Consider the following 143,400-nt stretch of genomic DNA (forward strand, 5'->3'; position numbering starts at 1 on the left):
CCTGAAACTGCTAGAATTTTGAGGGACTGGGCTAAGAACTAGATGCGAAGGGCTTTGCCACATTATTGAAAGCATGTCCCATTCCAGAGCTTGGGTGTCAGTTTTTAAATTGCTGAATTTAAATAGCCTTTTATTAGTGGGGAATAAAATGTCAGTTTGTAGTCCTTGCCTCTAGAAGATGGAATAACTACTGCTGCCATCAGTCACTGTGAGCTGACGTAACAAAAATCTGTACAGAGGTCTAAAGGTCCTGATTCTGCTGGGAACTATTTGAATTTCTGTGTGATGGTGCAAATCTCTGCTTTTCCAACCTCTTTTTCTTATTAACTAGAAAAATGTTCATGTTATGTGCACATGTAACTAAATTCAGAAGCTAAATTATGCCGAATTTGGGTTGTCTGGGTGCCTGCTGAATCCTCTGCCACCCTGGAGGTGTATTTTGACGTTATATTTTGATTTTGTTGCTACTTTTATTTTCCCTAGGCAGCCAACAGAGCTCACCCAGAAATAAAAGCAAGTTGAGTAGAGCAGAAGGGACAGCGAGTGCGTGTGTGTGTTCGTGTGCACGCACACGTTACTCTCTCGTATCAATACTGGAAGCTGTACAATGAATGACATACTAGAGTCAGGAGTAGAGGGTGTGGGAGGTCGAGTACAAGAAACAGATGCTCTCCTTTGCCACAGTGTTTTTTCCTTCTAGCGGAAGGTACGCGCTCCGCTACTTGCCCGCGCAACGAGGACGATGCGGCGGAGGCGAGAAGGCGATTCCTTCCTCCCCACGTCCCACCGGCCATTGTTCGTCTTATCGGCCGGATCTCGCCGCTCGGCCCCGGCCACGCACCGGGCGCGCTGCCGCTGCTGCGGGGCCCGCGGGAGGGCGGGCGAGTGCCGGGGCTCCGCCGCCGGACGGGGCGCCCGCACGGGCCCGCCCCGCGGAGCGCGGCGGCCAATGGCGGGCTGGAGGGGCGGCGCCGGGAGCGGGGGCGGCGGCGGCGGGGAGCGCGCCCCATGGGCAGCGGGGCGGCAGTGCGAAGGGCTCGCGGCGGCGCGGCTGCTGCCTGCGCTCGGCCGCCGCTGTCCGGTAAGGGCTGTGGCCGAGGGAGGCGGGACGGGACGGGACGGGACGCGCCGCGCCGCTGCGGGAGGGTGGGGGGCGTCTCCCGTCGCTCGCCGGGTGGAGCCGCGGGTGAGCGCGGAGCAGAGCGGCGGCGAGGTGCTGGGTGAGCAGGACCGGCTGGAGGGGCTCGGCCCCACTCTTCTGCTCCCGCTGGCGCCCTGGTGCGGGTGTCGGTGCTCCGAGCCCGGCTCCCCCCGGTGCGGCAGGGGGCGGGGGCCGAGGGTCCGCCTTCGCCGGGCGCCGCAGCTCACGCGCTGTCTCGGCGGCTCCCCCGCGGCCTCTGCCCGCTGCGTGCCGCGCCGCCCCCCGGGCAGCCGTGGCGCGGAGGGGGCGCGGTCTGGCGGCGGCGGGCCCCCAGGAATGTGCGGCGGGGCAGGGCCGAGCGCCGACCCCGACCCTCGCCCAGGGCACGGGGAGCGGCCCTGCGCGGGGCCGGGGGGCTGGCAGCGGCTGAGCGGCGTGGCCCCTTCGGGACCGTCAGCTCTTGTTTCACTTTTCCCTTGTTTTTCCGCCCCTTCTCCACTGGCGGAATTGTGCTGGAAGGGCAAATTTCTGAAATATCTGGTGCTTTGGTTTTTTTTCCTTCTTCCGTCGGGACTGGCAGTGACTCGCTCTTAAGCAGAAGAGTCTGGAGGCGTTCATTGGAAAGCTGGTGGACGCTTTTCGTTTTAAAAGCCAGAGCGTCCTAAGGAAATATGAAACACTTCTCGGTAATGAAAGGCATGTGTTCTGTGAGGGAAACTTTCCCCTGTCTGCTTTGTAACGCAAGAGGAGCAGCCGTGGGGGTTAATATTTACGAGGAAAAGGTGAATGTTATCCTATTCTGATTCTGTTGCTACTTCACAGCGAAAGTTTATCTCGAGTATCTCCCATTCAGAAACACTTTTGTCATCAATTATGTAATTTTCAAAGTAGTGTCGTTAATGCACTATTTGTTGCTCGCCCTAATTTAAGAAAAAGGCAATATATCTCTAACATAACACGGCTTTAAAAGTGTGGACTTGCTACAGGAACAGGTTTAACGCATCATGTTACTTAAAGTTGATTTTGAAGCTGGCCAGACTTAAGAGGCATGTCTTAAATGATATGAAAATCTCTGTCTCAATATAAATAGATATCACATGTGTTAAATGGAGAGAGAGTTATGTGGCTTTTTTTTTTTCCCTGTAATTACAAGGTGGAATTGCAAAGTATCTTTTTAGCCACGAGAATTATATGTGGGAGCAGGAGAAACTTGCTTAAACATTATGTTTAATGTAAACCTCACTTCAGTCTACTTGAAGTGTTTGGGATTACTTATTTGCATTATTCATCTAGTCTCATGTTCACTTTTACAGATAACTGACTTTGAACAGTGAGAAATGAGAGCAGTTAACTTGGGTTAAATTCTGAAGCTTTCTTCCTCCTACCACTAGCACATGCTCCCTGGAAGGCCTGTTGGATTAATTACAAAAACAACCGTTTGGGCCACGTTTCCTCTGATATTAGATTGCCAAGAGAAATAAAACAGAAATATTGGGGAAAACAATTGAAGTGCATTAGAATAACACCAGTTGAAATACGTAGTGGGAGTATTCAAAATGTTTCAAGTGTTGCTTCTTCCACTGGTCTAACCAAATACAAACATACACAGGGTAACCTGTTTCAACCTGCGTTTTTAGATTGTAGTATCTTTTATGTATAAACAAAAGTAGTTGAAATTGAGATTTTGCTGCAGGTACGTTTGCAATCCACGTTAATTTTTTAGCAGCCAAATTTGAGTTTGGTTATTTTCCCTGTAGTGCCTACCGTACAGTGTAAACATTAAGAATTCCTCGTGGTGTTGAGAGAATAATAGTGTATTGGAACCGTACCTGACCTCACTGCCTCGAGTTTGCAGTTTTGAAAGGAGTTACCTAACCTGACATGTGGAAATTTGCAGTAGCATTCTATTTTTCTAAAATGAAAGGTATGCAGGTAGTTTCTTAGCTATAGCAATATAGTCTCTTCTAAATTTGTGTGGTTTTGTGATGGAACTTTTAATGTGTAGTGAAGCAGAGCAACACCCTTCAAGATAACTGCACTGAGATTTGCAGATAAACTTTAATACTAAAATATTTTTAAATCTCTTCAGTTTTCTATGTCTTTCTTTTGATTGTCTCTCAAATTAAAAGATAGAAAGCCAAAAAACCCACACAACTTCTTTCAGGATGTTTTCCTTTCTGAGACAAACTGTGATAGGCCACAGTTTCTTGCTTGCCACAATCTGCACAAAGAAAATTCATCCTATCAGATCAAGGCTGTCTGTTATCTTAAGAGACAGGATGCTGGTGGCAGCCTGGTGATTCGTGCAAGCATGGATGTTGCTCGTAGTCTATGCGACATGGAGTGTTTTTGCAGCTGTATTCAGTTGCAATAACTTTTAATGGTAAAGAACGGGTCTCAGTAAATGTAAAGAACTTGATTCTTAAGGTTTCCAGAATAAGTATTCAGGGAAGAAGATTTCCTCATGGAATAAGTATGTATCATCATTAAGTTTTGAAATAATTTCTGCATATCATTAATTTTTATGCAACACTATATCTTCCATACAAATTAAAATACCTTCCGTCAGAGCCCCTCCAGTTGCGCATCATAACATAAAGCAGCATCATCTTGACAGAAGCTTTGAACGAAGTTATTACTTGACATGCACTTCTATACTTACCATTTCTTCTTCTACACCTCCTTCCCTACCCTCATTTTTAAGGGTCTCATCTTTGGCTTGTCAGATGGAGGTTAAGCGACACTGAGCGTTGGCTGTGAGAACTTCGTAAGCACAGCGGCTGCTGGGATGTTGCGGCAGAACGGCGGGAGTAACAAGCGTGGTTTGGGATTAGCCCGGCTGTCAGCCTCCAACTTCTTCACAGCCTCTAATTCGGGAAACTGGGGAATGGGGCGCAGCACCAAGAGCAGCTCTCTGAGCAGCATTAGCTCCAACTCTGACTGCTACGATAATCCCGTCGTGGATCCAGAATATATAATGCAACTGGTGAATGATGTCAGAAAATTTGCAGATGTGCTACTCTATTTGAAGGAAGCTGTTCTTTCAGAAGGTATGGCACTTGTTCTTTATTCCTAATTCTTAGTTTTTCTGAAACTCTCACAACTCGATATGTTTTTAACTAGCTTTAATGTTGCTATCCCCCCTTGCCCTTTATCTTACCCCTTTATTTTCCTTCCCTCATCTGCCCCAGCACGATGATTTCGGGAAGTGGTAGCTTTTAGTTCAGGTTCTGTTATTTCCTCATCAGAACACTGTGCAATCTGTTTCATAATCATAACCAGGGAATATAGGCTTCTAGAAGGCTGCCTGGGCTGATGCTAAAAGTTAGTGAGACTCTCAGTTGATTGGTTTGTAACCACCTGAATATTATTTCTGTAATTACAAAGAATTCTGATAATATTTTGGTGATGTTTCAGTTTTCTAGACTGTTTTGGTTCCATTTTTGAAGTCTTACAGGCTGGGAGTTTGCATTTTAAGGTAGAATGTAATTATTTACACTTTCTTCCCCTGCAAGGTAAGAATTTACCATCTTCTGCCAGCAGGTGGAAACTCCCAAGTTTACTTGCTTACGAGGAGTGTGCATTATTGTGTATTCCCGTTCTCTTGGGCAAATAATATTATTCCACTTTTGATCAGCATCATAAAAGCTTTTATCTAACTTCTACAGAAATGTTACTATGTAAATAGCTGAAATGACATCCAGAGTAGTCTTGTGTAAGATGTCCTGAGTACAGAGCATTTGCAGTCACCTCTGTGTTTCAAATGAGTCTGAACACAGCTGAAATATCTCTACCAAAAGTGTGAACAAATCTTTACAGAGCAATAACTTGAAAGTAGTAGTCACTTCCTGTCTACAGTGTTTCTGCCGAGCACGCAGGATGAGCAGAGTTATTTGTGAGGTGGGATGTCTGGTGCCTACTGATGTGAGCACGCTGTGGGAAAGGACTGAATACTGAAGTGTTCCAGTTTCCATGCAGCAGTTGTTTATGTTCAATTTCAAATCCTGGGCTCAGAAGGTCCAAAAAAACCTAACATGGAAGGCAGGAGTTGTCATCTTTTTTTGATACTATGTTGTGGAATTCATTTGTGAAGCAATGTTGTTCATTTGAAGGATTGTTAATTAATGAAGGAACGATGTTTTTCTTCCATGGATAGGAGACCTCTGTCTACAAAATTTCAAAATATAGCAAGTTGTGTGATACTGGGCTTGCTTATTGCTGGCTGGAGACTGCGTCCTGGAAGCTGCATAGTTTGGACTGCATTTCTCCATCTCATTTGTCTTTGAAAATGTTAATCGTTTTAAAAATTAATAAAAGTTTACTAAGGTGATTGAACAGACTTCTTGCATACAAAATTCTGACTCACAATGCTTGCAGCTTATGACCCTTCTGAAATTAGTTTTGTGAATCATTCCAAGGTAGAATCAATCTCAGGAATAGGAAATTAATTTCTTCCTTTTGGACAGCGTTAGTCTATTGACTTGATGTAGATTTTGTTGAATGGCAGAACTTTGCTCCAAAGTTTATGAAGTAAGAACTAAAAATAAATTCTGCTACTAACTACAGGGAAAAAAAAGTTTGTGCTGCACACATCTTCAGGCAGCTGAGCAGTTCAGAAGTGGTGAATGCAAGTTATGTGATAGGTTTGCATCAGGGAGCTCTTGTATTTGTCTGGTGAGCATTCCTAGAGTCTGCTGCAGGTCTTTGAGCCTCTAACCACTGTTCCCTCAGTTACCTTCTGTAACTACTTTTACTTGTAGCATTGCCAGTTTGGCAGATTTGTCTAAAACCTCATCTCTATGCACAGCAGCTTCCCTCATTGCCACTGGTGCCTGTTCGCAGGACCACTGCTGGGGCTATGTCAGTGGGTAGGCTGCTGCCAAGGGGGTGTGTGCCTTCAATTTCCTCCCACAGACTGGTGACTGCACTTGCTGCTTCTGGTACCTGAAGTGCCTTGGACTTGAAGAGCCTAGCAGTTATTCACTCCTGCCTCACTTAATATTCTTGGATGCATTCTTGCATGACCTGATGTAGGCTGACCTGCTTTAGCAGGGGAGTTGGATTAGATGATCTTTAGAGGTCCCTTCCAACCCCTACCATTCTGTGATTCTCCTGGTGTAGTGATACTATCTTGGATGGAGAATCTAAGTCGTGGATTATAGCATGCATTTGTGTCTAAACTACATCATAAGTACCTTTGGATTATAGACTTGTATTGCTCTTTATTACAGTACCGATGCAACTCAATATATAATATGAAGAATAAATTGAGATCTCTTTTAAGGGGAGAGTGTTATACAACTGAATTTTTCTGTACACATCAAGGCTGTTTCTCATTGCATTACTTCTGCTAATAAATTCAAATTTTTGTTGGAGTCTCGTTGTCACAATGCTGAATAAATTTTGGATGTAACTTTTCAACAAAGATAAACCCAGCATTGTAACTTACTTTATTTTCAGGCTCTTAGCCAACAGTGTTTGTTGTACAAACTGAAGTCTAAAATGCTTGGAATCTCCTTGCTGACACTAAGTAGGAAATGTGCTTCTTAATGATACTTCACCTGCAAAACGCTTCTTGTCCCCCAGAAAGAAGCTCCACCCTAAACCCAGAGAAAACTGCTTCTGAATGTAACCATAGAATGGAGAAGTCTGTCAGCTGTTTGGACATGTGGGAGCTGCAGTTGCTTCTTGTGCTGAGTGAAATACCACGTGTTCCATACGCTTCAGTTCTTGCTGTCTTTTTTTTTTAATTCACTTTTGAATCTAGGCATTGTACTTGCTGGATGTAATGATCTGTTATTAGTGATCCAACTTGAGGCATAAGATCAGGATACTTTACTGATGTCTTTGTTAGAGGAGATCTGAGCATTTTTTGAACCCAGGTCGATGCATCCAGTGCCATTTCACAAGATTTTTCTTTTAATTTAATTCTTCTTGATGACAGGCTGTATCTCTTAACAGTTGAACTGCACTAACAGTTAATACATCAGTCTCTTGGTTTGGTCTTCAGTTAAATTTCCAGATGAGTAAGATTGTGTCATGTCGTGTGGTTGTTACTAGTAAGGATAGTTATATTGTTAGTATTGTGTTTGAACTGAAAGATCTTCATTTATAGCTTTGGTTATGGTTGGGGATAATTGAGATACGTTGAGAAGACTCAAAGTAAATCAGTCTTCTTTCTGATAAAAAAAAATTAACGATTCCTCAGAAATCCCTGCCTGGAAAGCCAAACTTGAGAGCATATGTTGCGTAAGTACTTAGAAGACTCAGATCATTACCTGCAATCTGTGCCACTCTTTAGACTGTTCATTTGAGTTTTCAGTTTTATTGATGGCTTTCTGTATTCTTGATGTAGCCCAGATTTAATTCTTAATTCAGTTTTATTGTACATCCTTAATACAAACTGTTAAGACATAATGACTTGAAAGCTATTGAGTTTTTCTTGTATTCTGAGTTCCAGTACTAACTTCTCAGCTATTGACTGAGAGAATGGAAACCTAATCGTTGCCTTCAACTTGCACCCCTCTTTGAAAAGGTAGGATGTACAATGAAGTACAAGCTAAAGGCTGGGGTTATCGGTGATCTTCAGAGGTAGTGGCACTCAAGAAAAGTTACTTGCCATGGTTGAGAATGTTTCGGGAACTGAGAAGATCTTTGCCTCCCATGGAGACCTGCTGAGGGCTTAGCGGTCAGACCACAGTATTGAAAGTACTTATTTCGAGTGTGTGAGGGATACTTAAGGTGGATCCTCTGATGGGAACTTAAGTCTTGTCCCAAAGTGTGAGCATAATGTATTATCTGCAAGTAAGTGCTGTTTAATTTAGAAACTGGGTGACTTCTCTGTGAATAATAGGGGAGATACAAGGTAGCTGCTACATACTGCCCAGTCTTTTCGAAATACAAGGGTGCCAATGCCTCACAGAAGATGTATAGGAAGCATTTGAGCCACTTTTGGAGGCAACATGCAGGACCTACCTCTTAGAAACTTCTGTCAGAGAATTGATCAGTTCAAAAATAGTATTACTTACTGCATAGATATACAAAAATGAAAATGTATTTAAGAATAGGTGTTTATGCACTAAATTATTGACAGTACAGTCTATGATGTTACTGCACATAAATTCTGCTGTTGCTTTAAGCAAGTGATGCTACTGTGTGAACTTACTCAAATAAGATTCATTTACTCAGGTTTAAAAGGACTACAAAAAAGAATATTTAGGTCATAGTCTGAGTTCCAAATCAGAAGATATTGTACTGTTTCGCATGTAAACAATAAATAGGAGCTTTTAGTTGTAGCATGTCAGAAATGGGGGAAAGATTCCCGTCTCTGTAGTCTGAGAGTAGTTAGATGTCACAAAACTAGTAGCTTTTTATTTTTTTAAGGAAAGTAACCTATGCTTCATTCTGCAAGGTCTGCCCGTGGGACTGTGGGAGGTGCTGTGTTTCATTATGAATAGCTGTAAGGGTAACATTTGCATGTGTTTTAAAAGTGCAGGAGTAATTATGCTCTATACTGTAATATATAATCTTCTTGATTGTGCTTCTGAATGTATTTTGGAATTATTGCTTTCTTTATCACAGACTTTGAAGTAATCTTCAAAGTGTGATATTGTGTGCTTCATGTGGGTAATTCTGCATTCTTTTCATGAGCAAAACTTTTTTCCTCCAGTTCATCTTCAACTGATGTAAATTGTAGCTTATTCTAAAATGGTAACATAGCTTTATTCCCACGCATATTAGAAAATAGAATAACAAGATAAATCTGTCATTGAAGATTTCTCTTTGAGAATCAGACTTTACTGTCTGGTTTCCTAGAATCTGATAAGATGATTTTTAATTTTTAAGACTGAAGCAGAGATGAAAATACTGGTGAAGCTGGATGGCCTGGTCGGGAATGTCTGCATCCTTCAATGCTTTCAAAAGGATCAGGAATGCCACCAAACTTGAAACCTATCAGGTCCTTATTTTTGAAAGGTTAGATATTCAGCCCAGCGGGATAATTTTAAAGGTGTGTCAGGTTAACCAGTTTCTTCAAAGTAAGGAATTTGTAAACAGTGGTAACTTCAAAAACTTGTTTTATCATCACAGAGATTGGCATTAGTTGCATGCTACACTAAAAACCAGAAGCTATCTACTGGATACAGTGCCAGATTTCAGCCCTTCCAGGCTGGATAATGTGTGCTTTTTTATTATCCATATTTTTAATATGTTTAAGGCACTGCAGTATTTTTAGCATTTGACTTTTAGGTCTTTATTTTCTTATAGTGTAAAACATAAATGCCCTTTTTCTGAGGCAGGGTTTTTAAAAGTCACTTTGTCTTGTTTTGCTAGGGAGATCTAAGTTCATTAGCTCTTGCAGTGAAGATTACAGATTGAAATTATGGTAATTTATAATACTAGATGCAGTTTTGCTATTTGTTCTTTATTCTAGTTCTGATGTTTCTCACAGGTGCTGTCATTGATACACCTTAAAATGGATGTATTTACCTGTCTAATGACACCTCACAGTATGAATGCTTGCTGGGTGGGCGGACTGCTCTAAACAAGGATCTGATAACTGTTTACTTTTCCTTGCAACAGCCTCTGGAAGGCATGTCTGGGGGTTTTGTTGTGTTGTGCTTTGAGGGAAGTTGCATTGGTTTCTTAAAAATTTTTTGGGGAGATTGTGCTGGTTTTCTGGTTGATAGCATTTTGTGTCCTAAATAAAAAACCCTCAGGGGAGAAGAAAATGTAACACATTGTCAGGGCAGCTAACTTTCAGGGACCACGAGAATATAGTGAGTAGCAAATATATAAACAGTCTGTGAATTGGCAAATGACCTTCAAGAATCCTTGGGAAGAGGCAGAGGAGTTCATGTAAAATGTAGCATATTCTTTCCCTTATTCCATGCAGCATCAAAAAAGGGGAAAACAAACTGTCTAGTAGGTAATAAATCTTGTTACAGAAAGAATGGAATATGAAGACGTTGGCAAATAGCCTGAAGTGGAATTTTAATGCTAATCACTTCCAGGATCTACTGAAGTGTTATATACTTGTAATATCTGAAGAATAATTCTATAACTTATTTTAATAACCTTTTTTGGTACTTTGTGGCTCTACTCGAACTTAGTCCACAAGGAACTACCTTCATGTTTTTAAATGCATTAGCCTGTACTAATGTTGTTCATCCTCTTGCTGAACCAAATAAGGTGTTAAGAGGCTGATTCTGAAAATTTGTATTTGCTGCTTTGGATGTTATTGTTCCCACAGCAGGACTGGCAGACGTGACCTTGTGAGCCACACACTGTAGGAGGATAGCCAGGACTAAACCAGACTGGATCGGGTCTAAGGCAGCTGGAAGGAGTAACTTCTGAAGGTGCTCCTACAGAAGTTACCGGTTTCTGTTCCCCACCAACAGCTGAATCGATGGGATCATTTTAACCGCTGAGAATCTACAAAGTGTGGCTAAAATTGTTTTCTTGTAAAGTTTGCTGTGCTTAAGGCTGTATTTTAAACCATGCTAATAGTGTATTTCCACAGCAGCTTAGAGAAGAAACTTGAGCTTGAGCTGTTGTAATCTCACCACTTCTTCCTGGCACTGGCAGTAGTTCTCTGGTGACTGCCTATCACGTCTGTTCTGGGGGCAAATTGGCCCGAAAACTAGTCCTAGGAAGAAAGGAGCTAGCTTTCAGACAGATTCGTTCTGTGAGCTGACTGTAAGATTGTACTGAGTACCAGCAAAAGAAGGAGAAGGTGGCTGGCCAAGGAACAAGTGCCAGAGGTTAAAATGGAACAAAATTATGAGGGTCTAGGCAGAGTTAGCGTGGCAGTCCACCCTGGCATCAAAGTATAGACTGCTAAACACTGTAGCAAGTCTTTTGTCTTCTCTGTTGAATGCAGAGTTTGACAGGGGTATATGAAAGGGGAGACAGTGGAGAGAACAGCAACTAGAAAATGCCCTTTGTAGATGGTGGATTAATAGCCTTCTTAGCTGTGAGCTTTTGTCACATTTTAATTTGACAGTCATCTTTTAAACTTGCCTTCCCAAGACCTGCTTCTTATATGCAAAGATATAAATGTGCTTCCAGTCTTTCTGACCTGGGAATTCCTTAGTGTACCCTTTCACATATTTCCAAGTAGTAGTTACTTGGAGTAGTGTAGTTCTGTTGATCTGAAGTTGAAACTGTTTTTTTGACAAATGTGAAATATTTTTTTCAAGCTGAGAGATGTAAAGGATGTGAACGAGAATAAGGACAAAGTAAATACATCCCCAGGTAAAATTATTGCTAAGAACTCAAAGCCAATAGCAGTGGTTTTTATTTTTTAACAGCTTCTGGTGCTTTTTGTGGCAAAGCTCCAAGGGGAAAAAAAACCCCAAACCTGCTTCTCTTAGTGGAGCTGTAGAACCACAGCAAGCCAGAGACCTCCTGGTAATTTTTCCTATGCTTTCTTACTTTCCCACTGTCCTCTCTCTTGGCCCCTCTCATGAGCAGAAAGGAGTGAGATATCTGCCTGTGAGTTGTGTTCCAGCCCAGTTTCAGATTTCTCAAACCTGAGAAGTTCTGCAAAGTAAGCAGCGGCTTAATGCAGTGCAGACATAAATTCTGGTGAAGCCTGAATCAAGGCGAACCTGCAACAAAAAGTAGTTTCCAGTCAGTCTGACACAGCCATAGCTAAGGCCTGTGATTTTCCACAGGAATGTTGCACTTGAAGCTGGGAGAGAAAACTTTCCACCTTTCTTTCCATTTCTCTCCAGATAATTTCACAATCTGTTTTGCCCAAACTTCTTGTTTTCTGTGAGTCTCTCATCTTGCAGGCTTTTGTTAGGGAGTCTTGGACTTTCAGGCAGTGGTCAGAGGAGCTGGGCATTTTCTTTTGCTGGGCAAGTTTGCAATATTAGAGCACTGATGGATTAATCTGCAATCACAGAACAACTCTGGTGTTTCCAGTACTTTGAATAAGTGGAGGGGAAAGAACTAACCTCTTCTTGAAATTCAGTTCAAGTAAAATTGTGTTCTTCATAGTCAAAGTGCAAGCTGCCTGTTAAATACAGGTTGCTGACGCGAGATGGTAAATGTTGTTTCTTTGATTTCAGGGAAGATTGTAGTTAAATAATAACTTGGTGGACCAGGAGATAAGTTTATGGCTGATAGTACTACCCCCTCCCCCAGTCGCATACTCTGCATTCCTTTGGAACAAATGTTCACTTGTTGCTATAGTGTCTAAGATCAGCAGTCAGGAGGGGTATGTGTGTTGCCTTGAAGCCCTGTGAGTGTTTAAAATGTAAAATTGACCCTTAGGTGCAGTTCAGATGTTTTTGTTGACTTAAATAATTAGCATATCTCTCTTTAGGAAAGCTCTGAAGCAAAGACATTTTCCATTTTTACATTGCTTTTGAAGTGCAAAAAATGCAATAAAAGGCAAGATGCCATTCTTCCTCCCTTTTGCGTTTCTAATGTACAAAATATCAAAACACTAGAAGAGCCTTAACTAGTTTGTAATTCCTTTCCCTTTGCATCACTAGCAACTAGAGTAATGAAACTGAAATTACAAGATTAGCAAAATGAAAGGTGAGTAGTGAGGAAGAGAAGGAATAGTCAGATTTTCATTTTTGCATGTAAATGTGAAGCTAGGCCTTTCAGTGACAAAAATTCTTCCAGTACCTTTGCAGCGTAAGAATCAGGGTAACATTTGAAGTAAAAAACTTGTATCTAAAAATTCCTAGAAGGTAAGATTTGATCCCTGTCCATCATGAAGTCTGTGTTCCCAACAGCGGTTCCTGTGTCCAAGAGGGAGGTTTTGTGTTTAAAAACAAAACAAAAATACCTTTGACCTGAATTGATTTCCTATTCTCGGTAAATATATATTATGGATATGGTGTTAATATTCCTCTTCATCGTTTCTCTGATGCATCAATTTATTAAAGTTGCAACATGAAACAAGAACATCAATACAAATCATTTTTATACCTCAAACAGCACTGAGTTATGAGCTGTGGCTGTAACAGTTTCATGAAGGTTTAATTGACTAAGTAATTCCTTCTCTGCCAGTTTCATTTCTTTCTAGTTACACAGCTAGGTCACAGAACTCAGACTGTCTTTTTCTTAATTCAAAGCAAGTGTTCATCTAATCAGGCAGTTGCAGTGGTTTAGCTATGTTAGATCTAATATCTTGTTAATGTACTGGAGTTAGATCTGAATGGCAGGGTAGAGATTTGAAGCAAAACCTGTCCCTTGATCTTGGTAGGTAGCTGTTTCCCTTTTAGAAGGAAAGTAGTGATTTTAATGAGGCTCATTCCTTTGTTTCCTTAAAATGCACCTTTGATAGAAGATTGAGGTGACTCATGTAAGGTTGTAGAAAATAGTTATGCTTGGGTTAAACTTTCATCTTAATGGCATTCATTACAGAACAGTGTAACTGAAAAACATTGACTAGAGGAATTTTTTGTAGGGGCTGTGATCCAACTGAACAAAGGATTTTTCCTTTTTAGCATTCTTTCCTTGTTTACTGTTTGGAAGGTCCTTTATTGGGCTAATTTTTAAGGATGTGTAGGAATTCTCATCTGCCAGTTTTGGTTGTCTTTATGTTGGGGACTCTGTCAACTTGAGAGGAAGGTTGGTATATCAGACTTACCTCTTCAGAGCTGTATTCTGTGTCATGACTAAACCGCTTCTAGTATTCAAGCAAGGCCACTTGTTGCTTAAATCACAAGTGACTGAAAGACTCATTATTGTTTAAATTTGAAGTGGTAATGAAAATATATCTAGTACAAGGAGCAGTGAAAAGATTTTGGAGGAACATAGAAGACTCTTGTTTCTGGGGTTAGGGTAGTCAGTTACGTGGTCCTTTTGCTTGTGAAGCAGTGTTTAAAACAGCTCCGTTTGCTTTCACCTCGAACGATGATCAGAAATGAGTGCTGTGAAATTTATCTTTCACCTTCTTGAATGTGTGTATGTGAAATAACATATGGACTTCTTTATTTTTTACTGTAAACGGGCACTGGAGAATATATGGGAGAAGTAAAAGAGCTTAAGGTTCAGATTCTGAAGACTTAAGGAGTTTTGAAGAGCTGTTGTAATAATACAGCATATTGCCTGTTTCAAAGCTATCGATTGTTTATGCTGTGTTTAGTTTGGATTCATGGCCCACAGGTGGCTGTTGCAGCATTTCATCGTGTTTTGTAAAGTTCTGTTAGTGCTACTTATCTATAAAACATAGAATGACTTGTATTTTGTATGGGAAAGGGAGACTTACTTTGGGAAGAATAAAATGTTTCTTCTGACTCTTGTAATTTCTTAATCCTCTGGTTTTAGAAATCTGCAAGGTATGGAAGACCTGGTGAAGAAAATTCAGCTAAGATGTGTTGAAAATAATGTTGTCTCTGATTAAAATGAATTTCAGGATTGTAGGCCAACAATTTGCAAGAAGTTTATCTGTATGATGGAATTAAAGTGCAGGTGTGTCCTTTCTCTCAGCTTTTCAACAAGAGGTTTTGAAATCTTTAGAATTTTGGGTTAAGCTCCTGGTTTGTAGCACAGGATTTCTGAAGCGTTTTCTTCTCTGAGCAATGTGCTGAAGTTTTCCCAGCTCATGCAGGCATGATTGGTTTGTGGCTCTTGTGAACAAATTTACTGTCTCAGTCGATGTTAAGCTTTTAGACTACGGCATATTCTTATCTTTACTTGTAGGATCCGATGTCACTGGGATAGGTACAGACAAGGAATTCCTGAAACACTAACAGAATAAGCCTGCCGTTTTAACATTGTTAGTGATTTCAGTGGATTCTTCAGTAGGATGCTTAAGTTATTTTGTGTGTATATGGGTGTTTTTCTGGAGATTCTTTTTTATTCATTCATTGTGTATAGGGTATATAAGGTACTTTGTTCTAGATGCCACCGCAATTCCAGAACTAAAAAGTCTGGCCAGAACTTCTTCAATGCTGGCAAGAAATGGGGGAAAAAAAATGATTACTGGAAGTCCTAAAGTGGAGGTACAGTGACAGAGAATAGTACTGGCCAACAAGATGCTCTCAGCACACAAGTATGTTAACAATTGCTGTCAGAAAAGCAGTTCACGGAGGCAACTTTTGGGGGGGCTAGTCCTATATGCTTTGTGCTTCATTTGGTAAGGTGCAAGTTGTTCATCTGGAAGTTTCATAGCATATATGAATGGTGATAGTTGAGTGAAGACGTCTTTGGAGAGCCTTGAGAAAGTCAACTTGATAAATATGCCAATGGTGAAGAGGGGAGAAACTAACTGTGGGGTTATTATTGCAGTGCGGCCAAATTAAATGCTCTCTGGTATTCATGTTTAAGCCCTTGAGTTAAGAACAAGCAAACAAATTCAGCAAGGAATGGAGAACTCTTTATATCTGTAGCTGGCTTTAGCTGATGATGAGATGTGCCATTTCAGAGAACATGACTATGTCTAAGAACTTAATTTGGAAAGAAAGTAGGTCTGGAGCATATAAATGGATTCTTAATAACGAGAGAAGCTGGTTATACAACATCCAAATGCTGCTTTTCATTGAGTCAAAAATTAAATGCATGGGGCTACTATTCAGATATGTAGTTGACCAAGTTCTGCCTGTTTCTGTTGTAATTTTTGCTTTCTGTAGCTTTCACTGGCCTGTACATCCTTTGGTTGTTAATTTAGCGTTGTCTAGCTGGACAGCTTCAGTGGTACTAGGGGCAAAAGACTGTGTAAAACCAGGAGCATAAAGCAAACAGGTTCTGTCATCTATCTTTTTCACCTATCACAAGGTACTTGTAAAAAAAATACCACTCAATTTAAAAGGTATAGTGAGCTGTGCCATGGGTTACCGTTGTCTTTAGGACATGCAAGTGCCAGTGTGGCATCAGCTACTGCTACAATGACAGTGTTGTAGTGTTTTCTCATAATTCAAAATTGTCAAAGGTGTTTTGGTGTGAAATACCTGATACAAACCCATTGTATTGCATAAAGGATCGACTCGGAGGAATTTGAGAGTAGTTTCTCTAGAGCATTCAAATGGTTTATTACTCTGTCACCTATGGAAGTTACATAGTCAGACTTTACTCTCTTGGGTGGTTTTTTCAGCAGGACTTCAGTGCTGGAGCTTCAAATAATTAAGCTTTTATATTCACCATTTTTCTAGACAACTAGTGGTATTGGCTGCTGCTTTAGTCATTTGAATCTAAGTTGATTTTGCTTAGCTTTTTTTTAAACTTTAATCAACAAAACAGAAATTGAATGTGATCATATCCTATAGCAGTCCATAACTGTGTTTAAAAGATCCTTTAAAAGAAATGCATGAAGTAACACACCTTTTGTTTAGCACTGTATAATCTCATAATCCTGGCTTTGTGTGGGCTTTTGAAAACTAGGTGGGCTGATAGCAATAAAATAGCTTCTTTCCTCAATCAGTGACTTAGGCTAAAAGTGGAAGAAGCAGCCATGTAGAACAAATAGTATTTCAGACAAAAAAATAAAATGAGTTAAAGGTTAAGTATTTTTTCAGTAATCTCTTCATGTGGGTTAGCAAAGGTTACTTTTTTTTTTTTTTTTGGTTTATTCATTCAAAAACATTCACACTACCTCTGTGTACCGGTTAGACATGGCAGGATCAGCTTTCTGGGGTTTCTCTTTTTTTTTCTGAGTTGTTCTTTTTTCAGAAATTTATGTTGGGAAAGTTGAGTATTACTTCACATGTTTTCAGAGCTTAAACTGATATGCAAGGAACATAGTTGCTTGAAGTGAAGGTTTTCTCATTTTAACAGTGTCTTCCATTGGCAGCAGTTCAGTCCAGGGATCTCTTTAAATTTTAGAGAAATGACCTCTAATAAGAAATAAGTAGCGTGCTATTACAAGTATAGCCACTAATCCTGATGGATATAACTTTCTGGTGAAAGGTGACTGATCAGGTTTATTGCAAATTGTTCATCATAAAGAATGTAGCCTTACAGCCACTTGACACTTTACAGTTCAAACTTAGAATGTGTTCTGAAGGTGCTCAAGCATTATCCTTACCTAGTTTTATTCTTAAACTCCTGGAAGTGAAGTTGTGAACTGTGGCTAAAATGACCACGGAGTGTATTCACTCTCGTTTGTTAGAAATAGGTAAACAAGGAAACTCCCGTGATTTTCATTACTGTTTTCTGGTCTTTAAGTTTTTGGTTAAGATTAATGTATTCTAAAGATTAAACTGCATGGCTGAGCACATCTAGGTTAGTTGACTGGAATCTCAAGGCTGGTAGAATACAAAAGTTGAAGGAATGTAGCGTACGGCATATTGAAATAGATTAATGAAAAGCTGCGTTGTGGTAGGCTTTTTTTATGAAAGGCTTCCTCACATACACAAATGGGGAGTTCATCTATGAATCTGAATGTGAAGTAACAACTGTTCTGCTGATGTCAATTGGCAAGCCAAGATAATGAAAATATTTAACTGCTTTCAGTGTAGGCAGGATTGTAAGGGTTTTTGTTCTTCTGGTGCATTTTCCATGTACCCTGTCTATTTTCTTGACTTGAAAAAGAAAAAAATTAAGTAATCTTGATTTTTAAAGCTTTTCTTTGGTTTCTGAAAATTAATCTAGTCTGGATTTGCCTTGTTTAAATAGGCAAGAGGGACTTGTTACATAAGCTGTGACTTTCCTTAAGTGCAGAATTGATCCATAATTGAAATGGGGTAAGAATGTTAGCCTAGTTTAAAAACAAACAAAACCCACCGTAGCTGAGGGTCACATCAGAGGCTAGTCAGCATAGTTAATGGTTGAATCTACGTGGATAGATGGATATATTTTTGGACTATCCATGACAGCAAATGACAAATCTGAAAGGGCCATTTGGGTGTTTGTGGAACAGGGCAAAAGCTCATCATGCTGGAAACCTTTCCTGTAAGGTTGGACTAATGAGGAGTAGTTTTGTGTTTTATCCAAGAGGATTTTTCTGTAGAAATTGCAAGCCTGCACTTTTGCCCTTTCTATTTAAAAATGTCGAGAGAACTTCCACACTTAAAATATCAAAACAATGCAAATACCAGGTGCTTTTTAACTTTGACCTAAGCTTGTAAAACCTAATTTTAGTTTGAAATTTAGTAGTTTAGCAGCAAATAGGCAACAGACTTGCCAGATGATAAATCCTTTCTTGTATCATAAAAACATTATTTTTATATAATAAATGAAATAAAACACTGCTACCCTGAATATACTGTGTTCAATAAGCTATTTGCAGGAATTTCTTGTGCATTCTTGCTGAATTGGATCTGTATGTTCTTCTCAAGAAAACATGAATTTTAGTGCTTTTGTGTCAAATGTTGAGGTTTGGGTTACTGTTTTTATGCTTTTATTTTCCTCACTCCTAATCAAACTTTGCATGTTCTTAGATTTTCATAATGGCAATAATTGTTTAACTGTTTATATCGCAGCATGAGTGACAACTTACAGAAACTAATGTGATGAAAATACTGGTTTCAAGTGTATTCTGGAGCACACGATGCCAAAGACTGTATGAATTCAGTGTAGTGTCATTTAATGATGCCATGACAACAAGGGTTGCTGTGATACCGATTAACAATAAAGCTAGAACTGGCTGTCTTGTTGTTTTGAAAGCTTCAATAGAATGTTTCTTGACATAGGGATGGGTAGGTAACTTCTAATTCTGCGTCAAAGCACAGGGTTGAAATCTGATTACTTCACTAGCACCATTGTGAGCTTCCAGCCTTGCTGGAGATTTTTAAATGATACATTCTTTCAGAAACTGAGGTTTTTTTTATTTTCAGTGCATTAAATTGTTTCATTCTGTACATCTGCAGCATATTTATGCAGCCAAATGAAGGAAAAATATGAGATAGCTCAGACTGATGTTTTGTCATTGCTCCTGAAGTGTGGCCACCAACAAATCAGAATTTCTGCGCTACCATTAAAGGAAAAAAGCTTTCTTCATTTTATATCTGTACAATCCATGAAAATTACAGCTAGCCTGTATGTTTATTGCTTTACAAAAGCTTCCTTGAGACTAAGAGTCATATAGGTCAACTTTACTGTTGTCAAACCAAAGTATAAAACCTGATTTTGCTGTGTGTTTGATTAGTTCTGTTTGTGCTTTGAGTATGACAGTGAGCTCTGTCAAATCAGACAAGTGTGAGAGACTGTTAATTGTATTAGAGTGGGGCTGATGGGAGGACCAGGGCAAAAATAAAGTGATGGGTTAATCTGGGACTGTTTCCCAAACTGTAGATGTAGGAATTAGGTGATTTCCACACAGTTCATTGTATGATCGTTTTGCCTACTCTGTGATGCTCACTGGGAAGTCTCACAGTCTGGATCCCATTCAGAACTGAGTGCTGACAGTTTTCCAGTACACAATACAGATATTGATGAAGATGATAGTAATGTGATTTTAAAAGCTGTGTTACTTTGGATCAGCCTCATTTCAATGTTGCCTCTTTTTTTCTCTGACCTAGGTGGCATAACTACTGATATCATGTAATCCTTCTGTGTAATACAGTGGAAACTGGATGTAATTTAACCTCATTTTTGGCATTGAAATATTAGTAAATAAGAGATGATGGTCCTTTAGACAAGATGCTGATCTTGCAGATTACAGTGTTGGTTACTCAAGCTTATTTCTTCTGAATCCTTTCAAAATCGAAAGCTGACAGTTTGCATTCCATAAGGTGAAACTTTAATGAAAAGTTCTGGGTCCTGAAGTTCAGATATTTGGGAGATGGCTTGTTCTCACCACCACCCCTAGAAGACTGTGCTGTCTGGCTTTTCTCCTCTTCTCCTGAAGGAGATTAATTTTTTTGCAGAGGATGTGAGGTAGTACTTAAAAGCAGAATTGAGGCTCCTATATTTCAGTGGGAGTAAAATGGGAGCTGAAATACACACTTATGGGCAAATCCTAGGAAAGCAGCAATTTAGAAAGAGAGTTCTCAAACTGACAGCTAGACTTAGTGGGGATGATGGCCAGTTTCTGCCACTGACTGTGGCTTTGTACACAACTGGCATTTCAGTGTTCTCATCCAGTTGCATTTATTCCTCTTAAGCTAGTGCTAACATCTGTAGAGTGAGTGAGTTAGTTTATGGTAGAGACTTAACAAAGTCAAGGAATTTTATTGCCTTTGTGAGGGTAGGTGGAGAAACTATTTGTGTAAAAATACAAGTTAGCTACTTTGTAGCAAATTTTTGCAACAAGTGAGATGAGTTTATATATATATATTCGCCCGTAGTCACAGCATTGGTTTATGTATATAATCTTGTGGCTTTCGAGAGTATGCCTGGTACGAAGTTCCATACTGGTAGGATCGTTCACCACATGTAACATTCTTGAAAGCTACTGAATGCATGAAGTAAATCACATCTTTCTACTTGTAAAAAGCTTCTTATGGAAAGCAACACCTTATTAGATGATATCAAGTGGAATGTTTGCTTTGAAAGGCTCACATGTAACCTTGACTTGAAGAATTTTTCACAGATGTTACTTTTCAGCTGGCTTATCTAGGTTGATACTTTGTCTTTCCTTTTCATCCATGTTGCCAACTTTGTTTTTAGACACAGAAAAACAATAGTTCCGTTGGTGGTTCACTTTCTCTTATGACTGGTGGAAACTGGTAATACAGGGAGAGTGTACTGCTGTTTTATAAAGCGTTAATGTTATAAATGGAGAAGCAGGACCACAACAGTACATGTATTTTCTTTATGGGTTTGAAGAGCAGTGTAGGATATGTGATGGCCATGGGAGGACATACTGTATCTTAGCCTGTATCTAAACTTGTCCTGGCAAACATTTGTTGAAATAAACAGCTTCAAAAATGTTTGGGCCAACATAAATCAGGTCAGACAAAAGGATAGCAGCCAACTGTCACAACTGTATTGTGACCAGCCCTGACTTGGCAGGGAGGGTGACTGGTGCTGACAAGCTTGAGCAAATTAGATTTTGTTTTGCATGAAGAGAATCCATAGCTCTAAGGCTGGTACCAGTTGCTAATGTTTACTAAACAAGGGCTTCCTGTTGAGAAATAACTAAAATTAGAAAATACATAGCCTGTACAGTTTTTACATTAAAGATGGATAAGTGGTTATAAAACATGGTGACTGAAACTGCTGACAGGTGGGATGCTAATGACAGCAGTGTGTTACTGGCTAGGCTGACACCGAGAGCCTTCCCAGGTGCTTTGTTGTATCATTCTTTTGAGTCAGGTTTGTCAGCTTTGAATACATGCTTTTTCACCCCCTTCTTCTTTTTCCCCTTCTCCTGCAGACTATGCTATTGTTTGGTTGTCTTTACATTATGGAAGAGCTTATTTTCAGCTAAAACCAGTGAAGATTTTCAGATAGGCTACTAAGTTCTCTCCAAGCATCTCTTGTTCTTCTTTGTTGTTTTCTTCTTGTTCTTCAGGAAACTTTAGTCACCTAAGCGATCAGCTGCACTCAGGTGCCCACAGAGGTCCTGTGTGCTGCAGGATCCCTGGCAGTCACAGTCCTCTGGTCATACGTTCTAACGACTTTTCTACGGTGTTGCAATTCATGTTATTAAGCTTGAGATCGATCTATGTTGTGGGGTGTTTTTTTTAATCAAGGTAGCATCCCTTGGTGCAGGCATTTGCTACTTGACTTCATGTAGATAAATGACTGTGTATAGTGAGACAAGGGACACAAAAACTGAAAGTAAATATTAATTTTTGTGACTACTTAAGTCAGATTAAATTGCTGCAAGAACTTGGAAAAACATTTCCTTATGCATTCTTTTAACTGTAAAACAGTATTTGCTCTACTGTTGTTTTGCTCTCTTAGCCAAAAGACTACGACTCCTTAGTGTTAAAATTGTGTTTCTATTAATCTGGTATATTTAGATTTTTCTGCTACCTGAAGTTTATAAATCTGTCCTGAACAGGAAATCTCTGGCTTAGCGTCTGGTGAATATCAGTCACTGACTGCAGTGTAGCTGTGCTTTTTGATGGCTTCTGCCCCCACCCCTCCCCAGGCACTACTTGTGTCACAGATATTTTGTCTTGTGGAAGCACAGAAACAATGTTTCAGTTATTTTGTAAACAAATAATAAAGACACTGATGGAATACAAAGAGATCTCAGCTGGGTGTAGCCAGAGCTTTTAAGAGTACAAATAACTAATGTTATGCTTGAATGCATTATTTTAGTGATAGTATTCTGGATGGTGTGATAAACATCTAATTCAGCAGTTGTTTTCAACTTGCATTTCACTTTGAAGCTTACTGCTTCTGTTTCAGACTTGAAGAGGCTTGTGCCCCTGAGAGTTTTTTCCCCCTCTCTCCCCCACCTCACTCTTATTTTACTTTTTCCCCCTCAACTCTGTTGGTCTAGTAAAATATTATCATACCTTAATACTAAGAAACTGCATTTGGGGATCTGATATGCTTTAATTAGTATTCTATATGCTTGAAGATTTTTGCCTTGACTTAACTTGTAAGAGACCTTAAGAGGCTCTTTTATCCTGTAATGACAAGCCTGCACTTGTGGGTCCCACTGGACTCCCCAGAATAATTCATGCAGTTTGTGGTACTGCTGTGATGCATTCCTTGCACTTCCTTCTCAAACTGTGACTAATGGATAGATGGGATTGGCTGCTTTCCTGCCTTCCCTTCCCTACTTCTTAGGACTCCAAAAGTCTACCCACCACGTGCCCAAAAGGACCTGGTTATGGGGTATGTGCATGGGTATTCCTGATCATGTAATTAGGAATTCTTTTTCTCTCCAGCCACTAGTGGACTTCAGTGCATCAGAAGACAGGAACGCCTTAATCTTGACTAGGCAAGGTTTGCAGTTCTGGTCAAATGGTGCACAGTTGATCACAATATTCACATGAAGACTGCATATATTCAGACAGACAGCTGATGGGGAATGTTTGTGGTGTATAGCATTTAAATGCCTCTGTAGAAGCCTACCTGCCTGAGTCCTCTCAATATAAATCATTAGTCCCCATGAAGGAGTGCAGAATATTTATCTGCCTCTGGAGGTTAGTAGAAGAGATGACACAGTTTCTCTGTAGACTATCTTGTCCTTAAGTATCTCAAAACTTAAGTCTACACACTGGTCATGTTTCTTAGTGAACTAGCTGGAATTATCTTTAACCGTCTAATATCCTCTTTCCTGAAAATAGCATGTTACTGTAATTTTCAGATATATTTTTCTATGCTTTGTGATCCACTTTGGGTTTGTGGCCATCCGTATGGCTTTGCTGTCATTTGTTTCCCCCATTGCCTTTGCCTGGAGCTGCTCGGCGCTCCCCAACAGCATTTATTCTTATGTTGGTAGAGTACAATTGAGGCTTTGATGGATGAAAGCCTAAAGTGAACGTTAAAATTGTCTGGTTTCATTTTGACAGCTATAGAACGTTAGAAGGTGACAATGGCCACGATGGCTCAGACTAAAGCTGTGTCTATCTCACTGTCTGAGTGTTCTAGTGGCTGCCAAATAGAATAGCTATGAGAAAAGTAAAAATGGTAAGTTGGAGATATCTTAACTCTTTCTGCCTAGTGGAGCTCTTGAGCTGTTGCAGGCGATGTGGTTTTTTTAGTACAATGCTTAGTAGCTCAGTAGACTAAAGAGTGGGGTAGTTGAGTGAAAAGAAGTTAGGGAAGCATATTCAAAAGGAATTACAACTCTCTTATGAGGATAGGCTGCGCGACCTGGCTCTATTTAGCCTGGAGAAGAAAAGGCTGGGAAGGGGCCTTATCAATGCTTATAAATACATAAAGGATGAGTGTAGAGAGGATGGGCCAGTCTTTTTTTCTGTAGGGCCCAGTGCCAGGACAAGGGGTAACAGGTACAAGCTGGAACACAGGAAGCTTCATTGGAACAAGAGGAGAAACGCCTTTGGTGCTGAGGTGAGGGAGCCGTGGCCCAGGCTGTCCGTGGAGGGTGTGGAATCTCCTCGGGAGGTTTCCAAACCCACCTGGACACATTTCTGTGCCCCCTGATCGAAGGGAAGCTGCTTTAGCAGGGGGTTGGGCTGGATGAGCTCTGCAGGGCCCTTTGACCCCCACCACTGTGTGATTCTGTGAGTTCACAGGTCTGTGAACAGTTAGTGAGGTGCTCAGGAACAGCTGTGGTGCAGCAGTAGTGGGTGCTGTGGTGGGACTGGACTGCAGAAAGCGGCCCGTCTTGCCTCCTAAGCAGGACTGCCCAGTGCTGTCTAAGGGACAGGCTAACTGGACCCATGGCCCAACCTGGTAAAGCATTTATTGTCTTATTAGTAACCCACAGGGGAACTTAGAAGAACTTGTCCAATCTCTTCTGATTTCCATGTAAACTTGTTCCTGAGCTGTGTTTTGACAAGGAATTCCACAGGTCTCTTGCACATAGCATCACCCTTTTCTGTTTTGAATGTGACTCCTGCTTCCTCTGTTGAATCATCTGAGCTGTGTTATATATAAAACTGAAAGACATTGGTAAGCAATTGATTTGACCCACTATTTTCATGCCTTTCATGATTTTCTAATATTCTTTAAAATCCCCTGTAACTCTTCTCTTATCCAGGATGGTCCCAGCTTTTGTTGTTGCTCACATGGAAACTGCTTCAAGCCTGGATTGCTTTTCCCCATTAAGTTCCAAACCCTGAGCTGTAGCACACCTTTAGAGCAATGTGTGTTTAGTCAAAAATGACGTGCACTACTAATGTGTAGGTACTGAATTACTACCACATTTAGTACCAGCCTCTTGACCTTATTTTGCCTTTGCTGAGTTTGCGTCCTCAGTTAAAAACCATTATGCATACATGTAAATAAAGATAAATGCACAACTGTGTTTCTTTAACCTACATGGAGCTTTCTTAATTTACTTCTGTGTGAGATAGGTTTTTCTAGACTTATGTGTGTCCTGTTATGGGTAGAGCTTCCTACTCTTCTCCAGCAGGAAAAAACACCCAAAGTGCCAGTGAACAGTAGATAAGCTTTTGCCTTAGTCCACTTCCTGAGCCAAGGTTTTTTCCTTTGACCATGTAAAAGCTAGTCTGAGTTGAAGAAAAATCCCCCAATATTTGACATCTAGAGAGATAGCACTTGAGGCAGAGTGGTTCTCACAGGGCTTGCTTTTGCACTTGATACAACTGGTGTGTACATAATACATACAATTATGTATGTACATATGTAATTGGTATGTCGTCCTCCTACCCACTTGACAGTAGGTGGAATACTGTACTGATGTGTTATGTTGTACTTTGTTGATTCCTCAGAAAACTTTAGAGGCCTCTAACCTAAATATAACCCCTTGTAGTCAGAACAAAATGACTCAGATTTGAAACTGTTCTCTGAGTAACTCTGGATCCATTTTCATTGTACTGTAATTAGCTATATTGACCTGTTTGTTATCATGGGCACAGACAACACAGAATTGCCATTCCTTTTTGCTCAGTGAGGAAGTGAGTCAGCTTGTATTAGATCCCCTTTTTCTTTTTCATAAGCTAGACTTTCCTGAATCTGAAAGCTTTTTACCACAACTTGCAACGCAGCACTCTAGTGCATGTAAAACTTTAATTCTGTGCACCAGCATCTCTTCTGTGACACATCAGAAGAGCTTATGGTTTAACCTATGCCATATATGCAGCAGGAACTATGTATTTTATGTTTTTTAAATGAGACACATAGAAAGAGACGTATGCTGTAAAAAGCATCGCCTTGAGAATTTTTCTCATGAGGCCTAATTCTGAAAGATAATTTAGGTGTTATTGGGAACTTCTTTATCAGGACTGACATGCGTAAAGACAGACCTTTCTAGATCTAGGCTTATATACTAAAGATGCTTAACATTTGACTGAACTTGCGGTAAGAGCTAGCCAACGTTTGCCAAAAATCTTTGTTTAAATAAATAAACACATAGAAATTGATGTTGTATTTGTCAGGTGAAGAAATATCCACTCAGCAATACAAATCTGCTTTTGTTGATACTCTTTGAATACATGTGGTTATCAAAATGGTACTGGATTGAACAACAAAAAGAAGACACTTTCATTCAGAAACATTCATGTGTTGGTGTAGAGTCCCTCTTTTTTAAGTATGCTTGCTTGACTTTTGGTGAGAAATTATATGTAAATGACTTACAAGGTAGCAAGTAAACTGTTGTAAAATGTACAACTCTTTTGAAAAAAAAACAAAAGAATTTTATTTGTTCTAAGCAGACCAGGCTTCCATGTGGCCTAGACTTCAGTGCAGCTAATACTATCAAATTGGTTTGTAATGTGATTGAGTGTTGATTCACTGTTTTAATGTAGTTTCGTCTTTGCTTTGTTTCAGAAAATCAAGACGGACTGCATCAGGTAGTACATGAACGCCTGGGGGAGTTGCTACGTGTTTTAAAAGCAGTGATAAATAAACATCAGCCTCTAAACTCAGTCGATGTTCTTAGTGCTGCAGGAACAGTTATTGCAAAAGTAAAAGGTAAGGAATTACTACCTTTCATATTCTTGGAAAAGGCAATTAGGGCCTCGATTGGCTCTGACTTGGAGTTACAGATAGGATTCTATATACAGAAGAAACAGGGATATTTTAAGATTAATACTTTAACACTGTTTTTAAAATATGTTATCTAATAATTTGTTTTCCTGCTGATGTAACAAATTTCTACTTACAGGAAGCTAGCAGCCATACTACTGTTCACCATACACACTGAATTCCACACTTGGGTGTTGAGCTCCTTTTTACCCGTGTATCAGAACAAGAAACCTCACATTTATCCATGCAGAGATTTGCCAAAGATCTTTCATTAGTTCTGTGAAATTGTAGGATAGTGTTGTATTTATATGAAGTGAGCAATTTATATCTAAATGAGCCATCCAAATCCGAATGGCATAATCCTTAGTTATAAATTCTGTGAGTAGATCATAAGCATGGTAAAGGTGTCAACAGCAACATAAAAGCCTTGCAGGCATACATACTAATACTTTCTGTTGCTGACCTTTACTGATGCAGTTCTTTGCATGTCAGACAAATGCAAATGGTGAAGCACACAATTGTTGCAGCCTCAAAACCACATCTGTTTCTTCTTTCTTTGACTGCAGTGCTCTCCACCCTGGATTAAGTCCAGTATATTACTGTGGAACAAACACAGTGTCTTGAGTGTGGCATGGAGAGTGTTTCGAGTAGCGCAAAATGCCCGTCTCTGTCCTGTGTTAAATCATGTGGAACATCTTCCTTCAGAGATGCATAATTTAGGTTTTTTCCTTGTTCTGGGTTTTTCCCCCTTGTTTCCTAATTATCTTAGTATGTTTGAACATGCCCTCTTGATTCAGTGCAGCTAACATGTGTAGCAGTCTGATTCCTATAACTTGACATAAACCTTTGCTAAATCATGTTTCCAAAAACTGTTGCAATTAGAACTGGACTACAGTCCTCTCTGGACGACATAGTTTATCAAGGTTGTTCTTGATATGCAGTGCCTCAGATTCGTCACTGTCTATAATGTATGAGTTTGCCATTACAGATTAAAGCTGTTCAATTATTTTCCTTGCCCCACGCAGTAACGTTATCAATTGATGCTGTAATGATGTTGACCTTTTTGTCAATTTCTGTGTTTGATTTGGAATCCATGGTTAAGTCCAAGGTCACTTTCTGTACTTCTAGTGCTGAATTGGTTTTCTAGATCTAGTGTACCCTCAGCAAGTTCGCTGATGAAACCAACTGGGAGCACTGGCTGATTCCCCAGAGGCTGTGCTGCCATTCAGTGGGATCTCGACCAGCTGGAGAGTTGGGCAGAGAGGAACCTCATGAGATTCAACAAGGACAAGTGCAGAGTCCTGCATCTGGGAAGGAACAACCCCATGCACCAGTACAGGCTGGGGGTCGAACTGCTGAAGAGCAGCTCTGCAGAGAGAGACCTGGGAGTCCTGATTGATAATAAGCTGAATATGAGCCAGCAATGTGCCCTCGTGGCCAAGAAGGCCAATGGCATCCTGGGGTGCATCAAGAAGAGTGTGGGCAGCAGGTCAAGGGAGGTTCTTCTCCCCCTCTCCTCTGCCCTGGTGAGGCCTCATCTGGAGTCCTGTGTCCAGTCCTGGGCTCCTCAGCTCAAGAGGGACAGGGAAGTGCTGGAGAGAGCCCAGTGCAGGGCCACCAAGATGATCAGGGGACTGGAGCATCTTTCATATGAAGAAAGGCTGTGGGAACTGGGGCTGTTTAGTCTGGAGAAGAGGAGATTGAGGGGTGATCTTATTAACATTTATAAATATCTAAGGAGTGGGTGTCAGGAGGTTGGGACATCCCTTCTTTTCTATAGTAGATAGTAATAGGACAAGGGGTGATGGAACGAAGCTGGAACACAAAGAGTTCCACTTAAATATAAGAAAAAGCTCTTTCCCTGTTCAGGTGAGGGAGCCCTGGCACAGGCTGCCCAGAGGGGTTGTGGAGTCTCCTTCCTTGGAGGTCTTCAAGACCCGCCTGGACATGTTCCTATGTGACCTGATCTAGGTGACCCTGCTTCTGCAGAGGGGTTGGACTAGATGATCTCTAAAGGTCCCTTCCAACCCCTATCATTCTATGATTCTATTCTGTGATGATTCTATGATTTACACGTTCTTCCTTCTATCCTACTTCTGGAGAATTAAGTGCTTCATGGAATTACATAACCCGTTCCTCCCCGAGCACTTTTACAGTGTCAATGCACTGAACGCTGGGCAGATATATTCGTTTCATACATTTTCTTACATGCGTCTGGCTTTATCTGTTTTGAGTTAGCTCTTCCTTGAATAGTTATCACAAGAATAATTTCTTTCTTCTGACAGTAAGCAGAATAAATAATTTCAGTACTAATCCTTTTTTTTTGGCAATACAGATATTCACAGATACTTTTTAGCTTTTTGCCTGCAGAGCAGATCTTAGTTCATAGAGTATGTTTGCACTTGAAATAAACTAATCGCTAACATTTGCTCTGTAGAGTTTACTCACTGTTAATATATTGAATTTATGAGGAGCTACAGTAATGGAAAGATGGCATTATTTTCTATATTTGAAAGAAGAACTACTGTTAGGAAAGCACTGTGCATACACATACAGAATCTTGAAAGTAAGTCCACTCTTGGTTATTATAAGAATGCCACCTGAAACAAAAGCAGTACAATTATGTCTTCCAGCTTTCCGTCAAATGTGTTTGTGGGTCCAGTTATAATACAGTACTTCAGGTACATCTGAAAAGTGTGTGCTCAGCTGTAGCTCACCCAAACTGTCTTAAATATGATCTTGATCTTGTACAATGAGAAACCTCTCAAATTAAAAAGGCATTAAAGGAGTTGATTTTGTTATGGTAACAGTCTTTGTTCTTGAGCTGGAGCTGAGCTCAAGTTTTTCCCCCTCTTGGCTACGTTGCTCTGTGAATAATTTTATCATTGGTAGTGGTTTGACAGTACTGAAAATCTAGCTTTAGGACTCTTGCTACAGGATCTGAAGTTACAGTGATGATAGGGTACACAGTGCTGACCTGATACAAATGTGTTCTTTCAGCTTGAATAAACAGATAGATAAAAGGTTTTTTTCTGATGGAATAAAAGATTTTGGCATGCAATTGATGTTCACAGTATTCTCACTAATTTCTCATGGAGTTATTCATCTGTCTCAAAAACAGCACATGTTCTGGACCTAAAATGGAGAGGCTGGTTTAAACTTTCAGTTTGTGTTTGCTTTAGCCAAAGAACAAACTTGCTGTGTGACAAATCATTGTTCCTGTGATCCAGCACTGTGTGACTTGGCCTCAAGGAGTTCCCAAATTAATCGCAAGGAAAAGGAGATCCAGATCACACTAAAGAAAGTGATCTTGGTCAGTCTCGCCTCAATATTTGTACCTTTGATACAAACGAGTACTTTCCTATGAAGACTTTGGTATAACACCTGCCACTGTTTGCTCAGACATGTATTCCTCGCGTGTCTGGAGACAGAAGCAGGGATTGACATGGCTGCATCACTTTCTGACCAGTACTTTGATATAGTAAAAGCTTTGCTGTATAAAATTGCCTGTGTCCCTTCAGCATAACCTGTGGTAAACGTGAAGGCAATTTGTCTTTAGCACCTATTTGGTTTTTACAGCTGTAATTTATGGGAGAATCGTACTGCTCTGTTTGTATTGAAACTGAAGTGTATAACTGCTGAAACTGAGGAAGCTGAAGTAAAAATACAGCATGTTGAGAACTTTAAGCATATCGCACCTCAAGTTTGCTTACAGTGCCCTGTTAGTAGCACATGTGTTCACCATTTTTCAGATATGGTTATTTCTCTGTAAGTGGTGGAACCTGAATAAACAGGAAGCTACAAGAATGTTAGGAGTGGGTAGGATAGAAGCAGTATCCTTTTTCCTCTGTCTTCCCAGGCTGTGTTAATATGACACTGTTAAAGAAGTTCATCTGACTCATCTGTTTCTTGTCATTGGAGAACAGAACTATAAAAAGATGTGGAAGCACTCTATCTCTGTATTCCAGTTTATGACTAGGAAAAAGATTAACTTGGTATGGAAAATTTTTGATGTTTATTTAGTAGAGGATGGAATGGAAACAAAATGGGATTTACATGTGGGTTTTGTTCTTCTTTCAGAAATAGAAATGTAACTGGTTCAGGTTCTAGAAGGACTTTTCTGAATCTTTGCATAATGCCAGAGTTTCAAATCTAGTTTGTATTTGGAACTTTGTATGGGGCAAATGGTTGTTTTGGAGACTTTGCTCTTAATGAAATCAGTTACAATAGTTTTGGACCCAGTGACTGGCTTATGAGATTGTCAAAAGTACAACAATTTGCACTGGGATTTAAATGTAATGTCTAGTGCAGACAAACCACCTCCCTTAAAATTACTGCAAGTGGGAATATTTCAAATGCTAGCAAAAATTAAAAGCTTCTCAGCCATTTCTCAGGTCCTCTAGTGGGAACGATGCAAATGTGCTTGTAGCTCTGCTTTGGATGTCTAATGTTTTTCCGTTTGGATAGACTGAGGGAAGAACTAACTGTAGCACGTTATTTTAACCTTGCTACAGAGAACAATGTTTGTCTGGGCAGGTAATGTCAGATTATTACCATTGTAGATAGAGATTGTAGGAAGATGTGGAGGAAAAGGAACTCGTTTTCTCTGCTGTCTCTTGGACGTAACATGGTTCGCTGAACCTCTGTACTTGGGCCCTACCGCTTACACATGTTTATTCGAGTGCTTCATGAAGCATGTCTTTTAAATGACACTTCTCTTCATCTAGAGGAATGGGGACTTAATGAAGCATCTTGCCTGCAACCTGTTTAGACTCTTGTTTCTGCAAGTCATTTACCAGTCTGGCACACCATTATATGCATAGTTGTTATTTTCCTACTCAATGTCTGTCAATAGCTAGTGGCTCCAGAATACAGGGGGTCCTGTGCTAAATTCAAGTTTTGTGCTGTTCTTTGGCTCTAAGTTGCACCTCTGATTTAACTGAATCACTAGAATGAACACATATTCCTAGCAAAGTGAAAAATTACTCTTCTCTTATAGGGGTTCCCCCTTTTAGGTATGGGGAGTTTTTCCCTAATCACTCTGCGTCAGTTAAATAGCTTTAGCAAAGTGAAGCAATTTAAAATTTGTTGGTGTGGCGTAAATGTGGAGCAAAACTTACTATGGAGGGTTTAGGAAACATTTCCTCAAACTTATCTTGTTGGCATCCAGTTAAGCTGCCTTACTTAGTAGTATGTACAGGCCAGTGAAATTATATGGCACAGATAACTGAAAGTAGAACAGTGGGGCCTAGACAGCCTGCTGATGCTTTCTAGCTGTGAAATCTTGAGAATACTTTTCTGCTTCCTTCCAGTCTGCAGAAAAGATTCAGATTCCTCCCTCCATTTTATTCCTCACACATTCTTAAGGATGAGAGGTAATACCAAGAAGTATTAAGAGTTTTTGTTTCGGGAGAGTGGGTTTTTTTGGTCTCAGTTGGGTTGGGTTTTTTTTGATTGCTTGGGTGGGGGTTTTCTGCTTGAAATAGTGCTGAAAGTTCTTGAAAGTATTCTTGGAAGTTTAAGGACAGAAAATTGATTGCAAAGGTATTTGTTCCAACAAGTCAGACAGTTGCTTACTGTTTAAAAGACAGCTAGTAAAGTATGGATTGAAGATACATTCCTTGATGAGGAAACAGATGGTGTTACTCTCTCATACCTGATAGACAGATAAAGTTGGCCTGCAAACAGTGAGTTCTGCAAGCTGGCTTAGTTTACATTTGTCCAGGGTCTGCAGACAGCTGGCAAGGTGGCTTTACTGCTGCCAGTCCTTCACATGTCTGTGGGGAGTGGAAAGAAGGAAGCAAGAGAACTCCTGCAGACTCTGTTTCCTACTGTGTCCCTTGCGTTTCCTGCTCTGTGCTGCCTTGATTTGACCGAAGAGGGACAAGAAAGCGTTGCAGAAGCTTGTGTGCTGTGCTGTGGTTACTGTGAGTTGTCTAAGCATCATCTTTTAAAGGCCTTGGTTGCTCTTTGGTCTTGACAGCAAGCAGACAGCCTCCTCATAGATTCAGAAGCATTGCTAAAATATCCTCAGGCACTACTTTAGCTTCTGAGATTCTGGCTTCCAAAACTTTCATGGCTATTGCTGGTTCCCCAGCCTGTTCTATGCTTGATTCAGAAAGCTTTTGATGGCATGACCCAGGAGCTGAAACTTTGCAGAGGTTGCCGAGCCCATCTCAGTTTGCAGACATCATGGCTTGCTTTGGAAATACAGATAGAGTCTAATGCAAGCTGGGCTCACATTTCAGGTACTGGATTCTACATTTTGATGCATTGCAATAATGTTTTTTTTAAAAAAGTTCATTATGTACCACCTAAAGTCTTACTTTAAAGCGTTGTTAAGTTGTATACTTGTTTGAAATCTGTGGAACTATAGATAGATAGCTGTCATTTCCAGACATGGAAAGATTACTATAGTTCATTGTTGTCAGTAGCTATTGTGTGCAGTCAGGATGTCCTGGGGAAAGAGCGTGCACGGTTTAAAGTTGATGTTAAGTACATCAGCATTCCGGGGTAGTAAGGTAGAAGAAAGCTGTTTGTATTCTGATGAAATACTAATAGCTTGGACTAACCTCTTTTTAGGAGAAGTGGTAATTCTGAAAAATTTTAAATTGGTTATTCTGTTTGTGATGGATCCTGAAAAGAAAGGATTTCTCTGCTATATAAAGTGTAAAGCTTAGTAGAACTCTTTCTGGAACAGAAGGGCGAAGTGAAACAGACCAGCATTTCTTTAGGGAGAAACTGTCTCCTTAGCAAAGTGAAAGAAGTGTTTTTTCTCCGAAGGTAATGCAGTTAATGGATGTATGAATGTTTCAGTGGTAAGTGCTTTGAATGTACAGACAATTTTTATTGCTTCCTTTTAATTTTGAAACAGTTTGTGTTTCATAACAGCACTGAAATGATTTTTCCAGTCATTAGTGGCTGGTAATCAATAGATCTCGTAGTAGCTGTTGTTGTTTAATGATTTGGAGTGCAAAGTTTAGGTTTATAGGCAGTGTTATCTCTGGAAAGGTGTAGTTTTCAACTAACCTGAATTTTCAAAAATAAATAAATCTACTGCTATTTACAAAACAGAGCTTTGTTTGATTTGTGTTTTTTAAATTATCATTTGCAGAGCTTTGAGTCCCCTTTCAAGTAAAAGTGCCAGAGACAATTTTCTCTTGTGTAATTACAAAGTGTAGAAAAAGGAAAATATAGGAGAAGCCTTAATCCAGCAGTGAACTGTGACAACAGACTTAATACTTTTGTGATATGTGATGATTTTTTTTTTCTGCAGGCTTATTACAACACATTCTTCCAGATCTGCAAGCAATTGTGAAAATAGCCAATAAGAAGAATACATATCTTCTGTAATAGCTTTGTAGAGAAATAGTTGTATTAAAATGTTTTTCAGGCCTGATGTTTTGCTCAGTAAAAAGGAATGGATTCAGCTGTGTTAATTTACAGGTTAAAAACTTTTCCTTTCACAAAGGAAGTCTAATGGGGGAGCAGATTATTGTACTTTCTTTGTTTGTTACCCATTAGTGTTCAGGCACCTGGCAGGAAGTTTGAATACTTCTTAAGATTAAGGTCTGTTACTTCAATTTGCAAGAAAATGTGTCTACAATGAGCAATATTTTAACATGATTTAACTTTTGCTGCTTCTAGGTATCATTACAGTCCATTATTTCCATATTTGTACCTGAAATCTAAGGAGGATATGTTAATTAACATTGTCACAGGTCTTGCAAAAAGTGGTGAATGGGGTGAATAGCTGTCTGTATATCACTGCAGTATCTCTGAAACAGATGAGCATGAGGGTAGCTTGGGCATCTAGATAATAGTGCATCGCTTTAAAAAACTAAACCTTTCAATAAATACCTACTAATGTGAAATTGTCACTTCTTGGACCATGAGGTTAGGAAAACTTCCATCCAGAGGGCTCAGCTTTGGTGCAAAGGGAGTGCATATGTTTTCTTCACAAAAAAATTCCCAGTCACTACTAGTTGAGTTGGAAACAGACAAAAATGGTTGTGCCTTTTGCGTTCTCCATTCTCTCACCTTTGTCCTGTAGTTGTTAGCAGAAACTCTGGATGAACAATTCTTTTTGTTTCATTATTCCAGTTTGTCATAGAAGAATAAAGTAGATAAATATTTGTCTTGATCAGCAGCTTAAACCAGCTAGTTTGTACAGGAGCTCTCTTCTTCCTGTTTTGGAACATCAACAATTATACTGAAATTCTTCCACACTTCTGATAGGCAAACCTGAGGGACTTTTGCCAGACTAAAGAGCTGATAATTAAAGGGTTGTGCAATGGATGCTACCTATTAATAGCTTTCTATTTGTACTCAAGCAAGAAATCCCATGTAGGGGATGAGTGCATGGGATTCTATACAGATGGGGAATAGGCTGTGACACCCACATAAACTACTGCTCCTGTTCTGAATTCTGAAATTTCTACCCAGAAAAGAAACGATTATTCCAATATTTGGCTGTGTGTGGAAGCTGCTTTGTGTTGTTGCTGCTCTCTAATTTTTACTCTTGCTGGTAACTGACTGCTTTTCTCTTCCTTCTCATCTTACCATCGTGTTCCCACACAAAGCTGCTTCTTAGGTGGGAAGATACAGGAAGTGAAAAAGCAGTCTAATTGGATTGTGGAAAGGATCTAAATTGTGATACTTTCTTGCTCATATTCTTTAAAACTGTATTTTTTTCACTTGTTCAGAAAAGCATCATGGTGCATGTTCTGTAGGAGATGTATGTGAAATTTGTCTTTAGGCCTAGTAAACTTGCTTGCTTGACACCCCCTCTGACCCTTTGGTTTTAATTTCTTTCCCAAGCGGTGAACTTCAAAGAAGTTAACGAAGAAAACAAGAGAGAACTCTTCAGTGAAATATTCTCTTCTATTGAAACATTGGCATTCACCTTTGGAAACGTGTAAGTTAGAATCTGGGAATTTTTGAAGATCTTGGTGGAACCGAATCAAATTAAGATTAAACAGCAGCAGAAACATCAGTTTTCTTTTGGACAAATATTAGCTGATAAACTAATTTAAGTTAACCCTATCTAGAGCAATTTTGCTGCTTTGATTGAGGTGTTGATTTGGAGTTTTTTTTGTCTTAACAAGGAAGACTGTGATGACAAAGAACCTGCAAGGAGTATGAGACTACTTCTAAAACTTGTTTGCACAACTTTTAAAGGATATTGGAAATACTATCTGAGTTCTCAGTGATCTGAAATTGCTTGATGAGGTAAAGTAATGAAGTAACACAATCTTTTGTTTTTCTGGCAGTGTTTCGGACTTCCTTATGGGAGATGTAGACAATGGCTCGTCATTGGGACTTCCTGTATCTCAGAGGAGTCGGGTAGGCTAAGCGTGTTCTCCTAGAGTGTGGAAGGGTGTCTTTTAGAAATGTTCATTTCCACTGAAACTCTGCATCATGAGAGTGGGAAACCCATGAAAAAAATGCATTCAAAGTTTCAGATGCTCGAATGTGTTCTCAGTTCTAAGTGCCAGTGATGACTTGATGGGGTTAGCACATATATGTGTAAATGATAACCTGCTGTAATTGTAATTGGTATTTGTATAGTAAGTGAAATACCAGTAAGATTCTTGAATAATTTGCTTGCTGTTGTGGTTGGAATAGACCTGAGAGACCTAGAAGCTAAAGGTTTAATGATATCTTTTTGGCTTTTAAAGACTAATATTCAGTACAAAATAGCCTTTTCTTCTTCCAGAGCCCAGATTGTACTGTAGCTGTTTCAACAACAATTCATTAAGAGAACTGAACTACCAACTTATAGGTAGCCAAAGAAAAACAGTACTGTTTTAAACTCCCCTTTAGACACTTGGAAGGTGAGATGAAAAAAAATGCTCCGTACCAAATTCTGTCCTGAATTTTTGTTTATCTAGAAGACTTTCAAGTAATTCAAGTCAAATTAGAAGTTAATGCAAGGAAAATGCAGTTTGTAACTGGTGTGTATGACAGGCTAAGTTGTAGCAAGGTTTAAAACTTTGAGGGTTTTTAAAAGGCTTTGTTAGACCAGCTTAAGGCTTAGCATTCCTTCACACAAACTTGATCATAGAAGTGCAGTGCAGCTACAGCTGAGAAGTAGTCTTTTTAAGTGCTCACTGTGTTTGTTAGCACTCGTGAGAAGTATGAATGATCACAGAAGCTCTTGCTTCTGTAGCTGCTATGAAGCTCATGTTTGTGAACAACATGGAGGGGGAAGGAGGCTGCTCAGAAAACTTATTCCATCAGACTTGAAATCAGAGGATTAGATTGTTGATAAAAAGTGTGAAATAAAGTATCATAGAAGCTAGCATTTCATGTAACTTAAATGAGACGAATTGAATGATATTTCAGCTAACTGGTTCACCAGCAGAAAAAGGTGATGAATTTGCCAACATTTTGATCTTGTAATGGCTTTGTAATGCCGAAATCTGTTCCTGTGGAATGAGATGGTCATATTATTTTATTGTAAAGTGAAATTTGTGGCTAAAAGATCAGTCTTCTGAACACTGGAGTGGAGGGAAGACCAAGGGGAAATTAGAATATAGTGAAATGAAGAGGTAATTCTGTTCTAGATGCTCCCGAAGTCATCAACTCACACTTAAAATCCCCTTTTTTGTAGTGTCACGTCCTTTTCCTAATGTGGAAATTTTGGAGCAAGTCGGATAACATGGTTTGATTTCTTGGAAATCTGTCTTAAATATCAGTGCATTTTCATGCAAATAGATACGTGTTTAACAGATGAAGCATTTCAATTTGATTTGCAGTTCAGAGAGCAGTTTGGAGGCCAGCTACGAGTTGAGTGTTAGGAGAAGTTAAATAAAAAATATTTAAGTAGCTCTATTAACTTCTTTTTCCTGTAGATGAGTACATTCAGTGGTTGAATATAGCAGCTAGCTCTATCTTAAAATGATTAGAGCATAGTATTTTGTCAGAACTTAACATGTAAATGCTTTGAGGGTTAATTAAGGAGAGAGACTTTAATTGCCTGTTAAGATAGGGACCTCCCTAACTAAGCAGTTGAGGATTGCTCTAAGTTGGGGGATGGGGGGAAGCTGATCTTGCTTCTCTTGACTGCAGGGGAGCCCTCATTCTTTAATTCAGGCATTCCACTTGTATATGATGCATATACCCCCTCTTAGCAAATGCAATTGTTCTCATTTTAGCCCATGTAGTACAACCAGAAGTACAAGGTGGAAGCAAAGATATTTCTTAATTAAAAACAGAAGAGCTTTAGAGTATATTGAAGGAGATAGACATGTCTGACCTTTCATTACTCGGAGGTTACATTACAGGTCTGAGAGCGTAATAAAGGAGGAGGATAACATTTTCAAAATGCGTGCAGAGATTTGCCTCTGTCAGAGTGAGAGTTCTTGGGTAATGGGAGGAAAAAAGGCAGAAGAGACTGGTTAAAGTTGAGAAGTGAAATCCATCGATAAATTGAGTGCTTTTTTTTGTTTTGGATTTTTTTGTAGTATAGATAGTTTCCTTGGAGGATGAGTCATTGAATGCTTGAGGGGACAAGCTGCATGGGTCGAGTTCTGATGAGAAGTTTTGTGACACAAGTAGAAGTAGTTGTCCACGTGCTGGCTTTTCAAATGTGATATTGTGTATTTGCAGTGGGGTGAATGTAGATGGATGAATGAGCATTGATTAGCTACCCTAACTAGTCTGCTTGCCTGTATTACTGGAAAGGAGTGAAGAGTTCTTGGAACTGAAATAATTTAGGTCTCAAAAAACAGTAAATAATTTTTAGGACCAGAACTTATACGAGCCTCCTGAGTTAAGAAGCAGAAAAAAAACCTCATACTTAATTTGATTTGTTCTTCCCTAACAACTGTATGTCACATCAAAATCTACTTGAACTCAGTAATAAATTGTACCCAAATCAGAACTAAATCTAGGAACGTTCAGGATTTCTGTGCAACCAAAGATTGATCCATCTCTCAACTGGGATTTTATCATTTGGTTGACAGATATCTTTGGATGGATTTCCCACCTGTTCTGTAAATAAACATCCATCTTACTGAAACTTTTTTTTTTAACAGAAATTGTACTTGTATTTCACTTTCTTAGGAATAGCACTGTTCTTTAGACTGTAGTTTTAGTCTGTTCAGTGTAGTTGATGATTGACACCTTGCATGTTTTGGTATATGGAAAAGCTACATAATTATTGTTGAGGGATTTTTGTGTGATCTATGATCAGTTTCCACTTACATGAAAGAAAAAAGAATGAAGGAGAACTACTTATATATTGTTGTTGTTCTCCATTTTAGCTTTAAGACGGAAAATACAACAGCACCAAGATCTAAATAATGCAAACAAACTGTTCTTTAAAGCTTAAGGCCACTTTGCAGCTATTTCTTGACCTTCATTAAGCCTTAGATGGGAGGCAGTTACAGTACAGTTTGTTGCTATATCTGAGGAAAAAAAGAAAGCAGCACATGATGCCATTTATTTGTTAGCTGGCCAGTTCTAGTGAGAACTTCTCTTTGCTAACTTAATGTTTTGTTTCTCATATACCAGTCTTTTGAGAATCTTTCTGTGGAGTCTGGGGGTTCACTTCATGAAAGGGATGATATTCAAGGTAGGTCATTCTGTATGAGTGTTTTCATCTTCTAAAATAAGTTACGTGGTCACATTTTACACCTTTGCTGCCATTAAAACTTCAAGTGTTAAAATATTGCTACTGCAGAAGTTTTATGGATTTATGAATAACCAACATGGGTTGCTTTTCAGGGGAAAAAAGAACCAAGGCCCAAAGCACTTCTGCATGTCATCATATGATTGGTGCTTTGTTTTGGGTCACTTTCTTTAAGAAAGTTATGCTGACCATATGACTACTCTAGATAAAATACTGTGACCCTTTAATTTGTTCTGAAATCTCTGTCAGTCCTGTTTAGAGTCAACTAGCATTAAAAGACCAACTCAAGATCAGAGCCGCTTAACCGTTCACAGTTGGCTAATACTGGCTTTGCTCTCAGTGTGCGGCCGTGTCTCAAATTCATTACTTTGTGTTTGGTACTTTATTTTCAGGACATCTTCAAGCAGAGGAGGTTGATAGCATGCTCCTGAGAAATGACAGTGGAATTGAATCAGCTTTGTCCTATGCTAAAGCGTGGTCAAAATATGCCAAGGATGTAGTTGCATGGGTAGAAAAAAAGCTTAGCTTGGGTGAGTGGCTCTTTCTGGCATTTAATCAGCTTTGTCATGATGAAATTAAATAGGTTGTCAGGCCTCTGTTCTTCAGACTGTCAATAATGTGATTTCTAAATTAGTAGTTGTTCTGCTGAACAGAACTATCATGCATTTCCTATAATTAAAAGCCTTTAACAAAGCAAAGGTGTTCCCCCCTGTAGCCTATCTGGTAGAAGAAGAATGTAAAAAGCATTTAGCAAGTGGTACAACTGCTAATGTAAACAGTAACTGTGAAATTCTTTTTAACAGAAGTGGAATGTGCTAAAAGCTTAGCAAGAATGGCTGAAACTGCTAAAGCTCTTGTTGGACATCAGGTGAGTGTATCTTAGGGGCTTGATGTTAAAGTCTTAAGCACGTTTCAGATGCCTTGCTCAGAAGATAAACTTTGGGAATGTTGAGGACCAGATTTCTAAGTTGATACAGCATTGATTTTTATACTGTAAATCACTGGTTAAAAGATCTACTGGATTTTATGTCTTCCCATCTCCTGTGGAAAGTTGGATATATAAAGTTATTTTTGTTGAAAGTGCAGAATAGCCGTATAGTTTTCACAATATGTTTTTTCTGTCTAATATCTTCTGTGATTTGTTATTTTGACTTGTAGTCTTCTTTCTCAGAGTGTTTTCTTAGGAAAATGTACCTGAGAAATCAGTAGCTTTTTACATTCATACCTTCCACACTTATATAAATTCCTCATTTAGACGTTTAGAATGTCAGCATGCCTTTACCTTACCAAGAACATTAATGTTTTGTTGTGTATAATTTTAGGATTATATGCCATTCCAATCAATATTCATTAATGCTTTTCAAAATGATATTGAGAACAATCAACTTTGGCAACAAACAGCTGCTGCCCTCCAGTCTAACAAATTTGTGCAGGTAAGTTTAAAGACCAAGGTCTTGTTTGGGATGTTTTAAAGTTTTGACAGCACAGATTCCTCTAAATAACTCACTTGCTGTCTATAAGACTTTTATGTACTCTATTAATGTTTCTTATCTAGCCTCTTCTCGGAAGGAAAAATGAATTGGATAGACAAAGGAAAGACATCAAGGAGCTTTGGCAGCGAGAACAGAAGAAAATGGTTGGTATTTCTTTCATATTTAACAGTGTTCTATCTAAAATTCTTCAAAAGGACAAAACTTTCAAGCTAGGCTGTTATGCACTTAAATCCATGTGGAGAATATATAGGACTTATTTGATGTAGAATGTAACTTTCAATTTTGTGCCACTTGTATTTGTAGAAGATGATCTTTCTATGGCCATGTACTTCAAACCTGTGCAAAGCAGCTTTTCTAAATGTCACATTAAATAACTGGAAAATTAACATTATTTTCCTCTTTTTTTGTTGCATTCTGCAGCAAGAGCTGGAAGCTGCTCTAAGAAAAGCAAAGTTGCTATGTACACAGCGTCAAGATGACTATGAAAAAGCAAAATCGTGCACTGCTCGTGCTGAGGAGGAACATCTTAGCTCGAGTGGAAGCTTTGTGAAAGATTTCAACAAGCAACTGGAGAAAAAACGAAAGCTAGAGGAGGAAGCTCTACAAAAAGTAAGTAATTTTGTTCCATGCTTTTCAAGTTAAACCCTCACTGTTTTCACTCGTGCTTTTGCAGTGGGAACATTTAAGCAAGCCCTCTGTCCATAATCTTAATTCTAATCATGCTGTGTTTTTTCAGACTTTTATCCTAAATGAGAATCTCCATTAATAACAATCTTACATGTGAGGGATTTTTTTTTTTTCCCCCTAGTATCAAGGCCTGTAGTCCCCCAAATCTTTATACTTGTGTTTTCTCTAGGCTGAAGAGGCCAATGAACACTATAAAGCAAGCATGGCAGAGGTTGAAGAAAAGAGAAGTGATTTGGAAAGCTTTAAAAGTGATGTCCTAACACAGATTCGGGAGCTTATTTACCAGTGTGATCTTACTCTTAAAGCTGTAAGCATGTGTTTAAAATACATTTGGCTGAGATATATAAATATTTTAAGCAAAGAAAACACCCCATCTATAGTGTTAATGGCTTAAAATAGCTTTCAAAGGAAAGAGATAAAGCTAATAGAAAGCGGGAAAAGTTTTAATATGTTCGTGGTGTTCTCTTTCTGCTGGGAATTTAAAAGAGGAGAGGAAGATATATGTGTTTTGAATATTTCTTGATTTGTTTTTTTTAATGGGTTGTTGCCTTGTGAGAAGCCTGACTAGACAGTTCTTGTAAAATCTGTCTAAGAATATTGATGATAGTAGTGTTACTCTGTCACTTAAGAGTACAGCTCCCACTGCCGTTGTTTTCGTTATTGCATTAATAAAGATGTTTGACTCAAGCACAGAAGGGACATTAACACACTGCAGCATGGAGCCTGCTAATCTTGATGACAGTCACAACTACTACAGGATCCATTGCATGGAATTCAATTAATGAATGTAATGATATATTAATGGACATAAATAAGCAAATTATTGTCAAAACATTATATCTACGCACACAGTTTTAAGTTTATTAAGAGAGCATTATGCCAATAGATGTGTACTTTTTTAGATGAAACAGACAATTTAATGCTGGGTTGGGAATGGAAAGTAAAAAACCCAACGCAGGTACCCCTCCCTGAGCAACCTGAAAACCAGCCCCCAAGAACAGGAGGAAGCTTAGAGAAACTCGTCAGATCAGGTGTATCTAAATTGTGAACTACTTTGCAACCCCAAAGCTGAAGAAGCAGCCATGCAATGTTATATTCCCTGGTCTCTCTCTGCCTTGTGTTAAATATTTTGGAGATTTTTATGACATTTAGCAAAGAAAGCGTTCAGTAAATCTGTGTTCTGTTGGGACAAGGAGTTTTGTCCATTTGTTCTCTTAAGGTGATGTGGAGCTCATCTGGGTTTTGAACTCCTAGCTTCTTCATCATTGTTGTAGTGGCTAAAATGTTCTTGAGTGTGAAAAATACCTTTTTGTTGGGGGGGAAAAAAAAACCTTGCTGCTGATCTCAATCAACCAAAAGTGGGAAGCCATTGAAATTGACTTTGCTACCTGAAGAATCTGGTGATCCAGAGAGGAGTACTAGTGTGTACGGTACAGATGAGGTTTTTGTAGTTGACTTGCAGGACTTTTGCACAAAGTCCATCCCTACAAATGTTGCTATTTTTAGAATAATTTTTTTTCCCAAGTTTTTCTGTTTAAATGTTGGGGTTTTTTTCTGTTGGGGTATTAAATTGGATTGAGCAAAGTATAAGTACAGTGTCTACAAATACTGACTTTTTTTTTTTTCTCCAAACAGGCAACAGTTAACCTGTTCCAGCTGCAGCATGCTCAGGTTGTGGCTCTTCCAGTTAACTGTCAGTCTCTCTGTGAGAGTGCCAAACTCTATGACCCTGGTCAGCAGTATTCAGAGTTTGTGAAAAGTTTGCCAAAGGAAGGTGTTCATATTGAACCGGGTTCTTTTGAGACCCAGAATTCCCAGGCTGATGGGTGAGTCCTACGCATTTGCTTGGCTTAAAATTAAATGCTAGGCACATGTGTCTAATAGTAAACAAATATTTTTTTGAGGAATTAAATGAATCCTGATCTTTCACCAGGCTTATATTTTGGTAGATTATATATAAAGCTGATGTAAAAACCTGACCTGAAATTCCAGTCATTTTGTGCAAAGACTTACTAAAACATTGGCAATTGTGCAAGAAAGAATTTAATCGTCTTTTAATGTAGATACCGGTCAATATCAAAAATGCCAGTTTTGAACTCTGCAGTGTGGTGGGGCTGAGGTATCTGGTAATCAGTTTTAAAAGCCTGAAGAGAGAGTTTTCCTCTTCTGGGGGCCTTGCTGCTCTAGTACCTTCTTTTATATTGTTTACGTTTGGCAGCTTTTTGGCAGGAAGTGTGGCTCAGTTTCTGTCTCGTGCTACATGACTAAAAAAAGCCTAGAATCTGTATGTCCCTATAGCTTATTTTTCTTCCAGCCTGTGTGAAATGGCAGTTTTTACTGTTAATCTTCTAAAGATACAGCTATGTGGAGGTAAAGACACGTCCTAGTGTTAGAATGCCAAATCCTTTCTTGCCTTATTGTAAAGCACTCATGTCGCCAGAATATCCAGTCTATGTGTTTCACAGTTCTACAGGAAGGTGTCGTCATCACCGGCTTTTAAAAGGAAACTAAATACAAAAACACCTAAGCTTGAGTCAGACTTCTACCGACAAAAGCCAGGAAATTCAAAGTTGAAGCTGAGATTCTTAGTTCTTGTCTGTAACCTTCCTGCCTTTTAAGACTGATTTAGGCTATGCTTATAAATTTTGACTTAGGATGATTTAACTATGCAGCTCCCTGAGAAACTGATGAGCATGAACTCTGTGCTTTCCTAACTACTTGCTGCTTAAGATGTATAGGAGTGTGTTTTTTCTCCTCCCATCTCCTTATGTTTTGTTTTCTTTCATATGGCCAGATGATCCTTCATGTACTGAAAGTGATCATTTTGTCCTTTTGGTCTGCTTTTATGTAAGGGACAGTAGCTTGGACAAATACAAATTTTAATGCATTGAAGTCTTCAGCTGGATAGAGTAGAGCTGATTAAGGAACAGTTTCCTGACTGCTAAATTTGACTAGTAGGCCATTTTGTCCACAGGGTGCTTCAGTGTTTTATGTTTAATTAATATTATCAGTTTTCTGTCCTTATCACGAGAGCAGATTTTCACAGTGGGCTGACTGTAAGTCTCTGATGGCTTCAATGTATTTTATGTGCTTTTAAAAAAGCACAGCATTTCAAGACCTGTATGTCTATAGGTGAATAGTCCTGATGGCTGAGAAGAGAATCTGTTGGAGGAATGCATGAAAGTAGGATGCAATAACATCTGAACAATTCTGATCTTCAGATTACCAGATTTACAGGTTTTTTGTTTTTTTCCCAACGTCTCCAAAATAACAGCCGTAATACCTTGCAGAGATGTAGAAAAACTGTTTTACAGGGCAGTGGGGAAGGAACCTAGGGAAATTGCCTATATTTAATTTTAAAAAATGAAATTACCACATGTCTCTTTTTGTTTGTTTTGTTTTAATTTGGGCTTTAGTAATTGCATGTCAAATATGTATGTTCATGAGCAGGGACTGAAAGAAAACAACACAATGCTTTTCATTTAATTCTGTCTTTGTTAGTCTTCAAATTGCTTTCTTCTTTCCAAAGGGTTTTTAATAAGCAGTCAACCAACAATGTCCATATGTCACATGGTAACTTATCCCAGTGTTCAGGAGATTTTCCTGTTCGGACATTAGATGATGTGGGAAGCCCAGTTTCTCATCGCTCACAGAAGATTGGAGACAAAAGGTCTTCCAGCAGCACAGATATCCAAGGTGGTTCTGTATTGCACGTTCAGTTTGGTCTCTAAATAAAAATAGCGGGGGAAAAAAAAAATGAGTGCTTGCTCTCTCACTGTCAGAAATGTGGCACTGAAGGAGTTAAAAATGTGGGGGGTCTTTTTCAAGTTCAAAGCCTATAAAAAATTATGGGCTTGAGTGTAAGGACGAATGAAAAACTGTCTGTCTATATATCTAGGCTCTTTGACAGGAGAGGTGAGACAATTCAAACAGCAAGTACTGTCAAGCTCAGTGTACTAAACTGTTTCAATTAACTTCAGCAATTTTAAGCCTATTGTTTTCATAAATACTACACTGATTTCAACTCTCTTGCCAAAACACGTGTCAAGTTTCTGAAATTAATTTCCTTATATCCTGAGCCTTTTACAGGAATATATGCTGGGGGTTTTCTCACTATATTGTACGTTAGTGTAACTTCTGCAGTGTTTTCCTGTTGTGAATGTAATCATGGTTATTTAAACAAAAATAATGTGATTTTTGTCTCTGATGTTGGGAATCTGTGGATATTCTTTCCAAAAGCAATACGAGGGCCACCACCATTCAGGTCATGGTCAGTTGGTAACCAGAGTGGAGGGATGTGCAGCGATTCTGAAAGTGCAGGGGGAAGCAGCGAGTCGCGGTCTATGGATTCACCATCTGCTAGCCCAGGTACAGCTACAGTTACTGGTCTGCTAATTTGAAGTCTTGTCTTGGGGTTGTTTTATGTTAATGAAGACATCCTTGTTAGTTTAGCAAGTGTTGGACAAAGCCTAAAATGAGAATGAGCCATTGGGTGGAACTTATACTGATAGTATCCTGAAAATTCTTCTCATCTGCCAGGGGATTTTAAGAGACGACTTCCCCGAACACCTTCCACTGGTACTATGTCATCTGCAGATGATCTTGATGAAAGAGAGCCACCATCTCCTTCAGACTGTGGTAATGTTATTTCCATATGTGAAGTCCCCAGAAGGTGCTTTTTGCTGTACAGTGTAGCTTTCCTTTAATATGCTTTAGAAAAGTCTGTGAACAAGGCTGTGACTGCAGGCAGCATCAATTTGCGATACAGTATGCGTCCACTGGAGGTTGACAGATGAAGAATAATGTTCAGGTCGTAATGAAGTGGTGCAGAATTGTCTTCATACATTCAGATTAACTCTGTGGGCAGCCTTTGAATGTTACTAAGTGTCTACACCCTCCTGAAGGAAACATAAACAATACACTTACGATTTCCTCCAGACATTTGTGTTCCAAATTAGCTGCATGGCGCTGTGGAACAGGTGATCTTTTCTAAACTTTGAAGGGAAATGGCAGTTACAGGAGTTGGTAATGACAAACTGAATATTACCCTTTTCAGCTTAGATAAGCAAGTTTGGCACTGTCTGTCCCAGATCTGACCAGACCGTTTCTAACTTTCAAATAAGTTTTGACTGCTTAAAGACAATGTTGCCACAGGTACTGAAACCCGAGTAACCAGATTATCAAAATGATTCTGTAGTTAGTCTGCAGTACTAACAAACTAGTTCTGAGATACTTGTGGTACTTCCTCTGTAAGGCCTTTAGGAAATTATTCGGTTAGTCCTTATATCCTAAATCTATGCTTTGCCTTCCAGGAATGAGCCTGTGGTTAACAATATAAGTTTATATCCAGGTTTAAAGCATGTCAGCATGCTAATGAATGCAGACTTTCACTTGGAGTCATATTGTTTAATCAATACTTGAGCTTTTAAGAAGCTTTTAAATATTTCAGAGACACTACAGCCTAAAACACGTCATCTTTCATCCTCTAGTGCAGGATTCTGAGATCCGTCAAATTAAACTTTAACAAACTGTTTGAACTGCAGAGCATTGGAATTCAATGTCCTGACGTTTGCATGTGCCACTAATACAGGAGAAAACCAAAAGACTTAAAAATGCAAACCTGATTGTTTGGTTCCACTTTGATGTAAGAATATTTGATAGTTAATGTCTGTTATGTGAACTGGAACGTTGTTTCCTTGTGATTGAGACAGTTTTGATTGCTTTGATAGCTGCTGTTACTGACAGAATTCTGTGTCCTGAGGCACGGTTCTAAAAAGTGATAATAAATACCCTATTCCAATAGGAGATACTAAAATGACTGTAACAGAGACATTCTCTCCAGGTTTAAATGATCTGACATCTGAAACTGCAAATTCTCCAGGACCTTTTAGAAACGCTAATATGTCCAAAGCAGCACAAACACACAAACTCCGGAAGCTGAGAGCTCCATCTAAATGCAGAGAATGTGACAGCTTAGTGGTATTTCACGGAGCTGAATGTGAGGAGGTAAGCTGCAGAGTAGCTTAAATCGCTGCTTGGGATGGATGTGGAGTCGGGAGTTTTGGAAACTTGCATTAACTCAAAGCAAAAACACAACAGACTGATAACTCTTTCGTTTTGCTCACACATGAGATGACAAATAACAGAGATATCTCTTACGGTGTCAAATCGTATCAAACCATGTGCTTTTCTTTCCTCCTCGGCAGTGTTCACTTGCATGCCATAAAAAATGTTTAGAGACTTTAGCTATTCAATGTGGGCACAAAAAACTTCATGGAAGGCTTCACTTATTTGGAGTGGAATTTGCCCAAGCTGCTAAAAATGCTCCTGATGGCGTTCCTTTCATCATCAAAAAGTGTACATCAGAAATTGAAAGCAGAGCACTGAATGTCAAGGTGTGTATGCTCAAGTTGTAAAAATTCAGTATGAACAATCTTCTTTTTAAAGTTACCTTTGCAGATGCTAATGCTGTGCTGTTGATCTCTGTGGTTTGCACTTGCCTCTCAAATTAAAATAGAATCGTTTGGGTCTTTTAACGCTAGGGCATCTATCGTGTGAACGGAGCCAAATCAAGAGTTGAAAAGCTTTGTCAAGCTTTTGAAAATGGAAAGGATTTGGTCGAGCTTTCAGAACTCTATGCACATGATATCAGCAATGTTCTCAAGTTGTATCTCCGCCAGGTATGTACTTGATGGGTCAGATGGAAAACTAAAATAGTGTAGTATAATTTCTTCAGTACAAAAGGGGGGGAAAAAAACCCTCATTTTCAGCAGCTCTGAAGCAGAAGATTTTGTAGCTGATCTGTTGGTGTGGTTTGTAGTTAAATTTGTTTATTTTAAAGACATAATTATGTTGAGCTTTATCTAATCTTCCTACTTTCTGCTTTTATCTAAGCTGGGGACAATGCAAATAGCCTGGGCAGATTTGAGAACTTTGTCTTCCTTTTTGTATTTTTTAATCAATAACATTCATGTTAATTACAATTAAATCACAATTAAAAGCAAATCTTACATGACCTAAAATCTATCTTAAAAAACCAAACAGAATACGGACCAAACTTGATACCACATGTAACATGCTATTTAAGACTGAAAAAAACAAGCAGCTGCTCAATGATGATGATATTGGTACAGTGTCACAGATCCTCCATGGCCATCACTTCCTTGAACTCTGTGGCTGTATTGATCAATGCTCAGTCTCAAAGAAGCTGCAGGAAAGGGCTGGCTAAAGAGCTGTGGAGAAAGGTGCAGGGAGGAGTGGTTTTGTTACCTGGGATTGCAATGGACAAGTTGTGGTTTGAGCAAGGATTAAATGATGTCATCATCTAAGAACAGGCTAGAGAAGAAAGTTGAAGAAAAACAGGAAGGAAATGAGTTAAAATTCAGGCTTGAGAGTGTTTCTGAAATGTTCTTATTCCTTCAGCTTCCAGAACCCTTGATTTTGTTTCGGCTTTACAATGAGTTCATTGGAATTGCAAAAGAAAGCCAGGCTGTTCACGAGGAATCAGATGCTAATCAAGTGAGTCCCAGATTCAAGAAAAGACAGTCAGTCTGTATGGAGCGGAATAGGATCATCATTAAAATTAAGGATCTTCTGAAACAACTGCCTGTACCAAACTACAACACTCTGCAGTACCTTATTGGGCACCTTCACAGGTGAGAAAAGACTTCGCATGCAAACTGGTGTTGAAAACTAAACTGCAACAAAGTGTGTCTTGGGAAATCCTGTGCTCTTTTGATCACTGTAGAGGTAGAGGTCCCATGTGCCTTAGAATACACTGTTCTGTTGCTCTTTCTTTTTCCAATGTAATGAATTCTCAGGTGACAAATGAAATGGAAAGAAAGGAGAGGGAGGGAGAGCTGAGCTCTATTATTCCCAATTAAGGTGGGGATTTGGTGGCTATTAGCAGAAAATGGAAACTCCTGTTGTGTGTGTTAATAACCATTCCCCAGTTATGCTGCACTTCATTGTCCTCCACGTGTTGAGTTGTGAGAGTGTACCAAACCAATGACTACAAATGAAATGGGTAATACTGGACTACAACTATATTATGTTATTCCTCAGAATGAGACAGACATTCTTTCCCCAAGACATGTAATGCCAAATAGCCACAAATAATGTTAACCAAATGGGATGTTGAAAAATCTGCTGCCAAATGCAGTCTGCACTTCTAAATTCAATCAGCCCGCCAAACGCACCGTATTTTTGTTGCTGACTTTTAGCCTCTTTAGACATATTTTAATATCTAAAATATATCTGAAGTGGTAAAACCCTCTAACTCCTGGGGATTTGAGGTTTTTTTTCCTCTTTATGCAGGGTTACAGAACAGTCTGATGAAAACAAAATGTCAGCCAGCAACCTTGGCATAATATTTGGCCCAACTCTGATCAGACCACGTCAAACAGATGCTACAGTTTCTTTGTCGTCGCTTGTGGATTACCCTTACCAAGCCCGCGTAGTAGAGCTGCTCATAACACACTATGAAAAGATATTTGATGTGTGTTTGAAACCACTTCTGAGCACATCTCAGTCTGAAGAAACTGCCATTACGGTCAAAGTTGCTTTCTCAGCAGAAGAGAGGGAGCCGCAGCAGCAGAGGAGGTCGTTTCTTGCTGTAAAGGAAGTGAGTGACTTTCCTTGTGCTGTCTGTCACAATGTTACCTGAGCCATCTTAGCCTCAGGATTCCAGAGCACTTTTCTGTTAAATCATTGTGGGTGTTTTTCTGAAGGGAGTGACTTTCCTCTTGAGTTGTCACTTATGCTCTGATTTTTGTTAACAGGGTATTCTGACAGCTCCAAGGGAAAGCAGAGCTTTGGAAACAGCTGCATTGGTTTTGGAGTCCAGCGACAGCAAGAATACAAAAGAACAAGTAGATACGTCTGTAACGGGTTAGTGTGCTTTTATTCAGTCTTGGGGTGGGTGAAAGAGTAGTCATGGATGCATTAGATCATAGTGTATGCAGCTCTTCAGTGTAGACAGGAGCAAGTGATAAAGACTGTTTCTCGGGGCCTGATACACTGTTTGTCTTCGAAGAGGAACAGAAAATTAAATCTTTATAAAGGCTTTCAAGAAACCTGTGTTTATGGAATCAGAGCTTGAAGTATTTGGTAAGAGAATAAAACAGTGTTTTGGTTTCTCCATCTTTTTTTTTTTTAAAAAAGATAATTATGCTGTGACTGAGTTTCTGAAATGCACTGTGATGCTGCACAGCGGTATCCACAAGTTAATGTTATTTTGACCATTGTCTTCCTTCAGAATGTGTATCATTGCCACTCACTGAGACTAAACAAGAAGGCTCTGGGAAGAGTAATTCCTTGACAGAATCATCAGCTACCAGAACTTTGGATATTAGTGTATCTGCTCCAGTAAAGCCAGGTTTGCTAACCTAACTATAGATCTTCTATAAGATACTTTTTTCTGTTTATCTGTCTGTGGTTTGATTTAATGCAGATGTGATATAATCGGCTTCATTTAGGAGTAACTATGCATGATCCCTTCTAATGATACGAATTTTTAGCTGGTGTTACCAGGTCAATCATGTCCTGTGCATTAACAATGCAACAGATCTGAAACATATTAAAAACAGAGAATATTCAGGGATGGGAAAGTGGTAATCAAAGAAGTGCAGTATGTCTTGGTCAGTTTTCTCCTTAGCGTCTTCCTTGGTTACATCTGTGCAGTATGTGTTTTACTGGCATTGAAATGCTAACGTTTGGTTAGAGTATGATGCTCCTAGTATGTACACAAGGTGTACCTAAAAACCATTATCCCATTTAATAATCCTTGACAGTTGGTATTTTAAGTTCCTATACTATTGGCAAAAGTCTTGTTGATGTCTCTTTGTATCTGGTACAATGATCCAGTCACATCTATTTGCATATTTCTAGGTGGTGTTGTGAGTCCAGCTTCAGAGAGAGAGAAGGATCCATTTGTTTCTCTAGGTGAAGACAGCTGCAAAATTAACATATTTCCTGCAAAGCCAAACCGTCAGATTGCCCAAGTCCCGCTGCGAGTGCCGAGGACAAAGCCAGCCCCTCGCCCTCTGAGCCTACCTGTGGACAGAATCCTTCCTTCCTGTGTGCTGAATGAAAGGAACTCACGAAATGCAGGAGCAGCATGTCCAGAGAAACTTGGCAGAAGCCCTACCATTGAAGAAGTTTCTGAGGTGAAGGCACTCCCTGCTGCTGGTATCTGCTGCAGACTCCCTTCTTACGACACCCAGGTGCTGCGAAAAACTTGGGACAAGCAATATAAGCAGTATGATATCACAGCAAGGACAGCCATGATCATGACTAATGTGCCCCAGGAGAACCGGGCACTTGAGAGTGGAACTACAGGTGCCTTAGCTTCGTCATGCAGCATTGGTAACAGCTCATCTAATGTCATTCCTTATAGTAAGCCATATCCTGTATCTGTTGGGTCAGGAAGGCCAATAACAGAAGGGAATGGTCCTGATGCCAATCCTCTTGCTGCCTTCAGAGCACCCAGAACATTGCAGCCACCCCCAGGGACATTTTATAAACCACCGTCTAACAAATCAAAACCAAATGAAGAGGGTTCTTTCGCAAAAGCTTGTACACCAACCAGTGCTAGCTCTGTGCTTCACCAGGATAATACTGTGAAACCGGCCAGGAGCTCTGCACTTCCATCGGGTGATCCTGAACAAAAAAACATCTCAGAGGATCTTCACACCACAGAACTGAAGCCTACTTACCAGAGACTGAGACCAAAGAGGATTCAAGAACTGGAACACAGGGAAGCTCACTTTGTATAGGGTGCAAATCCCTGCTGGACAGTTGATATTGCCAGTGGAGGCTTCCTTTTTCCCCTTTATCCTTTGCCTTCTCTTGAGAATCCCACTACTGTGCCATATTAGAGTTATTTTTATATATGCAGCATTTTAAAAATGGGTGGGAGGGGTGGGGAATTGTGCCGGAAATAAGTCAAATGTTTTGTAATTCAGTAGTTTTTCATAGAGATTTCGTGCATTCCCAGGGTAGATACAGCTGAAGGGTTCACTGAATAAGGCTCTGAGCCTCATTTCATTGTATGTAATGGAGTGCTTATAGAAAAACAGCGATTGCCTGTAGCAGTGAGAGGAGATGTTTTGCATGATAGGCATTATAATAAAAATGGAAGGTTTACTGTTGACTGCCTAAGCATAAACCAAAGCTTGTGCTTTGCACTGTAAAAGCATTTGTTCAGTTTCCTAATCTGTGCAATTAAAGCTTTGCTGCTGCACAGACTTATGTACTGGCCAGCGTGGCCCATAGGGATGTATCATACGTTGTGTATATTTTAAGCAGACGTGATGTTCTGTTGCCAGTTTTCTATGTTGTCACTTTATTTAATTTTTTTTTTGTACAGGAAGGATGCACTTACTGAACTTTACTGTTTAGAAGCTGCAGTCAACCCACATCTTGATTTCTTGTATAGCTTAGCAAGTGGGGCAGATGTGCACAGCCTGTTCTGTTTGGATGCCCTTCTGGAGAGACTGTCAGTTGCAGTGGTGCTGTCTTTCCCAGGTGAATGGAAAGACAGCAATTTACTTGCTGTAGATCAGTTTCACCGCTTCACCTGGTGTAATTGAAATGAAGAGCACTGTTTCCAAGTTTCAGTGAAAGAGCTGGTAACAACCAAAAATCTGCATTAGTAGGTGCATCCAATGGTTTTCACTTTGCATTAAATGGTTTTTATATGTACACTTGTGTTATATTTGCTTTAAAATATATTAACTTGTTAACATTTCAGTGACTCTATGGCATCTGGATTTCTTCTAACTTATTAAAATACAGACTTTTGGACACTACAGCAGTTCAGTGCTGCCTCTTTTTCAGGGATGGGGCATGGAGGCAGCATCGTGCTTTTCTTAATGAGATTACAATTAGCTTGACCCCTTTCTCACATATTGTAAAGCACACTTATTCTACCACGGTAATTTCCACTGATGCAAAAACCAAGGAGATTCTCAGAGGATGGGAAAACCAACAATCCCTTTTCTTGTTTTATAAATATACTGGACTTTCCTGCTCCATTCCTTTCGCCCTTCTTCCCAAAGTATCACAAATAAAGTTCTGCACTGCATTCAGTGGACATAAATCTGATTTTAGTTTCCAGAACAAAAGATACTAAATTTGCAATACTGAACTTTTTGATTCCTTGTCACATTTACTCAGAAGTATGGCTTGCACCTTGGTAAAGGCCGTGCTGGCCACGCTGGGAGTTGTTTCTTGGGGGAGCTGCATTGTACTACAGAGAAGACGCCAGACTGGTACTGCAAGTTACATAATAAAATAAGAAGAGGGACAAAGGCTTATTGATGTGGATAGGAGTATTTTTTCCCCTTGAGAAGGGGAGGGAGCAACCCATACAATAGGTTAATGAGCACAAATAGCATTATTGAAAGATATTACAGACAATGTAGCAGAACCCTGTGGCACAGCTGTCCTGATCAGTACAGACTAGTGCCACAAAATTACCCACTTCGTGAACTACCATTAAATCTATCATCTTCCTATCTTCTGAAGTGTTTTTTGGCATATGTTTAGTACTGAATATGCCAAAAACTGTTCCTCTGGCTGGCCAGAGCATCTCCAGTAGTGCCCAGTGCGTGCTGCTGAAATGGGGAAGGGGGGCAGTCTGTACTCGTCTGTGAGAAACAGATCATAGACTCATAAATTAACAGTTCTTAACCAGGTCACACTACTGGTTGACCCCATATTGCTTTTAATGCATCACCTGCCTAACGTTTATCTAGAGTGAGAAGTTTCTGCTGTTCTAAATGTGCTTTGGGTGTGTGTTCAATGTTTGCTGAAGCCAGGCAGTGACCGGCAGGCTCGGCCAGGAGTGGGAGTGTGTTGCCCTCCTCCGTGCCTCCATCTGACTGTGAATCGGTGTGTCTCAAACACACCTCATTTTACTGATCATCACTTTGAAAAGGTGAATTATGTATGTGGCAGCTTTGTCATGCCTTTGACTCCCTTTGTGCCATACAAGTAAAGGAGAAAGTGGTCTTCTGAAGCTGAAAGCTTTGATGCTCAGGTAAAAGTTGTGATTTACCAGATGCTACCCAGTGTGGGGGCACCAGAGGAAGTGCTGGGGGGCAAGGGATGAAAGGTTCTTCAGAGCCTTTCTGTCGGACCAGGGGATAGGTCAGGCCCAGGCTGTGGCTTGAAGGCCGGTGTGATGTATGGGTTTTTTTCAATGTTTGTTCCTTGATGTCAAAGCAATGTGCACAGGCCTTCCTCTCTGCGTGAGAAGCACCTCTGCGGGCCCTGGCAGAGAGGAACATGCTCTGTGCCCAACTGGTCCTTAGGTCCAGCAGGAAAGACCTGCTTTCTTTTTGACTGGAAATGGTAGTAATGATCCTGATCATTTCTTTGGGTTCTGATGCAGATTTCCTGAGATCTTGTGTTTGAAATTCGTTCACCCCCACTGAATGGCAGTAATCCCACCCACCTGCCCAAGGTGACAGAGCTCAGGGTCATGCAAAGTGGCAGCACCCTGCAGCTTGCCCTGTAGGGAGAAAATATTTCTCTGTCAGATTTCCTTGGTAATTGCATTTTCTGAAGTCGTAATGAATTCTCTCATCCCTCTTAAAGCTTTGGCAGAGCATCGACTTCCATAAATCACTGACCTAATTAGTCATGACAGCTGTTTGTTTAGCAGGGCCCCTAATGCTACCAGAACTGCTCCTCCGAGACATCTTTTCAAATACAAGGTTTGTTCAGATCTGAAGAAATACTTTCAGAAATATCAGCCTGCTAGTACAGACTTTTTTGTAATTGTGCTGGTCATATTGGATATTTGGGATTTTTATTCAGGAGTCCTTAAACTTGCAGATTGAGCTGTTCTGTATCAAGCAGGGGATTAAAACAATCTCCTTATGACTGAGCAGAGTTATTCTGCAAGTGCTAACTGCATTTCAGATACGTGTTTCTTTGCAGCCGAGTCAAACATTCCTTCAGAAACCTTTCCCATAGCACAGCATTGTTCACATACAAGGTAAGCTTGGGTGGTAAGCTTTCATTTTTTCATTGCTTCTATTTAGGAAGTTTTTTATTTGCTTGCAGATGCATGAATTCTTTAGCTTCTGTAGTGTAGTACAGGCCTAAGGAGTTGATCTGAAAGCTTACGGCAATGCTCTGTGAAAGCAGTCAGTGTGTGCTAACATCGGTAACTTATTTCAGAGCCCATTTGTGCTTTTTAAGTGACTCGTCTACATACCACTGTGTGGTTCATAGTACAGAGTGATCTCAGACCACACAACCTTGATTCTTTTTGGATGAGACTAAACCGGGACATGTGCTTTAGCAGCATACCTGTTGTGCTGTAGCTGCTAATCACTGTTCAGTCCATTAGACTGGACAGGAGCTCATCTGAAGTAATCTCCAGACATATAGATGGAAGGTGCTGGGTCCTCAGCACTGAGTTTCATTATAAATGTGCTCTTATTGGGCTGTCTCACCTGCCAATGTACACATAGACATAATATGTTGGAAAGATGAGACAAATAATTTCAACTTTCCACTGGGCGGGAATAACTGGTGTTTATAAGCAATAAACGTGTCAATGTAGAAATAACTTTCATAGGGGGATGCTTTAGAGGTAAGCTTTTCGGAATGAAACGTACTATCTGCATACCCATTTACCTTTGGAGAGAGAGAGAGTAGTTCTCTTTCTAATTCAGAGATGCATGAGATCCTAGAAAAGTGTTTTCACTTACAACCATCCTAAATCTTCCAAAGCGTGAAATGTTTGAGAAAGGCAAATGCTGGGAAAGTCCTTGCTCCTCAGTCCATATATTGCTGGGTGACAGAGAAGTGTCCATGTAAAGTAAACAACTAGAGAAGACATAGAAAACTGTGCCTTCTGAGTTTGCACTTGGTGTGCTTTGTACTTGTTCAACCCCGGATTGAGGAGATTGGCTCACAGCTGGGTTTGCACATGGATAGCCTCTGTTTAAGATGCCATGTTTTTCTGTTTGATATGTGATGGAGCCTGATTCTGATTTTTTTTTATTATTCTTAGAAATAAACCTTTCAAATAGAAGTTTCAGTGAGCCTTTCTTATTCTCTGATTTCTTGTCAGCTCTCCTCTTGAGCCATTATATCACCAACCTTGTGAATAATACAGCTTCCCCCAGTTTCTGTGCACTCATTTCTTTGAAGCTTGTGATTTGTCATCTTTTCAACCTGTGCAACTCATTTTCTCACTTTCTGTCTCTTAATTTGTTTTTTCTAATAGCAACCACATCCAAGAAGTACCATCTTACCTGAGCTTGCCAGAACCTTCAGTTCCTGTCCCTCAGATCACTCCTTATCTATTTCATAGGGAGGCCTCTGAAATACATTAGGAAGAACTTAAAAACCTTCAGCTGGGGTTTTCCCCAGCAGTTTAAGACAGCTGGGTGCAACCTGTGTATGTGCAGTTTTCTCTACACACACATAGATGTATCATTTTAATCTGTAGAAGGTACATTTTCACACTCCTACAGTTTGCCTGGATAAAATGGTATTGGCATGAATTGTGTTACTTTTCTACATGCTCTTCTACATGTGTAAGAAAGAAGATCTTGCCAGTTAAGAAACTGTTTGGATACTGGAAAGCATTATTCCTGGAAATTAGAAGTGTTGGCCCATGAGCACACCCAGTACACATGAGTTTGAATATTTTCTGAGCTATCTTTTCAGGTCATTTTTAAATGCTGTTAATTTTAGATAAATGTTTTCTCCTGTTGCTGGAGAGTTTACGAGGGATGTTTTTATATTTTGCTGGAGAAACAGCATTTAACAGATTTGGCTTTGTAGTGTTTATGAAGTATATCACCAGGAACTTCTACGTTATCAGATATCTATTGTAGGCATAATGCAAGATCAACAAAATCTCTATTTCTACTCATTGCTCTCGCTGCATTGATACATAAAGCACATTGCTCCTTTTTTGCTGCTGCTTGCAGCAAACTACAGACTGTTAGGATATCCCTGAATGATAGTGACTACTGTGAGTTGAGCCACCAGAGAAACTGTGCAGTGTGCAGTGTTTTCCTCTCTCGTGTCAATTGACAGGTTGCCCCCCCCCGCCCCCGTAAGCTTCCTCTGTTTACTTTCAGCAATCCCACACTTTACAAAGTGAAATAGGTGACAGGTATAGCTAACGTAATTGAACATAGAAAACATACCCTACCGTCATCCAATTGTGATGTGCAAAATCTAATTAGGAGAGCTTAGTTTAATCTGTAAGAGCTGTTTCTGTGTACATGTGGGCAGCAAAAAAAAAAAAAAAAGGATCTTTTCTTAAAATAACTTGACTTAGAATCTCAAGGTTAAAGTGTTTATTTGCTGAATAAAACTATTAAATTGCTTCTCATTCACAGTTGTACTGCTAAAACACAGTCTACAGCTGAGCATCACCAGCACTAGATTCTCTGCTTTGAACTGCCATTAATCAGAGTGGATTTCCCTCTGTGGCTTTATAAGGCCCTTTGTTTCTCTGTCAAGATTGCAGCAGGGTGAGTCTCAGCTGTGATACTAACATATGTCCAACAGAAATTATATCAGATATATATATAAAACAGATATATATATCATATAGATATATAACAGAAATTATAAGCCACTTGTAAAAGAGGAGGTTGCCATGTCATCCCGTGTGAAAGAAGCCAGGATAAAGTTGGTGGTTTAGCTGGCAAATCTGTGCAGAGGCTGAAGGGTCCTGAGCTGAAGCTGGGAAGGAACCAGTGCTCTGAGAGCAATGCTCATCTCTCAGAGCTGCAGTGTAGTCTGTTATTCAAGTCAGAAAAATGAAGTTTCATGGAAGATTCTCAAAGGTCTTCCCAAAACACTTTGGAGGAGAAAGAAACAGGCCACCTTTTTAAATAGTGGAGGCTGGATTGGCACTTCTGCCTGGAAGAACAGTCACAGTGAAGCAACGCACCAGCTACTAGGAAGAAAGTTAACTCTATCCCAGCTGAAACTAGGACACATATCTATTACTTTTTAGTGCTGATAAATGTCACAGGAAACAGCCTTCAAACAAAGGAAAAACATGGTTTTTCATGTATGATAGCATTTCAAGTGCCAAATTAAATGGAGCAGACAGTTAAAGGAACTGAACCATATGATAACATAGTCTTAAACTAAGAACAGAAAGGTGTTATTTTACTCTGAAGTTTGTTTCAGCTATCAGTTGAGAAATGGCAACTCATACTCCTCCACAGGTTAACCAGAAGTGTTGATGCAGAAGGATGAGCTTCTTTAGGCAAGTCAGACTTCTACTCTGGAAGAACTGGATCCTCCGGAAAAGACAAAAGGTAAAGTATTAGTCTTGGATTTCAGCTTTGGACCATGCACTCCGATGAATGTCTGCTGGATGAAGTGACTGGCACATTTATCAGGATATAAAAATCACACATTCCTCTCAGAATCAAATATGACTCTCGTATGGGCCTGCTGGCACAGCTGGCAAAGCTACTCTTTACAGACCAAACAGAATACTTGTATTGGAATTTTGTACCAGAAGAAGAGTTGTGGGTTACTAATATTTTAGTATAAATTGGTATAATATTTGGCATTTGGTATAAAAAGATTTGATATTAGAAAACATTCAGATCAGGGAGGTTTGATTCCTAATTTTAGGTTTGCTCTTCAAACCCAGCTGATCTTAGATGCGAATCTAGTTAGAGTCCTAAACTTCACAAAGGTGTTATCTTTTTTCATATATCTGAATGGCATAAGTATTTTAAATCTTTTCAAAGTCTTAGGTCTTATGATACTTTGTCTTAGAGCAAATTTACCTATTCCTTTCCATCTTATTTATTTTTTCTTTTCTTCTCTTTCTTTTTTATTTTTCCACTCCTCTTTAAGTCAAATTTTACTAGAGTCAAGTAAAATCTCAAAGTAGGATCTTGGTCATCTGGTGTACTGCATCTACTTCTGCCCAGCACAGGAAATCCCTTTGCCTGATTTCCAGGCAAAGGGAAGTCCTTTTGAGGTCCTTTTGTTTAAAAATAAATAAATGTAAAAGTACCTTAGGGCATCTGTAAGGCTGTAACACTCATGCAAACAATTTTGTAACAGGGATCAACAGGGTCAAACTGAACCATGGAATGAGTTGAAATGCTGACCCAAGTTTAGTCATTAGGAATTATTCACATGCTGAAATTTCCAGGATCAAATGACTACCTGATTTTCTTCACAGACAATTTGAAAGTCCTTTCTTTCATAGTTTCCCAGCAGGCTTTCTCCCACACTCTACATTACCATCAAAAGCTGATGAATATAATGTTGCCAGCTCATGATTTAATAGAATATGAAAGTCACCCATCCATACCAGAGCTAAATTGCATCAGATATAAGGACCTCTTTTTGAAGCTGGACTTCAGTTACTGCTTGCCAAGGAGCTGCAGTAGTTTGGTTCTCAAATTCAGGGAAAAAAAAAAAACCAAAACTCAAACAAAAACAAAACACAAACAAAACCAAAACCAGAAAATCCATGTTTTTCTGATTTTCAAATGTGTATACTGTGAGAAATGGAAGCCACTTTTAATTTTTAGCAAATGGATCTTTATCTAATTCTTCAGTATTTTCAGTGAATGAAATACTGTTTTATTTTGTTAAATCTGCTCATATATAGGACCCAAAGTGTCCATGTGTGTTTCAAGAATTCTCATTTTCCTTTTGATTTTGTTTGTTTTTTACTGTGGAATTTTAAAACCTGATAACTTGGTATTTCCTGGTGCACCCAGAGATCTCCTTCTGGGTTGATTTTCTGACTCTAGCTTGTAAGCACAGAGATTTAATACACAACAGAGAAATATTTTCTCCCCTCTGAAGAGTAAAACAAATTACAACAGAGCCAGTAAAAATATTTTCCTTTTCTCAGTATGTACACCTGCCCAATTACTTGTCCACACACAGAAACAAGGCAGCCAAAACAAAAATCTGTATCAAAAGTATCTATAAAATGAGTTGAGGGAAAATAAGCTTTTTTTGGTCAACCATCATTTGGTACCATAATTGGAGACATGTCCAGTCTTCTACTCAAGACATTTAATCTAATCTGATTCACAAGAGGAAAGAGTTTGTTATATAGTTAACAGTTGATTCCCCAACCAATTTCAGCTTTCCACATTTATATGGTCTTGTCACTGTACTCTGTCTGGATATTACATTTCTCTCTGCATGTTACTGGGATTTCTGGCTGTTTATCTTGTGGGTCTTCAGGCTTATGGGCTGCTTCTCTTATCCTTCTACTGAGTTCTGAGGCACCTGTGTGTCCTCAGGAAAAGGATCACAGGAAAGAAACAGAGTTAGCAGCACTTGATCTATCCTTATCGTACAACACATTGTGTGTACCAGCTTGAAAGAAAGCTTCCCTTGTGCTTTAGCCTTCAACCTCCTCCGAAGCAGTTAGCTCAGACAGAAAGGAATTACTGAGTTCAAGTCAGAAGATTTTGTATTTTCTGAGAATGTAGTAAGAGTCAACATCTGAGCAATAACCCAGATTAACTCTGCAGCAAAGACAACCACCAAGAAGTATCCCCAGATTTTAGCTATCTGAGTTTATGGATGTGTAGTGATTGTCCTGAAAGTCTTATCAAATGGATGGCAATGGGTTTTAATCACACCTTGTGGATCTTTGCTGAGAAGGGTCTTTAACATTGTATTCTGAGCTGTGCACAACAATTGTCAAAAAGAGCTGTACCATCTCAGTCTTTCTTCTCTAATAATTGTATTCTCTGTCCTTTGCTGCTCGTACAATTTAGTCTGGTTTTCAAAACATCAGGCATGCATAACTTCCTAGGTGAGGAGGGGTGGTTTGTTGTTGTTCTGTTTTAAAAAAGAAAGCCTTAAGGGGAGAAAAATGTGAAATAGGAAATGGTTGCCTGGTGCAAAGCTTTCTCCCCATTTGCAGTAAGCATAAACTGTGCTGAAATAAAGCTATTAGACAAAGTTACTGCAGGAAAAACAGGACAGCTCAAAAAAATTTATTCTTAATTATGCTGTAGAGTCTCTTTCACTCTGCATGGCTCAGTCTGAAAAATATCCCATTCAAATATGACTTATCTTCTCTCTGACTCTGCTCCTATATGCATTATTGTTACATTTAATACCTGGTCAGGAAGGCAGAAGCAAAAGAAAGTGGGCAGGGAGGGCTTTCCTGTGCATGTGTCGCAAGCTCAGTTACGGAGAGAGTTTGCGCTCTCTCTTCTAGGGAGGAGAAAAAAAATGCCACGTGGCTAGAGAACAGAATCCCATAGCTAGTTCTCAGAGCCCAAAGCCCATGTTACAGGATCAAAGGATTGTAGTTTCAAACCTCTGCCAAAACACACAGAGGCAGTAAACCAAATTGAAACAGAGGAGCAGAGGAAACAGACCGAAAACCAGGCAGGATGTTGCTCTGTGGTAATGCAGTGCCCTTGATTCTCTGTCATGGCTGGGAACTGGTGACTGTTCTAAGTGTACTCTGCAGTAAAGTGGCCTTTGATGGAGTGTTCTATGTTATTGAATAAGATGTTTGACCTTAATGCATACATTTCTACCTGTATTAGAAAATTAATAATGTTGAAATGAATCATGAGAAAAAGAAGCAAAAGTAAAGATCAAAGAAATGTGAGCTTATGCTAAAGTCTTTTACTTTTGAATAAGCACAGTCCCTTGATAGCCTCCTGATGATCCCAGCGTTACAAAAGTGTGGATAAAGAAACCTTCACACTTTTTCTCTCTCGCATCTAATATTTTTTTCCCCTTTTATTCACTTTGTATAAAAACTGTTTAGACTTAAATGTGGTCTGTCTTGCAGTCTCGCACTACCTGATATCTCTTTTTAATTTAGTCAGGATGCCCAAGTGTTTCTTTAGAAAAGCTGGATAGGCCTCTGAGGTAAAGGAGATGCCTCATGGAACTGATGAAATCCTGGCTATTTCTGGGTGTTCTTTCCAAAATCTGAAATAGTCAAGGGGTAACCATGGGCACATGCAGCAGCTATACAAAGGGGCCTCAGGCTTCTTATCACGTAGTGACTCTGCACATGGTTCATCTGTAAAACAAATCTTGAATTTATTCTTTCTGTTTTTTCCAGCTTCGTTTTGTAGTGGAGCTTCTGTGGCCTCTGTCACTGTTTCTTGCCCTCGTGTGGCTGAGGAAAGCTAATCCACTGTATCGACAACATGAATGTAAGGACATCTCAGATGTTTTAATGCTCTGTCTTGTACTAGATAATGGCTAAAAGTTCTCAGACAGAGGTACTGGGAACCGTTTGGCAAGCATTATTTTCCAGTGGCAAAAGACAATACGTTTTTTCCAGTGGTTTAGTTATTTATAGCTATATATTGAAAGAATTACTGAAAAAAAACCCAAAACCCTGTTTTTCCTGTGAGATCCTCTGTGGCTGGACTTAGGTGAATTCTCAAGATTCTATCAAATTGTATATTTCTGTAATTCTCTTACTGAGAAAGTACTGCCTCGCTACTTATTAAAAAAAAAGTTACCTCAGGATATCTTTCAGCTGAAAAATAGTCATACTGCTTACATCAGGGACTTTTTTTTTCTTAGTAGAAGAGAAATTTCCTTGATTTCTATCACATTCCTTCTATAGTGGGCCAACCCATCATGCTATTTAGACTCAGACAGGCTGCTTTAGAGAAGATGCCCAATCATTTCAATGTTGTGCTTTTGTACTCTAGGTCACTTCCCAAACAAGGCAATGCCATCTGCAGGAACGCTGCCATGGCTACATGGCATCTTCTGTAACATGAACAACCCCTGTTTCCGCCACCCCACCCACGGAGAGGGTCCAGGGGTTGTGTCCAACTACAACAATTCCATGTAAGCAGAGCCATACATTTGACACTGGGTTACAGTACTACAGGCCTGCTAGGCAACTGTTCATAGCCTGCTCTTGTCATCTGTTGAGCATTCATGGGTATGAATGATGCAAGGAGAAAGGATGGGGTATCCTCAGCCTGCTTGGAAAGGTCCCTCTGAGCACTGAGATATTTTAAAACTGTTGTTCTGTGGTGTGAACAAAAGGGAAAGGTAAGCATTTAAGAATATTTGGGCTGCAAATAATGGAAAAGAAAACTTTTCAGTTCTAGAACATCCGTTTCATTCCAACAATGGTTGGTAAAGTTGAAACAGAGCTCACGATGGTAGGTTTGTGCCTTTTCAAGAAAGAGTTCTGTTGTACGAGTCTCCAGGGAACCTGTATTCACATAATAAAATCCATCCTTCATATTGCTTACTTCTTAGTGAACATCTCAGGACAAGTCTTTTTTATATAAGAGTAAGAAACCCCCAAGCTTTGCTTTCTCATCACATGAGCTGTCCCTTCTGAATCAGAGCTCTGATGAAACAAAGCAAAATCTACCCTGCCACTTATCATCCAGCACCTGTTTTGCCTATATACTTGTGAGGCTTTAATCAGCATAGTAACCTTCAGATTCTAAGCTTATTAACAAAATAGAAGGATGGGAGATTTCCGGTCTGTTTGTGAAAAAGAGTTGTGGGAGTGCTCAGCTGCATTGTTATAGCTGAGGCATGAAAGGCAGCACAGCAGATAGAGACCTGATAGAAACCTGTTAGAATAGCTGCCAAAAATGCTCTCAATCTCCCCTTGTGAAAAGTTCACTTAGGAGCCTCCAGTGAATAAAATTCACAAGCTAAGAATGTCAAGGCCATTGAAGCTCCAGTTATATGAAAGTTGGTAGCTTGGAATTAACTTATCATTTGACCTTTTGTTTCTAGTGAACAGGATTTAAAATATTCAATTGGCTTCTTTTCGGAGGTACATTCAATTACACGGTGAAGAAACAGCAAAAACAGAAGCTAGAGATTTTGTTTTCTAAACATTCTAGCTTTTCTAGGCTGCTTATTGCAGAGCAAACTGTCCCTTTGTGAGTCAGAGTAAAACAGTGCGTTACAGAGGAAGCAAATACATAGTGTTTTCTTAAAGAATTTAGTCCTTCCTGTTTGCTGTTTCCTTTAAGCTAAAATAAGCCACGAGGAATGAGATATACCATTTCATGTATGGAAAAACATAACACTGTTCAAAAAGTGTAATGGCCTCCTCTGCTGCTAATAAGAATTTTTTGCACTTGTTTATAAACCCAGGACCTGATAGCATCCTTGCTTGAACTGCATGTTCTAACCCAGAAGCAGTAGGTGAAGAACTGCCTGTATCACTTTGTCACTACTGTTTTCCTGCCTTTCCTACAGTAAACATTTTGAAGGGACCTAAGTGCCACCCTCATGTTGGAGAGGACCGAGCTAGGAGAGGGAGGAGGATTCTGTATCTGAGTGGTTTCTTGTCACTTACCCAGCTGAGTAGGGCTGTATGTGCCTGGAGTGCCCCATCCAACTGCTGGAGCTGAGCCTGGGCCAGAACCAGAGCAGATTTGCACTACAGCTGTCTGGGAAAGGTCGTGTCTTGCCAGCAACATCAACATGGCTAATGAAGAAAGTGTGTGAGAGGCCAACCTTCTGCAACACCAGTAGCCCTCTTAAACCTTCTGTGGACTTCCAAATCTAACCGAATCCCATGCCACCTGAAACTACTCTGTCACCACAAAACTGAGCTTTGAGTTTCAAGACTGAGGTCAAAATAATTTACTTTTTCCTCATCCCTAACATATAGAAAGCCATCTTTGAGTTTTATTATATGAAGGGTTTTCAAGAGTCACCAGTCTTAATTTATTTGTTCTTGGTTTGCTGTTTCTCCTTTCAGCCTTGCAAGGATATACAAAGATGCTCAAGAGCTCTTACTGGAAGTCCCTGAAATCCGTGACCTTGGCAGAATCTGGGAAGAACTGATCGTTATGACTCAGTTTATGGAAACAATGAGAACTAATCCTGAAAGAATTGCAGGTAACTGTTTGGTCTATATCGTTTAGACTGTTGAATTTTTCCTCCTGAGACAGCTTACTAGTTACTCTGCAGACTGACAACATTATAAACTATTTCACACGTAGCTCTTCCTCGAATACTGTTAGAGAATTAAAACTTGTCCAGTGTTGTAACAAACACCTTTCATTTGAGAGAAATGAGAGAAGCAACCAACTGTGCTCTACAACTATCTTTCCTAAATAACAGTAGATAAAGCTCAACACATAAAAAGATGGATGTCTCACCACCCAAAGTAAAACACATGGATGAAGAGATTTCGCTAGTTATTATTACAGTAGAGGCAGAAGTGGTAAGAAAGCATTACTGGAAGATGCAGAGGAACAGAAAGCTAGGAACATGCCCAAATATATACTAGAAGCATAACCCAGAGAAAAGGTCGGTGATAACTTTATTTTGTGTCAGCTGAAATAGGTTTGGAACAATAAAGAAGGAAATGCTTTATTCTTGTTGGATGATGTGTTTAGAGAGAAGGCATTGCTCACTTTTTAGAAACAGGATTGTAAATTAGATGACTCCTTGAATTTTTACTTAGAACAACCTGCCAAACTCAAAACACAATCCTGGGTAAAAGTAGGAAATAGATTGATAAGAATTTTTTAATTTAATATTTGGACTTTAATTACAGAATTTCGAAATATACTCCTAAATTAGATTTAGGCACAAAAATGGACTAGCTTCGAGAACTGATCTGTCCCATTTTCATTCCCATTTGCTTTCGCATACTTCCATTGCTAAAGTTCTAGTCTGAAACTTCTTTGAGAGATCAGATATGCACAGTAAGAACACTGATCACTTTCTGATGATCATTCCGTAACAAAGGACTAAAATTATCTTGACCTTCAGAAGTAGTTTTGGATCCCATTAGTCACTAGTAAATTATATGAACAAAGTACATACTTTTTACAGGTTTAAGACAGGATATGAATTGTTTCTCTACTTCCTTTGTTTGATATCTCGCTGATGTCTGTGTTCTTTTCTTCATCCAGGAAGAGGAATCCGAATTCTAGACATTTTGAAAGACGGCGAGACCCTCACTTCCTTCTTGCTGGAAGATGTTGGCCTCCCAGATGTTGTTGTTTTCCAGCTTATTAATGCTCAAGTGCGCCCTGAACAGGTGGGTGGGGTACAACAGCAACCCATCTGTCGTCTGTGTGGAATGCAACCTCTTGAGCTGTACATGCAAAGTAGCCTCAGTGAGGGCCTTGCGCACAGAATAACTACTGCCTTATAGGTTGTTCGTACAACTTTCCCCTTTGTTTTTTGTGAACCTGAAGGAAGATGCATTTGTTTTGTCTTTTAAAAACATTTTTAATATACATTAAATATAGGTATTTGTTTTGATGCTGCTGTTGCTCCCAAATGAAGATCATAAAACAATGATGCTGCTGTGGAATGCATCCATCCCCATGATTAAAGGCTTGGCTCAACTGCATAAGGTAGCTGTGCATCCTTTAGAGACAGTAGTCCCGATGAATAGCAGCAAAGAACTATTCGAGGTTCTTAATTTAATATTTAAATTCTCTGCCCCTATTGCCAGCAGAATAATATAGTGGCTTTATGGCATTGTCTCACATGAATAGGTGGGAGTGGAGAAGCAGACCCACTTTCTTAGATTCTGATTGAATAACTAATCTGCTCAGAAAACACACAGTGAAAACTGCAGGTCAAATCTCTCCAGAAGCAGCTAAGCAGGGGGCTGTCTTTGATCAAGTCCAGGCTACCTCTGCCTATGCATGTACTGGTGGCTGGGAGCTCTACAAGGAATACTGTATTAATGAATGAATGCTGTTGAATCAGAACTCTGGAACAATTCCTACACTGCATTAGCAAGTGAATAATTGAGGCTGAAAGACAATTCCTCTTTTTCACTGCCACAAAACTGCCACAAATGCTGGAACTGTGTGTGGCTAGTAAGAGGCAGGGCATTAGTGAACTTGTATGCAATTCCTTTTGTGCACCGTGGATTCCAGCTGGTGTGAGTAGTAGCCAGATTACTTATCTGCTGTGTTCTTGGTTAGTACCAGGGGAAGCCCTCCTCCACTTTGTCATGAAGCAATATCACAGGACCATACTAGAGCCAGTGTCAATTGAGACATCCTACTTATTTTCACACCTCTGTATCAGCTGAGATGGTGAAAATTTGCCACCTTGCTGCTTGTTACAAGAAGAATATATACAGATATCCTGCTGGGCTTCTCTTTCCCTTTTCATCCCTGACCTCTTCTTCATCAGAGATCTGCTGCACCTGGGGAACTGTGTGCTGCTGTATTAGTCTCTGTTAGCTCCCCAGTGACTTTCATTCATCTACTGTTAATAACCTCTGCCTGACAGCATGTGCAGGACTGAAGTTTTTACCAGTCATGGAAGCTGTGATTCAAACCTACCAGAGCATGTTGTCTTTCTGCTTTATTTTTGTGCTGGTGTAGAAAGAGATGTAGTTCTCCTTATGCTGGAAATCAAATAAATCTCAACATCAGTTAGAGAGGGAGCTGGAGGAGACCTAGTGTTAAATGCCACTTTTGCTGTCCTTCATAAAGTTTTCTTGTCAGGAGTAATCCCAGAGATAAAAGATCATCTCACAAGAGCTGATGTACAGCTGTGAGGAAAGAAGGCGCTGTGAATATTTCTTCCAAGAGCAGAAAAACTAATCTCATAATTTTCAAAAGACCACAAGATAACTATTTTCAATAGAAATGGAACAGTTGATAGCCTATGGGAAATAAATCAATTCCTATAGATCACCTTGGTAAGCAAGTTACTCAGGCTGGACTTACAGTTGGTTAAGGTAGAGGCTGCAGAGCCATGACTAGAACTTAGATCTATGGTCATCTTAAGCCTCAACCATGATAGTTCATCTCTAGATATTCCTGATGCTCTACCCTCTGTTTGCTTGCCTACTGCTGTACACCCTGTCCCCCTGCCTCATGGCACAGAGCTAATTGACCTCAAAGCAACTTGTTTACAACAGCTTGAGTGTTGCCAACAGCTGGCTGCAGATCTAGATCTGAGCTGCCTGGGAGTGCAGGAAATGACACACAGAGCTGAAAGCTAAACCTGATTAAACAGCCAACTAGCTGAAAAAATAACTTGAACTTCTCTTGGCAGCCTTGGTCAAACAGTGAGAGATTGATTAAAAAAAAAGAGATTGAAGTTTTCCTCTGAGGGCCTGATTTTTGAGTCATTCTAAGATAAGGATAAGAGACTGATGTTAAAACACAATAAGAAGTTCAGGAAAGATTGGCAACAGCCCACTCCACCGGAAAAATTGGAAGGGCGGAGGTTTGATGTTTTTCTAATCCCATCTGTTCATGAACATTCTTGAAATGCAGTTACAGTTTGTAAATAACCTCTCTCCTTTTTTTCTTATTCTTTTTTTTCTGTGTTTAATCCTTGTGGCGATTTGGTCCAGCCAGCAAAGAGGCGCCATGACAGTCTCTTGTTCAGTGCCCCCCAACCACCCCCACCCTTGTTAGGATGGCAGAGGCCCCAGTGAGATGAGAGGAAAAAGATAACCAAGGACACTCTGGATTAAGACAAGGACAGGGAGGGCTCGCTGTCAATTACCGTTCCAGGTTCTAGTACGGACCCCAGTATTAGAGAGGAAAGTAAGGAAAGTTTATTCTACTACCTACAAGAAACAGAACAGAGTAAAAAGTAAAAATGGGGCAAGATGATGAGAAAAATACAACCAGCACTTTAAGATCTCCCTACCCCATCCCTGCTTTCTTCCCAGGCCCAGCTCACTGCTCCCAATATCTCTCCCTCCTCCCAACTCAGTGGCTCGGGGGAGCAGGGAATGGGGGATGTGCTCAGTCTCTCACAGATGGGCTCTGCTGCTTCTCTCTGCTCAGATGAGGACGACTCCTGGCATTCTTGCCCTGCTCCAACACGGAGTCCCTCCCCAGGGACACAGTCTTAACGAACTTCTCTGGTGTGGGTTCTTCCAGCAGCTATGACTTCTGCCAACATAGAGTCCCTCGCACAGGACACGGCCTCATCTGGGCATAGTCACCGCCCCTTGCGCAGGGTCTTTTACGAAGTGCAAACAACTCTCAGCTTCACCAGTCCTCTCCATAGGATGCAGGGGGAGTCTCTGCTCCAGCTCACCTCCTTCTCTCTTCCCTCACTGACTTTGGGGTCTGCGTGGTTGCTTCTCTCTCTCATCCAACTCCTTGCCAGCCACAATCAGCAGGAAAAGAAGAACAGAACAAGAACAAACAGAAAGAATCCTCCTCTTACAGCTTCTTCTTAAAAAGTGGTTGTGGAGGTGCCTAATTGGCTCAGCCCCAGAAGTGGGTCCAATTCAGAGCTAGGGAGAGTTTTGAGCAACTTCTTATAGGAGCCGAGCTGTCTTTACAGCCCCTTCCGCCTTACTAGAAACAGCACCACACAAAACTATGACCCTTCTCAATGATGCTAATGTCACAGTTTCCTCGTTTCACAAGTCAAAACATGTTTCCCAGGCTGCTTCCCTGTGCAGCTCAGTTTCATCGTAGTTCTCACTGGATAATGAGGACCGTGCCAGATCAAGCGTATCAGGTTTTGTTTAACATCTTTGTCAATGATCTGGATGAGGGAATTGAGTGCACCCTAAGTAAATTTGCAGATGACACCAAGCTGGGCAGATGTGTAGACCAGCTTGACGAGAGGAAGGCTCTTCAGAGGGACTGTGACAGGCGGTCACCCAAGGTTCAACAAGGCCAAGTGCTTGGTTCTGCACTTGGGGCACAACACCCTATGCAACACCATAAGCTGGGACAGAGTGGCTGGAAAGCTATCTTGCAGTTAAAGGACCTGGGGTTGTTAATCGACAGACAGTTGAACACGAGCCAGGATTGTGCCCAAGTGGCCAAGAATAATGGCTGTGGAGAAGCATTGGAGTGGAGCAGTCATAACTAAAATAAAATACTGAGGGAAATAAAGCTTGAGCATCAGTGGAACTGGCCTTTTTCTCTTAAAGTAACATACAGCAGAACTATAACTAGCCTTAATAAAAAGAGGTAGAGTGATGTGCTGCAATCAATTGGTCCTGAGGAAATTTCAGGCAAGCTATAGCTATCTCTCCTTAACCACAACAATGAGTGGCATGGCATCAGGTATGCTTAGACGAGAGAGAGAAGGAGAAGACTCACAAGAACTTTTGCAGCAAATGGAAAAGTCACCAATGAGAAGAGGAAAAATATGACTAAAGGCAAGGTGATATAGCATAACATCAACTGAAGGTGGTTCAAGGGCTGATGCTTCAGCTGACCACATCTATCTGCCATTCGTGAAGACATTAGCAGGGGCTGATATCAAGGTATCTACGTTTGATAAATCTTTAATTGTTTCTGAGCAGTAGGAAGATTCCATAGCATTATGTGTAATGTTATTTTTGGTTGCAGTTTGCCTACGGTGTCCCTACCTTGACTCTGAAGGACATTGCTTGCAATCAGATGCTCCTGGACCGCTTTATTATCTTCAGCAGCCGAAGAAGTCTGCCTTCTGTGCACAAGGCCATGTGTGCCTTGTCCCAGGAAAGTCTACAGAGAGTAGAAGATGCCTTGTATGCAAATGTTGATTTCTTTAAGTTATTTCAGCTGGTAAGTATTAACACAATCATCCTGCATTATGCTGGGGGTTTTTTTCTGATATTTCCATGTCCTCCAAATTTTTTCTTTGTAAGACCTCACCAGTGCTTCAAATACTGTTTGTTTATTTACCCCTGCAAATGTAAGTTTAAAGACGTGTGATCGTTAACTTACCATCAGCAAGACACTAGTCACTTCACGTTAGTCAGAACATCTACATAAGCTGCTATGTGAGTCTGCAAATGGATATTGGATTTGTGACTCTACAAGACAGGTTTACCAGACTCTCAATAACTATTCCAAATAAAGTATTTGAGCTACAGAGATGCCATTTTAAATATTCTTCTCTCACTGTAATAGCTGTTGTCATGTAGAAACTATATAAGACTCATCTGTGTTTCTGATATTTTCACAGCTTCCTACTCTATTGGACAGAAACTCACCAGGTACTGACTTGAGTGCCTGGGGGAGAGTGTTATCCAATGTGTCCAAAGCAGTGCAAAAGGTAAGTGGTCTAATATTAGATGCATCACTTTTCTGGATAGCACAAACTTCCCCTGTAACCAGGACAGAGGAGATAAAAGGATGTTCTGACTGCACACCCATACTTTACCAGCCTGGGCACAACTGAGACCTCACCAGGTACTTGCCTCTTTTGACAGTTTTGATTAACAAAGTCTTGTCTTACTGCAGCTAGCCACAAAGCCAAGTGTTCAGGAACTTTTGATGGTTCTGCAACCATTTGTACAAGACAGAATGCCAGAATCTTTAGGCGACTTGGTGAGCTCCCTGTCTGACCTTTTCTGTGGCTACCCAGAAGGAGGTGGATCCAGAGTGCTCTCCTTTAATTGGTATGAAGATAATAACTACAAAGCTTTCCTGGGAATTGATTCAACAAGAAAGAAATCCACTTATCTTTATGACAATATGACCAGTAAGTTTTTCCACCAAACCACTACAGAAACTGTGGATAGCTGAAACTTATAATACAATACCACTGTTGCTTTTCTAAAATAACATTTTTAAGCACTTGGTTCGGGAAATTAGAGATATGGGAATTTATTTTACTTTCATACTTCATATCTAGAAGCAGAGAAGCCCAGGGATTGAGAACTGACAGAAAATTTACTTTCACTATGAAGGCATACACATCATCATCATAGTTAAGATAATCCTTCTGTCTTGTGTTCTAAAACATGCTGCTGGTGTCAGAAGGAATTAGATGATTCTGAAGAAGATTCAGGAAACTATATTGCCACATTCTGGAATAACTTTTCTCCAAGATAATTTTTTTTTAAGTCTCTCAATTTGATTGATGGCCTGGAGCACAGGAGTTTAAAGGTCTCTCCTTTTAAGTAATACTCAATTTGATACACGGTGGTGATTCTGTTCTTGATAAAAGTACGTATATTTTGTGCAAGTGATGTTCTACAGTGTACTTCAATATGGCACAGAAAGTATTTCAATTTACCAGTTTTGATTGCTTTCCTCATTTATCTTCTTGCTCTTGTAATAGGAGAGAATGCAAAGAGGAACCAATTTTGTCTTTTATGTCATTCATTATTTTATCATTTTATTACATCTCCTTCTGTTTGCTATTTAGTTATTCTCTACATTGAGACCAACAGCAATTTTTTTCCTGTACTAACAAACGTATTATAGCTGGTAGTAAATTTCTATGTCCCTTCCGCTATGATAGATATGATTGCATGGTTAGAAAGTCCAGGTGAGCACTTTGCCTGTAGAGACTCCTACCTTTCATTGTTCACGTTGATATTTGGCTCTACTTATGTTTGAACTTTCAAAAGACCCGTAAAAGGCCCAGAGTACTCAATTTCTTCAACCAGGAAAGTGAACAGTTGAATGTTATCCAGGTAAACTAATTCATAGTGCAGGAGTGAAATAGAAATGGTCATATTGAAATGTTTTGTTCTAAATTACTGTAGGATCCAGTATTCTGAACTATTCTGGAATAGTGATCTGAGCTGGAATAGCCTGCTAGATCTCCACTACATTAGCTGATGCTATGTAAGCGTTACTCAGTAATAGGAGAAAAAAACAGCTTTGTATCAGTATCAGCTACAATACAAAGGACCTACGTCATTAGAAGAAAAGCAAGTAGAGCTCAAAATTGTTCCATGAGAGCTAAGCTGTCTAGCTTCTTTGCATTTGAAATACCTTATAAATAACAGCAGCTTTCATTTGTTTATGTTTATTTCTGTTTGCTTTAGCAATTTCCAATTTCCATATCTCAAAACTCCGATATCCACTGAAGTGTTTTCTGTGTATTCAGACATTCTTCTACGTTGCAGAATGTGCTTAACCCATTGAGATTCAAGATGCTTTAAACTGTCCATACTGACAGTAAAAAGCCCTCCAGGACATTATGTATGATATCATTTCAGCACATTTTCATAAAGACTGTCTGTCTTTCTGCCTTCAGCACCCTTTTGTAACGCAGTGATCCAGAACTTGGAATCAAACCCTTTAACCAAAATAGCCTGGAGTACTGTGAAGCCCCTGCTGATGGGAAAAATCCTCTTTGCTCCCGATTCACCTTCTGTACGGCAAATCTTAAAAAATGTAAGAAGTTCTGAAATACAAAAAGACATATTTCTAAAAAATTGCATGCTAAGCAGCACGTTTTGAAAACCAGTGACTCAGCTACCTTGTCCTAATCAGATTATCTTCTTAGAACTTCATTTGTTCTGATGGTCGTCAAAGGAGGGAAAGTTACTAGTTTAAAAATATAAGACAGATCTTCACTGATTAGTCTCATCTTAGGCCACACTGCATGTTTTTTTCAGATCAAGTAGCCTTTTGTTGGCATAAAAGTTCTTAATGGACAGAAATAGTCAAGGGGGAAAAAAACAGAAGAAATTGTTCTAACTCAGACCTGAGAATTTGAAGGAAAAGTTAACTGTGCATTTGTTGTTACATTACATATACATATACAACAAAACATATATATTACATATACAACAGAAATTTATTCAAAGTGATTTGACTCCAGTTGGATTGTACAAATTCTTTTCCTGAGGATTGTTAACAGTTCTTCTATTTTCACAAGTTTCTTAAGTATTGAAGGTAAAAACTGCAACTTTTCAAAGTTAAAGATTTCACTGTCACTGAATGTCTGAATCATAAATTCTGATTATCTCCTTAGCGTTCTAACAGTGTTTTCTGCTGTTTTATTCCTCAGGCAAACTCCACTTTTGAGGAACTTGAGCGCCTCAGACTGTTGGCCAAAGCTTGGGAAGAAGTAGGACCTCAGCTGTGGCACTTCTTTCAAAACAGCCTGCAAATGAATATGATCCGTGTATGTTATAACTTATCAGGGATCCTCAGTAAGAGCAGCCTTTCACCATCATTCTTTATTTTTGCTAAGGAAGAAGAGAATTGATTTGGAAGGTTTAGCTGGAAGTACAGCTTCTGTGGCAAGGAATCTGTGGCCTTTTAAGGCTATTGGACTAGTTCCTGGGCTTGATTTGAAGGGTAGTCTTGAATGCGTGGCAATGTCTGTGACAAAACGTCAGACCTGGACACTCTCTAGAATCTGGCTAATGACTTCATAATGAAGGCAGCAATCACTGCTTCCTTGTCTCTCAAAAATATCCTTCAAGATCAGGCAACCTGATTTTCTTGGGTTCTGCATAGGCAAAGAAGACAGTAGGACCACGTTTTTGTTGGGCCCAGCAACTTGTTACCTTAGGAAATTCTTTAATTCCACATCCCTTAGATCTCTCTTGGACCAGCTGCAACCAATATCTGTAGTCAAAGTTTATAAAGTACTTCATACTAGAGAGAACATTTGTTTTTCCACACTCTTCTATATTAAATTAGATAATTATTATATTTATTCTCTTGCTTATAAGGAAACAGTACAATAAATAGTTTTATCCATTAATCAAGTCTCGCCTCCAGTTCAGCAATGGAATCACCCATCTACGAATTCCATTCCCTAGCATACCTGTTTGTTCCATTTCATAGCTCAGAAAGTGCTATGGAAATGGAAACTCTTCTGGCTAAACAGGGCATGTGAAGAGGATCATTGTAGTGAAGCTGCCCTGATGTGTTCCCTCAGGACTCATTGAAGCACCCTACAGTGAGAGACTTCCTGAACAGCCAATTGGGTGCTGAAGGCTTAACTGCTGAGCAGATAATCAACTTTCTCCACAACGGGTCTCCAGAGAGTCGGGAGAAGGGAATGGTAGACTTTGACTGGAGGAACATCTTCAGTGCTACAGACCTAGCTCTGCATTGGCTCAGTCAGTATCTGGAGGTAAGGTCAGCCCTCACACTGCGGAGAATACTTGTAGAAAAAAATCTTAAAGCAGGCTAGGCAGTACTGGGAGTCAGCTGCATATTTTAAAAACAATACAGCAGTACGAGAACATGAATACTTACTATTACCAAAAAAACCCCTTTAATTCGATGATCCCCAAATGCTTTGTTTGAAGTATTGGTTGAATGTCTGAACATACTTTCTGCCAGGCAGAAAAGTGTACGTAAAACCTCAAGTGAATGAGGGATTTTTGTAGGTACTGGTAACTGACAAGCCACTTACCATGGCTATGTCGAGCAAGACCAGGTCCAGAGAAGCTAATACTGTTTTGGGGAGTCCCCTTTCAAGTTTTCAAGCATGTTATCAAAATTCTGTTGAAACCAATGAGGGAATTTCTGCTTGTTCTGTAGCCACTTATGACAAGGTATCTGTCTTTTTCCTGGAGTCTGTAACCACCTTCTCTAGGGTGCTGTGCTTTTAATAGGGCACTCTGAGGCTTTTTGAGAGCTGTGGTGCAGAAAGTGATGTGAAGTTTCATTATATAAATAAAAAATGTTAAAAATGTAGGAGGAAATATCAAGCCATTGCAAAAAAATATGAGATTCAGGGTCTTTACAGACATAAATTATGTTTTACAAGCATCTCTGAAAGAGAAGTAAATGTATAGTTATTATTTAGTGTTTAAATAAGCTGAGTGTCAGGTCCATAGAGAAAATTGATACCAGCTTTTAGCAACAGGACCAAGCCTAGCTCTCCTAATTCTAATCCAGTTCAGTCTAAAAGACCATTCATCCCCTGTAAGAAGACAGGAACTGACAGTTCTGCCTTCCCATAGCTGTTACAAGAGGAAAGAATACAGCTTTTGCACAAAACTCTGCTGATTTTTCTGATGATATTTTTACATCATGTTAGCAGAATTATTTCTTGCTCCTGCTGAGGAAATAAATTGCTTGCAGAAGGTCAGCACTGGAACATCAACAATATCAGGGCAGTTACTGTACCTGGTAACAGATATCTGTGTCATAAAGTTCTTTGTAATGAGCTTATTCTTTTAAGTCTGCTTGTTTACACTGAGTAGTTAGCATTTGAGAACGTTTTCACACTGTGACAAGAACAATGGGAATAAATGGCTCCCTTTCAGGGACACCCTACCCCTTACCATACCATACAATGAGGAGAGGTGTGCTGCCAGCCACTGTCTTAGTAGACTCAGATCTTTGCTGCAAGCTGTGGTGCAGCTGAGAATCCCACAAGTTATGCAGTGGCTGCTCATTCTCACCACCCCAAGAATTTCCTGCTCTTCCCTTTGGTTCCCTTAGGCCACAGAACAACCAAACTGTTTGTGAAAGCCATCTAGACCTCTTTGTGATTATTATTTTCTGGTTTTATCTTCCAAACCTGTTCTTAGTATTTTAGTCTGGGTTTTCCCATTTTCATTGGACCATTTAAAATTATTAAATAATCACTAGGAGAAGATTTGCCATTCCTCAAGCAGTTGATGAATGAATTTTGGTATAGTGAGGTTTACAAAAGCACTAGCTGTGTTGTGAGTCATTGAAAAAAAGCCTAGGTAGAGCACTCAGTCTTTGGTTTCAAGGCAATTAATGTTAAGAAAAAAAGAAAATCTAGCTTTTGGCCAGTAGATGACAACATAAAACCTCTTTTCAGTTTCAGATTGTGTGAATTATTTCAATACTGGTATCTTAGCCTATGTTTTTATACAAACTTTGATTTCATTCTACTCACGCAAATCTATAAACATTTGTGTTTTCTGTTTGGAACTATACGCCTCCTCAGACTACTCTAGACACTATCTATCCTGCTGTGAAAATCTAGGTAAGGTCAGTTTTCTGTCAGGACTTCGCCACTGTCATTCCCACAGATTCTCCTGCAGAACTATACCAGTTCTTCTGCAGCTGCAATAAGTACCTTGAAAATAATTCCCTGTAACAAAGAAACTGCAAACAGTTCTCCAGACACTGCAAAGACACATTTCCACAACAGGACTTTACTGTGGAAACATTGACACTTTGGCATGAACTAAACCGAGTTCCAGAACTCACTTAACAATGTGACATAAACATATCCCAAAAAATAAATACAACTTGAGCCATCAACCTAATTTGATTCTTTTAAGTTTTTCTGCTTTAATTTGCTTTCTGATATTAAATTATATATAGTTTATTTTTGTAAAGCAAACTAGAAGAATGAACATTCACAAAACAGCAGGAAGAGTAAAGCCACAAAGTAATAAAGTTATCAATTTAAGCATCATTTTGTTTTGCTGCCATTTAAAAATGTATTTTCATATAGATCTCATTGAACTGCCATATTTCAAGTTTTAAAGGAAACAGAAAATTTATCACAAGGTAACATTAAATAAAGGAGTCTTTACGATGCCTGACCATTAACAAGCTACCTGTATAAGCACTTTGATGTGAAATAATTTTTGGTTATTGAGCTGCAAGATGTGATGAAGAAGATTGGATCAAACAAATTAGTCTCCTGGACTTTTATGAAACAAGGCAATAAATGTCTTCTTAATCCATCAAGGAGTTACATAATTCTACTTTCAGTTAACATCTAGCCAGTTCTGAAGGCTAGAAGCTAAATATAAAACCTTAAGTCTGTAATTTTACAGCTAACTGATGACAATTTGTAACGTTCACGATCTTTTTGTCTTACAATGACTGTCAAGTCAGAATTAAATGGAAAGACATTGGATTTTGATGACTTAGTGTCTTGTATATGGAGTGACGATAAATGACAGACTGAGAAATAGGACAGTTTGCTGGGAAGAGTAAACTACATTTTATTATTGAGATAGCTGAAACATGTTGACTTAGGCCATCAGATTAATCACAAGTTGAATTTCAGTAGTGACACAATATTATCAGTAAGATCAATTGACTAGTTGACTGGCATTAAATAGGAATAAATGCTAAACAACCAAGAGACTTTAAGATTCAAATATGTGCTCTGATTTTCCCAGCCCTTCATTTGACAAAATGCTTTCAGCAGAAGTCCGTGGCTAATGTCCTTTTCTTATGGATCAGTGATCCTTTAGCTTCCTGGTGTTCACTCAGGCATTTCCTAGATTGGAATAAATTGTTCCCAAACTTGAAAAAGCATAGTCTTTTGATTCAACTGGAGAGCTAAAAAGCTCTTGTGGCAAGATTTATTTTTTAGCCGAGTTAATTTTCTCTCCTGGATGCAGTTTGTGGAGATAGTTCCTGATAGCGGGACCTCATCTGTGCTGCAGCTTTAGTCCTTCCGATTAATGTAGTAATGCTTTTTGAGGGAGCTTTCAAAGTATAGTCCAAGTGGCAATGTTCATGTTTCTATGGCTGGATGATTACAGGGGCTTAAATATATCTTTTTAAAAAAATTATATCTATCTATCTAATGAGTAAATGTAGTACCATAGATCTGGACTGAACCTAGTACTGGCTATGTATTTTGTACAGGTACACCTAAAGTTACACTGTTTGCCCTGTCAAATTGCAACAGCAGTTCCTGCTTTAGTGGAAGATGGAGAGAGTCAACTTTTAATAGTTTCAGCATAAACTTTTAAAGCTGAAGCGAGCAACTACTTTAGATGGACCTACCTCCCTTTTCTCTTTCCAACCACTGATATTTACTTTAATATATACCTCTTACTAGTTTATTCCCATGCAATTTTTCTCTTTGTGATTCTTTGTAGTGCTTGACTTTGGATAAATTTGAAGGTTACGTTGATGAAACTCAACTGACTTATCGAGCCCTTCAGCTACTGGAGGAAAACAAATTCTGGGCTGGTGTGGTTTTTCTAGACATAGAGCCTACAACCAGCAGTCTTCCACCACATGTGAAATACAAAATCCGGATGGACATAGATGCTGTGGAGAAAACAAGCAAAATCAAAGACAGGTAAGTGATGATTCCCTCTCAATTCTTGCCTGCCATACCATGAACGTGGGAGACATTAGAACCTGCGCCAAATACATGCATGAAATCCATCTCTACTTGCTGATAGCTAGTATGAAATGCAGTGCAGGATCCATCTCTAGTTACCATGTACTCACACAAGTTGTCCACTCTAGAGGCAGTTAGGCCAGGCAGTGGTTAGATACATGGATCCATAGCAAAGGGAATGACTCTGCTCGGAATCTATCCAGTAACCTGCTTTAGTTGGTTCCATCATGGAGAGAGGCAGACAAAGCAGTCCTACTCAGATTGTGGCCCAGCTTTCTTCCACCTGACATGCAGAACTCTGCTGTTCTTCCCCAAATTCTCATCAAATAGTCTTGCTTGAGGATAGCAGAAATAATTTCTAAGGATTGTTTACATAGAGGAAAATAAGAGCGTATGGTAGTTGCAATCCAGCTGTTCATAGAATCATAGAATGGTAGGGGTTGGAAGGGACCTTTAGAGATCATCCAGTCCAACCCCACTGCAGAAGCAGGGTCACCTAGATCAGGTCACACAGGAACATGTCCAGGTGGGTCTTGAAGCCCTCCAAGGAAGGAGCCTCCACAACCCCTCTGGGCAGCCTGTGCCAGGGCTCCCTCACCTGAACAGGGAAAGAGTTGTTTCTTATGTTTAAGTGGAACTTTTTGTGTTCCAGCTTCATCCCATCACCCCTTGTCCTGTTACTAAATATCATAGAAAAAGGGGCTGCCCTAGCCTCCCGACATCCACCATTTATATACTTGTAAATATTAATGAGATCCCCCCTCAGTCTTCTGTTTTCTAGACTAAACAGCCCCAGTTCCAGTTGAATCTCCAAAGAGACTGTATTCCAAATACAATTATTACTATTCTAGAACAGTTACACTGCTGCATGTTTAATTTGTGGCCAAAATTGCTATTCCGTAGCAGTGTACAGAAACCTAAAGTAAAAAAAAAGAACCTTCCAAGTTATATACTTTCTCAAGCACTGTCATCCGACAGACCGAAATCTAGAAGGTAAAACTTCAGACAGTGCTCCTCCAATATCAGTAGCTAAGGTTTTATTATTATTTATTATTATTCTTAATTTCCCTCCTACCCTCCCCTGTTATTTTCCCAAATGATTTCCATGTGAATTTTCTTGAGAGGTACTGGGATCCTGGTCCAAGAGCTGATCCTGTGGATGATTTACGTTATATCTGGGGAGGCTTTGCCTATCTCCAAGACATGATTGAGCATGGGATTATAAAGACACAGACCAACACTGAAGTGCCATTGGGAATTTATCTGCAGCAAATGCCGTATCCATGTTTTGTGGACGATGTGTGAGTAAACGCAGTTCGTCTCAATACTGATGAGAGACAGTGACGCTCCCAAATTGTTTACATTAGTGTATGTGTTAAAATATTATTTGTTTGTCATAGTAAAAGCAATATGTCAATTAAATGTGGAGAGGGATGTATTTTCGTGAGCCATCACATGTTTTGCAGTCATTAGTAACTCTTAGAACCTCTTTGAACTGCTTTAAACCTTCTCTGAGCTCTTGGAACCACTTTTCATCTCAACAGGTTTACCAGAATTTAATTCATTCCTTCCTTCTTGGTTCGATAGTTTCATGATCACCTTGAACCGCTCCTTTCCCATCTTCATGGTGCTAGCTTGGATATATTCTGTTTCCATGACTGTGAAGAGCATAGTGCTGGAGAAGGAAATGCGTCTGAAAGAGGCTATGAAGAACAGAGGTGTAACTAATGGCGTGTTTTGGTGCACTTGGTTCCTAGACAGCTTCATCATGATGACTGTGAGCACATTCCTCCTCACGGCACTGATTATGGTAAGGATTGCCACTCTCAACTCATTGTTCTGTTTGCACTGCTGATACCACTTTGCTGTTGAGAAAGAATAGAAGCCATTCAGAGGGAGATGTGAATGGATAGTGGTCTGTTCTCGTCAGAGCACATAAACAGGCACATTCTTCTAAGCAGACCTCATGATAACATCAGTACTCGGCAGAGACAGAAGGATAAATTCACTAGTAAGATCCCTCATAGAACAATATATCAAGGAGATTACTCTGTGTTATAGACAAAATAATAGGCAGAGGCAGATCTCCCCATATACAGCAATTGTTACTTCAAATAGGAAGGATCGTAATATGAAGAATTTTAGTCTTGTAATTCACTATATGTGATTCACTTAAAATATTCAGTGCTTACCTACGTAGAAACTATGGACTATTTCAATGGAGAAAGAGACTGCAAGGACAGAACTTTCAGGACAGTCTGAAAAAAACAAAGAAAAAAAACCTCACCTTTTTCTCTGTGACTAAGAATTGCTGCAATTTTCTGTAACTTTTCATGACAATTTGGATGTTGCCTCTAAGGACTACCTCTTATCTCTGTAACCTGAAAACCAAGCTCCTCCTAGCTACTATATTTAGTTACAAAAATCTGTAACGTTTTCATAAGGAAGAATGCTCTTGCATCTTTTTGGGTGTGGAGAACTGATATTAATTTAACTGCACAGTTAAAGTTCAATCCATTCCATCTTATCAGTCTGCCCTGATGAGCTGTTGTAGTTCCTTGTGGTTCCATTACAGTTCAGGTGGACAGAGAAAGCTTACTTTATTTGCTACTCTGGATTAATTAAAAATCAGGAGGTAATTAATACCAGAGAGGAATGTACTTGTACCTATAATTCACTTCCTCTTGTGGATTTCACTATGCCAGTGTGATGCACCACTCTTATGAGAGATTGTGTCACTGTTGATAAAGAAATCAGGCTCAGGCCCAGTGGGATGTTGCAATGATGTTGATCTATTTATAGCCTTGTAGACCTATTTGAGCCTTATAGACCCATTTGAGACTTATGTGAGGCTCAAAACAAAGCTGAACCAAATGAATGAGTCTCAACATGGTTTTTCAGAGTAAACAGATTACTAGCAGCAGCCCATGCTTTTCTTGAGAGGGAGCATTTAATCTACAAAAGCTCTAAGAAAGAAAGATCAATGAAAGTTCACCCAAAGGGTTAGTTAGGACACAAGGATCTCTGAGAAACTGCACTTGGATTCTTCAAATCTTGGAGGAACTTCCTTCTGGAGTTTGAATATCATTTAGGTACAGAAGCGTTATCATTTTCCTGTGGTGGTTTTGGTTCGTTGTGGGTTTTTTCAAGGTGCATTTCGTCAGGCTTCCCTACAGTTTCTTTCCTGAGGAGATGAGAAGAGATCATTGAAAATTTATTATGACAGTCCAAATAGTTTTAAAATATATGAATTTCCAAGCAGGCACATCTTGCTTGGAATCATTTACTGATTAAGACAGAGAAGAATGTCTTTTTTCAATCAGTTGTGATTTTAATTCAGTCATCACCTATGAGTATGAGCTCCACAGCTTATTGTACTAACCTGAAGTAATAATTTAGGAGCAAGGATAAAGTTAGATGAAGAGTTTGTTATTGTGTTGTCCTCAAGTGTTGAAAGATTACTGCCCGAGAGTTAGAAGTCATATTAAGTAAGCAAGACTGGCTTATTATTCATGACATGTCACATGTCAATGGCATTTCTAACCTTTTCTGCTAGTTCAGTAAGTAGCAATACTTCTAAATTTTTCTGTTTTCCTTCTGCTTACAGTGTGGACAAGTACTACATTATAGCAATCCACTTCTCTTCTTTCTATTCCTGCTGACATTCACCACAGCCACCATAATGCAGTGCTTCTTGTTCAGCACCTTCTTCTCCAGAGCAAATCTAGCAGCTGCCTGCAGTGGAGTCATCTACTTCACCTTGTACCTGCCCCACATTGTCTGCTTTGTCTGGCAAGACCGCATGACTATTAATCTGAAGATCCTAGCAGTAAGCCTTTCACTGATTGTACTGTATCTTTGGGTTCAAATTTTAGCTGCCCTTCTCACCATGCATATGTGAATAACAAAGCATTGTACACATTTTTCTCTCTGCTTTTTTGAGTCAGAGAGAGAGACCTCTGAGTCTCTAACAAATATTTTTTTCCAGATCACTTGTTGAGCATGATCGAGTTTTTAAATCCAGTCTCTAAAGCTGTATTTTGTGCTTGGTTTACAAAATGTGCCTCTGTGTTGAATGTAATTTTTCCTTTATTCCAGAGTTTGCTCTCTCAAGTAGCTTTTGGTTTCGGTACAGAATACTTGTCACGTTATGAAGAGCAAGGTCTCGGCCTACAGTGGGGTAACATCGGAATCAGTCCCTTGGAAGGAGATGAATATAGTTTTCTTTTTTCGATTCAAATGATGCTTTTTGACGCTCTTCTCTATGGAATACTTTCTTGGTATCTCGATAATGTTTTTCCAGGTATGCCAATTTTTTATTCATACAAAGCAGCAGTAGTTGTTGTAAACTGTGTTAGTCTAACCAGTCTCTGAGTATTTCTCTGTCAGAAAAAGGGTATTTGACACTGTAGACCATGAGTCTTATCCAGTATAGCACCACCGGTTTATTAAGGACTTCTGCTTTTCTCTCTTTTTTCTTTCTCCTATTTTGTCCTGAAAGGAATGGAAAGGGATGAAAGAGTAAGGAGATGGTGGCAATTTCTGGTCCAGTTTTAAAATTTAAATAGAAAATAAATCTACAAAAATATTGTCTGTTAAAAGCTGCCCGAGCATTCTGTTTCATAATGGAGTTCATCTGAGTTTTGAGTTTGTCCCAAATAAGCAGCAGTTGTTTTAGCCATCAGCTTCTATGAAGTATAATCCAGCCCATCCCAAGTGCAAGGCACACTGCTGACGGATGCAGGCCGAGCATTTGTGTACATTAATGGGAGTACAAATGGTTACCTGAAATACAGGATATTTTTGGAAAGTCAGAAGTACACAGATATTTTCATAAACAGTGGTTTTCAGTACAGAAAAACTGACCATCTTTCAGAAAGTCCCATTGTCTATTTTGAGTAAGTAGCACAAGGCAAATGACATCTGGGTTCACATGGATGCCAGATTTAAATATAGCAGCTCAAAACACCTGCATTCTATAAATCAATGTGATCCAGGAAGGTGGTAGCGTTGACTTGCAGTAACTCTGGTCTGTCCTGACAAGAGAATGTTATTGTACTTTCCTTTTCCCAAAAAAGAATTAATCTGTAACCAAAAATGCCAATTTCTGCTGAAGAAAAGGATTACTCTGTTGACAATTCTCCTGCAAGGCTTTGTACTGAAAACCAGCCAGTCTCTTTTCTAATTGCCAGTTGTGAGTTCAGGCCCAGGGTAACAAGTGTAAATATAAATAAGCTTTTCACTCATGTTGACCCTCAAGTGTTAGTTGGGCCTTAAATGAAACTCCCCAGGTGAGGCTGGGATCCTATCTTAAGCAGTCAGGGTGTTCCTTGGCAACTGCTGCCTGATTGTTCAGTTCTCACCATGTAGGGAGTAACTTCATTCTGTAATTAAACCACGTTCTACTTCAGAAAAGGTAAGGCCAATCAGATCACATATTTTCTGAATATTTTACTCCTATCCAAAAGAAATTCTCTGCAAACAAAATCTGTTCTGTCAGGTACATGGTGGATGGTTTGACCTTCTGATATGCAACATTAGGACTACAAGAGTTTATAATTATAGCTTAGACTTTGCCTAGAATTATTTATCCCTTGTGTTTATGAAGTGCACTTTACCTACTTACTTTTATTGTAGGAGACTATGGGTTACCACAGCCTTGGTATTTCCCTGTGCAGGAATCTTACTGGCTTGGCTCTAGAGATCCAAAAGCTAACAAAACAGCAACTGCTGATGGTGAGTTCTTTTAAAACTTAGGTGTTTAGACATAACTTCAAAATGACTGATCTGCTTGAAGGTAGCTACTTAACCTTTCCATTACCTGAGCTGCTGTAAAGATTAGAGACAGTTGTGCATTGGGAATGTCAGCAGGTGCCTTTGAACTTGGAGTGGCCTGCTATTAATACAGTTATTAGAGGTGAGTCATTGCTCCATCTGAGAGCCTCTAAAGCATGGGTTAACAAGCAACACCAAACCCACACTCTCTAGCCAACTCTTTTTGAGACATTCAAGGGATATTTTCTCAGCATTTGTGAAATGAGTCAAATACAGTGCCAATCATCTTTGCACTGAGGCTCCCCCATCATTCTAAACCTGATTCTTTTCTGTCTACTTTGGCATGAATTTAAGTCTGTTGAGTTTAGGTTTATAAGCAAGATCAAATTTTATGCTTCCCTTGGACCAACTTGAATGAGTGCAAAAATCCTGCTTTTGTGGATTTTGGTACTGCAATAGTTAAGAAAAATATACGGGTGATGGAATTTTAATAGTAACCGATAAAAAAGTGATGATTGATGTCTGGAACAGAGGCTTGGTGAAGGTGTTGTTTGAAATCTGTCTTAAGCTTACAAGGCATGAGTGAAACCAATTAAAATTGACAGATGAAAAAAATCACTTCTTCAGTTTTCTCATTACCATCCTTACCCTTCATCACCTCAGACAGGTTGACGACAAAGCAATCTCTCTTATAGGTGATGCCTATAAACCAGATTGCAGTTAATCCTTTCTGTAACATGCTGATATGTACACTGCTCACACGTTTTGGTCAGAAAAGAGGAGGTTATAACAAGTTGCTTTTTATAAGAGGCTTTGTCTTCTGCTACATTCCGAGGGAATTAACACTTTTTCCTCTCGACTTGCTGTGAGGATATTCAGAATGGTAGACGCTTGTCTAGATAGTATGGAGTCTGTTACCTGGTTTGGCTTTGCAAATGCTGCCCACCAGATCAGAATTTGATCTAAGGAAACGGTGGCATGCAGGGCAGCTCTACAGAGGGACCTCAACAGGCTTTATAGGGCTCTCGTGGAGTTCAATAAAAGTAAATGCATAATACTGTGTCTGGGATGGAATAACTCCAGGACAGTAGACAGGACACCATTTGTCTGGCAGGCACCATTGTAGAAAAGGTCTGATTGACGTGCTGAGCATGAGCCATCAAGTGTGCCTGCCTGGTCAGGAAAACCAGATGCATCCTGACCTTTACTAGCAAGCGTATAGACATCAGTTCAAAGGAAGTGATTATTCCCCTCTTAGCCAGCACTTGTGAGAATGCATATAGGGTACTACTATGAGAGACGAATCTGCTCAGCCCTAAGAAAGAATGCTAAGGTAGATTGCTCAGATGTACCTAGCTGAAGCACAAGAGGAAATGGATGTAAGCTGGAAAACAGGAATGTGACTCAACAATAAAGATATTCATTGTGAAGGTAGTTAGAACACTGGAACGGGTTGCTCAGAAAGGTTGTTAAATCTCCATTTTTGGAGGTAGTCACTGTGATCTGAATTGGCCCTGGTTCTTTTAGAATTTTAGGATTAAGAGATCTTTGGAAGTCCATTCACATCTGAATTATTCGGTGATTATCTCAGCTAGCCTGAGTGTGCTGATACTTATTTCATCCTCTCTTCTGCAAAACATTGGCTTGGGTTTTCTTAAGTAAGGACAATTGGAAAGATCATCTCTGATTAATTCCTTTTTATGAGGCACATGACTTATACCTGCTTCAAGTACTAAGACTATTCAATGCCTTAGCTTACATGAACAACTGTAGACTGTTTGTCAAATTGTATATTTCTTTCAAGGGTGAAAATAATAGTAATTTTCTTAATTTATCGTAATTGGTTAATGTGCTGGAAAGAAAACTGATAGAGAAAGCCTAACATAATGTAAATGGACAGCTGCAAGTGAAGCTATGCTGGTAAATTATCTTGATACTTAAAAAATTTACTTCTATCAGTGCAGTTTTGTATCCTCCATGTTGCCGTTTTAAGTGATGCAGTGAACTTGTTTATGTTGCTGTTTTTGCACCAGGGGATTTCATATGGTTTTATGGGCTAAAATTTCTCATAGCAGGAAGTTATAGTGATATTTCACACACAAAAAAATTAAGGCCAACTGATAAACTACAGTTGTGCTAATTGTACTCCAGGCTGACAGTTTGAATTTGTGTTGAGTGATCAGTTCCTTCAAAGGCTCTGTTTTCTTACATCACTGCTCCTACTTCAAGCTTGTCCCCAGGAGTGATTTAATGTGACTGTGTTCCTTGGTGGTGACGAGGTCTAAGACCAAACTGGAAAGCCAGAAATTCTTGTACAAAAGTTAACACCAAATCATTCATTCTGTCCTGGAGCTCGTCTCTTAATCTAACTAGCAATTTAGCAATTTGCTTTTCATGTAAACCTTTCATTTTGTTTTTCTTCCTCCCATTCCCTGCAAGTCTGGGAAATGTTTGCACGATCTTTTTCTTGATGTAATGATGAATATGGTCTAGATTTGCATAGATATAATTTAAAGCATGTACCTAATATTAGTCAGAATCTTCTATTCTGGATCTATATTTCCAAAATTATTGATCATCTTCCTTAAATATCAGTTTCTGACTCTGTGGAGCAGATTTTAAGCTAGTCGGCTTTGATTGCTGTCCGTAACCTGACTAAAGCACCTATAGTTAATACTCTCGGAGAGCTCAAGGCAAAGGTCTACCTCCTTTTCCTCAAAGTACCTCTAGAGATAAGAGGAAATTAAATTTTTGTTAATTAAATGTTGGTTACTTTTGGTTTATATAGAAAAAAGTCCAGAGTCAGAAAGCTGTGTGGATCAGAAGGCCATGGAAGGGGAAGAAAATGACAGCAGAACAAAGAAATCTGAACAGCCTGAGAAGTCAGGAGAAAAGAATGACAACCATGGGGAGAAGGATGGTAAAAACAAACAATGTAAACACAAACGAGAAAAAGAAACCATCAAGCAGGGGAAGCCTAAGACAGATGTCCAGGACAAAGATGAAATTAATAGTAAGGAGAGAGAGCAACCTGAGTACTTCTGAGATGCTGTATTACTTGTACTTCATAACAAACTAGACATATGAAGGATTGGAGTCAAACTACAAGAGCGCCCAGTAGGGTACACCGGATAGCATGTGACTGCCAGAACTAAGGTCAGGAGACATGCTGACTCTTCCAGCTGCCTTCTTACTGACTTCCCTACATTTAGAATCCCTTAGAATATTTAGTCATCGTTCATAAAAAAGCTGCCTTCCAGAAGAGCTCTGTAACTTGTGCTTTCATTGCACAAATGCAGACTGTTTCTGTGGTAAGTTAGTGTTTGTGCTTAGGGAAGCCTTGGCACACATTTGGCAATAAAAAATATTTATGCTGAGATTAATTTCCTTCTCTAGCTGCACACCCCCCATCTACTTTTTTTGCCTGCCTTTAGTGTGTCTCACATCTGCAGAGAAAGGCTACTTTCAAAGGTATTTTTATCTGAAGTACTCTGTATGCCTGTCTGCAGCCTTTTCTGATGCTGACATTAGCCACCACCTAAGAATTCCTGAACGACCTGCCTTGTTCTCAAATCCCAATGTCTTTTTTTTTTTTTTTTGTGAGGAGCCAGAGGAGTTTCCTGTATGTGATGTTCAGAAGAACAATGTGGATTCTGTAGCAAAACTAACTGCTACAGACAACCCTGAGCACAGTCTGAGTGTCTTGAAAAGCTAGAGATAAAAGTAGGATCATCAGAGCTCCTCACGTAAGCACCAAAACCGTGCATTTAAGGTGAAAGGAAACAGGACAGAACTTCAAAAGAAAAAATACAGATAGAGGGCGAAGGTTATTTCAGCCAATCTCCTCCGAGTACTGTGTTATCTTTGTGGTCCTGTACTCATCAGCTTCCAGGTTCCAGCTCCTCCATGGCCACAGAGGAAGGGCCTGCCTATCATTGCACAGAAAACCTGCCTTTCCTTTCAGCCATTCACATGGGAACAGACTTAGTATGGTTCAAGGGCATAGTTTCCAAAATGGCTTAATATAAGAGCTAGTACTTTGTGTTAGAGTTAACAGAATGGGAAATGGAGAGTAGTTGTAATGGCTTAGATCTGGTGCAGTCCAGTACTAGCATGGGTTAGCAGAGCAGAACAGACACATGATACATTTTAAGCCTTGGAATTTGTCAGCAAGTCTTGCAGGCAAATATAAAATTAGCTAGTTATACACACAAAACCAAGGATGCTACCTCAATGGCCAATATATTCATAACTATCTAGCTTGACTTCATGTGACCTTTTGTAAATGCAGGGATGTTCCTGTTTGGCCCAGTAAGGTAAAAGGAAAACTAGATTCCTTCACGAAGAGGAATAAAAGTTGGTCATAAATATAATTTTTTCAAGCTACCCATTCTAGATGAACTATTTCAAGTACTCTTTAGTATATACAGCTCTCTCATGTACTATATATTTGGGACTTCTTCGTATTATAAATAATACTCATACAAGCCACTGGATGGAGGTGGGGCTGGTTTCACCCAGATGGCATTGACTGCTCTCCACACAGGCTTGCTGGGTACTGAGCAATTTAAGTAAACTGCAATTGCAAAACAAGCCTCCCTACAAAGCCTTGAGCATTCTGTGTAAACAAAAGTGGACAGCCTCTTCAGTTTAAATTTCTCAACTCCTATAATTCACATTGCCCAAGGGCTTAGTTTACTTCTGAAGAGTTTTGTTTGTCTAGAAGCTCATGCAATTAAATATCCTGATGGCGCTATTTAGAATCATGCATTTTTAATCCTGAGACAAAGCTTATGCTGTATGTATATGTGTATGTGTATGTTATGTTGTGGTATGTTATATGTATATATGCTAAATATATGTATATACACAGTATATTTTTATATACTACAAAACCCATGTAGTGCTTATGTTAGGTACTGCCTAAATCTTGACCTGTCCTCAGCAAGGTGGTAAATTTCACCTACCAGGATTAAAGGCAAATGTTGCCTTTTTTTTTAAAGCATCATGGTAAAAGAATGCACAGCTGGGCAGATGATTTGAATGGCAGATTTCAATCTGGCTAGAAAGGCAACCTGCTGCTTGTCTAATATAATCTCTCAGCCTATCTGAGTATCTACAGACAACAATCACAAACAATCTTCCTGCTGCAAAAAGAAAACAGAAAACATGCTGAGCTTCACCTGATCCAATGAGTTACCTCTCCACAGATGGTTACAATTCTGAGCTCTGCCTCTCATGTTGTTGATACATGGGTGAACCTCAATAAATTGCACTGTAGTTAGAAATCTTGCCTCAGTCTGGTACTGGTGTGTCTGGAGAACCTAGCCCTGGCAGATGATGCTGTATTTTACTGGGTATATGCTGTTGCTTCTTCACTTTTTGTTATGTGATCATCACAACTGGGATAAAAACATACACTTTTATTCTTTTTTCATTCTTGATTTCTTGCGTTTCAAGTAAAAACCTTCTTTGAGCCGGAGCCAACGGGACTGATTCCAGGAGTGTGCGTTCAGAACCTGGTGAAAATTTTTACAAACAGACCCAAGCCAGTAGTAGATGGAATGACTATTACTTTTTATGAGGGACAGATCACAGCCTTCCTTGGTCACAATGGAGCAGGAAAGACAACCACCATGTAAGTCTGTGTTCTAGAAGTAAATCCAGCACAGTACTTTATAGCTCTGTCCTAAGAAGCTGTCTTCTCTTATGGCTCTTCCATTGTCTCTCTATCACTCTTGCATCTAACTTTATGCAAGTGAAAGTCTAGAGGGAAGGAAGCAATTCTCTCCCACACAGTTCATTTCTCATAGCCAAACTCACAACGGGTGAAGAGTGAGAAGGATCTTCTGGCTGGAAGACCTCTCCACGTGTTCTTGATTTCTCTAACTGTCTTTGAGTGACTCACTTTTTTTTTTTTTTTGGTCTGTGTGCACAGGAATATAAAATAGAGACTCTCTTTAGACAAAATAGTTACATAAATGCAAGATCCATGTGCAAATTAAAATGTCCATCTAGTCCTAGAACCCTAGCATCTCAGGAAGCCGGACTTTAGGAATGTTTACTTTTCTTGTTACAGACTTTTATTTGACAAAATAGGATTAATCGGTGAACAAAATGTTTCATGGGTCTATGACAAGTTCACCAAATGTTGAAAGAACTGAAGTGTTTTGTTATGATTTTCCTCAGCAGAACATTTTAAATACACTTTCACTTGCCTTTTAATTTTTTAAGTAGTTCCACAAGACATATGTTTGACCCAAAATGAAAGCATTCTAATCTGCTGAAATGTTTTGTAAATTTATCCTGATAAAAATGTATATTTCCATTACTTCAAAATTTTCAGAACTGAAAAATCTAATATTCATCCAAATCTAGCAACAGCTTCCATCTATTTGCAATACATGAGCCAGTGTGGCTGGAGACCCGAGACCCCAAACCATTATTCTCTCTCTTGGTGCAAGTGATCTTCATTTTAGATCCATTTGTATAGGGATGATGTTACGTGCTGAACAAACTACTCTGAAAGAGGCTAAACCAACTTTTAAATGCAGGCCAGAACCGTACAGATAGGTATATAAAAATTATGTTAGCAGATCCACAAGACCCTCAAGAGTATGTGTGTGTATGCTTTTTAGCGGAGTTGTTTCATTGACGCCCATTAGCAAGAAGTCGTCATGCTCCATCTAGCGGACTCATGCAGCGCATCTTCCTCATCTGTTACAAAAAGGTAGCAGACTGGGAATTTCCTCACTTTATTTTCCCAGGTCAATTCTGACAGGTCTCTTCCCACCCACCTCTGGAACTGTGCTGATCGGTGGCCTGGATATTCAGACTCACATGGACTTCATTCGACACAGATTGGGCATGTGCCCTCAGTACAACATCTTATTCAATCAGTAAGTATCATTTCATACTGGCTTTGAGACCAAACATCCCAGTCTGCATGCTTGACACATTCCTAAAGCCTGTGTTGTTTCTTTTCTTAGCCATCTCTCAGAGGCACTTCTCCAGGTCTTAACACTTGCACAGGGTAAATGTTGTCCTCCTCCAGCAGAAATCTCCTACATCATTTAGGTGGGAACACGGTTCCCAAGGAAAATGACAGTGCTCTTGTTGGTGTTTTCTGTTGCAGTGTGGGTTAGCAGGAGTTCAGTCTGGAGATCCACGGACTGTAATTTAGGCCTCCTAAACCAAAACAATGTGAGCCAAAAGTGCAATATCAGGATATTTTTACACCCAATTTGCCCTGCCACCCAACCATTTACTACCTTCATAGAGGATTTTTGCTGCCTTCACTGCCATAAGTTTGTCTCCATTTCAAGAGCAGAGTTTCTTCTTTGCATATAGTCACTCACATTAGCTTCCATATTCTTCTTATAAATGGGTAACTTGATGCCTGCTACACTTCTTCCTTTAATAGCAGGTTCTGCTTTGAAACGGTAGAGAAAGAGCCTATGACATCAGAATGCAGCGTGTTGACCCCAGAGAAGATTTGTGATCCAGATTTAGAGTAAAGAAATCTCTTTTACTTTATCTTGCTAAATCTAGGGTGGATTTATTGGTGCTTGGGAAAAAAAAATCTGTTCATTTAAATTGCCTTGGTGCCTTTCTGTATGATTTCACAGCCTTACTGTAGCAGAGCACATCTTGTTTTATTCTCAACTGAAAGGGAGATCCAGAGATGAAGCTGAGCAAGAGCTGGAAACAATGCTGGAAGACATGGGCCTCACCCATAAAAGGAATGAAGAGGCTCAGAAGTTGTCAGGTACCCATAGAATTGTTCCAAGATGTTTTCTTCCTGCTGTGTTTTCTTTGTCTTTGGGCAATTGTTTAAATTACATGTCTGAGGCCATGTGCTGACACATCACTGTGTGCTGGGAAGGTCTTTATTCTTGAAGAGTACAGAGGACTGTACAAATAGTACATCTGTCATGGTCTGTCCCTAAAGTTTCCATTTCTTGTAAACGTATGACAAATTCAAATACACTTAAAGCTACTATTTTCAAATAAATATATATATTTTAATAATCTGTCGGTGTAAGAAAAAAATGAGATACAATGCTCTATTATTTCAAGACAAATGAAATGTTATACTATCATGCTGCTCCACTGTTTGGATCTGTACTCTCTAATACAGTATTATTTCTTAGGGGTAATTTCTTTCATTCTAAAGGTACAAATGCACATAATGTACTTTGAAAACATTTCACTTTTATTTTCAAAGGCTCATTTTAATAAACAGACAGGTCTTCTCATACTACTTTGTCCTGGTGGCAACTATAAAAGTTGGCTGGTTTCACACGAGACGATCAAAATCTCATGTGAAAAATCTCAAGAACAATTGTCCTGCATTTGCTTCTGGCAAGAAGCAGAAAATGTGGTGCACAGAGGAAAAACATGTTAAAAACCAATATTTTTTTAACAAGTTGTTCTGAACTTCAGAAGAAAAACGTGACTGTTGATTTAACTTTGCATAAATATTTGTCTGAGGATGGGTTTTGTTTTTCTTGTATCAGTTTGTCCCTCACTGAAAAGCAGTGTTAATTACATTTCTGTCACTTACCTGTTCTGTAACTCACCTCAAATTCCTCGATATATCCGTCCTCTGCTAGGTGGAATGCAAAGGAAACTGTCTGTTGCCATTGCTTTTGTGGGTGAAGCAAAAGTGGTAGTCTTGGATGAGCCCACTTCTGGAGTTGATCCATATTCCAGGAGATCTATCTGGGATCTTCTGCTGAAATACCGCTCAGGTAATATGTTTGAGAGTGGAAATTTTTTGTTTGTATAAAAAAAAAAACCCACCCTGTCATGGATGCAGCACGTGCCTGATGTGTAAACTGTTGTGTATGCTTCAGACAGATATTTATGGATGTGGCAAACATGGGACTAAACAGTTTTGAGTTCCATAGAGAGTCTATGCCTTCAACATTCCTTCTTGTTCCTTCTAGGCAGAACCATCATCCTCTCAACCCATCACATGGATGAGGCAGACATCCTTGGAGACAGAGTAGCCATCATATCCCAAGGGAAACTCTTCTGCTCAGGCTCCCCTGTATTTCTAAAGAATTGCTTTGGATCTGGCTTCTATCTCACGCTTGTTCGCAAGATGAAAAATACCAAAATTGTAAGGGCTACAGTAAGTATGTATCTTCTTTCCTGCATACATAATCTGAGGAATGCTCTCATGTTTCCATGCACTGCACCAAAGACAGAAAACAGCTAAGTGCTGCTTGAGACTGTGTACAAACCTTAAAAACAGAGAAAGCAATAAGAAAATTTGATGACACCTCACAAAGTAACATGAGTACATGAGTCCCTCTAAAAAACCTCTGTTTCTATAAACCTCCATTCAACCAGACAGGTGACGATGATAAGTGGATATAAAGCCCTCAGTGATCTATAGTTCCCTCTCGTGAGTTAAATATGTCTAAACTGTTACCAGTCAAGTTGTCATTGACCATATACAGGGCTTTGTGATGCTTACTTTTAACGTACGCTGGTTGTAAACATGGCTTAGTCTGGTGTAACTAGCTCAGGCACCGGAAGAGTCCACATTTATCCACAGGTAAACCAGCCTCACACAGCTTCAGAAGTAGGGATCTGGATTCTTTCTGCTGTTAGTAGTACTTCCAGTCTTAGCAGCAACATGGTCTGTATACTTATGGCCACTACATTTCCCAAGTATTTTGCATGCAATTTAGAACTGACAGATGAGTTTTGTGCAGGTGGATTTATGTTGTCTGCATTGCTTAATCCAGTCAGATCCATCCGCAGATGACTTTTTCGGATGCTCCAGATATGACATGTTTTTCACTGACTCGAGCCTTTCAAAGGCTGACAACCCTTACATCCCATTTTGTGTGTTTCTGAAGCGCTTTCATCTTTTCATCTGTTGTCTGTCCATGCTAGTCTCTTTGTAGCTGTGGATCTCAGTGCTCCTGCTCCTGCTCCAGCTGTGCACACAATGATGAAGAAGTAGCTCCAGAGCAGGAACTGGATGGTAAGAAGTGAGATGGCATGCCAGCACATAGCTATGTCTTCTGTATGCTACAGTTTCCTCCTACAGATCAGTGCTGCTGAGGCCCACTTCTTCAGTACTTGCATCTAACATCTGTATTGTATATTAACATGATTTGATAAGGTTTCTCCCTGTTTTTGCTTACCATTGCCCCTTTGGGATGTATTTGTGGTTTCAGGTTCAGATGACGAACTGAAGTTTGTTTGCTATAGGAGTATAGACTGAGTTTTGAACTGCTCTGCACCAAAAAGTACAATTTGCTAATGGAAACTGAAACGTATCTAGAGAAAAGGAAACTGCTCTCAGAAACAGTAATTTTGTCTCTTCTACATAAGAGAAGAACTCAAGTAGATATTCCCGAAGAAATTGTTGTGTTTTATTAATAGACTTGAAATAATTTCCTGCTACACGGTTCCAGAGCATAAAAGCTCAGCATAGTACAGAATTAACTGAAATATCTGAGAGTTACGTAACAAGCAGTCCTCTTTTGTATAGTGCAAACAACGGCATTTGAAATCATGCTTAGCTTGCTCAAATATTCATTCTTTGAACAGTGTTTTGACTTTTCACAGGAGATCTGAACGAGCTAGCAGAAATAATTCATCATCACATCCCAGAAGCAAAATTAATTGAAAACATTGGTCAGGAACTCGTTTACCTTTTGCCGAATAAACACTTTAAACAGCGATCTTATGCCAGTCTCTTCAGAGAACTGGAGGAAACGTTGGATGACCTGGGACTCAGCAGCTTTGGAGTTTCAGACACGCCACTTGAAGAGGTAACAGACAGACTAAAATACTTGCTGATCCTACCATCAATACCCAAAATGTTTTCTGAGACAGTTCCTGTTCTTTAACATGTGATCTCACTAATTCCTAATGTTCCCTTCACAACCTGGTCACACATGCAGCAGCACACACAGAATATCTGTGGGATGGGTATAGAGAAAGGATCCAAGCCTTCAGGTTAGCCTTGTGGAGCATGACTCATTAGCCCTAAATCTGCCTTTCTTTGTTATCTGAGATACTTCATAAGAGACCCCTGATAGTGTAGTAAGAGGAATCACTGAAAAGGTATCTAATTTTTTTTTCCTCTTACATTAAAGGGTTATGTTTACTGTTGCAGAGATCAGGTTATTGTACTCATTCTATTCCTAACCAGGAGATGCATTTGTCTATGCAGGTTTTCTTAAAGGTCACAGCAGAAGCTGACTCTGGAATGCAAAAAGCAGGTATAGATCCGTGAATTAGTATTTGATAAATTTTTCTTGGGACTGTTCTGTATTCTGAATGCCAAGAGGAGCCTCAGTGACTGTATGGTGTTCTTGCCAAAATAACTTTGGTCAGCAATTATCTGGTTTTAGGGCCTGACATGATATTTGAGAAACAAGATGAAGTAAACAGAAAGACTCTTATTTAGATTGGATGAGGTTCTTAGCTATGCAAATAAAAGTGCAGTGTCAAGCCCTCAAATGTCAATGATTCTAGTAGTTTTATAAAAAGTACTTGCAGACCATTAGTCCATAAACTACATACATGATTAACTTGTTCATCCTGCTAAGTAAGAGGAGTAGTAACCTATATGATACCAATAGTTACAGCCACAGTACAATTAGTTGTAATTAAAGCAATCTAGTGGTGGTTAGAAAAATCTGGATCTCATTATAATGCTTGTGCTACTTTCATGTATGGAGGATAAATTGTCTTCTCTTCCCCTTTTCATCTTGGCCTAGGAGACGCTCAAGAAAATGGTTCTACTCTTGGCAAAACTTCTGCTGGGAATACACCAGCTGAACAGACTGCGCTGAAAACTAGTGACACTTCTCAAATGCCAGTAGGCACAGCAGGAGATCAAAATGAAGGCAGAGGGTCCCGGCAATACAAAGGTTTTGAGCTTGTACATCAGCAGATCAAAGCACTGCTCATCAAACGGTTCCACCATGCCTCTCGCAGCCACAAGGATTTCCTAGCCCAGGTATTGACTGACTTTTGCTGTTCTTGACTCTTCCCCACAACATTCTCAATGCTGTCTTTCCCAGTAGTGTCTACGCAGAGCAACAGAGGTGCTGAAAATGGGTAACAGTGTCCCTAACTGTTCTGATTCCATCTCTTCTGCATCTTACTTCAGTTCTTTCTGACTAGAGCCTGTTACCCGCACCTCTAACAGTGATTCAATCACTATTAGCCCAGTATTTATTTTTAAAATAATCCTGTTTTATGACACCTAGAATCTTAAATGAATACATTGGAAAATGAATTTTTAGTGTTTAGGAGCTAAATCAGATCTGATCTGTGTGCTCCTGCTGTCCCTCCTTTGTTTCTATATGTACATATATATGTATGTTATGAAGATAATACAGTGTTACTCTACAACATATATCTAATAACCTGGTGTGATGTTTCCATGTTCCCTGCAGATTGTTCTCCCTGCTAGTTTTGTGTTGCTGTCTTTAATACTTACAGTCATTATTCCTCCATTTGGAGAATATCCCGCCTTAACCTTACACCCTTGGATCTATGGACAGCAGTTTACTTTCTTCAGGTAAGAAGAATCACTGAGTAAAAGTACATCTGTCATATGTACACCCTTTTCTCCTTAGTATTTAGGATCATAGAGCCCTCTCTCACTGTGCTTTTTCTCACTCTGTGTGATATGAAAAGGGATGAACTCCATTGGAAGCAGCAGATTTAAAATAACATGAGACTGGTGCAAGTGGAGAATACAGCTCCTAAAAGGCCCATCGCTTTAGCCCGTTAACCATCTTGGAAGGTTCTGGGTTGGTTTTGTTTTTAATTTCATAACTAAAATAATTGAATTATCAGCCTTTGGAGGAGGGGCAACTGGTTCTGCCGCATGACTGTCCTTCACCATTTGCTGTGTCTATTCCAGTACAATAATTGGGGAGGAAAAAAAATTTATAGAGCAAGTCTTATCTTATTCCCTTAGCAATGAGCGTCCTGGCAGTGAGCAGATGGCTTCCCTCACCGATGCTTTCTTGAATAAACCAGGATTTGGAAATCGCTGCATGAAGAATCAGCCTCTTCCGTAAGTTGCTAGCTAATATCCCTAGAACAAGATTCTAGCAGAGTATTAGCAGTGGAACATGAATAGCAAAATAAGAATTAATTGACTTGGCTTTTCTCTAGAGCCGATGCTTCAGATGTATTGTTGGTAGTGATATCTAATATCAGGTTAAAAGTAACAAACAAACAGCAATACAAAAATGCCACTGGATTAAGAATGATTGTAGCCTTGTACGGAGAATTAAGCAACTTCAAAATTGTGCCAGTAGGCTCAGGCCCAAATCTTCACAGCTTCCCTGGCACTGTCTATGTGTGAGTCCCCTCACGTTCCTGATGTTCCCACCGGTGTGTTTGGAAGCAATAGATTCAGGAACTGCTCAGATTGTGAAGTAGCCATAGGACAACCTCTATGATTTGAAGTTGTTCTCACTCTGAAGTGGGGATAACATTAGTAGAGCTCTTGCCATTTGTTGTCCTATCCATTTACCCTGCCTGTGAGTCCTGCCTTGGAGGCATTTGTCACTGGTGTGCTATGCTTTGCCACTAGTTTTTTTTATGCCTCCTTCTCATGATATCCATCAGCCTGATTCTCCTGGCTGTCCTCTCTTCCCCTTCCTCTCTCCTGCCTGGTATAGCAGGAATGAAGAGGAAACTTTAAAAGATGAAGAGACAGAAGATAGTGCATGAGCGAGGGAAAGGATTGTTTCTTCACAGATATACATGTCCACTGCAGGTTTCCTGTGTTCCAGAGGATCAAACACAGTCCCGTTGTTCCCTCAGTGTCCTATCTGTAAGCTGAAGACAGTAAGCTTGGCAGAGATGTGGAGGGAGATTGTATTTATTCATGTTTACCAACTGCTCTGAAATGTTCTTCTTATATGTAACTCACGGCATAAGGGCTGAGAAGAGAATGTCTGCTGAGAGCATTGTGATTTTGGGGATTTGTGAGCTCTCACAGACTGTATTTCTGCATAGCTTAGAGTTTGCTCCTCTACACAGGAACTACCCGTGCAATAATATGCCAACTGCCTGGAACACACCTGCTGTTCATCCTAACCTGAGTAACCTTCTGTTGAGCCGAAAGTGGAGCCCTTGGAATCCTTCACCTTCCTGCAAGTGCAGCACTCACAAGAAGCTCACAATGTTGCCAGAATGTCCTGCAGGTGCAGGAGGCCTCCCACCTCCACAGGTCGTGTCCTTGTGCCATAAATCTTTGCACAAAATTTCATGGCAAATACTGGGAAAGGGATTAGCATATAAGTACCTTACTGTGCCAGCATACACAGAAGGAAGTTAACACATTTTAAGGGAGCAAGAATTGCTCGACTTTGGAATTCAGTTTCAGAGATACTGGAAAATCTTGCACCTTTGAATGAAGTTTGATTACTATTTTCATCCAAATTGCAGACTTTTCACATAGAAAAAATCACAAAAATTTTAAAAAAAATTAAATACTTTAATTTTTTTTCCTTAAAGAATAATTCTACTTAGAAAATTACTTCTCTTTAAAGAAGGGAAGGGAAGGGAAGGAGGGAGAAGGAAAGGAAGTAATAAATGTGATTTTGAAAAACATGGAGTTGGAGCCATCTCATTAAAAATGTGAAAATTAATATTAACTCAACCCCAAATAATGTTTTACTTGTATTTTTGTTCTGTTTCTAGAAGAAATGTTAGAAGCTAGCAAAAAGCCCAAAAAGGTCGGTGTGCATATACATGAAATTGAGTAATTTAATAACCACTGATGCTGCATGGAGAGATGAGTGTGACATTCCTAATTATGCCTATCAGTGAATAATCTTAGTGGTTTCATTTATTAAATATGCTTGCTTTTTAGAAGAGCAAAGGAAAGTTAGAGCCTGGCAGTGTTGACATTTTCTATTTTTTTTTCTAATAAGTTAAATAAAACAGAACTGCAGCCACTCTCAGAGTAATAGCTCACTGATTTAATGCCTCACCATGCACACCGTTCCATTCCTGTATTCCTATTTGCCAGGTTGCACACATTAGCCAAATGACTAAATTAATTCCAGAGTTAACACTAATGTCAAGCGGAATCAATTTCTGAATCCAAATTGATTACATGATCCCCTGCTTCAGCAGGGGGGTTGGACTAGATGGTCTCTAAAGGTGCCTTCCAACCCCTGCCATTCTATGTTTCTATGATCTCTTAAAAATACTAATTCATCTTGCTTTGGTTTCTCTATCAGCACTCACTAAACAACATAGCAAAGATGTTTTATGTGTCTATAGAATTCATGTCTTTGAAGCCAAAATAGAAATTAATAGTTTATATTCTGACATTATTCACAGAATCCTGAGTTATTTCTCATTTCTAAGTAAACCCTGTCCAACAATCAACCAAAGCTTTGAGTTTTTTGAATTTTACTAATTGCTTGCTAGTGTATTTGAGAGAGGAATACAGTCTAAAATTTCAAATCCAAGCAGGATGCAAAAATGGTTTGTTTGTTTGTTTGTTGGCATTCTAATCCTCTAAGGGAAATGTTTGTTTTACATTCCTGAAAATTTTGCAGGATATGATAATTTTGTATAACTTGTCTGGAAGAAATAAGTAACATTTGAGTTTCCAGAGAAGCAATAGATTTTAAATAATTATGAAGTACGTCTGAGCATAGACAGTTTATTTAAAGAAGGCACTATGAGGATGCTACCAGACTTCTTGTGTATCGCCTAGAACTAGCTAGATGTCTGTATTGTATCTTCTGTCTCATCCAGTACTGCCTCTCTGGGGACAAATGCAGAAACTTCTGGAAAGTTCATTAGACTTCCTTACAGGTTGTTACTAGGTTGTTTCATGTTGCAAGCTTCGCCCTCTGAAACTGTCCAGGAATCTTCTAAAGTATATTATACCTTGGGATAAATTCCACAAGTTTGAGGTCTTGTCTTTCACAGCATTCCTGTATTTGCAAAAGGCTCAAAAAGTTGTCCCGTTGGAATCATTTTCATTACAATAAAAAAGACAGTAATTGTATTTCAAAGTATCTTACAAGCTAGGGAATGTGAAGTTTTCATATTCATTTTTACTTCAGCTTGCTAAATCATAGAAAACTTTATCTCCACTAGAACCTCGATTTATTTGAAAAGCTTCCTTCTCTCACAGTGAAGAAAAAGCCTTGAGCAATCCTGGTTTCTGTTGCAAACAACTGATGTCAAGTTTCAGAGTGAAGTGCAACAGTTTTGTGTCAGACATCACAGACCTCTGTGATTTCATGATTTCCTCTGAAATCTTAGTGAAGTAAGAATGTTTGGACTAGAAAGTGAATAACTCTCGTTTCAGTGATAACATGAACCTGAGTGATTCCTCTGAACCAAAGCTCCTTTTGCTTTTTTCCTGACAAACACTTATGAGCTTTAGAGATTGTAAAGTTTAGTGTGATTGATTAGGTTTTCTTTTCTTCCCAGAGAGTGCAGCACAGCACAGAAATTCTTCAAGACCTGACCCACAGAAATATTTCAGATTTTCTGGTGAAAACATATCCCACTTTGATAAAAGGGAGGTAAGGATGAATCTCTGCTTTTCATACGCAGTATTTGCTACCCAGCCACGAAACTCTAATTTAATAACATAGCAAGTAATTTGCCACTGTATTGTGTAGACTCAAGCATCATGTCCATGTTCCTGATGTAAGAATAGGTGATGGTTATTTTAGAGGAGTTAAATCATTTTGTTTATACCTATTTGTATAATCAGATACTCCTTTATAGGCAAAGTTTCAATGTTGATGGAATGCCACGTTATTGGAAACTGTCAGCTGTGAGAAAACTGGTGTCTCTGAACAGCACAGTGAGCTGCCTTGCAGAGATACTAACTTGTATTTCTGAGAAACTGTAGCCACACCAGCGTGGCCATCCCTGAGTTAAACATCACTTGTTTCTCAGAAATACCTAAGAGCCAAAGGACAATGTTACATGGATACATCTAACCTACTGATAGATCCTCAGTTTGCCTGAGTGTTGTGCATGGTAATTAGCTGTACAGTGTCCATGGTCTGTTGTTTCTGATTCAGGCCTTGCAACCTTTTCAATTCCCAGCAGAGTTCTTGACATTCCCTTTGTTTTAGCTAAGCGCTGTCTGCCTTTAATTCCTCTTAGCATACATCATAATTGCTTTAGATACATCTTTGAAAAGAAATTCATCAATTATGGATCTTGGATAGAGTCAGCATGGAAATCTTGCTTATCTCTGTGTGAGGTGGAGCTTAATCGTGTGAAAAAACAAACCAAAACCCAATAAAAATCAACTGCAGGGAATGCCAAAAGTCCTGACAACCCCACAATTCAAAGTAATCAGCAGTCATTAAAAAAGAAATAAAACAAACAAAAAGAAGCTGTCTAGGGGAAACAGGAGTACTGCAAAGCATAGGAATTCACCTTTAATTTCCATTTAAGCCTGACAATGCTGTTGACTTTGATTCAGTGCATTAAGAGAGAGGATTCTCTTTGTCTGTTTCAGCTTGAAGAGCAAATATTGGGTCAATGAGCAAAGGTAAGAAACCAACTCACAAATTATGGTGGTAATTAAAGGAACAATGAATTTCTGTTGACTGTGAAGGCTCACAGTGTTTCTCTCCATGGACAAAGAGATGGCTTCAGTGCAAAATAGGTTCTGGGCCAACAAGGCTTTTATAAAGACAAAGGGTTATATGTCCTTTGACTACCCCACAATGATGAAGGCCAGAGCACACAGTGGAACTCTCATAGTTTTGTTATCTACAACAGTCGGACTAATGGGATCTGAGTGAAGGAAAGTTACAATACAGTACTGCACTACATTATGCAGATAGTGCTCTGACACAGCTCTTTCAAAGAGCAGCAGGAAAATAGGAACTCTCCAAAAAAAAAAGACCTGGGTAAGACGAAATCTAGACACCAGCCTGTCAAACAGAGAATTAACCACAGCTCCTCATCCCTGCTCTGAACACGTGCAGTAGTTGTAAAACAGATTCCACTGATGCTTCATGCTTCCCTAGTGGCATCAGCTCACCCCAGTGTGATGTCTACCCAGTATCTACTGGGCTTAGTTCAGTTATTTAGTTTTTCATTTGCAATAGGAATTCACTTCAAAGATAGCGGCTGGATGACTGGCTTCCTTCATGGAATATCTGCTTGTTCATGTGCAAACATGGCTTTCTATGAGATTAGACTTCAGTTCAGCTTGCTCAATAGTATTTATCATTATAGAGTATTGACTGGCATCAGCATTGGTAACTATCTGCTTCTCTCAGGGCAACTGAAGTTGTAAATGAGGTCTGTAATGCACTCAGTCTTTGATACTGTCCAAACAGTTATATCACTTGTCTTTATACAAAGATTTTGCACTGTAGAAATAACTGTTTCCTCCATGTCTTCTATCTAAATAACATTATTCTTAGAATCCTGGCATGAACACCTCAGAAACTGATAGAATTTCTATTATTTGTAAGCCCTGTAAAGAGCTCTTGAAACTTATTAGAAAAAAGAGTGGAGATTGTTATACATTGATTACGTAATGTATGAAACTGGAGCTTATGTTAAGTTGATTTTTAGTATTTCCATCATTGTACGGAGTTTTGGGTCTGTGCCACAAATGACTGATGATACTGTTCTCTTTATTAGATACGGAGGAATTTCTATAGGAGGAAGGCTCCCTGTCCTTCCTATTTCTGGAGATCAAGTTGTCAGTGTTTTAGGTGATCTGGGCCGAATGATGAATGTGACAGGAGTAAGCAAAATTATCTTTTTTTTTTTTTTTTTTTTTTTTTTTAACCCTTACTAAAGAATTGTTACAAAGCTGAAAACCTGCAGCACCAGATTTCCACCTGGAGAGCTAATCTTTAGCCTTTTCTTTTTAATTTTAGGGACAAATGTCACTGGCAGCTGCTAAAGAAATTTCTGATTTCCTTAAGTACATGGAAACGGAAGATAACATTAAGGTATTTGCTGGACGTAGTTGGCTCACAGCCTTTATTGATATAGGCTTCAAATTGTGATAATATTGCCAATGGCATGCTCAGTTGTAAGAAGAGCATGTTCTTAGTATTTCTTGCTGTCCCAAATACTTCTGAATAGGACATATTCTGCCAAATTTAAAACTATGCTTCTCTGAAATCCCTGACTGTGAGTGTTCAACCATTTAAAAAGCATAGTATGTGAGCTCCTCCTGCTGGACTGTGCCTCGGAGCTGTGAATTCCTGGTGCTGGGTCCTTCCCTGCTGACAAAGCCCACCAAAGTAGATAAAAGGCAGTCAAGTTTTCTCCTGCAGCTTGGAGTTATTAGTACAGGCTTCTTAAATGAATACGTGCTTTCTGACTCTTTTAGGTGTGGTTTAACAATAAAGGCTGGCACGCTATGGTTAGTTTCCTTAATGTAGCCAATAATGCAATCCTTAGAGCTAACCTGCGGACTGGCCAAGCCCCTGAGGAATATGGGATCTCTGCTGTAAACCATCCTCTGAATCTCACTAAGGAACAACTGTCTGAAATCACTGTGTAAGTCTGTCAGCTCTGTAGCTGGCTTGTACCCTTCCCCCTCCTGGCCGCTTACCATCTCCAGTGTACTCACACTCTGAGGAGAAATAGTTCAATTAACACAATGTGAAGACCTTTCCCTGAAGTTTTAGTCTAATCAAGAATTAGATAAGCAAGCTATTATTTTCTGTTATAAGAGTCTGTTGCTATCTCGTATAGGAGATACGACCGTCATTTGTACATGATTACACGTTTCTGTTGATTCCCAAACACAAAGGCTCTGATGTCTTTGTTCACACTCCAAGGACAATAGATCTACTTGTGAAATAACACAGAAATCATAACCAAAAAAGGAATCAGAAATAGTCCATAATTGACTACAGGGAGTCAGTAGTCTACAGGCTCTGTCTTGGTGCCAAGGGCAGTACACCGACAAGTTTTAAATGGCATGTAATAGAGTTCGTATATTCCAGAATCTAAATGCCATAATGTCTTGACAAATACCACCCTAAGAAGACATGATTTCCCACTCATGTCTCCTATTGAGTTCAGAACTCAGTGAAACTGAATACCTCTACCTTAGCACAGAGGCAAGATCTCCACTTTTTGTCACTGTCTGCAACTTGCCTCTCTAAATCCCTCTTTTCCCAGCTTCCAGAGCGCTTTGGCTATTGTGCCTTCATGTCTAGTTTGGGACACACCATACAGGAAGGCTGTCAAACTGATATGTGCATAGGAGTTGAACTGTTCCAGAGATGACAAGTATAAAATCAGGGAATGGTGCCATCATCATGTGTATTTGTTAGCTCAACACAAGTTGGGAAAATGCACTAGCATATTTTGAAACTGGAAAAGTCTTCTACTTACTAAGTAACCTTGCTGCTTCCAGATCTTAAAATTCCTTCCAGATTCCCCACAGACTAATACAGCATTGTGTTGCATCCATTCCCTTGCTCACGGTACATTCTTGTGCCCTGTTTTAGGCTAACTACTTCAGTGGATGCTGTTGTTGCCATCTGTGTGATTTTTGCCATGTCCTTTATACCAGCCAGTTTTGTTTTATACCTGATTCAAGAACGTGTAACAAAAGCCAAGCATCTACAGTTTGTCAGTGGTGTGAGCCCTGCAATCTACTGGTTAACTAACTTCATGTGGGATATAGTGAGTAACTGCTGGTCTTGTTTCATAGCCTGCCATTATTCCTGGGTTTGCACGATCTGGGGACTAATCAGTGGATTGAGTGAAGGTGATTCTGCATTCATTCCTTTAAGTGCAGCTCAGAGCATGCTAAGGATCTGACCTGCTGATTACAGATGTAGGAATTAAGTCAGGTGAACAACTCATTATTTAATTAATGAGGCTGAAATTGTTGTAATCTCAGGGTTTCTGGTCCTTCCAGCTGAACATATAATAAAAGTGCAACTTGCCATAGCAGGGGAAAGCCCAGTTGACTGATGCACACTGCATACTCCTGCCCTCTAGAAGAACCAGAACGTGTTCCAAGATATTCAAGCAATCTTGGAGGGGTGGCAGGGGGGAGATCCACAAGCTGCTGGAACAGTATCTGGAGCCCAGACAAAAATACTCGAGGGTGTCTCAACTGACATACATTTGTTCAGATCACTGAATCATGTTCACTGTGTTGTTCCAAAAGGATTTAGAACACAGTCCCAAGTTTGGTCAGACAGGGCTCAGCTACCTTCCCATTACCCTCAGGTCACTTTCTCACAAAAGACCAAGTTCTTTATCTGGTTGTGGCACAGCAAGGACCTTCTTTCTAGCCATGCCCTCTCAACAAAGAGAGTATCCAAGAGCTTATGCAATAAACAAAGTATGAACGTGGAATTGCAAAGATAAAAATGAGAAGCATGAAATGATTGAGAAGTCCACAATACTTTGGGCTTTGGAAGGTGCTCTTTCAGGAGAGGGTAAAGTTAGTAAAAGTAGTAGTTAGTAAAGTTAGTTAAATTTAGTAAATGAGAGAAAAGAAGCAAGCCTCTGAGTTCCTGTCTCCTGCTTATCCTCCTGCCTTCCAGCAGTTTCCTTTACAGGAATTCTGCTTGGTCGTGGCCCTTGACAGCATGGTACAAAGGTATTGATTGGTGTTAGCAGTTCTGTGAAATACCACCTTCCATTCTGCATCCGGAGCTCTGTGCATTGCATACTAGTGGTACTAATACTGAACAGACAAACTGAGCAGTGGTCACGAATACTCACTTTAGCCTTTTCCCAGGAATGTGGCTCAAGTAACTAGCTTTTTCCCTCCTACACATCCTTTGCACCAACAGAAACTGCCCTTCGTTTGCATACCTGCAGCCTCTTTTTATGGGCAGCCTATCAGCAGGACCATTTGGCTCCCAAACCATAATTTAAAAACAGCAGTATATGTTGTAATTTTGAAGAACAGTCTGATAAAAGCTGTCTCAGAAGAATGTTCTGTTAGGGACGCATTGATCCAACACCATGAGTACAACTAGTCTAGCTCATAAATTGCAGTGTTCCTCGATAAAAAAAAATCCTTTTGGAATAGTGTCTAGGATCTGGATATGTTTGCAGACCTTCTTAGGTCTTACACACTTATTTTCACTGTGATGTGGCAGGTGAATTATGCACTGAGTGCCGGAATGGTTGTGGCTATATTTGCTGGATTCAACAAGAAAGCGTATACCTCTCCAACTAATCTCCCTGTGCTTGTTGCCTTGCTGCTTCTGTATGGGTGAGTGTTCCAGGTTACTCCTCCACGTCTGGCCCTGTATTTCACATGGAAATGATTTCATGTTATTGAGACTGGTCCTTAGTGAAATCCAGCTTTAAAGAATAAAACTGAGTGGCTGCAATACAAGTTAGAACTCGGCTCTGCCTGTGCTCCAGAATATTTACACACTTTGCCTCACCACATGGTCTACAGGATAATTTCTTTTGTCACTGCCTTACGTTTTTAAGCATTAAATGTGATCCTTACAGGAAAATATATCTGATATATACATTGTGTAGGAATTTAGTGATTATTAGTTTCTTTCATTGACAGCCAATACCAAAATACTTCCAGCATTAAACCAAGAGCAAATAGCACTGAGCCTTCAACACTTATTAATTTCAAATGAGCATTTGTGTTGGCAAACTATCACTTTGTAAGGCCGAACAAAGTTTCATTTAATTAGAGATCGTATATTTTCATTTATAAAATCACGTTCCTGATAGCCCTGCAGCTGATGTATTCTAGGCAAAATGATTGACCAGATCTATTTCTAAAGAGAGAAGCAAAGGTTTTCACATCCTCATACGTATACCACAAATGAAACCAAAGAGTTCCTTTCTGGAAAGACTACCTTGAATTTTCTGAAGTTTTTATGTTCTTGGAATGAAAAGCCTGAGTAAATGCAAAGCATTGTCATCACTAAATCTCTGTAAAATAGCCCAGTGTTGAAAGACGGTCTCAGAATTTTCGTTTCTATTTTTCGTAACATCTTTTTAAAGGGTAATAGTGGTATCCTGAATAAGTTGTCTATGTCTTTCTTTTTAAAATATAATAATTCATGGCTGTGTGGATGGACATTTAAAACATCTTTGCATAGTAACCAGGGAAAGTATAGTGGCATCTCTAATTGGTTACGTAATTTCATTATACTTGAGATGAGGAAAAAACCCCTCAATTTAGTGTTTTCATTAGGCCAACTGACATGAGAATATTGAGAAGTTGTTACCATAGTTGTTCTCTCTTTTACATGCAGATGGGCAGTAATTCCCATGATGTACCCTGCTGCCTCTTTCTTCAGCATCCCTAGTACTGCTTATGTTGCATTGTCTTGCATTAACCTCTTTGTGGGGATCAGCAGCAGTGCCATTACCTTCATCCTGGAGTTATTTGAAAATAACCCAGTAAGTAACGTTCCTGTTGACATCTGGTTTTAGAGCAGTGCAGAAAGTGTACAATAATTGGTATCTTGGGCTTACACACACAAGGAATAATACTGAGTGTTTTTCATCCCTATGGGCAAACTCTTGTATGCTTTCACAGCTGGGGAGGAGGGGACGTAGCACTTTGTACTCGCTTCTGCAGTTTTGGTTGTACAGGAAGATGTAGATGTTAGAAAATCACGGAATCACCAAGAAGAAAGGAAAGACATTTGCTCCTGTTAGTTATTCTGTCAGAGGAGATGTTCTGCTTCTTTTAAGAATTGTCAAAAAATTATTTAATAGCACCAGGAAGGTGTCAGAAAGTACAAGAATAGGCAAAACAAAGCGTGAGTGCCAAAATTAGTTCTTAGAAAGGCTAAGAGATCAGTTAATAAAGTACTGTTGGCTTATATATTTTACTGCTACCATCTCTACAGTTGCTGATACTCTGGCTACTGAGATTGACGCCCTTTCTACATCTGACAGTTATCCAACTAACTATTATTACTGATAGTGCATTTTCAAACACCATGTGCTGATGAAGCATTGTTTACCAGAAAGGACAAATAGATCTTGGTTAATCATGGTTGCAAGGACTACCTTTACACTATTTTCTGTCACTGGTGTTTCTGCATTCTTAGCTATGCTTCTTGATAGTGCAGGGTTCATTTTAGTGCTGTTCAGTCTGTAGGATAGCAGGTCAGTATTGTTACCTTTGAGAATATTTCTCCATTGCAGACACCTTGTCTCCAAAGGGAAAGCTGCACTTCACGGGATTCAGTGTTTGGCCAGCTAAACTGCTACTGGAAATTACTCTGTTTTGAGTACCTATGTCTACTGTGAAGCTATGCCCAGACACTGCTATTTTTTGGTACCTTGACAGTCCTGATTATGGAAATACTCCAGTTATGACAGAAAAACACTACTCACAGTTGCTCAGTTTCTGTTTATAAAAGCTGACACTTGTTTAGTGCAGTTTATGCTAACATTTTGCTGTGCTGCATTTTAGGTTGTAGATGCTTTGGATGTACGTCGATAAATACTCTGTTTCGTCTGTTGTAAGAATACAGAACATCCAGCTTCTCTGACATTTCATGACTTTTCACTCATGTTGCCATGTTTTCTTAAAGAAGACTGGTTTCAACTGTTTATGATGTTGTTTCTGTTTCTTACAGTCTCTGCTAAAGTTTAATAAAACACTGAAAAATGTGCTGATTGTCTTCCCACATTTTTGCCTGGGCCGTGGACTCATTGACTTGGCCATGAACCAAGCTGTGGCAGAAGTATATGCCAGATTTGGTAAGTAAAGCCAATAAGCAACAAGATGTATCAGTGTCATGTCCTGACCCTGGGTGAGGTGATTGGAAGTGTCTTCTTGGAAAGTTAGTGGCTGTTTCTGCCTTTCACGTCATCATGGGAACTGCTGGAGAGAGTCCAGCGCAGGGCCACCAAGATGATCAGGGGACTGGAGCATCTTCCTTATGAGGAAAGGCTGCGGGACCTGGGGCTGTTTAGTCTGGAGAAGAGGAGATTGAGGAAGGATCTTATTAATATTTACAAATATCTAAATGGTGGGTGTCAGGAGCTTTGGGCAGTACTTTTTTCTATGGTATCTAGCAACAGGACAAGAGGTGATAGGACAAAGCTGGAACACAAAAAGTTCCATTGAAACATAAGAAACAACTCTTTCCCTGTTCAGGTGAGGGAGCCCTGGCACAGGCTGCCCAGGGACAGTGTGGAGGCTCCTTTCTTGGAGGGCTTCAAGACCTGCCTGGACACGCTTCTGTGTGACCTGATCTAGGTGAACCTGCTTCAGCAGGGAGATTGGACTAGATATCTCTAAAGGTCCCTTCCAACCCCTACCATTGTGTGATTCTACGATTCTATGGGGATGAGGAGTAATGAAAACTCAATCTCTTTGCATCACAGCTTCTGATACAGGTGTCAGAACTCTACAGTCAGCCAGCAATCTGCATTGGGAATGAACCTGTTAGCTCAGTGGCTACTGTTCTTCAAATGCATTCTATTGAGATATGGCTGTCTTTGATACCAGACAACTTCTTATTAAAAGAATAGTCACAGAACAGAACTTATCTATTTTTATTCAGAAAATGTATGCCTTTTCACATCATCCATGCAAACTTCATGTTATGATATTCAAATTAGTGTATATTTGGAGAACTTATATTCATTTTTATTCTCATGCAGCAGGTGAGCTTGGAGTGTATTTTCTTCAGAATCTTTATAAGAGACTGGAAAATGAAGACATAGCCTGATCATGGTCAAATAAAATATAGACTTTCATCCTAACCCATTGTGATTACACCTTCGGAGGAACAGTGGGGTTTTCTGAGCAGTATTTCACCTTGCTTTATTTTGCTCTTTCTACAAAGGTGAGGAGTATGTTTCCAATCCTTTTCAGTGGGACTTTGCTGGAAAAAAACTAGTTGCCATGGCTGTTCAAGGAGTTGGATTCTTCCTTCTGAATCTCCTCATGCAGCATCGTTTGTTCTCCACAAGATGGTATGTCTGAAAGCTTGTATTAATGTTCCTTTATTAACAGTGTGAATGTTTTTGTTATTTTCTGTGTCCCTCTTTTTTTTATATTTTCTGAATTTCAGTTGGGTTTTTCTCCCTTTGATTTACCTGATTTTATCTTAATTTGTTGATATTATGGTTCAAGAAAGCTTTTACAAATGTGCATTATCTTAACAGGATTTAAGAAAATATTATTAAATAAATTAGTTTTCTTGACGTAAGAATTTAACTTTTTTATATAATAAGATCTTTTTATAGTGAGATTATAAAATTACTTGGAAAGTTTGTACTGTCATAAGAGGACATAAGTACTGGCATGAGGTACTAGCCTGACATTCCAAGACAAGAATTCTAGTCCATGGCATGGGACAGTGGCAGCCTGGACACCATTCAAGCTTCCTCTCTCTTCTGTACAAATGTGTTTCTATCTCAACAACAGCAGTTAGTTACCTTCCAGGTGTGAGTGGGTCATTCACCGTGCTTAAGATGGCCAAGGAGAGTATTGATTGGCATAATTCTAAAAATATTGTCTCAAAGGGAGATCTACGCAAAATATCTGTAAAAGGACTACCTACTGGCTACCAAAGAGCAGTCAAATAGCAAAAGCTGTGGCTGAGAGGTGGGTTCTGTTGTATCAGTTACAAGTGATTTTTTTCCTCCCTTTTTTTAAAATTTATTTAACTAATTTGTAAATACAAAGGGTATTTAGAACCTTCAGTACAAAGGCCAGGGATTCTCTCAACAGCAGGAACCCTCCAGCCAGGGTCCCATTCTGAAGTTCCAATCCCACTGCTTCTGTCAGTCACATTGTTGGCAATCAATCAGCCATTGTTTCACATTATTATTCTAACTACACACAGGACAACTCCTTGTTTCTGTACTTTTTTCCAGGTTTGCTGAGACTGCCATGTCACCTATTATTGGTGAAGATGATGATGTTGCAGAAGAAAGAAAAAGAATTATGAGTGGGGGGAACAAAACAAATATCTTAGAATTACAAGAACTGACCAAGGTAATATTTTGAGAAGAATAAAATAAATGAGTCTAGTGTAAATTTATTCTTTCAGAATGTTTTTCAACTATATATACAGATAATCAGATAATCATAGAATCACAGAATGGTAGGGGTTGGAAGGGACCTTTAGAGATCATCTAGTCCAACTCCCCAGCAGAAGCAGGTTCACCTAGATCAGGTCACATAGGAACATGTCCAGGCAGGTCTTGAAGCCCTCCAAGGAAGGAGCCTCCACAACCCCTCTGGGCAGCCTGTGCCACTGCTCCGTCACTCTCATGGTGAAATAGTTTTTTCTTATATTTAAGTGGAACTTTTTGTGTTCCAGCTTCATCCCATTGCCCCTTGTCCTGTTGCTAGCTACTATAGAAAAGAGGGATGTCCCAATCTCCTGACACCCACCCTTTAGATATTTATAAATGTTAATAAGATCACCCCTCAATCTCCTCTTCTCCAGACTAAACAGCCCCAGCTGATTTTCTCAGCAGCCCCGCAGGCTGTGAGGGTGGGCGATGGCGGCCTGGGCATGGGCCATGCGGGGACTGCTTCTGGATGTCAGTGGGGTCCTCTACGACAGCGGTGGCGATGGTGGAGTCCCCATCCCCGGCTCGGTGGAGGCGGTGTGCAGGTTAAAAGCATCTGGTCTGAAGCTGCAGTTCTGCACTAACGAAACCCAAGCGACCCGGGAGAAGTCTGTGAAGAATCTGCAGGGGCTGGGCTTTGACATCTCCGTGGGCAAGGTCACCGCCCCCGCGCCAGCCGCCTGCCGCATTCTGAAGGAGCGTTGCCTGAGACCACATTTGCTCATGCACGACGATCTCGTCTCTGAGTTTGCAGAGATTGATAATATTGTTTACAAAATCAATCTTGCATCTTAGACAATAAGAAACACTGTAGAAGTTAAGGCTATTTCCTTTTATTACAAATCAAACCACTGGAAAGTCCCAGGACAGTGCAACTCTCCCTGCTCACATCATTTAAAATGACTGTTATCGAATGTCCACTTCTACTAATAGTCTTTTCTTCCACAATGCTGGTTTTGGGTTTTTCCATTGGTGAGTTTCAGCCTCAAATTGCTTTCACAATGAGGGCTACAGCTAGTCTTAATTTATCTTCTTTCCAGATACTAAAGGCATCTGAGTTATGCTATCAGAATGCATGCAAGCTTATGCAACAGAAATACAAAGACTAGACATATTAGTGGGATCTCATGAATGGAGAACAGGAGTGTCATTCTTCAAACTAGCTTGCTGTATTGTTCCAGTTTGGTTTTATATCTTAGAGGTACTTTGTCCCAACAAAGGATCAGGTATTAAAGATATGAGCTTAAAGACTTGATGCAGACAATTTGGGGTTTTTTTGAGTCATGACATTTATTCAATGTAAATAAATGTGTGACTTGGAATTCTAAAGTTGCCTTATCCCGATAGCATTGAACTAAAGTTGCCTTATCCCGATAGCATTGAACTAAAATTGCCGAAAATTTTCTTTGCTGTACCTGTCTTGAAATAGATTTGTTGGTTTTGGTTAGTTGGTTGATTTGATTTTTTGTCATGTCGATTTAGGTTTACGCAGGTAGGCACAAGCCAGCAGTGGACAGACTTTGTGTTGGCATCCGTCCTGGAGAGGTAGGTTGCTCAGTAGCTCTAGATTACATTTCATTGATCAGTTCAAATTTCATCCCCTGTTGGTTTGCAAGTTGGAAATACTAAAGATTGTGATAACTTTTGTAATTTAGTGCTTTGGTCTTTTGGGAGTGAATGGCGCTGGCAAAACAACAACATTCAGAATGCTGACTGGAGACACTGATGTGACATCTGGAGATGCTGTAGTGGCTGGCAGTAGGTAAGTACCTTAATAAAAACCACGACAATCCTTTTACCAGGGTAGAACTGCACAGATCATAGTCTCAATGACCCATCAGTCTCTTTTCCAGTTTTATGGCACTGAGAGAGACCACAGCTAACATACACTGGCATTTATGCTTCTAAAGTTCCGTTATAAAATCTGTGGGTAAGCTGCAGTAATGACAACAGTGGGACAAGGCAGTCAGATCTAATGCTAAAAGCTTGCAAAAATAAGACAATCAGCATAACAGGGTACTAGACCTGAGTTTTGGGACTTTTCAAAGGCACTGTTTACTCAGTTCTAGCATAATGACATAAGTTAATGCAGCATGATTCACTCAATATTAGTTTAGTTCCAGGTTGTGTGTCTTGGTTTGTTGGGTGTAATTGTGATTTGATTTTTTTTTTTTTGTCCATGGATATGATTTCAACAATAGTGTTTTGTTGCCAGGACACAGTTCTAGGCAACCTGCTCTAAGTGCTTGAGCAGGGAGGTTGGACAAGATGACCTTCAGAGACCCCTTCAAGCCTCAACCATTCCGTGATTCTGTACTTCTACCACTGCTACCAACAAAGTGTTAGCCTTGTGTCTTGCTTGTCTGTTCCCAGTGACCACATTCTCAGATGAAAATTGCTAATGTTTTTCTTCTAGAAATAGACACAATTTGAAAAAAAAAAAGAAAAAAGTATTTGAGTAGCTGTTCAAATAAGTTCTCCTTAAGTTAGCTCGTAATTACATAGGAAAATGGGTGAAGGGAAAAAGGCTTACGTTCCAAACCAGGACTAACTCATGAGAATATATTCCTTGCTATTCTGTACAGACAGATATTTTAGTAGGATTTTGTACCAGGAAGAACTCAATCTCTTCTAACAACAGTTACTGCTCCAGAAAAGAAAGATTTTATGCCAACTGCCTGTTCTGTCTTAAAGCTAGTGTTATAGAACTGAGACTCTTTTCTTTCTTTCTCCAGTATATTGACCCACATTTCTAATGTACATCAAAACATGGGATACTGCCCTCAGTTTGATGCCATTGATGACCTGCTTACAGGACGAGAACATCTCTATTTATATGCACGCCTGCGAGGGGTTCCAGCAGAGGAAATCAAGAGGGTAAAGCATTGCTGCTTTTGAGTTACACATGGTTACAATTAATATTTGTGATGATTAACTGGGTTCGAAATACACCCAGGGCCAAAGTTTCCGAAGTGGGCTTGCCATTCTGTATGCTGAAGCCTTGGGAGTGGTTTCTGTTGTTTGGAGAGTGAAGTACAAGACTGAATGATCAAATGTGTGTTCTTAGGCATTAATGATACTTGTGAAACTCTGGTGCCAACTATGAAAAGCTAAAGATGCAATTGCTACGACTCACAACTGCACTAATTGCTGTTTTGTTCCTGTCCTTGGTTGTTTATGTATAAGAAACCAAGAATGAAGAAGATCCCAGTAGAAAAATAATCTAAATTCTTACACACAGAGAAAGCCTACAGCTGAGGCTGGTTTATGGCTTTCCCTCAGATAGCTAGAATTTCCCTCATCATCATAATTTTTTTGTACTACCCTGCTCCAGTTATAAAATGAATATGCTAAGACCATAGGTATTGCCATGTCTCTGCCAAAAGAGGGACATATGGACAGCAGTCCTGTCTATTATGCATTAGCTTTTGTGTGAAAAAGACGGTCTTTCTCTTATAGGTTGCCGAATGGAGTATTCAGAAGCTGGGGCTTCCTATGTATGCAGACCACTTGGCTGGTACCTACAGTGGTGGCAACAAGCGTAAGCTTTCCACTGCCATCGCACTGATTGGCTGCCCGCCACTCGTCTTACTGGTCAGTGTCATGGTCACATAGCTTTGTGATAGTTCAGTATCACACCTCATAAAACTACATGCCGAAGAGGTACGAGGATGTTTATGATGGTCGTTGCAAGCTCCCTGCTGCCTTCAATTTACATCTACTTCAACATAATTTTCAGTTCTTTAATTTCAGATTAGTAGACTGGGATGCATAACCACGTCTCCTGTGGACCCCAAGTGATCATGAAAGAAAGATCTTTAGCAAAGAATGGTTTGAGATAAAAACCTCTAATCCAGACATATCTGAATTTAAATCCATGTTTGGTTTCAGTCTGCCTCTTGTCAGAGTATAGCTGCTCATGTAAAAGATAGTCTTATGACATATACTTTACTGCTTTATCCAGCAGAACAGAGTAAGAGACGTGCCCTTTTGCAGTCTTTAATATCTTTGGAATAAATTATACATATTTCAACTCAACTGTACAAATGCTGAAATGTAGTTCTTATAAAATAATGTAAGATACCAGGTAACTGCGTATCTCAAGGGAAATTTTAAATGCAGTTACTACAAAACTTTTTTACTTAGATTATACTGTACCACCTTAATTTGTAGGCTAAAAAGAAACATTTTAGTAATACTTTAATAGCATGACTCTTTGTGACACTTAATGTCTTTACACCTACCCTGTACATAGTAAACAGACAGATAAAATGTTTTCTCATAACTTAAGACAAAATGTTGGATAAAAAATTATTTTCTTGAATAATTAAAACAATTTTTTCTTACTTAACTGGATCAACTGATTTATGCAGGACCAGACCCTTAACTGGTGTAAATTAGGATGACTTCACTAGCTTCTTGAATTGATAAATGTGTCCGATATGTTTATGTGAGTAAGCAGGTTACTTGAGGTGAATTCACTCCCCACTTACAAGAGTTGTTGGTACAGAAAAGGAAAATTTGAAGGCTCTAGTATTATAGATACTAATTTAAGCTAGTATTATAGATATTACTATTTGTTTCTGAAGTATATTGACCTACATCTCTAAAGTCCATCAAAACATGGGAGCCAAACTTGACACAATTTTATATAACTGCTCCTGCTTGAGCCTCTTTCCATTTGTTTCCATTTTGGGTCCCAGGTGTTGTTATAAATGCTTATATTTTGGATATCTAAGACCTTAGACTGGGGACTGCCTGTGTCATACGGGTCACTACATTCCCTTCCCTGTAGCTGTGCCCTACACAGACAGCATCATAGTCTTACCTGCAGTTTCTTATACTTGTTTCCTTACTTCTCTGAGAAGTACATTAGCACCCATTCACTCATACACTTCTCAAGGTGCATGTGCTTTCTCAAGGCACCGATTTCAGTGGGAAAGCAGCCATATGCTAAGGCATAAACACTCAATGACTTGATTCTAAATAGATTTTCTTACCTACTTCTCTGATTCCAGTTGTCTAAACCTCTCCCTTACAGGATGAACCGACTACTGGAATGGACCCTCAGTCGCGGCGGTTCCTATGGGACTCTATTGTCAGTGTGCTCAGAGATGGGCGAGCCGTGGTTCTAACTTCACATAGGTAGAAAGACTCAGAATTCAGAATCTCAAAAGAGCTGAAGCTCATCTGCTGGCTTTTGTCTCAAATGTCTGTTCTCTATTTTAACAGTATGGAAGAATGTGAAGCCCTCTGTACTCGTTTGGCCATCATGGTAAAAGGTACCTTCAAATGCCTGGGTACAATTCAGCAGCTAAAACACAAGTATGTACAATATTTTTATGATTTTTTTTTAATGGGAACACTTAGTGGATGTGCCATGTACTGTTCTTAATACAATAAAATCCAATCTGAAGAGCTGTTGCTTAAACAGACCCATTTCTGGGTGTTACTCTGTAGTATCCTAGACAATTTCAGCAGATCTCATTTCAACTCTTATGCTACACACCACCTCTGCAGGGCAAATACAGGGCTTCCTGCAAAAAGCTAGATCTTATGTATTATTTTTCATATCCTGTTAATGTTTTCATAGCAGCAGAAAATTAATTTCCTTCCTGAATAATGAAATCAATTCTCCATCTAATTCCAAATCCACATGTGCTTCCCAGGTTTGGAGATGGCTACATTGTCACTCTGAAAATCAAAGCTCCAAAGTCTGGACTGCCTCCAGATCCTACTACTGCTGAGCAATTCATACGCATCAACTTCCCAGGGAGCTTACAGAGAGAGAAACACTATAACATGCTGCAATATCAGATTTGCTCCTCCTCTCTGGCCAAGATTTTCCGGTTAATCATCTCCAATAAGGAAAACTTGCAGATTGAAGAATATTCCGTCTCTCAAACAACTTTAGACCAGGTGAGTACCAAACAAAGCATCCATGAGAAAGCCTGTCTCACTAGAAGTAGATAATGCAATGGGAATGTATCTAACCAACTGAAGGACAAAATAGTTCAGAGTAGAGAATTATCTCCCACTTCTTTCTCATCAAGTAAGATGGATCAGATATTAAAAGTGTAACTAATCCTCTGTGTAAATAGGTGTCATTTGAAAGCCGGTAAGACAGTGTTTCCCACATGACAGAATTCACACAACTCATTCCTTCAGGAGCAGGTGTCAGAGCAAATTCAGCTATTCAGACTGAGGCTTCCTGCGCTGCAAATAACATTTTATTCTAAATAACAGATTTGGACTGCGTTGTATGAGAGACATTGTGATATCTAGTTAAATGTTTATATGTCTCTGTCATGCACTTTTATTCAGGAGCAATTAGAGACACAAAACCTGGAAAGTTCACTGGGACTGCTGGCAACATCCACTCACTAGAGGATATTAGCCCCATCTGCCTGCTTTCCTAAAGTAGCTGAGGGTCCACCTATGCAAAGCGGTCTTTGACAGGAGCACTAGATAGACATTATTGGCTGCCTTACAGCCTCCTACCAAAATATTCTGTCTTCTCTTTTCCATCCCAACCAAACTCGCTCACATTGTGCAAGCCATGCATACCTTACTGTATCCATCTCCCGCTTAGGAAAAAATCATATTTTAATTGCAACTAAGTGCGTCGAAAGGAAGGAAGTTTATCAGAATAAAGAAGGAATTAATGATCCCCGACACCACACAGAGTTCAATTCATGTCTATGGATTCCCATTAACTCATCTCAGTTGATGAGATGGTGACATCTTCTGCTTTCCTCACACAGGTTTTTGTGAACTTTGCTAAACAGCAGATGGAGGATGATGAAATTCCTTTGCATCCCCGTGCAGCTGGAGCCAGTCGAGAAGCAAAAGTATCCCCTGCTTTGCATCAGCAGGCAGTTGCATAGACTACAGTCACTAGCGCTTAAAGTGTGCACAGTGCAAAGATGTGCCATACCAGAGCAGTACAAGGGTAAAACAAAGGTTCTCACACTCAGTATTATACTGACATGGGGTTTTGGTTTTTTTTTTTTGCACCTTTCTGAGCACTCTGCTTACAAGAGCAATAGTCCTAGCAATAGACAACTTCTACTATTCTACTAGGAACATTATATGCTGGAGGTGTCAAATGAAAGGCAGACCCTTGCTATAGGACAAATTTTTCCCCTAACATAAAGTTAATTATAAGATACAAGAAGAGTCCTCCTTGTTGACAGGTAAAGAGCATTAAAGATGGTTTTCTGTCTGGTCTTTTCAAGCTGCTAGGTTTTTCTTGTTTAAGTCTTAAGCCAACTGCTATTAATCATCAGACAAGTCCCAAAGCAGAGGGCATTTCCCATCTTAGAAGTAGATTCCTGACACCCTGTGTGTGCAGGATTACCAAGGTCAGAACGTCAATGCTTGACAGATCATAGATGAGGCTGGTGCTGGGAGACTGCTTTACTGTCTCAGCAGGCCGTCAGTGAAAACAGACAGTTGTCAGTAAGAACAGGAATAATTAATTCAGATCTCAGACCCAGGCAAGAAATCGGCTTTAAAAAAAAAAAATCTTATTGAAAATTATCTCATATTCATCTTCAAGATTCTCATATAGAAGCAGAATGTCAAAAGGGAGATTAAAAGGAAAGAGTGTGTCCAAATCTGCCAATAGGTTTGTTTGTTCATGGAGGCCTGGCAAGGTATATTTTTATTGAGCAAGATCAAGCTTTTCCTTTTTCCTGTGAGTGGATCTTAAGTGGATGTGAAGTGTGAACAGGGTATGTACTTTCCTTGTGCTCAGAAGGAAGATTTCAACCTGTTTGTACTCCACACTAATCTCAGTGGGAAAACATTTGACATGTACCTATTTTCTCTGGTTCACAGTTAAACTAGTGGAAAATAACAATACTGAAAAGAAATTCATAACGATGTATTGCTTCAGTTACCTACCAGATCTAACTATATCTAAGAAATCTTCTCAAAGATATGCTATGCAGAAATAAAGTCTGGGTCATGTATTTTCGCTTTGTTAGGCTTTTTCTTCAGATGACGTAGACATTACATATATATATATATATATATATATGGACATTCTTGCTTTTTACTGAACAAAATATTATGAAACTTCAGCAACCAGCTGTAGTCGTCTTCTTTTGCCATTATTATTTCAACTGATTTCAAAGCATATTCTAGAGTTTACTGCAGGTTTCACCCTTACAAATAGTTGCAAAAATCTATCCATATGTCCATTCAATATAAATAAATTAATCATAAACCAAGACAGTATCGACACAGTCTCTTCATATTCTAAACTAGCTTATTTAAAATGTCATTCAGATAGATTGCAATAGTCTTTTTTTAGTAGTTTTGCACGAAGTCCGAGTAAGTCCCATTGAACGTCTTGTGAAATAGACAACATAGGAATTCAAAAACGTAGCTGATTTTTCTCCCTGGCTTTGAAAATGAGAAGGGAGGTAGCATTCTGAAGATTAGCTTAATGTGTTTACAAAGTGTTTTAAAACTTATTAAGAGAATATTGACATAAAGTGTTAGGTAAAACTAATATACTTGCTCCTCCCAACACAATCTGGCCCTAAAAAATAAAAATTAGAGTGAGATTAAAAAAAGCCATTCCATGGTCTGGTGTTGGATCCTTTGCACTATCTGATCTTCCTCAGAATCCAGCCTTTATGGTGCTGAGCAAGCTGCACATCCATAGCAGTCAGCTAGCAGCTATAAATGTTCTCCAGGATTAGGTCTTTCATGAAGTAGAATAACTGTAGAAGCATTGACTGGCAGTGCAAAACAAAGAAAAAAATGATAATGCGATTGTTACCATTTCTCTGGAGGTCACTGAGTGGAACATGAATGGAAAAATTTCCAGCTTCACATAGCTGCAAGAAAAAGTATGACAGAGGTAAAAATGGGTTTCCCTTCTCTTTACTCTTCTTCCTTCTGTTATTTCCCAAGGCTCTTTAAAACAAACAAACAAACAAAACCACAAGCAAACACCAAAAGCCAGGAAAATAATCTATTATAACTAAGATTTTTAAATGGTAGTTAATGCACCATAATAGATACAGTTAATTAAGATTGTTCTATGGCAGGAGGATGGAATGTCTTTGTTTAAACATGAGTCCACGTTATATTCTGTTATATATATTTATGATATTTGTCAGCAAATGTGGACTCAGTGTCCGAAAGATCAAATTAACTGCTTATACAATCCCCATGAGATCTAAAAGCAATAAACCAAGTAGGATAAAAGTAAATCCAGGAGATACCTGCTTTGTCTTTGGCTTATTCTCATGTCTTTAAAAACACCCCCAAACATAATTTAGATAGTTCCAGTTTCTCAAAAATTACTAAAATCCCAAGGAAGATAGGGGCTGAGCTCTAAGTAAGTTTCCTTCTTTAGAGGTTAATGACACAAATCATGAAATACAATCGACCAAGCTTCCTCCACTGGTTTTAAATAATGCTTCCCAAATCAATTATGTAGAAAGTGTTTTGAATCATAGAATGGTAGGGGTTGGAAGGGACCTTTAGAGATCATCCAGTCCAACCCCCCTGCAGAAGCAGGGTCACCTAGATCAGGTCGCATAGGAACGTGTCCAGGCGGCTCTTGAAGCCCTCCAAGGAAGGAGCCTCCACAACCCCTCTGGGCAGCCTGTGCCAGGGCTCCCTCACCTCAACAGGGAAAGAGCTTTTTATTTTATGGGAATTTTTGTGTTCCAGCTTCATCCCATCACCCCTTGTCCTGTTATTAGCTACTATAGAAAAAAGGGATGCCCCAACCTCCTGACACCCACCCTTTAGATATTTATAAATGTTAATAAGATCACCCCTAAGTGTTGTCTCCTCTTCACCAGACTAAGCAGCCCCAGTTCCTGCAGCCCTTCCTCGTATGAAAGATGTTCCAGTCCGCTGATCTGGTGCCGTTTCCAGCAGTGGCTGTGCAGAGCATGTGCTCTGGGTTGTTTTTCTTACCACTTTGATGCTGCAGGGTTGGAGGTTTGAGGGGCTTTTCTGCTGCGAGGGATGGCTGTGGCACTGGACCTCCTTCCTCCACAGAGCAGCTTTTTTTTGGCATTTTCTATATTTTTATGCCATTTTCTGCCCTTCTTCCTGTGCCTTCTACCTGCCGTTCTTCGTCTGCCTGGGACCTTGCTCCCGGGCCCGCTAACGATGTCCCCGCGTTGCCGCAAGAAGAGCAACTCGGTGCTGCCCCCTGGCGGAAACGGGCCGCGGTGCGCTCGGCGCTGCCTCCCGGTGGTGACAGGCGGTATTGCAGCCTGGGAGCCGTGCGGCGCTGCCTCCCGGTGGTGACAGGCGGTATTGCAGCCTGGGAGCCGTGCGGCGCTGCCTCCCGGTGGTGACAGGCGGTATTGCAGCCGGGACCGGTGCGGCGCTGCCTCCCGGTGGTGACAGGCGGTATTGCAGTCGGGACCGGTGCGGCGCTGCCTCCCGGTGGTGACAGGCGGTATTGCAGCCGGGAACGGTACGGTGCTGCCTCCCAGTGGCGAAAAACGATATTGCAGCCTTTTATCTGCTTTTTATCTGTTTGTTCTGACTTTTTCTTCTGCCGTTTTTCTGCCTTTCCTCTGTATTTCTACTGCCTTACTTCTTCCTTTCTCCCACGTTTTGGTGTCTTTTCTCAGCCTTTGAACTGCCGTTTTTCCTGTCATTTCACAATTTGTTTCTAACATTTTCCATCTTCTGGTATTTTTTTCCCGCCTTCTTCTGCCTTTCCTCTGTCCTTCATCTGCCTTTTCTCAGCCTTTTCTCTGTCGGTTTTATGCTTTTTTCCTGCCGTTTTCTATATTTTTCTGCCATTTTTCTGCCTTTCTTCCCTATCTTTTCTCCCTCATTGCTTCCTTGCTTCAGCCTTTAATCTCCCTTTCTTCTGCTTTTTTTTCTGATTTTTTACTGCCGCTTCTTTAGGTTTTTTCTGTTTTTTTCCGAATTTTTTCGGCTTTTTTAAGTGCCGGCCAATCGGAACTCAGAGTCGCCCGTTCCTGGGTCACGTGGACGCCCACCGCCAATCAGAAGACCGCATCGTTTCATCCGCCATTTTAAATTTTTCGGCCAATCGGAATCGGGCGTCACGTTGCTCGGCAACTCTAGAGCCAATCAGAACACCCCGTCATTACTCCGCCATTTTGAATTTTTCGGCCAATCGGAATCGGGCGTCGCGTTGCTCGGCAACGCGAGCGCCAATCAGAAAGTTGCGCTCGGCACTGCCATCCTGTGGTCAAAAGTGATATTGCAGCCTTTTATCGGCCTTTTTTTCCTGCCTTTTCTCCAAGTTTTCCTACTGCGCTGCCGCCCGGTGGTGAAAAACGATATTGCAGCTGTTCAATCTCTTTGTTCTGCCAGGTGACCCGCGAGCCAGCAGCCAATCAGAAAATTACCACTATTTTCACCGCAATTTTTAACGCCAGTTTTTCTTCTCTGCGCGGGGGAAAGGAGAGTTTCCGAGCCCGATCTGAGCAGCAGCACCGGGACCTTGCTCCCGGGCCCGCTCAGGGTGTCCCCGCGTTGCCGCAAGAAGAGCGGCTCGGTGCTGCCCCCTGGCGGAAACGGGCCGCGGTGCGCTCGGCGCTGCCACCCGGTGGCGACGGGCGGTATTGCAGCCTGGGACCGGTGCGGCGCTGCCTCCCGGTGGCGGAAATCGAGATCGCAGCCCGGGACGCTCGGCGCTGCCACCCAGTGGCGGACAACGAGATCGCAGCCCGGGACGCGCGGCGCTGCCTCCCGGTGGCGGAAATCGAGATCGCAGCCCGGGACGCTCGGCGCTGCCACCCAGTGGCGAGAAACGAGATCGCAGCCCGGGACGCTCGGCGATGCCACCCAGTGGCGGACAACGAGATCGCAGCCCGGGACGCTCGGCGCTGCCACCCAGTGGCGGACAACGAGATCGCAGCCCGGGACGCGCGGCGCTGCCTCCCGGTGGCGGAAAATGAGATCGCAGCCCGGGACGCTCGGCGCTGCCACCCAGTGGCGGAAAACGAGATCGCAGCCCGGGACGCTCGGCGCTGCCACCCAGAGGCGGAAAACGAGATCGCAGGCTTTAATCTGCGTTTCATCTGTTTGTTGTGCCTTTCTCTTCTACCTTTTCCCTAACGATTTTCTAGCGGTTTTCTGCCTTTCTTCTGTATTTCTCCTGCCTTACTTCTTGCTTCCTGCCACGTTTTAGTGCCGTTGCTCAGCCTTTGAACTGCCGTTTTTCCCGTCGTTTCAAAATTCGTTTCCAACGTTTTCTGTCTCTCTTCTGATATTTTTTTCCGCCGTTCTCCTGCCTCTCTTCTGTCCTCCCTCTGCCTTCTCTCAGCCTTTTCTCTGTGCGTTTTCTGCTTTTTTCCCGCGGTTTTCTATATTTTCCTGCCACTTTTCTGCCTTTCTTCGCCAATTTCTTCTCCCTGATCGCTCCCTCGCTTCCACCTTTAATCTCCCTTGCTTCTGGGTTTTTTTTCTGCTTTTTTACTGCCGCTTCTTTGGGTTTTTTCTGCTTTTTTTCGAATTTTTTCGGCTTTTTTACCTGCCGGCCAATCGGAATCGCGCGTCGCCCGTTCCCGGTTCACGTGGCCGCCCGCGGCCAATCGGAAAGCGGCGTCGCTTCGTCCGCCATCTTGAATTTCTCGGCCAATGGGACTCGCGCATCGGCGTCGCTTGGCAACGCCCGAGCCAATCGGAACGCCGCGTCTTCTCGCGGCCATCTTGAATTTTTCGGCCAATCGGAATCTCCCGTCGGCGTCGCTTAGCAACGCCCGAGCCAATCGGAACGCCGCGTCCTCTCGCGGCCATCTTGGATTTTTCGGCCAATCGGTATCGCGCGTCGCCCGTGCCTGCTTCACGTGCCCGCCCGCGGCCAATCGGAAAGCGCCGTCGTTTCGCCGCCATTTTGAATTTCGCGGCCAATGGGAATCGCGCCTCGCCGTTGCCCGGCAACGCCGCCGCCAATCGGAACGTTGCGCTCGCCGCTGCCACCCGGTGGCCAAAAGCCATACCGCAGCTTTTTTTAAGCTCTCTCTCCTGCCGGGTGCCGCGCGCGCCAGCAGCCAATCAGAAAATTCCCGCCGTTGTCGCCGCCATTTTGAACGCCATTTTGTCTTCTCGGCGCGGGGGAGAGGAGACTTTCCCAGCCCGATCTGAACCGCAGCTGGACGCCTGAGAGGTACGGGCGTGTTGCTCCACCGACCGTCCCTCCGCTCGGGCTGGTGTGTGCTGATGGGCTCTGGGTGGTGGGATGCACCTGGCCGTGCTGCTGCCTGCTAGCATGCTCACATCTCCTCTCTTTCCAGAGCGGCAGCCGAAAGCTGATTCTTTCACCTAATTCAGGGACAGAAAAGCTCCTGTCCATTAGCCTGCTCCAAGCCAGGAGCTCTGTTCCCCAGAACCAGTTTTTCTACTTTTCTGAGGTGTTTGTTTTTTTTTTTTAAGCTTATTATGTAGTCAGTTAACATCTCGGCAGCAGCTTTTGTTGAGGTTCCCCACTGAACTGAAGCGGGTCTTCCATAGAGTATTTTGAAGGGACTTAATGTCTCCTTAGCCCTCAGTTTGGTTCTTATTCCCAGCAAGGCTAGAGGTCGTAACAGAGGCCAGGCTAGTCCGGTTTCTCGGCACAATTTTTCAATCTGTAATTTAAGGAAGTGGTTCGTCTTCTTTACCTGGCCAGTTGCTTGGGGTCTTTAGGGAGTGTGCAACTGCCAGTCTATTCCCAGAACCCGACTAATTTGTTGGGTAATTTTGGTCACAAAATGAGGGTCTCGGTCTGAGGATATTACTGCTGGGATCCCAAATCTTGGTATTGCTTCATGTAGTAAAGCCTTAGTTACCTCTTTAGCCTTGTTTGTTTGGCAAGGGAATGCTTCTGGCCGTCCTGAAAAGGTATCAGTTAGTACAAGTAGATATTGGAACCCCCTTTTTCTTTCAAGTTCTGAAAAGTCAATTTGCCACCACTGTCCAGGGGAAGTACCCTTCCCAAATCTCACATTGTTGTGTTTCTTGTTTGATGGTTGTGTACAAGTTGTAGGCAACAATGTGTTTGCTCAGATACTTACGTAGGGCTTTGACTCCCCAGTGAGACTTTCTATGTTCAACCAGGATTATAACCCACAAGTAATGTGCTCGGCACCGCTACTGTCACCTGTGCTGGTGTAGCCCAACCGTTGTTCTCTGTTTTTCCCCCTAAATCCTGAATCGATTTCTGGTCGTCTTTTGAATGGTTAGGAATTTGGTTGATTGGGATTTTTCCATCCGGAATCAGAGAGGGTATCTCTGCTGTACCTTTTTCAGCTGCTGTCTTTGCTTCCTGATCTGCCGCCGAATTGGCTACCTCTTGTGCAGCTGTTCCGTTTTGGTGAGCTTTGCAATGCATAATCGCTACTTGCTTTGGTAACTTTAGCCATGCTAAAATATGCACGGTACCGGTACAGCAATTCTGCAAGCAATTATATACCACATACGTTGCCCCCGCTGTCCCAGCGAGGAGCGCCCAAGTTACCGTACCAGCGAACTCGCTAATTCCCCAGGGGCGAGCAGTATCGCTCCCTCACCCGGGCGCAAGGCGTACTTATACCCCCCGTTACAACTTACAGGGTCTTGGTGATCTCCGCTACTCCCCGTCACAGCGTGAGGTGTCCCGTACGCGGCTTATGGACTCGTCCCCTATACCCCTGCAGGCTTCCCAGTTTACGTTCCCGGCCCGCTCGCCGGTCGGTCTCTTCCCCTGCAGCGATGGGATGGGGATGGGAGACTCTCTGGAGAAGCAGTCTGGTGGCGCACCCAGAATGTCCCACGCCCCGCCCGGTCCAGCAGCCGGGCCGAGAGGGTCTCCTGCCTGGCTCGCCAATTGACGTGCGGAACAAACTCTACCACACGGTGAAGGGTTATGAACCAGGTATGTATTGCGCCGGTGGGTGCGAGGGAGATAATTCTGCCCAGCTCGTGCACCTTATTGTATAACAAAGGGCTACGTACAGGGTACAGGTAGGGGTACGCAGAAGTGCCTATTACATATTTATGACCTATCCCCGCTTCGTATTGTGGTGTAAGGCTCCTTCCGGTTTGTACTTGTGCGGCGCCTCCGGTAGATTTCCATGCCACGGAGCAGAACGCAAGCAATTCTGTTTTCCACATTCCGAGTCCTTCTTATCTGCAGCTGTCTGCCCTCCAGCTTCTTTGTTTTCAGCATTCGGGGTCTTCAAGGCCTCTACTGGTTCGAATTCCAGCGAGCTGAGGTTTCTTATCATGGTGTTATTTTACAGTGAATCGTATCTTTCTAATTTTCTGATTTTCCCTTTATTCTGAGTAATAATACTGAATCCTGCAGCAGCGCTCGGAGGTCCTGACTCTGGCCAAGTCTTTGTTACGCTTGACTGTTTTTAACTGATTCCTGCCAGAAAGATGTTGGGAGCTGTGGGTACACGAGGCTGCGCAGGGCGGGAGCAGGGAGTGCTGCCTGGGGCAGGTGGGGGCAAGGAATGGCCAGGGGCTTGTGGCAGGGATGTGCCCTCCAGCTGTGGGGGCTGTAGGGTGCCCACGGAGGGATTTGGGGGAGAAAGCAAGGCTCAGAGGAGCCCTTCTCGCTCTCTGTGACTATCTGAAAGGAAGCTGTAGCGAGGTGGGAGTGGGTCTGTCCTCCCCAGTAGCAAGCAATAGAACGAGAGGAGACGGCCGCAAGTTGCACCAGGGGAGGTTCAAGCTGGATCTGAGGAGGAATTTCTTTGCTGACAGGGTTGTCAGGCGTTGGAGCGGCTGCCCAGGGAGGTGCAGGAGTGACCGTCCCTGGAGGGATTTCAGAGCCGGGTGGATGTTGCACTACGGGAAGTGGGCTGGTGGGCGATAGGGCTGGGACAAAGGCTGCGCTCGACGAGCTTCAAGCTCTCTTCCAGCTGAAACCGTTCTGTGACTCCGTGCTGCTGGGTGTGGGGTGGGCAGAGGGGGGCTGGGCTGGGCTGTCCACTGGGACCCCCACCAATGGCTGGAGCGGTAGGACGTAGCCCAGGCTGCGGCTCTGACCGGGGTGGTTTGTCCTTCTGCTCCCCAGGGGAGGCCTGGCGCCTGGAGGATGACTGCACACATCCCCCCTGCGACCCCCAGCTCGGCACGGCCGTGCAGGACGCTCCCTTCAGCTGCTTCCGCACCTGCTCCTTCTACACGAGGAAGAGCCCGTCTGTGGATAAGCAACAGCATGGATGCCCTCAGCTACGCCCCGCACCCCGCTGAGAGCGAGGCCGAGCGCGTCAAAGCCAAGCTCGGGCGGCAGTTTGTGAGTATGAGGCTGTGCAGCCCCACTGCCTTCACACACACACACACAAACACGCAGCTTCCTAACAGCACCCACAGGGCACAGCTCTCTTGATGTGCAACGTAACCTAAACAGCAGAAAAAGAGGCTTTTCCAGCTTGGTGGAGGAGCTGGAGGCAGCAGGTTGAGTTTGGTTGTGCTGCGGCAGAGTCCTGCCTGGCCTGGGGAGTGCCTGGCTGCCCACATCCCACCGGGCTGTGCTGGCGCTGACTGGCTCTTACCCAGCTGAGTGATGCCTGGGATCAGTGCCTTGCCTCCGAGTACTGCTCTCTAAGGTAGCAACCAAGTAGGAACTGAGTTTTCCTGTCCTTGTCCCCACGTATATGAGCAACTGAGTCTTTTCAAGGGTTCAAGCAGATTGGCTCAGTGAGGGGCAGGGGTGAGCAATGAGACCTTGGGGCAGCTCAGCCCTTTTTGTCCCTTCAGGGCATCTCGGTTGCAGGATGGGAGGGCCACGTCAGGCCTGTGCCACAGCTGCAGGATACTGATCGATGTTTAGTGGGCTTTGCTTCTCCTCTTTCCCAGAGGCACCTGATACGGGGATACACGTGGCTTTCCTCCTGCTGCGTTACTGGCCTCGGGCTTGTAATGAGGGCTCCGGTGTCCTGCTGCTGAAAAGAGCTCGGTGTTGGTTAAAAATGGGTGAAAGCATCTGCACAAGGGGAGGAGAGGGGGGATTGGGGGGGCCCACACAACCCAAAGAGCTGCTGAGAGCTCCTGGCAGAGGCAGCTGTGCTCACCCTGCCACGGGCTTCCCACAGGACCAGCTTTTGGGATCGCCCTGTTCCCCAAGACTGTCCTCTAACCCAGAGGAAGGGTACAGTGTGGGGGTTTCGGGGGGGTCGCCCTCTCTGCTTGTGCTCCTTTTGTCTCTGGGAGGACAGTTCTGGTCTCTTTTCACAGTGGATGCCTGAGGGGGTGAGTCTGGGGGAGCTGGTCAACACCTCACTGCTCCCGGTGGTGCCCGTGAACCGTCTCTGTGGGAGCTGCTGCCTGAAGCTCGAGAAGCAGGTGAAAGCCTCAGGGATAGGGATGAGCAGAAGCGGGATGGGGTGTCTGAGGAGCTGCTGAAAGATGTCGGAGGTGTTTAAGATGAGGCAGTCCTGCTGTGGGGTAAGGCGTGTGTTTCTGATCCGTTTGTCTTTCAGCCCGGGTCTGCAGCCCCGAGCTGTGCCCGGGGGAGCGGGAAGGAGAGGAGGTTGCTGAGATGTTGTGGACTCTTCCTGTTTCAGAGGTGGTCTTTCAGTGTCTCCGTGGGACCTACCGTCCCACAGCAGAGATGGGTTTAAAAGGCACGGAAGGACACGGTCTGTCAGCCCAGGCAGCGTCCTGGCTGCTGCAGAGAGGTGGGCTTTGCCTCATCCCTGTGGGGCCACTGACTGCCCTGATGCCGTGCTGGCATGTCTCTGCTCTACCTGCTGTTGGTTTGCTTTGGCCTTTGATTTCCTGAGGTTTTGGGGACCTGTAGCTTTCCTTGGCATAGCTGCGGGGCTGACTGTCCCTCAAGGAACAGAGCAGAGGTTTGGTAAGGTGAGGATCTTTCTCTCGTTATGTTGTTTCTGGTTTGTTTTAAGAGCTAAAAGATGTTGCTATAGGCTCGGCCGTGGGCTCTGACCTTGTGAGTCCTGTTGAGATAAGGAGACTCATCCTGCTTGGAAAGAGTGTCAGCAGATGCTCGGGACAGTGAGCGTGCGGGAAGCTGAGCTGACGGCTTGTTAGCTGAGGTTTGAGTCAGTCCAGCTCTGGCATTCCCCACACAGCTAGAGAGCTGGTTTCCAAGTTGAAAGTAGAGATCCCGCCAACCCGGGGAAGTTAATTCCAAGAACAGGTAGCTAGTGCCCAGCTGCATGGCCTCCTAAGGTTTGCTTATTGCTTTCCCTCTCCGTACTGGAGGCATCGCAGTTTCCCTGTGGGCTGGTGGTGTGCCCTGGCTGGAGGAGGCAGCGGTGCCAGGTGACAGCTGCTCTCTCCTTGCACAGCAGAGCATTTACAGCAGAGAAGACAGTTTGCCTTCTCTGCAGTGGCTCACCTGGGACCTTTTAGGAAAAGTCCATATTTAAAGCTTGATTACATTTTCCCGGGCTTCTGCACATACCCGTTAGATTTCTGGCTTTCCTCTTTCCGTGCTGACAGCCTGAGCTGCCTTTGCCTTGCGGTGCAGCTGCTTGAGATTGACTTTGGGAACTGCTGAGTGAGGGGAGAGGTTTCCCATGCAGGGCTTTTGGGTGGGAGGCAGCTGGGACCCTGACCTGGCTGGGTTAAGTGACCATATGTTTTATACCCCGACTCGGCGAGATCTTGAGCTATGTTGGTCTACCACGGTGAAGAGTAAAGAAATCAACTCTTTACCAGATGGTCGGGCTTCTCTGCTAATTTGTTACTATTGGTGTCTGACTATAGCTTCTGTACATAACTGCAACCCAGGCAGTTACCAGCTCGGCACAAAGGGACACGAGGAGCCACGTGCTCTTACCGGGGATTTTTTTCTCCAAGCTGAAAGAGTAGAGAAGTCTGGCTAACTATAAAGGGGCTGGCCGGGCCCGGTGCTTGTCACAGTATTTTCTGCTCTGCCACGAGCTTCCCGAGGGGATTTGGGCAAGACGGGGAATAAGTATGAGGTGACGATGTCCGCACTAGAGACATGTTTGCTAGTAACAAAGTGCAGTGCAGCCCAGCTGCCCAGATGTTCTGGCATTGCTACTGTGGTATGTTGTGGTTTTTTTGGGTTTTTTTTCCCGGAGCTGTTTCCTAAATAAGGTGTTCTTCCGATTACCTCCTTCGTCATCGTTTTTTTTTCCCCTGTAATGCTAGTAGCGTGAGTTACGGAGGTCTTCTCCCACGTATACGTGCACAAGACCTGAAATCTGAGGCTATCTCGGCTGTGGGTGTTTTCTTTGGTAAACATCTCGGTGACTCGAGCGGTCTTGATGGAAAAACTCCCATGTCCTCCACAGCACAAGGGCATTTTTTGGCAAGATCCGTTGTGGATAGTCCTTCTGTGTCAAGCGAGGGAGTGGATTTTATGAGGCTATAGAAAGACTAGCGTGTTCGAGATGCAGCTGTAGACTTAGTGGTGCAGCTAGCTTTAGCCAGCCCCTAAATCAGAAAACAACCAAAGAATTATATAAGAGGAATTGGAATATCTTTGCAGACTTTCTCTATGGCTGTAGCAGTGTATCCATCCTTATTTAACCGATACCTTTAATAGCTTCTTTTTCCCTTGTAAATGGCTAACGGACTCTTTTCCTTAGTTGGTGGGTTTTTTGGGTTTTTTTGCTTTCATCGTAACAACTTTGCTTTATTCTGAGAAATGTGAAAGGAATATTTTGCTCTTACTCTGGAACTCCTATAAAGGCAGGTGTTACGGGCTTCGTGGGACTTCGATACCCATATTTGTTTTACGTTGATGGTGATATAGGGCATTTCCCCCCCCCCCCCCAAGTACTATTCAGTCCAAGAGCGTGTACCGGCAACTACTATTACGGTTCTTACTGTACCTATCGTAGAATCACAGCATGGTGGGGATTGGAGGGGACCTTTAGAGATCATCTAGAGCAACCTACCTGCAGAAGCAGGTCCAGCTAGATCAGGTCACGTAAGAACACGTCCAGGCGGGTCTTGAAGACCTCGAAGGAAGGAGCCTCCACACCCTCCCTGGTACTTGTCTGTCTACAGTTTGGAATTGCCAGCATTTCACTCATGAAACCTTAGTACAGGTGAGTGACAGTGAGGAATAACTGCTCAGGTTTTTACCAGTTTTAGGTATAATCATCCTTGCCTCCGTGGTAGGTAAAACAGTGCTTTAAAATAAGTTAGAGAAACTGTCCCTCCGTGTTTTCCCGCTCTCGATTTCAGGCCTTTGCTTCTCTGCCTGCCGTTCTGCGTCTCCCCGGGACCTTGCTCCCGGGCCCGCTCAGGGTGTCCCCGCGTTGCCGCAAGAAGAGCGGCTCGGTGCTGCCCCCTGGCGGAAACGGGCCGCGGTGCACTCGGCGCTGCCACCCGGTGGCGACGGGCGGTATTGCAGCCGGGACCGGTGCGGCGCTGCCTCCCGGTGGCGGAAATCGAGATCGCAGCCCGGGACGCTCGGCGCTGCCACCCAGTGGCGGACAACGAGATCGCAGCCCGGGAGCCGCGCGGCGCTGCCACCCAGTGGCGGAAAACGAGATCGCAGCCCGGGACGCTCGGCGCTGCCTCCCGGTGGCGGAAAACGAGATCGCAGCCCGGGACGCTCGGCGCTGCCACCCAGTGGCGGACAACGAGATCGCAGCCCGGGACGCGCGGCGCTGCCACCCAGTGGCGGACAACGAGATCGCAGCCCGGGAGCCGCGCGGCGCTGCCACCCAGTGGCGGAAAACGAGATGGCAGGCTTTAATCTGCGTTTCATGTGTTTGTTGTGCCTTTCTCTTCTACCTGTTCCCTAACGATTTTCTAGCGGTTTTCTGCCTTTCTTCTGTATTTCTCCTGCCTTACTTCTTGCTTCCTGCCACGTTTTAGTGCCGTTGCTCAGCCTTTGAACTGCCGTTTTTCCTGTCGTTTCAAAATTCGTTTCCAACGTTTTCTGTCTCTCTTCTGCTATTTTTTCCGCCGTTCTCCTGCCTCTCATCTGTCCTCCCTCTGCCTTCTCTCAGCCTTTTCTCTGTGCGTTTTCTGCTTTTTTCCCGCGGTTTTCTATATTTTCCTGCCACTTTTCTGCCTTTCTTCGCCAATTTCTTCTCCCTGACCGCTCCCTCGCTTCCACCTTTAATCTCCCTTGCTTCTGGGTTTTTTTTCTGCTTTTTTACTGCCGCTTCTTTGGGTTTTTTCTGCTTTTTTTCGAATTTTTTCGGCTTTTTTACCTGCCGGCCAATCGGAATCGCGCGTCGCCCGTTCCCGGTTCACGTGGCCGCCCGCGGCCAATCGGAAAGCGGCGTCGCTTCGTCCGCCATCTTGAATTTCTTGACCAATGGGAATCGCGCGTCGGCGTCGCTTAGCAACGCCCGAGCCAATCGGAACGCCGCGTCTTCTCGCGGCCATCTTGAATTTTTCGGCCAATCGGAATCGCGCGTCGCCCGTTCCTGCTTCACGTGCCCGCCCGCGGCCAATCGGAAAGCGCCGTCGCTTCGTCCGCCATTTTGAATTTCTCGACCAATGGGAGTCGCGCGTCGGCGTCGCTTAGCAACGCCCGAGCCAATGGGAACGCCGCGTCTTCTCGCGGCCATCTTGAATTTTTCGGCCAATTGGAATCTCCCGTCGGCGTCGCTTAGCAACGCCCGAGCCAATCGGAAGGCCGCGTCCTCTCGCGGCCATCTTGGATTTTTCGGCCAATCGGAATCGCGCGTCGCCCGTTCCTGCTTCACGTGCCCGCCCGCGGCCAATCGGAAAGCGCCGTCGTTTCGCCGCCGTTTGGAATTTCGCGGCCAATCGGAATCTCCCGTCGGCGTCGCTTAGCAACGCCCGAGCCAATCGGAAGAGAAGGCAAGCTGTCTTCTGCTGTAAATGCTCGGTGTTGGTTAAAAATGGTAACTAGACTACTCTGACTTTAATGGTGGTATATATCTGAAAGTTACAGAATTTGGTCGATAATTCGAGTGCTTTATTGAATGTACACAGTATAAAAATACATATTTCTCGTCTAAGACTTGGAATATTCTTCTGAATGTATGAAAGGTAACTTTCTGAAACTAAAAGGATTTGACTGATAATTCGAGGACATGTTTGAATTTACTGTGTGTACACAATACAACATACAGAATTTGTGCCTGATAACTAGACTACTCCTTTGAATTTAATGCAGGTATATATCTGAAAGTTATAGAATTTTCTGAGAATTGGAGAGCTTGGTGGAATGTAATTTGTGCACACAGTATAAACATACGGAATTCTCGTCCAAGGCTTGGAGTATTCTTCTGAATTTATTACAGGTAGCTTTCTTAACGTGATAGGATTTGACTGATAATTGGAAGACTTGATTGGTTTTACAATGTGCACACGATAAAACATACGGAATTTGTACGTGATAACTAGACTACTCCTCTGAATTTAATGCTGGTATATATCTGAAAGTTGCAGGATTTGGGTGATAATTGGAGGGCTTGGTGGAATGTACTTTGTGCACACAGTATAAAAGATAGAGAATTCTTTCCAGAGAATTGGAGTATTCTTCTGAATTTATGACAGGTAGCTTTCTGAAACTGAAAGGATTTACTGATAATTGGAAGACTTGATCGATTTTACAGTGTACACAAATTTACACGTACAGAATTTGTGCTTGATAACTAGACTACTCCTCTGAATTTAATGCTGGTATATATCTGAAAGTTAAAGAATTTTGGCTGATAATTTGAAGACTTGGTGGAATGTATTTTGTGCACACAGTATAAAAGATACAGAATTGTTTTCAGAGAATTTGAGTATTCTTCTGAATTTATTATAGGTAGCTTTCTGAAACTGAAAGGATTTGACTGATAATTGGAAGCTTTGGTTCATTTTATAGTGTGCTGAGATTTACACATAAAGAATTTTTGCCTGATAACTAGACTACTCTTCTGAATTTAATGCTTGTATACATCTTAAATTTACAGAATTTGGCTGATAATTCGAGGTCTTGGTGGAAAATAGTCTGTGTACACAGTAGAAATAGATAGAATTCTTTCTAGAGAATTGGAGTATTCTTCTGAATTTATGACAGGTAGGTTTCTCAAAGTGAAATGATTTGACTGATAATTGGAAGCCTTGATTGATTTTACAGTTTGCACAGATTTAGACATACAGAATTTGTGCCTGATAACTAGACTACTCATGTGAATTTTTTGCTGGTATATATCTGAAAGTAAAAGAATTTGGCTTATAATTGGAGGGCTTGGTCGAATGTACTTTGTGCACAGAGTACAAAGATACAGAATTATCATTTGAGAATTGGAGTATTCTTCTGAATTTATTACGGGTAGCGTTTTGAAACTGAAAGGATTTGACTGATAATTGTAGGACGAGGTTGAATTTACTGTGTGTGCATAATACAACATACAGAATTTGTGCCTGATAACAAAACTACTCATGTGAATTTTATGCTGGTATATATCTGAAGGTTACAGAATTTGGCTGATTATTGGAGGGCTTGGTTGAATGTACTTTGTGCACGGAGTATAAAGATACAGAATTGTTTCCAGAGAATTGCAGTATTCTTCTGAATTTATTACAGGTAGCGTTTTGAAACTGAAAGGATTTGACTGATAATGGAAGACTTGATTGATTTTACAGTGTGCAGAGATTTAGACATACAGAATTTGTGCCTGATAAGTAGACCACTCATCTGAGTTTAATGCTTGTATGTATCTGAAAGTTAAAGAATTTTGGCTGATAATTGGATGGCCTGGTGGAATGTACTTTGTGCACACAGTATAAATATACAGAATTCTTTCGAGAGAATTACAGTATTCTTTTGAATTTATTACAGGTAGCTTTCTGAATCTGAAAGGATTTGACCGATAATTGGAGGACATGGTTGAATTTACTGTGTGTACACAATAAAACATACAGAATTTGTGCCTGACAACTAGAGTACTCCTCTGAATTTAATGCTGGTATATATCTGAAAGTGACAGAGTTTAGCTGATAATTGGAGGGCTTGGTGGAATGTACTTTGTGCACACAGTATAAATATACAGAATTCTTTCCAGAGAATTGGAGTATTCTTCTGAATTTATGACAGGTAGCTTTCTGAAACTGAAAGGATTTGACTGATAATTGGAAAACTTGATTGGTTTTACATTATGCATATATTTAGACATACAGACTTTGTGCCTGATAACTCGATTACTCCTCTGAATTTAATGCTGGCATATATCTGAATGTTACAGAATTTTGCTGATAATTGGAGAACTTGGTGGAATGTACTTTGTGTACACAGTATAAAAGTACAGAATTGTTATCTAAGAATTGGAGTATTCTTCTTCAGTTATTGCAGGCAGCTTTCTGAAACTGAAAGGATTTGACTGATAATTAAAAGACTTGATTGATTTTATAGTGTGCACAGATTTAGACATACAGATTTTGTGCCTGGTAACTAGACTACTCCTCTGAATTTAATGCTGGTATATATCTGAAAGTTGCAGGATTTGGGTGATAATTGGAGGGCTTGGTGGAATGTACTTTCTGCACACAGTATAAAAGATAGAGAATTCTTTCCAGAGAATTGGAGAATCGGGGGGTCCCCAAGGCGCAGGGGGTCCCCGAGGTGGATGTCACAGGGTGAGGGGGGTCCCGGGGTGGGGGGACCCCCAGCGCTACCTCCCAGCTCTGCTCACTGCCAGGCGTGGGGGGGAGGAGGCACAGGGGGAGGGTGGGGGGTGACACCGGTGTGTGGGGGGGTCCCCACTTCCTCTGTTCCCATTTAACCCTTTCCCCCCCTCAGCTTTTGTATTTCCCCTCTCTCTTTTTCCCCTTTTTCCCCCTTTTTTTCCGTTTCAGCCTTTTATTTATTATGAAGCCGACTCCGAGCATCTCCCCGAGCCCCCCCACCCCCGCGGCTGTGGGACCCTCCCCGCGCGTGGGCCGGGGGCGTGGGGGGACGGGGGACGGGGGGGGGGGGGTCCAGAGGCACCACCCCCCACCCCTCCCCCCACGGCGTGTGAATAAAAAGCGTCTGGCCGGTGCTGCTCGTTCCCTCTGGAGCCCGTCAGTGGGGGGCTGCGGGGGGCTATATGGGCTGTGGGGGTCTGTAGGGGCTGTAGGGGCTATGCTGAGGCTATGGGGGGCTATCAAGATACTATGGGGGCTATGAGGAGGCTATGGGGGGCTATGAGGGCTATAGGGGCTCTGAGGAGGCTATGGGGGGCTATGAAGGAGCTATAGAGACTATGAGAAGGCTATGGGAGGCTATGAGGGGGATATGAGGAGGCTATGGGGGGCTATATAGTCTATAAGGAGGCTATGGGGGGCTATAGGGGCTATGAAGGGGCTATATGGGCTATAACGGGGCTATGGGGGGCTATATCGGCTATGAGGATGCTGTGGGGGCTATGGGAGCTATGAGGGGTTTATAGGGGCTATAGGGGCTATGAAGAGACTATGGGGGGCTATGAGGGGGCTATAGGGGGCTATGAAGGGGCTATAGGGGCTCTGAGGAGGCTATGGGGGGCTATGAAGGGACTATGGGGGCTCTGAGGAGGCTATGGGGGACTATGAGGGGGCTATGAAGGGCCTATAGGGACTATGAGAAGGCTATGGGGGGCTATGAGGAGGCTATGGGGGGGTTATACGGGGCTATAGGGGCTATGAGAAGGCTATGGGGGGATATATATGGTGTCTATAGGCTTTGGGGATGCCTATAGGGATATATGTGGGTGCCTACAGACTTATGGGGGTGTCTGTATGGTCATGTGTGTGTCTATAGGGATACGTGTGTGTGTGTCAGTAGGGTTATGGGGGTGTCTATAGGGATATATGTGGGTGCCTATATGGTTATGGGGGATGCCTATAGGGATCTATGGGGGTGTCTATAGGGTTAAGGGGGTGTCTGTAAGGTTATGGGGGTGTCTCTAGGGGTACGTAGGAGTGTCAGTAGGGTTATGGGGGTGTCTGTAGGGATACATGTGGGTGTCTATAGGGTTAAGGGGGTGTCTGTATGAGTGTCAGTACAGTTATGGGATGTCTCTAGGGATATATGTGGGTGTCTATAGGGTTAAAGGGGTGTCTGTAAGGATCCGAGAGGATCCCCAATGGATCCTGGGCAGAACCCCCCAAAAAAGACCTCAACGGACCCAGGACAGAGGCTGGATGGATGCTGGATGGATCCCAACCGGATCCCAGCACAGAACCCAAACAGATCCTGGACAGTCTCCCCCAAAAAGACCTAAATGGACCCAGAGCAGAGGCTGGATGGATCCCAAATGGATCCCGGGCAACCTCCCCCTCCCCAAAAGGCTCTGAATAGACCCAGGATACAGCCTGGATGGATCCCAGCCCAGAGACAAAACAGATCCTGGATAAACCTCCCCAAAAAGACCCTAAATGGACCCAGGACACAACCTGGATGGATCCCAGCCCAGAGACAAAACAGATCCTGGACAAAACCCCCCCAAAAAGGCCCTAAATGGACCCAGGGCAGAGCCTGGATGGATCCCAGACAAACCCCCCCCTCCCCAAAAGGCTCTAAATGGACCCAGGACACAACCTGGATGGATCCCAGCCCAGAAACAAAACAGATCCAGGATAAACCCCCCCAAAAGACCCTAAATGGACCCAGGGCAGAGCCTGGATGGATCCCAGACAACCCCCCCCCCCCTCCCCAAAAGGCTCTAAATGGACCCAGGACACAACCTGGATGGATCCCAGCCCAGAGACAAAACGGATCCTGGACAAAACCCCCACAGAAAGACTCTAAATGGACCCAGGGCAGAGCCTGGATGGCCCCTGGATGGATCCCAGCCAGATCCCATTTGGCCCTTGCACCTGCTTTGGGATTTTGAGGCTTTCCCCCTTTTTTTCTGCAGCTTTTCCTCGATGACACCAAAGTGAAGAACTTCATCACTTGCTTCAAAGGTACTGGGATCCCCCCAAAACCCCCCCAAATCCTCCCCCTCAAAAATGACCCCTCAAAATGCCCCCAAAAACCAAAATCCCCCCAAAATTATCCCCCAGATCCTCTCTGACCCCTTCCAAAGACCCAAATCCCACCCTAAAACCCCCACAAATAAGCCTCCCAAATCCTCCCAAAAAACCAAACCCCAACTCCCCCCGACCTCAAAAGCCCCCAAATCCCAACAATCCCCCTCAAATCCCCCCAGAGCATCCCAAAACCTCCCAAATCCCCCCCAAAAAGCCTCCAAATTCTCTCCAACCCCCCCAAAAATGTCAAAATCCACCCAAACCCCCCAAAATATCCCCCCAAACAATCCCCAAAGTCTCCAAATCCCCTCAAATCACCCCAAAAAACACAAAAGCCCCCCAGAAACCCCCAAATCCTCTCCAGTCCCTCCAAAATAAATCCCCCAAAAATCCCAAAATCCCCCAAATCCCCCCCAAAAAACCCCAAATCCCCTCCAACTCTCTCCAAAAGCAATCAAAATCCCCCCAACCCCCCCAAATCTCCTCAGAACCCCTCCAAAAAACCAAATCACCCCAAAATCCCTCCTCCCCATCACCATTCAGTAGCGTTTTAGCCTTAATTAGGGTCTTTAATTAGAGACTCATCTTTATTTGGGGTCTCATCTGTATTGGGGGGGCTGTGGGGTGGGGAGAAGATACTCTCATCCCCTTCATTGCCTTTGTAGGTGCCAAAACATCCTCCTCTCAACCTAATTTGCATATTAATCACCGCCTTAATTAACCACTTCCTGCCCTTAATTGCTCCCAGGCACTTGGTAACACTGATCCCTACTCACCCCCCCCCCCCCCCCCCCCCCCCCCGTGTCCCGTCCCGTCCCCCCCCCCCCCGTCCCCCAAACCTCCCTCAGCCCCTTCAAATCGCTTTCCCATTAAGGAACACCCCCCTTTCTCCGGTGTTAATTAGGGGAGGGTTAATTAACGAGGGTGTGAGGTTAATTAACGTTGCCTTCCTCACTCACCTGGAGCTGAACCCCGGCAGCCTCTATGGGAGGGTTCATTATGGAGAATTGGGGGTTAGTTAGGAGGGTTGGGGTTAATTAGGAGGGTGGGAGTTAATTAGGAGGTTTAGGGGTTAATTAGTGGGGTTACTTAGGGTCCATCCTGGCAGGTATCACCTTCCTCTTCCTCACTCCCTTAGCAGTGGTTGTTCTGAGCAGCTTTAATCATGAGAGGACTGAGGGTTGGAGGTTAATTAGGAGGGTTGGAGGTTAAATTAGGAGGGTTGGGGTTAATTAAGAGCACTGGGGGTTAATTGTGGGAAGGGGTTATCCCAGCAGACGTTGCCTTTCACGTCTTCTTCTTCCTCACCCTCCCTTAGAATCGCAGTGGTTGTTTTGAGGGGGTTAACCATGGGGGGACTGGGGGTTAGTTAGGGGCGTTGGAGGTTAATTAGGGGGATTGGAGGTTAATTAGGAGCACAGGGAGTTAATTGTGGGAAGGGGTTAATGATGGTTTATCCCAGCAGACGTTGCCTTCCTCCTCCTCATTTTCTTCTTCCTCACCCTCCCTTAGAACCGCAGTTGTTCCAAGGGGGTTAATCATGGGGACACTGGGGGTTAGTTAGGGGGGGCTGGAGGTTAATTAGGAGGGTTAGGTTAATTAGGAGCACACAGAGTTAACTGTGGGAAGGGGTTAATGATGGTTTATCCCAGCAGACGTTGCCTTCCTCCTCCTCTTCTTCCTCACCCTCCCTTCGCAGCCCCGCAGCGGCCGTTCCCAGCGAGCTAACCACGAGCGGCGATGCGGCTTAATTAAAAGGGGGGGCTGTTAATTAAGGAGAGGCGCGGGTTAATGAGGGTCCATCCCGGCAGACGTGACCTTCCTCACGTTCTTCTTCACGCGGCTGGAGCGGAACCGCAGCGGCCGCTACGAGCGCGAATTCCCGTTCGTGTCCCGCTGCGGCGCGGAGCGCAACCTCCTGCGCTGCGAGCACAGACCCATCGTCTTCACCCGCCTCCTGCCCCCGGACGCCTCCTCCTCAGCCTCCTCCTGCTCCCGCCGCGCCGTGCTGTCGTTCTGCGGCGGCGGGGAGCGGCTGGCCGTGCCGTTCCGGCCCGAGGCGCTGGTGATGCTGCCGGAGAACGGGCGCTTGTACCACCCGGCGCCGGGCCGGGCGGGGGGCGCGGGGCCGGTGCGCTCGGCGCTGGCTCTGGAGTGGGGGTCCCGCTCCGAGTACGAGCAGGGGCCGGAGCAGCCCCCGACTCACTTTTGGTGGGAGGGGAAGAGGTATCGGCTCACGGGGGAGCTGGTGCAGCTGCTGCGGGGAGGGGAAGGGGCGGGGGAGGCGGAGAGCGGCGGAGCCGCGGGGCGGGGGTGAGGCTTGGAGGGGGTGGGAAGGGGCATTGCATGGCCCCGGGCGAGGAGGAGGAGGAGGAGGCAGAGCTGGTGCTCAGCCACACCGTGTGGCTGATGCTGTGGTGAGGTGAGCGTTGCTGGTGCCAGGGATGTGGGTGTTGTGTGTGGGTCCCCCCACTGTGATATTAAAGGTCTCTGGCAATTGAAATGAGCCTAGAGGTGATGGGTGCCACTGCAGCAGTGTGGGTGCAGCTGTGGAGAGGTTGGTGCTGCTATGGTGAGGTTGGTGCAGCTGTGGTGGGTGACACGGTGCTACTGCCACAGTGTGGGTGTCCCCACGGGTGCTGCCACGGTGACAGTGTTGCTGCCACACTGTGGGTGCCACTGTGGTGATGTTGGCTGGTGTGTAGAGGGAAGGGAAGTTCTTCAGAGGGATGTGGCCAGGGGCTGAGGTTGCCCGAGGGCAAGGAGCCAGCAGCGTGCCCAAGGGGGCAAGAAGGCCAGTGGCAGCCTGGCTGGGCTGAGCAGTGGGGTGGCAGCAGCCCCAGGGCAGGGATTGTCCCCTGTGCTGGGCCCTGGGGAGGCTGTAGCTCCAGGGCTGTGCTCAGTGCTGGGCCCCTCACTCACTGCCACAGGGACACTGAGGGGCTGCAGGGAGAGAAGATGCACTGGGAAGCTCTGGGCTAAATGAGGGTACCTGAGGCAAAGGTTCAGTCTGCAGAGAACGAGGCTCAGAGGAGACCTGATCACTCTGACTCCCTGGCTGTGGCTGAGAGGGTCGGTCTCTGCTCCCAAGTTAAAAGCTACAGGCCAAGAGGAAAGGGGCTCAGGGTGCCCCAGGGGAGGTTGAGGCTGGAGCTGAGGCAGAACTGTTTCCCTGAGAGGGGTGTCAGCCCCTGTGCCAGGCTGCCCAGGGAGCTGGGGGAGTGCCCAGCCCTGGAGGGGTCCCAGAGCCGTGGGGCTGAGGTGCTTGAGGGCCGTGGCTCAGTGGTGCCTGTGGCACTGTGGGGTCAGGGTTGGACTCCAGCAGCTCAAAGGGCTTTTCCATCTGTAATGATTCTCTGGTCAGTGCCCTGTGTGCCAGAACAGCAGCCAGCTCTCTCCTTGGTCCATTAAAAGCAGAAGAGCTCCATCCCCTCCGCTGAGCTCTGCCACTTCCTCCTGCCAAGCATCCCAGGAGGACTTGGGTTAATCGGGCAAGGTGGGGTTGGCTTTAATGAACTCACCATAACCGAGTGGCACAGCCCAGAGCCCGGCACAGAGCCCCAAGGTGAAGCTTCCCTGGAGGGGGGGGGGATGCTACAAGCTGAACTAGTCGATGGCTCCGTAGCGCTGGAGGCTGGTCGCCCACACGGCGTCTGCTCTACCCGCGCTCGCCAGCAGCCGGCACAGCTCCGCCGGGAAACCCTCCTCCCCCTGCGTGGGGGTGTGGTGGCCGGAGCCCCGCGGCGGCTGCGAGTAGCCCACGAGGCGCAGGTCGGGCAGGGCCGGGCCAGGCCGCCCAGCGCCGCCGCGCTCAGGGGGGTGCCGAGGAGACCGAGGCAGCGCAGGCGGCGGCAGCGGCGCAGCGCCGGCAGCAGCAGCTCCAGCTCCGCGTCCCCCAGCTGACACTCCAGCAGCTCCAGCTGCAGCAGCGAGCGCGAAGCGGCTTCCAGCAGCGTCCGCAAGGGTTGCAGGAGGCTGGGGGACGTGAGGTTGTGGCCGCTCAGGTCCAGCTGGAGCAGGGAGGGCGCGTGGAGGCTCGAGGACAGGAAGATGAGGTCGGAGGGGAGCAGGCAGCAGAAGGCCAGCGCCAGACTCTCCAGGGGAGTCTGCAGCTCGCTGGGAGGACAGGATGGGGTGGCAGAGTGGGGAACCCCCAAAGCACCCCCAAACCACCACGAGGCTCCCCCACCTCCAAATCCCCTGAGGCCCTCCCCAAACCAGCCACAGACCCCTAAAACCCTGAGGCTGCCCAAATTCCACCCCCAGGATCCCCCAAAATCCCTCAGCTCCCTCAAAGTCTCCCCCAACCCCCGTGAGGTATCCCCAAACCTCCTGAGACCAGACCCCTGAGCTGAGGCAGAGCTGCTCTGGGACTCCATCTCCTCATAAGTGTAGACAGTTGCACAGTGCCAAACTGGGCAACTCCCCTAAAACCCCCTGAGCCAAGGCAGAGCTGCTGTGGGACTCCATCCCCTCTTAAATCTTTGCCCACAGGGTGTAGACAGTTCCCCAATGCCAAACCCCAACCCCAAAACACCCTGAGGCTGCCCAAAACATCTTCAGGCACCCCAAACCCCTCTTTTATGCCTCCCCTGAGCCGAGGCAGAGCTGCTGTGGGACTCCATCCCCTCTTAAAT

The 143,400-nt window shown here is 41.7% G+C and overlaps 4 protein-coding genes across 10 annotated transcripts in view; 3 read left to right on the forward strand and 1 right to left on the reverse strand.

Moving 5' to 3' along the window:
* Positions 1–993: 993 nt before the first annotated feature.
* On the forward strand, positions 994–52,276 carry ARHGAP29 (Rho GTPase activating protein 29). 7 transcript variants are annotated; one of them, XM_062003515.1, is made up of 24 exons: positions 994–1,081; positions 3,846–4,191; positions 26,369–26,512; positions 35,387–35,483; positions 35,839–35,911; positions 39,086–39,146; positions 39,596–39,733; positions 40,007–40,071; positions 40,526–40,636; positions 40,759–40,839; positions 41,117–41,305; positions 41,553–41,690; positions 43,019–43,209; positions 44,913–45,082; positions 45,623–45,751; positions 45,923–46,021; positions 47,226–47,389; positions 47,590–47,778; positions 47,926–48,063; positions 48,806–49,038; positions 49,700–50,006; positions 50,164–50,272; positions 50,640–50,759; positions 51,272–52,276. In XM_062003515.1, exons 2-24 carry the CDS (start codon positions 3,930–3,932, stop codon positions 52,156–52,158), a joined length of 4,095 nt encoding a protein of 1,364 aa, XP_061859499.1. In that variant the 5' UTR covers positions 994–1,081; positions 3,846–3,929; the 3' UTR covers positions 52,159–52,276. The 7 variants fall into 7 exon arrangements, with proteins under 7 accessions (XP_061859499.1, XP_061859502.1, XP_061859501.1 ...); XM_062003518.1 differs by having other exon boundaries at positions 47,265–47,389; XM_062003517.1 differs by having other exon boundaries at positions 44,913–45,079.
* A 6,353-nt stretch (positions 52,277–58,629) lies between these two features.
* Positions 58,630–118,797, forward strand: ABCA4 (ATP binding cassette subfamily A member 4). Its single transcript, XM_062003240.1, has 49 exons — positions 58,630–58,695; positions 62,466–62,559; positions 63,070–63,211; positions 65,109–65,248; positions 66,274–66,401; positions 70,672–70,869; positions 71,273–71,362; positions 71,551–71,791; positions 73,301–73,440; positions 74,060–74,176; positions 74,942–75,139; positions 78,846–79,051; positions 80,221–80,397; positions 80,684–80,906; positions 82,704–82,925; positions 83,195–83,399; positions 84,734–84,832; positions 87,660–87,884; positions 90,332–90,509; positions 91,639–91,770; positions 92,500–92,639; positions 93,487–93,624; positions 93,823–94,010; positions 94,784–94,874; positions 95,465–95,670; positions 96,075–96,123; positions 96,625–96,866; positions 97,309–97,433; positions 97,839–97,937; positions 98,915–99,104; positions 101,336–101,430; positions 102,387–102,419; positions 103,529–103,634; positions 103,771–103,845; positions 104,232–104,401; positions 105,364–105,541; positions 106,981–107,096; positions 108,112–108,259; positions 109,453–109,576; positions 110,671–110,800; positions 111,707–111,827; positions 113,393–113,455; positions 113,566–113,672; positions 114,646–114,787; positions 115,370–115,504; positions 116,952–117,055; positions 117,143–117,235; positions 117,580–117,829; positions 118,675–118,797. Exons 1-49 carry the CDS (start codon positions 58,630–58,632, stop codon positions 118,795–118,797), a joined length of 7,002 nt encoding a protein of 2,333 aa, XP_061859224.1.
* On the forward strand, positions 112,340–112,705 carry LOC104560402 (phospholysine phosphohistidine inorganic pyrophosphate phosphatase-like). The gene has a single exon (XM_062003265.1). It carries the CDS (start codon positions 112,340–112,342, stop codon positions 112,703–112,705), a length of 366 nt encoding a protein of 121 aa, XP_061859249.1.
* A 23,449-nt stretch (positions 118,798–142,246) lies between the features above and the next one.
* The window catches only part of LOC133626307 (uncharacterized), a 13,652-nt gene continuing 12,498 nt past the window's right edge, over positions 142,247–143,400 (reverse strand). The window contains exon 6 of the mRNA XM_062004369.1: positions 142,247–142,879. Coding sequence (XP_061860353.1) covers positions 142,370–142,879 — 510 coding nt within the window. The 3' untranslated portion in view covers positions 142,247–142,369. The remainder of the gene's footprint in view (positions 142,880–143,400) is intronic.

Source organism: Colius striatus, chromosome 10 (assembly GCF_028858725.1).
Source record: "Colius striatus isolate bColStr4 chromosome 10, bColStr4.1.hap1, whole genome shotgun sequence".
In the NCBI taxonomy this organism is placed as follows: Eukaryota; Metazoa; Chordata; class Aves; order Coliiformes; family Coliidae; genus Colius; species Colius striatus.

What these genes read in the sequence shown, in the direction of transcription:
- LOC104560402 (XM_062003265.1), top strand. Translation starts at nt 112,340, where the DNA reads ATGGCGGCCTGGGCATGGGCCATGCGGGGACTGCTTCTGGATGTCAGT.
- ABCA4 (XM_062003240.1), top strand. Translation starts at nt 58,630, where the DNA reads ATGAGCTTCTTTAGGCAAGTCAGACTTCTACTCTGGAAGAACTGGATC. An exon ending in GGCTCAGTCAGTATCTGGAG is followed by an intron (nt 75,140 to 78,845) that starts GTAAGGTCAGCC and finishes GATTCTTTGTAG; the next exon opens with TGCTTGACTTTGGATAAATT. An exon ending in GCCCGCCACTCGTCTTACTG is followed by an intron (nt 115,505 to 116,951) that starts GTCAGTGTCATG and finishes TCTCCCTTACAG; the next exon opens with GATGAACCGACTACTGGAAT.
- ARHGAP29 (XM_062003515.1), top strand. Translation starts at nt 3,930, where the DNA reads ATGTTGCGGCAGAACGGCGGGAGTAACAAGCGTGGTTTGGGATTAGCC. An exon ending in AGGAGGAAGCTCTACAAAAA is followed by an intron (nt 41,306 to 41,552) that starts GTAAGTAATTTT and finishes TGTTTTCTCTAG; the next exon opens with GCTGAAGAGGCCAATGAACA. An exon ending in ACCATCTCCTTCAGACTGTG is followed by an intron (nt 46,022 to 47,225) that starts GTAATGTTATTT and finishes CATTCTCTCCAG; the next exon opens with GTTTAAATGATCTGACATCT.